Source organism: Natrix helvetica (genome assembly GCF_964273705.1).
Source record: "Natrix helvetica genome assembly, chromosome: 5".
Classification (NCBI taxonomy): Eukaryota; Metazoa; Chordata; class Lepidosauria; order Squamata; family Natricidae; genus Natrix; species Natrix helvetica.
The window spans coordinates 90,521,777-90,643,672 of NC_138551.1; the positions used below are offsets into that span (position 1 = coordinate 90,521,777).

Sequence of the window (121,896 nt, forward strand, 5' to 3'; positions counted from 1 at the left end):
TCTACCTGGAAGCAAGGTGTGAGCTGTGGGGAAGTATTTGTAGTAATATGCATGTATAACTTGGAGTGAAAACAAAGGCATTGGCACAGGGCCATGATCAAAAGATGCAACCAGGAGCAGAAGACGCTGCTGCTGTTGTGGACTGGAGACCATAGAATTAAAGATGCCACAGTTGAGTTTCCTTTATGCACACTGGCTTCAGCCCCTTGGGGTGTGGACTCGCCCCTATACCTAACACCCCTAATATTTATGAGCTGTCATTCTCCAACCAGCTGCCCACCAAACTGAGGAATTCCAACTCTTATTACCCACACCGGCAAAGGGCTGCTAGATGGGAGGAGATGAAAGGTGCAGTTCCTCACCCATCTGGGTTAGAAAAGGCTGGGTGAGATGTCCTAACACTTATTTGGAGAAGCCCCCCCCATACAAAGAATCCAGCGTTTCATTTCAGTAATGGCCAAGGTGGAGAAACTGTCCTGCCCCCCCCCCAAGACCTCTGCGTTCCAGTTGTTTTGTAAACTAAAGGGCTGAAGGACGTCGCCACGACTCCTTCTCCCTTATCTCTGCGATCGTTGCCAAAAGGGGTTGCCAAAAAAGTCCAGGAAAGTGGCCCATAGCAGGGGATGCTGATACTAGGGAAGTCTAAGGTCTAACAAGTCTTTTTCTTTGAAGAGAAGGCCCCAAACGAAAGAAAAGGAGGAAACACTTCCGTGCGCAAAAATGACTTCCGAATTGTGCGCAATTGCACTTCCGAATCTGAGAAATCGGCCGAGCCTTTGGCCAGTTTTCCCAGCGGAGGTAATGCATGATCCCCTGGAAGACCCTTCCGAGGTTCGGAGGGATGCCTCCAGCTGGGATTGGGATGAGGCCAAAGGCGGGTTACCGGCGGCTCTGCCAGGTCACCTGCACTTCCTTCGCCAAAGCCATTCCCGAGGGCGTTGGCGTGAGCTGCGGTGATCCCTGCTGGAATTGGTGGCAGATCCCTATGGGGGAAGTGGTGGTGCTGAAACAGTTCCTTCCCTTTTGTCAGCTGGGGGGTTGCTCAGCCCGTCCTCAGCTCCCTTGAAGCGCTGGGCAACCTGGTGGGTGGGAGGGGAGCGGATGTCCTTTTACGCACGGCTATCTCCACAGGCGCAGGGAAAGAGGCGCCGAGAGACAGGAGCCTGGTGCATCTGGCGACAGCCGTTCGGTTCTCTGCTCCTGCTCTTGTTTTCTCCTTCAAAAGGGAGATATGAAAGAGTCACCGTCTTTTTTGTGTGCTTTCCCAAGGGAAATGGGAAGCGGGCCTTTTCCTCCCTCTCGGATTTTTCTCTGCCCCTTTAGATCCGCAGCCAGGAGAGCGGCGGAGGGACTGAATAGCTCGGGCAGATTTTTCTACTATAGCACGCAAATGGATGACAAAAAAATCTGGCGAGCGAGTCACCAACCCCTTAGACTGCCCACTTCAAACGTCCTCCAGACAAAGGCTAACGAGGGAGAAGAAAGCCCCACCTGGCCGTACTGTTTGCTAAAATAATAATAAATAGATTTCGTTTAATAAATAATGGCAGGAGTTTGCCAAGTGGAGCGCCTTGGGGAAACATTAATCATGGGGCTGGGGGCAGCCATCACCTGCTCAGAAAAAAGAATCGCAACTTTATTGTTCAATCACCTTCTCTCCCGCCTCCACACTCCTCCCTTTGTGCCATTTTCTGATAACTTCCCTCCAATTGCCACAACTGGCTGGTCGCTTCTGTTTACTCACAGTTAGCATAACAAGAGCAATATGACCACAAACGTGATAAAAAAATTGACCGAGGTAAGGTGGGGGCCGCCTTGGTTTCTTCCTCACACCTGTCCGGGCAGCTTGCAGGCCTGCCTGCCTTGAAATGGCCCTTCCAGTTGGGGACCCTTCTGGCGTTTACATTGGCCTCCCTTCTGCTACTTTACAACAGGGTTTACGGCAACCCTAATCGCTCCGTCCTATTTGTCTTCTTTTATTGAAAGCATATGGTAACTAGAGGAGCGGAGCATCCTACTCTTCGCCTGCCAGGCGTCGGGGAAGGGTTGGGGCAATCTGGACTCTGATTTGCAGGCTGCTGCGACCAACTGGTCCTGTGTAGTTTGTCAATCACAGACCGGCGGGTACACACGGGCACACACACGCCCCACAACCCAAGAAAACTAAAAACCCGACCTCTGGATGGTCAAAGGACCTCCAAATTTTTCTGACTTCACATTTATTGTTAGAAGAATCATATGTTTTGGAGAGGGAAAAGGCCCGCCATACGTCACTTGTTGGGCAAAACCAAGGCGCACGCCGCTTCCTTGGGAAAGGAAAGAGATTCCCGGTAGAACAGGCACTAGGCGATGGGACAAGGGATAGGGAGTCGAACCGGGTGGGCTTTGTATTTGCAGGGACCCCCCCCCCTTCCCGTTTGGCCTCTGCGCGCGCGCGCCCAGACCCTCCTCCTTCTCCTCTCCCTTATTCAGGCGCTTGACAAACGGGCCTTTGAGAGGACGCAGCATCGGAAAGGTGCGGAGGACGGGCCGGGACACCTGTTGCGCTCGGAGAACTTCTCAGCGCTTCGCTTCCCCCGGCGTCTCCCCCCCCCCTCCACACACACACACACCGCCGCCCTTCTCAAGCCAGAAACTCTAGGGCGAGGCGAGGGGCCATTAGCCAGGGAACGTGATTTGTGGGACCATATGTCGAGCGCCTACATCTGTCCGCTTTTCAGAAGCTGCCCAGGGGAACAGCTGCTGCTCCTCCTGCCATACCTACCCAGCGCTGCGAAGCCACCTCTTGGCACCTTTCTCTCCCACGCGCGCACGCACCTACAGGCGCTCTGTTTACACACCAAGCTTGAAGAAAACAAGGACTTGAGGTGGGGAGGGGACGGCGGGCAATGGGGGGGGGACAGTTGCCGTCAAGTTGGATAGATGGGCTTAGATTTCCCACTCCACCCAAATGCACGCACGCACAGACACCTGCTGCTTCTCCACCTTCTCCACTTTCTCTCGGGTTCCCAATTTAACTTTCCAATGCAAAGTCCAGGCGCAAAAAGGTGGCCAGCTGGCTCTTGTTAATTCTTTTTTTTTCTTTTGAAAAGTTTTATTTTTATTTTTCCATCACCATTCTTACATCGTTAATCTTACAGTGTGTCATCTGGTTACAGTCTTTGTGTCATCCCATTTAACAGTTACATCATTTTAATTCTATTTTTATCTTGCCTTGACATTTACGTTTCAATTGCCTTTTAATTCAATTCCTCCTCTATAATTCTACCTTCTTCTCCAAATTATTCGATTTTCTGTTTCTTTTTGTCTATATTCGTTTTCTATCCAGAGATAAAAACATCCCCAGATCTTATAATTCTTCCTTCTCTTCAATTGCCAATGTTAATATGTTCATTTCTGCACAGTCTAATACAGGGGTGTCCAAACTTGGGAACTTTAAGACTTGTGGACTTCAACACCCAGAATTCCCCAGCCAGCTTAAAGTCTTAAAGTTCCCAAGTTTGGACTGGGGAATTCTGGGAGTTGAAGTCCACAAGTCTTAAAGTTCCCAAGTTTGGACACCCCTGGTCTAATATTTTTTTTACTACCTCTCCCTCTGACGGAATTTTTCCCATTTTCCAATTTTGTGCAAATACAATTCTAGCTGCAGTTATTACATGATAAGCAACCAGGCACAAAAAAAGGTGGCCAGTTCGCTCTTGTTGATTCTGAGAGGACATTCAAAGTTGCTTTTATAATAAGAGACGGGTTTCTACCTGCAGATCATCCATCCCCAAAGAGAGAAACTCAGAGATAACGCATCAGACCAGTGTTTCCCAACCTTGGCAGCTTGAAGGCGAATGGATTTCAATTCCCAAAATTCCCCAGCCAGCCATGCTGACTTGGGAAAACTGGGGATTGAAGTCCATCTATCTTCAAGTTGCCAAAACTAGCTGTGTTCCACCCCTTCACTATTTGGAATTAGGAAAGGTTAGAAAAGGTGCTTAAGAGTTTGGGGAAAGGGGTTGCAGAGCCCCACTTTTCCAATGTACTTTCTGAAACAAGAATATCAAGCTGACGGAGAATTCTGGGAGTTGTGCTCTCAGTGTAACTGAAAGACATCCCACTGGATGAAAACGAAAAAGGAGTTTGGTCCACTGCTTCTGATATTAAAAGAAGTGTGTCTAGTCAAGGCTAAGGTTTTGCCAGTTGCAATATGTGGCCGTGAAAGTTGCATCATAAGGAAGGCTGAGCACGAAACAATGGAGGCCTTTGAACTATGGTGCTGGAGAAGACTCCTGCAAGTCCCTTGGACTGCAAGGCGATCAAATCGGTCAGTCCTAGAGGAGATCAACCCTGACTGCTCTTTAGAAGGCCAGATCCTGAAGATCCTCAAATACTTTGGCCACCTAATGAGAAGGAAGGACTCACTGGAGAAGAGCCTCATGCTGGGAAAGATTGAGGGCAAAAGAAGAAGGGGACAACAGAGAATGAGGTGGCTGGATGTGAGCTTAAATGGACTCCAGAGGATGGTAGAGGACAGGAAGGCCTGGAGGAACGTTGTCCATGGGATTGCGATGGGTCAGACATAACTTCGCAATAACAACAACAAAGATTTTGCGAATTGCATTACGTAATACGTTAAAATCTCTTTCATGAAAACTAGTCTAAGCTCTGTCCAACTTCTGCATCGTTGCAAAAACCAAAGCAGAGCAAACAAATGGAAAAGTCTTCCTGATCATTTCCCATAGTTGAATATTACAGTATTTTGTTGTCCCCCTGTCGTCGTCCCCCCCCCCCACTGAATGTGGATAAGCCAGTAAATTCACATTAACACGTTTGGGGACTTTCCAAGATTTCTGAACTTCTGTTCTGAAGCCACTACTTAAATCAAGTGATAATTAACAGCAGCAACATCAGAAAAGATGTTAAACAGCATATTGGGGAAAATAATTGAGCAATGTTTTGCTTTTAGCCTCGGAAAGAGAAGACTGTGTTACTAGAAACTGTACCTCAAAAAGGAACCAATTATCCAAATGCCCAAGAAATATCTTGCTTTTATTTTGGGAGGTAAAAGGATAAAAGGGAGATTTGCTAAGAAATTAGAGAATACATCATATACTCTTTCTTTTGGTTTTCACCAATACCTTTAGTTCTTTATTCAAACATGAGCTAGTTTAATCTGTACCTGCTACCCTTAAGGCAAAGGATATTTGTACTTTAGTATTTCATCTGCTATTTAGTTCATCTGCTAATTTAATGTAGAGTAGCCTAAATATTATCTGACTATATGGATAATATATTGGACTGCAAGGCGATCCAACCGGTCAGTCCTAGAGGAGATCAATCCTGACTCTTTTTTAGAAGGCCAGATCCTGAAAATGAGACTCAAATACTTTGGCTACCTAATGAGAAGGAAGGGCTCACTGGAGAAGAGCCTAATGCTGGGAACGATTGAGGGCAAAAGAAGAAGGGGACGGTAGAGAATGAGGTGGCTGGATGGAGTCATTGAAGCAGTAGGCGTGAGCTTAAATGGACGTCAGAGGATAGTAGAGGACAGGAAGGCCTGGAGGAACATTGTCCATGGGGTCGCAATGGGTCAGACACAATTGCACAACTAACAACAATATATGGATAATCTCCACAGCAGAAGATTGAGCTAGAATGAATTGACACTCACTAGATAGACATTCTAGATGTGAGAATTCATAATTCTAGTCTTCCTTAATGCTGTGTTCAACAGACAAGCGGGATGCCAGCTCCCATCATCCATGTTGGCTAACATTGGTCTGGAAATTGTATTCCAAAACATCCAATTAGACTTCAACTTGGACTAGGTACCATAAGTGAAAAAGTGGAAACCATGGCTGATGAGCCATTCCTAACTATGAATTCAGGAACCATACAGTTGTCAAATACCATGCCATATATAGCAATAGCAATCAGCTTTTTAGACCCCAAGGCCATATTTAGGAGCTTGTTTGCAGCAGAAGCTCACAGACAAAAAAATAGCTAATAAGTTTCTTTATGGCAGAGAAATAGGGACGCGTTGGCTCAGTGGCTAAGACGCTGGGCTTGTCGATCAGAAAAGTCAGCAGTTTGGTGGTTCGAATCCCTAATGCCGCGTAACGGGGTGAGTTCCTGTTACTTGTTCCAGCTTCTGCCAACCTAGCAGTTCGAAAGCATATAAAAAATGCAAATAGAAAAATAAGGACACCTTTGGTGGGAAGGTAACAGCGTTCTGTGTGCCTTTGGTGTTTAGTCATGCCGGCCACATGACCACAGAGACATCTTCGGACAGCGCTGGCTCTTCGGCTTTGAAACAGAGATGAGCACCGCCCCCTAGAGCTGGGAATGACTAGCACATATGTGCCAGGGGAACCTTTACCTTTACCTATGGCAGAGAACTTGGAAGTCATATACAAACAAGAGGATAAGCCTGTTGCAGAACCCAGAAATCAAGTTCTCTGATTGGTTGATGTTTCATTTGCAGGGTTTAACTTCTAGGACTTTTCCTTCTGCTTTTTAGACTCGCTGGAAATTTGGCCATTTCTCCCCAGTCTTGAGATTGAAAGACATCAGTTCAATATTGACATAAAGATTCAGTCTAGCTTGACAACTTCTTTCCCTGCTTCAGCCCTTACAAGACTGTTTGTGGGCCTGTGACTTTCTATTTCTTCAGTTGTGTCCTAAGTCCTAGTTCCAAACTGTGTGTAAGGGGTGCTAACCATTATATGTGCAAAAACGAGAACCTTTAGGGACGTACATCCCTGCTTTTGCAGATGAATCCAATCACGACTTCATAATCATATTGGCAATAGGACATTTTTCAAGTATGGGAAGGAAGTCCATGTTCTTGCCATGTCATTGGTTGATTGTATTGACACGATGAATGATAGATCATTTTAGATCAGGGGTCTCCAATCTGGACGACTTTAAGCCTGGCAGACTTCAGCTCCCAGAATTCCCCAGCCGGCTGGGGAATTCTGAGAGTTGAAGTCTACCAGGTTTAAAGTCACCCAGGTTGGAGACCCCTGATTTAGACCAGCCATTAAAACATACTCTGCTTTTTGGAACCACAAAAGCTAGTTATCTGCTAATCTACTGGGTTGAAAAGTAACGGAGGCATAATAAGTCACTTCCTGTTATGGAGAGACTTAATCTAGATGTTCTCGAGATAACTTTTGTCCTCCCAGTATTCCAATTTTTTCAGGGATTTTATTAAACAGTCCTCAGTCATATAACTGACATGGTTTCTATTTATTGTAAGAGGAGAGGCCAGTGAATATCTGAAATTGTACAATACAAGTGTCAATCCAGTGATGAAAAATAGGGCTGTTCAAATTTGCAAGGCAAATGAGAGGATTTGTCTCTGGGGCAAAAGGCTTAAACGGGAATTCTTGTGTTGTTTTTACTACACAGATTTTGCTACTTAGAAGAATTTTAATATTATGCCTTTCACTGGAACCAAGTATTAAAACTGAAATTTGACTCAAGGCCAACCCCCCTCCCATTTTTTCAGAGATCTGTATAATCACATCTGCCATCTCTTTAAAAAAAAATAACTGTTTGGGAGAAAGGATTTAGCTCATGTCTCCAGCACAAGGGCAATTTAATCCCCCTCCCCCCTACCATTCATTCAAACCTCCAAAGGTGCTCATTTTTAAAAGAAAGTGTTGAAAGAAATGTCCTTCTGGGTTCGGCTCCAAGTGGGGAAAAAGACACTGGAGATATGGACGCTGCTTGGAAAGATGGTTTAATGGTGGACAGGACCAAATGGCTTGAGTCCTGAACAGAAAAGGTGATCACATGCTTCAATGTTGGGGAGAAGAAGAGAAGGAAGGACTGAGATGCTGAGTCCCTGGTTTTATGCCCTCTCTGGCCTTTGATCTTGATCTTGTATTCTGATTGGTTGTCAGACTCCCATGGAGCCATGCAGGGGCAACTCTCTAGGTTGCTTTTTGAATCCAGGTTTGGTTGAGTTCTCAGATGCCATGTGGGGAGTTGGGTAAAGGGCCAATATTATCATGCCTTAATCCCATCCCCCTGGAGCTGAAGGGGAGAACGCTTTATTATGTAAAGGGACTCGCTTGGCCTTCTTAATGGCCCATTGACAAAGTGGGTGGGAGCAGGAAGCTGCAGGGAGCTACTCTCAATTTAAAACATGATTCTTCCTTTTCACATCCAGGGAAATGTAATATTTTGCCATTTCAATATTTCCTAGGCTATTTCATTTTTCTGGGAGAAGGCTGGGTGATAACTTCCTACAGAAGAAAATAGAAAGCTTTTAAAAATATTTTTGTTTCTTTTATTTAAACAAATTCATAGATGATAAAAAAATAAATAAAACTTTCCAAAATAGGAAGAATTCACAAAAGGTGCATGAGGCAACATTACAAAGCCAATAACTGAGCAATCATGAATTCCATGAAATCTATACGTTACTAAAATTCTCATCATGACCTTTTATGTGGTTAAAACATTGCATCCTAGGGTAGTGATGGAGAACCTTTTCGGCACCGAGTGCCCAGATGGAGTGCCAGTACCTGAAGACCAGGTGCCTTGGTCTTTGGGTTTCCGCTGCAAACATGCATGCCAGCTAGTTGGTCTTTGCACATGCCGGAATGGCAGAAACCCAAAGACCAGTTGTCCATGCCGTGGGCATGCACACCATCTGTGGACATGCATGCCATCGTCATGTTGGAAGAAATGTCCTTCTGGGTTCAGCTCCAAGTGGGGAAAAAGACACTGGAGACATGGAGGCTGCTTGGAAAGATGGTTTTAATGGTGGACAGGACTACATGGCCTGAGTCCTGAACGGAAAAGGTGATCACATGCTTCAATGTTGGTGGAGAAGAATAGAAGGGAAGGGAAGAGAAGAGTGAAGAAGGGCTTGCAGGGCTTTTTATAATCTGTTCTGCCCCACCTATCTGTTTCCTGTTCCTGTGTAAGAAATGTATTCTGATTGGTTGCCAGACTCCCATGGGCCCGTGCAAGGGCAACCCTCTAGGCTGAGTTTTGAATCCAGGTTTGGTTGAGTTCTCAGATGCCATGTGGTCAGTTGAGTAAAAGGCAATATTATCCTGCCTTAATCCCATCACTCTGGAGTTGAAGAGGAGAACTCTTTATTATGTAAAGTGGACTAGCTTGGCCTTCTTAATGGCCCATTGACAAAGTGGGGATGGGCAGGAAGCTGCAGGAATTTACTTTGTGTTTAAAATGTGTTTCTCCCTTTTTCACATCCAGGAAAATATAATATTCTGCCTTTTCAATATTTCCTAGGATATTTCATTTTTCTGGGAGAGGGCTGGGTGATAACTTCCTACAGTCAGCTGCTCTTCGGGTTTCCAGCACACGCATGAAGACCAGCTGGCCAGCGTGCATGCGTGTGCCGGAAACCGGAAGAACAGCTGGTGACGGTGCGTGTGCCCACAGAGAGGGCTCTATGTGCCACCTCTGGCATGCATGCCATATGTTTGCCGTACAGTCCTAGGGCAACAATTTTTTGAAGCAAGGTTCCTCAAATGGTCTATCGTACAGAATGCATCTAAAACCTGGGATACATGATAATGAGGGACTTATTATCATACATGGTGGATATACAAGAGGGTGAAAAAATAGTGGACTAAAATTAAAAAATGGCTCGAAGAAATAAGAGATATAGATTGGAAACAGGAATTATTTTTATCGGTATAACCACAAAAAAATATAGTAGAGAAATACAATACTTAATTCTGCATATAATAACTGCGGCCAGAATAACGTTTGTCCAAAATTGAAAAAACACCATCTAGTACCAAAGGAAAATGAGGTGATAAGAAAAAATTTAGAATGTCCGGAGATGGACAAATGATGAAAGAAATACAAGGAAAGGAGGAATCAGAATATTATCTAACTTGGAACAAATGGTACAAATGGTTAGAGGACAGGAACAAGAATTAAGGAAACCTTAAACAGTGATGTAATAGAGGTATTAGGAAGGAGGGATAAGGTAAGATTTACCATATTTTTGGAGTATAAGACGCACCTTTTCACCCCCTAAAAGAGTGTAGAAATGTTGTTACATCTTATACACCGAATACAGCCATTTTGGCCTTCCAAAGTCCCGCCCCTACATCCCATTTTTTTGGAAAATGGTCAAAAAAAACCTGGGGCGTTTTTGCCTTTCCCCATCCCCCAGGAGCACTCTGCAGGCTTCAGCCGGGCTGGGGGGAAGGGGAAAATACCCCCATTTTGGTGAAAAACTGGGGTGTTTTTGCCTTCCCCCAGCCCTGCTGAAGCCTACAGAGTGCTCCTGGGGGCCGGGGAGGACAAAAACTTGTTTTTTCTTACTTACCTCTTCAAAATCTTGGTGCATCTTATACACCGGTGCATCTTATAGTCCGAAAAATATGGTACTTAAGATTAATTAGGACATGGTAGTTAAAAGATAGTTAGAACACAAAGAACAATATAGGTAATATGATATTCTGATATAAACAGTTAAGTACGAATATATATGGAATAGTATATATAAATAAGTAAAGAATAAGGGGACCATGAATGTAAGAAAGGAATGTATAGGAGGCGAATGATCAATTGTATATACATACCGATATGGAACTGCTGTATGATGGAATGCATGGTTCCTTTGTTGTTTTAATCTACGTTCTTGTTTTGTTTATGTGTATATGTGTTTAAAATAAAATGTATTTTAAAAAATTAAAATCATAAAAATAAAACCTGGGATCCACGACTCCTGGGGGAATGAAAGGTGTGGCTGCTTCAGTGTTACTGGCTACTCCTAAGCTGCTACCATGGTGCTCGCTGTCATATATTGATGCAGAGGGATAGCATCAGGATCATGTGAAGTGCTAGTACTTTATACTGCTTTGGTAAGACCACACTTGGAATACTGCATCCAGTTTTGGTCACCATGATACAAAAATGTTGAGACTCTAGAAAGAGTGCCGAGAAGAGAAGTCAAGATGATTAGGGGACTGGAGGCTAAAATGTATGATGAATGGTTGCAGGAAATGGGTATGTCTAGACCAGTGACGGCAAACCTTCTTCTTATGGTGTGCCAAAATTGTGTGCACGTGTGCTATTGCGCCTGTGCACATGCCCACACCAATTTAATTCTCCTACCCACCTGCGCATGCGCGTGCAACCCCTCCCCCCGTGCATGCACGCATGACCCCTCCCCAGGCTTCGGAGACTTTCCTGAAGTCTCGGGAGGGTGAAAACAGCCTCCCCCGCCCTCCAAGGCCCTCTGGAAGCCAGAAACAGATCATTTCCAAACTTCCGGTTGGCTCGTTGGGGCCATTTTGCGCCCTACCCAGCCTCCAGAGGCTTTCCTGAAGCCTGAGGAGGGCAAAAAACAGGCCCAATAAGCCAACCGGAAGTTTGATCCTGGATTTCTGAAGCCTGGAGAGGCCATTTTTCACCCTCTGGAGGCTTTCCTGAAGCTGGGGAGGGCAAAAAAACAGCCCCAGTGAGCCAACTGGAGATTCGGCCTGTTTTATTGTCCCTCCCTAGGCTTCAGGAAAGCCTCCAGAGGGTGAAAAATAGAGGGCGAAAAATTAGGGGATTGGAGACTAAAACATATGAAGAACGGTTGCAGGAAATGGTCATGGCTAGTCTAGTGAGGAGAAGGACCAGGGGAGACATGATAGCAGTGTTCCAATATTTGAGGGGCTGCCACAGAGAGGAGGAAGGAGTCAAGCTATTCTCCAAAGGACCTGAAGGCCAGACAAGGAATAATGGGTGGAAACTGATCAAGGAGAAATTCAACCTGGAAATAAGGAGGAATTTTCTGACAGTGAGAACAATCAACCAATGGAACAAAAGTTGCCTTCAGACATTGTGGGAGCTTCATCACTGGAGGCTTTCAAGAAGAGACTGGACTGCCATCTGCCAGAAATGGTGTAGGGCAGTGATGGCTAACCTTTTTCTAAAGGTGTGCCAAAATTGTGTGCCCACCCACCTGCACAAGCACGCACGACCCTTATTCCTCACATGCATGCACACAACTGCCCCGCGCATGCTTACACGATTCCCTGCACTAGGGGGGGGAAGAGTTTTTGCCCTCCCCAGGCTCTGGAGGCTTTCCTGGAGCCTGGGGAGGGAGAAAAATGGCCCAACGCTCCAACTGGAAGTTCAGGGACGAACTTCCGTTTGACTCGTTGGGCCTGTTTTTCACCCTCCCCAGGCTCCCAAGGCTTTCCTGAAGCCAGGGGAGGGTGAAAACGGCCTCCCTCGGCCATCCGGAAGGCAGAATATCAGATAGCTAGCACACACATGCATGCCAGAACTCAGGGCTGCCGTACCAGCAAATATGGCTTCCCATGCCACCTGTGGCATGCATGCCATAGGTTCGCCATTATAAGTGTAGCGTTTCCTGCTTGGGCAGGGGGTTGGACTAGATGACCTACAAGGTCCCTTCCAACTCTGTTAATCTGTCATCTGTAAATACAAAAAGGTTTTAACTCTTTTATGTTTATGACATGGCTTAAATCTTTTAACCCTTTTAATGTTACGGAAGATCATATACTATATTTTTCGGAGTATAAGACGCACCTTTTCTCCTGAAAAAAGAGGCTGAAAATCTGGGTGCGTCTTATACACTGAATACAACATTTTTTGCCTCCCAAAGCCCCACCCCCTTCACCAAAAAGGCCGTGCAAAGCCTTATGGAGGCTTTCAGAGATCTCCTGGGGGCTGGGGAGAGCAGAAATGAGCAAAAAACGGCCTGTTCCCCCCCCCCCCCCCCAGCCTCTAGCAGCACTCCATAAGGCTATGCATGCAATTTGTTTGACGAAAAACGGGCCCGTTTTCGGGAAAATGGAGCATTTTTTGCTCATTCCCCCACCCCCCACTCCTCCCAGGAACACTCTGCAAGCCCCACCAAGGCTATTCATGCCTTTGAAAAAAATGGGCCCGTTTTTGCGAAAAACGGGCCGTTTTGGGGAGGTTTGCAGAGTACAAAAACTTTTTTTTTCCTTTTGGAAAGCCCTTTAATTGATTGATGAGAATTACATTGATCAAGTGCTGTGCCAGCAGAAACACCTACCTATCTACTGTAATTCTCTCTATCTCTATTTCTCTCTCTATCCCTCTCCCTACCTAACTACACACTCTCTCCCTACCTACTGTATCTCTCTCTCTATTTCTCTCTCTCTCTATCCCTTTATCTACCTACCTACCTACCCCCCACTCTCTCTCTCTACCTACCTACTGTATTTCTCTATATATATATTTCTCTCTCTCTCTATCCCTCTCTCTCTCTACCTACCTACCCCTCTCTCTCTCCCCCTACCTACCTATTGTATTTCTCTCTATATATATTTCTCTCTCTATCCCTTTATCTACCTACCTACCTACTCTCTCTCTCCCTACCTATCTACTGTATTTCTTTCTCTCTCTCTATTTCTCTTTCTCTATCCCTCTACTTACCAACCTACCTACTCTCTCTCCCTCCCTCCCTACTTATCAACTGTATTTCTCTCTCTCTCTATTTCTTTCTCTCTCTATCCCTTTATCTACCTACCTACCTAACTACTCTCTCTCTCTCCCTACCTATCTACTGTGTTTCTCTCTCTTTCTCTCCCTCTCTATCCCTCTATCTACCTACCTACTTTTTTAAAAAATTTGCTTCTTCAAAACCTTGGTGTGTCTTATACTCCGATGCATCTTAATACTCCGAAAAATATGGTAGTCTGAGTTTGGTTAAAAAAGGAATCACCACATTTAGGTACACCTTGACTTGCAAACATAACTGAACCCAAAATTTCCATTGCTAAGCCAGGCAGTTGTTAAGTAAATTTTGCTGCAATTTTACAACCTTTCTTGCCAAAGTTGTTAAGTGAATCACTGCAGTTGTTAAGTTAGCAACACGGTTGTGAAGTGGATCTGGCTTCTCCATTGAGTTTGCTTATCAGAAGGTCACATAAGGTGAACACATGACCCCAGGACACTGCAACTGTCATAAATACATGCCAGTTTCCAAGTATCCAAATTTTGATCATGTCACCATGGGGAGGCTGCAATGGAATAAGCCAGTGATGCTTAACCTTTTTCTACAGGTGTGTCAAAGCTTTGCATGCGTGCGCTATTGCGCATGCATGCATGCCAACCCACTTGCATATGCATGTGGAACCCACACACACACCTGTGCATGCACATGTAATTCTTTCCCCCACACATGCACATGCCTCCCCCCCCCCCAGGCTCCAGAGGCTTTCCTGAAGCCTGGGGAGGGCAAAAATGGCCACTTCTGGCCCTCCGGGAGGCCAAAAATCAGCTGGCTGACGCACATGCTGGAGCGGAGGGCTGCCATTCCGGCAAATATGCCATGGGCATAAGCCTTGAAAACTGGTCAGGTCACTTTTTTCAATGCTGTTGTGACTTTGGATGGCCACTAAATGAATGGGTGATACATTGAGGATTATTCATAATTGAAAGAATATTCTCTTAAGTCATTATAGTATTCCACAGAATTCTAAAGGAAAAACAACATCCAGTCATAGAAAATTTCACAAATAATATCAAAACTTATTAGAAAAATGGCTTTTATAGTAGGATAACATAATCTAACGTAAACTAACAAGAGTAAGATCAGTTTCTAGGAGTTGTGCCAAAAATATTAGTCAGACAGCAAATAAATTTAATAAATAAAACAAATAAATTAATAAATAAAATATTAGATGAGTTCAAAATCTGAGTTGTCAGTGAGACAATTATCTTATTCTACAAAGAATACAGAATTCAAAGATGCCACCAAATTGTAAATTTTATTGAGAAAAAAAGATGGTAGTAATTATATCAAAGCTATATAATTTATTTGTTTAATTATTTAAATTAAATTAATTTAAATTAATTTTTTGTCATAGCTCAAACCATTTCTTTAACTTGGTCCCACCAATTTGAAGACATGATCCTTTGCCTGCCACTCAAAGACCATGTTTGTAGAAAGGCTGCTCATGTCTAATGAAGATTGATAAAAACTATAAATATGAATATCATAGATCATAACATATTAAAAACAATAATTTAACATCACTATAGTTTCTTTAGACACCAAAGCATTTGATAAACTAAAGTGGTAATTTTTATCGCATTATTTTTAAAAGGGTATTTTGAGATACAGATAGTCCTTGACCTACAACTATTCCTTTAGTGACTGTTCAAAGTTATAACAGCACTGAAAAAGCTGAGTTATGACCATTTTTCACACTTACGACTGTTGCAGCATGCTTTTGATCACATGATGAAAATTCAGGCACTTGGCAACTGATTCATACTTATGATGGTTGCGGTGTTCTGAGGTCATGTGATCAGCTTTTGCAACCTTCTGACAAGCAAAGTCAATGAGGAAACCAGATTCATTTAACAATCTATTACTAATTTACAAATTACTAATTTAACATCTGCAGTGATTCACTTAACAATTGTGGTAAGAGACTTCCAGTTCCGGCTGCGGATCGCAACGGTCATGCTTTGCTCGCCCCGTGCGCTCTTGGTGGACTCCCCCCTGACCGGGAGGGCACAGGGAGCCTCGTAGGGGCCCCTGCCGAGGGGGTGGCTAGCGGGGGGTCCCCTGTGTCGGCGGTGGCCGTGGGGGGGGGCTCCCTGCATTGCCCTAGGCACCAGGAGGCAAAAGGGGAGGCGCTTTCCTGCGCTTTCGCGTCGAGGCAGCTGGGCGAGATTGACGATTTGAAGGCTGCAGCTGCAATGCGGTGAGGTGGAAATTCCCCCTGTTCCCTTTCTTGACTGAAGGGGGGAAAAAAGACTGTCAGCTTTAAAAAAAAACACATTCAATCCGTTCCTGGGAAGTGTGATTGGAGGGAGGGGGATCTTTTCCCCCCTTGGATAAGCGGCTCTAAACTGCTCTCTGCCCCCAGAGAAGGAGGGGGGGTGAGCTCTGGAATGAAGTCACACTCATAGCAAGTAGCAGATTTATTTTACTGCAATTGTGAAAATGAGGTGATGATCTGACTTTTTGAAAACTTTGAAAACTTTTGGTTTGTTGCCTTCTGATCCCGGTGCTGGCAAGGCAAGATGGCACACTTCCGCTGTCTTCATGTTCTTTGAAATTTGACTCCACCCACAGAAATTGCTGGCATTTTGTCTTTGTCTCCGTGACACTCAGAGATATCTCTTGATACATTTTATCCTGGACTTGGAACAATGGATTTTATTGCTTGGATTTAGACTTTAGAAAAGGCCTTTATTTGTCTGGACTGCCTGCCTCGTGACCTCTCTCAGCTATCCACTTTTACAATCGCTTTTTCCCTGTATTGACACAGACATTTCTGAGCTTTTCTTACCACAATGGCACCAAAAAAACCACCACCGGGGAAACCAGGCTTTGCTGGTTCTGCCCCAACATCCTCAGCGTCCAGCCCCAGTGGACAACAGACACTAACATCTTTGCTCCAGCCTAAGCCCCTTGAGGTGGACCTAACCCAACAGATGTTTCAAACGATCTTAAAGGGGCAGGAGGAACTGAAGAATCAACTAAAAGAAATGAATGAACAGCTCAGAGAAAACCAGAACCGAACGGCCCAAAATACACAAAGATTGGAACTTTTGGAGGAGGGGACGGCTGAGATGAGGAGGGAGGTGGGGGGGGGGGGCATCCAGAAAGGAAACCAAGAACTTGAGAACCATCAGATAAAAATGGAGTTTGAAAGGGTGTCTTTTTTCCTTAGATTTCAAAATGTAATTGAGGCTGATGATGAAGACTTGAGGGACATTATGACAAAATTATTGGCTGAATATATCAAAAAAGACAGACAACAGTTGGGGTGGGATATTGATCTGGTCTATAGAGTAAACTCAGCATACGCCAGAACACATAATGTTCCAAGGGAGGTCCACATTAAATTTCTCAGAAAGACTACAAGCGATGAGATTCTGAGTGCACAAAGGGGGCAAGTATTAAAATACAAGGATAGAGAAATAGCCATCCTGAAACAAATCCCAAAGAAAGTTAGAGATAAAAGAAAAAAATACTCGCTTCTAGTGAAGAAATTATACCAGAAAGGGGTGTGGTTCAGATGGCTCATGCCAGAAGGTATGCTGATATTCTGGGAGGACACTAGAGTTAGAATTAACACAACTATGGAAGCTGAGGCCTTCATGGAAAAAAACAAAGTCCTCCTGGATAAATCTGATGACACTACACGGGATATACAGGACACGGGAGGTGCTGGAGCCTTGCTGGTGGGGGGAGAAGAGGCAACATCGAGAAAACTTAGATCACAAAAATGAACTAGAAAATCTGTTTGATATAAAATGATTGAAATTATTTGAAGATAAAAGGCTAAAATATGCTGACAAAATATTACTAAGTAGTAACAACTTAATGTATTAATAAATGAAAGTTATGAGAATGGGGGGGGGGCATTTCCTGCATAATGTAGCTGTCAAAATTTGTAACCTTATCCACCATCCCTTTTCCTGATTATTTTTTGCAAAACCAATAAAAAATTTGTTTGAAAAAAAACCCAATTGTGGTAAGAAAGGTTATAAAACGGGACAAAACTCACTTAACAACTGTCTTGCTTAGTGGCATAAATTTTAGGCTCAATTGTGGTCATAAGTTGAGGACTACTTTTACGTTTCTAGGAATTATTTATCAATATACTCAGAAAAATAAAATAGTGTCCAGAATAAATTAATTAATATATAATTATTATACATTATACAAAAAGGGATGTGGTGACTCAGTAGCTAAGATGCTAAGCTTGTCGATCAGAAGGTTGGCAGTTCAGCAGTTCAAATCTCTAGCACCGCAGAATGGAGTGAGCTCCCATTTCTTGTCCCAGCTTCTGCTCTTTTACATGAAAGCATGCAAAAATGCAAATAGAAAAAAAGGAACCACTTTGGTGGGAAAATAACAGTGTTCCTTGCACTTTCGGCATTCAGTCATGCTGGCTACATGACCACGGAGACGTCTGCGGACAGCGCTGGCCCTTCGGTTTAGAAACGGAAATGAGCACTCACCCCCTAGAGTTTGGAACAACTAGCACACATGTGCGGGGGAACCTTTACTTAATTATTATACAATCTAGCACTAAATAACAATAACTTCCGGTGGCACCATAGGCGTTGAAAGACGTTTCTCTGGGAACGCCAGCCTCGAGATCGCGTTTAAGCTGCTAGAACAGTGTAAACCAGCTGTCAAGCAGTTTGAAAAATCTCCCCTCGGGAAAAGAGGGGGAGGAGAGCAGCCGGGCATTAAGGGCAGAACCCCCCATAAACCCGCAAGAGTAATTCTGTGGTGAGAAGGGTAGCTCCCCAGCAGCCCGACAAAGCTCTGCATCTCGGGATGCTTCTGCTGCAGCAGAAACAAAATGTCGCGACCACCCCCTGCAATCAATGCTTATCTACCTTTGAATAAAAGCAGGCAAAGCAAGTACGGGAGTTTTTATAATTGCGAGCACAAACCTTAACTCCGATGCAGTTTTACTTCCTTCTGTGAAAATTGAAAAGAACAATTGATGAGGGCTCTGCATTGGAGGCAGAGATGGGGCCAGGGCAGTCTGACAGTTATCAGTTGCCTTCGGAGTCCGACAGCAGTGGAACAGAAGAACAGCCTGTTCCTAGTGTACACATGTGTAGAGCTGCCAGGAGAAGGGAACAACGGTTGACTCAGGAGTAAAGCCACAGATGGTTGGTGAATGGCCCCTCCGATAGGGAATAAATAGGAGCGAAAGGGGAGGGGAGTTTGCAGGAGACAATTAGTTCAATTCATTAGAGTGAAGATCTGTTCCTGACTTCTTGCCAAGTATTGTCTGCTACAGCCTGGCATTTGGAAGATATCAGCCTGGCAGCTCTCCAAGCCTGATAATGTAATTGTGAAATCTTTTGAAAGACTTTTGGCTGGGACTTTGCTGGAGAGGAATTCCCTTTACACTAAATAAATCAGGATGAGGAGTCAGCTTCGTGCTTTTGGGAAGCCTAGGTCAGAACAAAATCATCCAAGCTTACCTGGGGGCTGGTACCTTGTGAGGTCTTCAGGAAAAGAGGAATATGAACGATAAAAACAATTTGTTGAAGAGTTGCAATGAAGCACAAACCAATTTCTATACATCGTAGAAGCCACACTGCATTTTGCAAGTGTAGTTAATTCTCAACAGGTTACAGATAAGACTGCAAAGCAAAATGATCGTCATTGGTGTAGAGCAGTGTTTCTCAAACTCAGCAAGTTTAAGATGTGTCAATTTCATCTCCTAGGACTTCCCAACCAGCCAGTTGGGGAATCCTGAAGACCACATATTTTAAATTTGCTGAGGTATCAAGATTTGTGGAAAAGTATAATAAGCTTATATTTATTACAAAACCATGTGTCAGGTTCCAAGAAATGCATCCATCACAAATTGAACTCTGACGCATCCCTTTGCTCAAAGTACAAATGTATTTAGATGCATCATATTGGCACTAACTAGTGAAAAGCCAGTACTAAAGTTCCCAGGCTTTTCCCCCCAATATAGATTTAGGATTCTCAAGTTTCCAAAACAAAGTGTCATATTGTCCAAACAAGATGGGAGCTGGTTGCTTGGTGACTTCTCTCCTTCTCCTCCGGTCACCCAGCTGTTGCAATGTGCTTGACTCATTGGCAAGCTATGATGTTATTGTTAAGTCCTTGAGGCTATGACGCCATTGACTATCATTGCTGGCCCCTGATTGGCTGAGACGCGAGCAGCCAGCTGGCAGGAGAATGCAGCCATTCTATTGGTTCAGTGTCTGACAGCTCTAGTATAAAAGGGCTGTCAGCTGTCAAATGTTGCTGTTTGCCGGTTCGAGGTTTGCCTTACATTTTGCCATGTTAAATTGTTAATAAAGGTTGTGTTACCTTCAACCTGCCTTGCTTCAGTTCCTGCCTGCTTCGTTCTCCCTACAGAACACTGGCAATGAGGGTGGGATTAGGACTGAGGTAAAGGAAAAGAGAAGTCACTAATAAGAGCTGCCTCAAGTCACAGGCGACGAGATGTCACTCCAAGGCTAATTCTTATGTTCTGTCCTTCTAAGGATGGCTAATCTACCGGCATTCACGGCATTCAGCCCAGCCACTGAAACATTGGACGCCTACGGCATATGAAATGTCGGACAAATCCACCACAGAAATTCAGAGATTTCTGTCACTGGCCACCCATGCCAGCAGGGGCCATGCTGTCCATCATGAAGAAGACAACGAAGAAAACTTCTCTGATGAGGAAGAAGAGATTAGCCGCCTCAAACTGGCCACCAGGAAAAAACGGACTCAGGCTGATTTTTTATCTCAGGCGGGTTGCCTGAGTTGTGGCAGGAACCATGCAAGGTCAGTCTGCAGGTTCAAAGCCGCAATATGCCGTTGGTGTGACAGGAAAGGACATTTAGCCAAGGTCTGCAGAGCGCCATGCCAATCGCTGACCCACCTCCGGAGTGCACTTTGTCTACTCAATTCGCAAAAAGACTTCCCAAACACCGTGAAGACTGCTTTGCCATTACAGGTGACCAGCAGCACCCTGATTGAGCTATCAGCCATGCATCCCTGACCAAGCCTACCCATAAGATATACCTGACTGTGCGCATAGAGGGAGAGCACTGCAAGATGGAAGTGGAATCTGGCTCTTCCAAATCTCTTGGGCTACTATCAAACAGATAGTGCCCAGCCTGACCAAAGCTCAACTCAGACAGTGCCCATTTCACCTCAGAGACTAACAAGGGCAGCCAATACCCATTGTGGGTTGTGGCACATTCACCATACCCAGCAATAACTTCCTGGGGCCTCTTCCCCTCATCATTGTAGATAGCCATCTGCCCAGCCTTCTGGGGCTTGACTGGTTCTCCGAATTGGGGCTCAACATCTCCGGCATCCACTCCATTGTTCCAGATTCCTTCGCTGCGCTGACCAGTGAGTTCGTGGACGTATTTGACAACAAGCTTGGTAAATATAATGGGACCCCCATTTCCTTTAACTTGGACCCCCAGGGTGGCGCCAATATGTCTAAAACCCAGGAGAGTGCCTTTTGCTCTTCGACCCAAAGTAGATGTAGAGCTAGATAAATTAATAGCACACGGAGTGCTCGAAGCAGTAGACCACTCTCCCTGGGAGACCCCCATAGTAATACCTATTAAGCAGGATGGTAGTATTAGAAGTTGCGGGGATTTTAAATGCACCATTAATAAAGGGTTGCAAGCCAACCTTTATCCAGTGCCAGTGGTTCAACATCTGCTCCATTCCTTGGCCCAGGGAAACATTTTTGCCAAATTAGACTTAACTTGGTAGATGAAGTCACTGCCATGGCTCAAACCATCGGTAGAACTTCTGGTAGATGAAGCCACTGCCATGACTCAAACCATCGTAATGCACCGGGGACCTTTCAAATGTAAATGTTTGCAATTTGGGGTTAGTGTAGCCCCGGGTATTTTCCAGAGCCTAATGGAGCAGATGCTTTAGGAGCTGCCAGGGGTGGTACCCTATTTCTATGACATGCTTATATCCGCTTTGGATCAAGCTGAGCTTGTCGATAAATTAAGAGCAGTCCTGACCTCTTTCTGCCAAGCGGGGCTGAAATTCAAACAAGAAAAGTGTAGGATAGGGGTTCCCAGTGTAGAATTTTGGGGGTATCTAGTTGATTCCAAAGGCATCCACCCTACTCTGTCCAAGGTAGAGGCAATTAAGAAAGCACCCACACCCTCCTCTAAGGCTGAACTGCACACCTTTCTGGGGCTGCTTAATTTTTACTCCATTTTTTTACCCCATAAGGCATCTTTGGCAGAGCCTCTTCATAGGCTCCTGGACTCCAAGACGCCCTGTCATTGGGGATCTAAAGAAGCCCAAGCCTTTAGGGCAGTTAAGGATGTCCTTGTCACTGCATTTTTTTTGTTTGCCAGCTGTGCTTAGACTCTAAGACATACAGTAGACTGATCTGACTCTTATCAGCTAAGCTCATTCTTTATAATAAAATGTGTTTCTTAGAATATATCTCGGGTTTATTTTGCTTAATTAAAAAGTATACTTCAAGGAAAGGCCACGGTTCATCCCTCATTAAATACAGGGCTGAATTTACACCCTGACAAGTGGTAGCAGAGGATGGTTTGGATTTATGGCTATTTTGGATTGATTTATGGTTTTTCCTTGCTTGTTATTTTGATGATAAGCATCTAGGCTAATTAGGTAGATGGTTAATTTTGCAACTGCGGAACACTGATTTTAATCACTTCTAAAATGCCGAAAAAGAAGAAAAAATTAGAAAAACTTTCTGCAAGAGATATGCATGTCTTTGATCTCTGATGAAGAAGCGAAAAGCATTTTACACAGGTTTTCAACCTTTCAAATGCCATTTGCTTCAGGCTGGATGAAGAATCTGCCGTGGGAGAACAAAAGGAGGAAATGCTCTTACACAGGTCTCAAGAAGAAAAAGACTACAGAAAAGCTGCTTTTGAAGGCGACGTGCTAAGACCGAGGTCAGTGACGCCCCCTTCTAATTATGCATGCTCCCAAACAATTCTTCAAGAACCTGTAGATTTTGAAACGCTCGGTGCAAGGCCAAAGTTTTCACAACCGGAGGTGCATTTTCACTCCCACACAGAGAGAGAAACTTATCATTCTCCTCAAAGCTCTATCAAGCTATAAAAAGCTATCGTGATCAAATAGAAATTTTTGAACGTAAGCTATCCCAGGCAAAAATGGCCTTATCTATGCTTGAGCCAGATAAGAGGGACTTTCAAATTTCTGAAAATGCCATCTTGGCTCCTTCTCCAAAGCCTAAGACACACACCCTGGAGGATATTGTGTCAGGCAATCAGAACAGAGAGCTGTGTACACATCACAATTGCCCCAAGATGTTTTTTCTTCTCAAGTTACACATGCCACGCAGGTAGAAAGATTAACTGACCAGCCTAAAGCTGAAATTGCAGCATCATCTACTGGCAGAAGTAATTTACTAGAGAAAGCCAACATGCATTGTAAATTCCAGGAGCAATTACAAATATTGCAACAGGCTTTATTAAACATGTCCTTAACTCACTCAGATATTCACGCTGCAATGCAACAAGTGTCTCCAAAGGCCCAATCTTTAGCACCCCCTGGTGGTGCTTGTGTCTTCTTAGATGGAGCACAACAATACTTAATGCAGCAAAGACAAATGGCTGCGTCTCCAGCAGGCCATGTTAATATTGCAGCTCAAGCACCGGCCGCAGCTGTAGCACAGCAAACACAGGTGCGACTACAACAACCACAGGTTCAACAACAAGTATATTTACCTGCACAGTCAGCATTTCAAATGCACATTCCTCAACAGGCATTTTCTGTTGCTCCATTGACTGGTGAGTCAAAATTAAAAATGTCAGGACAGAATTATAAGGCCTGGGTCAGTGAGGTTGCACTTTTGCTTCGCAGAGAAGGTACCCATTGTATGGTGTTTAATCCTCCTGTCCAGCCATGGATTCCTGCAATAAGAGACTTAGAGACTAAGGCTTGCACAACATTATTGATGTCCATGGATACTGAATTGCAGGTTACTTTTCCGCCTGATGCAACAGTCCAACAAATTTGGGTTCAATTGGAAAATTGCTACAGGCCCGTTTCAATCGAATCTTCATGTTTGCTCATGTCTGAGTTCCACGGTTCGAGATTGAAACCTGGTGAACAAATTGGAGGACATTTAACCAAACTGAAAGGAGTGAGAAAAGAATTGAGAGAAAGAGGCCATTTCATTGATGATATTCAAATGATCAGCATTATCATTAACTCATTGAATTATGAATGGAAAGATGCCATTGCAAAGATTAACCAAGTGCCTATTGCTCAACGCACAATATTTGCAGGCTTTTAATTGAAGAAGAAGCACATATGTTGGCCACAACACATTTCCCAAGGCTGCCCGCATCAAGAGCTCCAGCTAGGCATCCCTTCCGAGGAAGACCCTACGTTCCAAGGATGCCAATATGCTACATCTGTAACCGTGTGGGACATGCCACCCGGAATTGTCTCCAACGAGTTCCAGCTCCCGTCACAAACCAGCCCAGAGGAACAGATTCCGGAGGCAGAGGCAGAGGCGCAAGACAAGGTTGTCGTGGTCCAAGGCGTGATTCACAAGCTCCACTCGCCACATTGGCCTTAACCAACAATCCACAACCTCATCCAGAGTAAGACAGACGGCTTTTGTGGACTTTGGACAGTGGTGCAGCATTGCATGTTACCTACAGAAAGGAAATTTTCACAGAGATGCACGAGCCTGAACCTGAACTACGTGAACTTTATTCTTTCTCCAATCAACCCTGTAAGGTCATGGGAAAAGGAACTGTTTATGTTGAAGAGCTCGATGCATTCATTCCTGATGTTTATTACATACCTACAGCAACTAGTAATTTGCTTAGTCAGAGTCACTTGTCTAGAGTGTTAAAGTTCCAGGTTCACCACTTCGAAAAAGCAAGTTACATAGTTAAAATGGAGATATTGTTGCTGAAACCATGTTAATTGGTGGTGTTTATTACATAAAACCAAAGCCTAAACCACAAACACAGGCAAGTATACAAACTCCAAAAGAGGAGAGCACAGGTCCAGAGAGAGATGTTCTATTGAGAGATCCTGTAGCTACTCCAAAGGTTCCTAAAGCCAACAAAAAGAAAATAAGGAAACAGGTTGCTCAGAGCAAGCCTGAAGTTCCTCACAAAACTGTTAATGTTGAAAATTCACTAATTGGTAAACCTTTGCATTCCAGGTGTATCCACAAGTGGCATAGAATTTTGGGGCATGCCAGTTTCCGTATTCTCAGGAAAATGCCGGAGTTTGCAAAAGGTTTGGATCTAAAGGGGTGTAAGGTGTTTTTGGATTGTGCTGTCTGCAAGAAGGCCAAATCCAAAGCAGCAGCCATTCCCAAACACGCAACACGCCTGTCAACACGCATTTTTTATTTGGTACACACTGACATAGTGGGTCCTTTTCCGCCAACACTTGGTGGTAAAAAATATTTTCTAACAATTGTTGATAATTACTCTAGATATGGATATGGATATCCTATGGAAGAGAAATCTGAGACCTTTCAGATCTTTAAAGACTTTGCAGCTCTTGTTTCTACCCAACACCAAGTTCGCATCGCCAGAATCCAGAGTGATTGTGATGCCGAATTCATGTCTCAGCGTTTCCAGGACTGGATGCGTAAGAATTGAATTCTTCATCAGACATCAGCTCCATACACACCGGCTCATAACGGAGTCACAGAACGAAGACAAGGAGTCCTACAAACCATGATGCGTTGTCTCCTAGAAGACACCAACCTCAGTAACCATACTGGGGTGAAGCTATCAAATATGCATATTACATTGTCAACCGTACTTGGAGCAGTGTAATAAATCAGGATGCTGATGCTAGTGATGAATGTGAGGACAAGGACGAAGCAGAAGAAGAATGGACTGTTGTTCCGAGACGTTCCAAGAGGGTCACTAAGGGAATCCCTCCACAGCGATATTCGTGGCAACTGACAAAAACACCCTTGCCTTTGATTTGCAATGTTACACTTCCTCCTGATACATTCACACAAATCAAGCATCTTCCTGATTCAGAGCAAGAGAAGTGGTATGAGGCAATGCAGAATGAAATGGACAGTCTAAAGAAACTTAAGGTATTTACACCTGCAAAACCAGCAAACAAAAAAGTCATTGGCACTCGCTGGGTCTACAGAATCAAGAAGAAGCCAAATGGTGAGTCATTGTACAAGGCCAGACTTGTAGCTCAGGGTTTCGTTCAATGTTATCCTGAGGACTACACAAGCACCTACTCACCGACAGTCAGAACTGAGAGTGTAAAAATTGCCTTAACCACTGCAACTATCCTTGGTTTAGAGGTTTTCCAGTTCGATGTTGACTCGGCTTATCTACATGCTGACCTAGATGAAGAGATCTACGTGAGAGGTCCTCCAGGATTCCAACAGCAAGAAGGGGATACCTGGTTTCTAAACAAAAGTCTTTATGGTCTGAAACAGTCTGGTTTAATGTGGTACTTATGTCTTACTGACAAACTAAATTCAATGGGCTTTATTAAGTCTGAAATTGATGAGTGCGTGTTCACAAAAAGATCTAACAATACATATGAGATAGTTCTTGTTTATGTTGATGATATTGTTTAGATTGGTCCAAATAAGAAAATGAGTGAGATTTTTGCTAAAGGTTTACAGAGATACTTCACATTGAAATCTTTAGGTCATATTAGCACTTACTTAGGTGTTCAGGTTGACAAAACACAGAAGGGGTTTAGTCTTTCACAAGAGGATAAAATTGAACACATTTTGCATCATTGCAATATGAAGGATGCTAACACAACAAAGACACCCATGCAAACAGATTTTCACAACTTGACATATGAATCAAGTCCTGAGTTCGAGGATCAAACACTTTATCATTCAGTCATTGGGTCACTGTTGTACATTAGTAGTTGGACCAGACCCGACATTGCACTTAGTGTTACTCTCTTGTCTCGACACATAGGTAAGGCAAAACAGTTTCATTGGACATGCGTTAAGAACTCCCAGAGCAGTATCCTACCTCCGTGCTTTGGAAGCCGCAACGGAGGATGGATGCCACTCTGGGAGTATGCTGTATGGTTGTACGATCTTCAGCCCACAACTATAGAGCATACTTCCAGAGCGGCATCCGTCCTCCGTGCTTTGAAAAAACAAACAAAGCGGTGGGCGGCACCAGCAGCGGAAATGCCCTTTGTGCGAGCGGAGAGTGGAAAAGCCGCTGCGCAAGCCCCCTCTCCAGCCATGCAGAGCCCCATTCACTCACCTAGGGGCATTCTGAAGGCACCGAGCCGCAGGAGGCGGAGGGTGGTGAACAGGCGCTCGTGCTGCTTGGTGCCTTCCGGGTATTGCTAGGTCAGTCATCAGTGCTGTGCCCGGCTGGAAAGGGGGATTGCCGGGCGGCTGCTCGCAAGCTTGGTTACTTCATGGCTGCTGTGTTACTGCTGTGACAGCACAACATAGCCATTCGACCCTGAGGCTGTGCCCGGCTCTTCGGGAACCCAGTCACAAGGGAGCAGCCGCCCGGCAACCCAAAAATAATAAGCCCTCCCCTTTAATAAGCCCAAGGCCATATTTCATGGGTAAAAAAATATATATAAGACCCTGTCGTATTTTCAGGGAAATAGGGTAGACCAGCTCCCCCTTCTGCCCATCAGGGAATGGGACATTCCCTGGGCTCCATAGGCACGAGTCCATTTGGACTTCGCCGGCCCGTTCTTAGGGCAGAACTTCTTGGTCGTCGTAGATGCCTACTTGAAGTGGGTGGAGCTGGCACTCATGCCCTCCACCACTTCAGAAGCCATAATTATGGTGCTGGGGAGGCTATTCGTGACCCATGAGTTGCCTGACATGGTGGTGACTGACAATGGGCCCCAGTTCACATCGGCACCCTTCGAGATGTTTTTAGACCAGCATGGCATACAGAACGACACGACAGCCCCATTCCACCCGGCCGGAAATGGCCTGGCAGAACGAACCGTCCGGTCGGCTAAGGAGTTATTGGGCTGCCTGGGGCCAGGGAATTGGCACAACAAACTGTGCAAGGGGAACCTTTACCTACTCGACCAAACAGGTCTGAACCGGTAGGAACCCACCTCTGATTTGGGGTAGTGCCACTCCATCAAAGATGGTTCAGGAAAGGGCGTAACTGGCGCACAACCCACAGTTGCACAAAGGCCCTCCTGGTCACGACTGCCATCTGCTCTTTGAGTCCAGGAGAACCCTTAGATTACACACAGGGTCTGTTTGGGGCAAGGATGGGTTCTGGCTGCTGCTACTGCTGGTTTGCTCAGGGACACGCTGCGCGCGCTTGATGCACACTATGCGTGCATGAGCAGTACTAAAAAAATGTTTCTGCGCATGCACAGAAGCAAAACACACGCCACCGCCGCCACAAGAACCAGTTTGGGGGCGTGGCAGGCCGAGTTGCTACCTACTCACCTGAACTGGCCTGAACCAGTAGGGACCCACCTCTAGTTTGGGGTAGTGCCACTCCACCAAAGATGGCAATTCTCCCTGAGCCAACGAACCCCAAACCCAGATTCACTCGGTCTTGCCAGGGTTTAGTTTCAACCTGTTGCTCCCCATCCAACCCCTAACAGCCTCCAGGCACTGTGAGAGGGGGGGGGCATGGCATCACTTAACTCACCATGGGCTGATGATGTATTTGACCCCATCCTTGGCCTGGCCTGATCATCTCTTACAATTGCAATGGCATTAGTTAGGCCCATCGGCGTAATGTATTCAGGGATTTAAGAGATGCAAAGGCCCCGTTTTTGCCTTGATTGCCTCAAGGTGAAACAATAAGGTTTGACTTCGAAAGGACAAGTTTAAAATATGTCCTTTCCTTCTTACTTGGGTCCTCTTTTTTTTTAATCGGTAGTTGGAATGCGCTCACACAACCCACCCGCGGCATTGGAAAGATCGATGGTGTTTTAAACAGGGAAATAATTAATTACCCAACCAACTTGAAAATGCTTTGGAATAATCAGTCATTAATTCAGTGAATAGGAAAAAAGCAGGCCAGGATGGTTATAAAAACCCTGCCAGTTGTATTCTGGCACAGTAAATCTTCTGCCCTTTTTCACAGTGTTCTTTGTGCATACAGTCCATAGAAAGTGCAAGAGAAAAAAAGTTCTGTCTACACAGAGAAAGGTCCCTGGGGGTCTTCCAGGGCAACACAGACACGGCCTGGGGATTAGTTAGCAACAGACAATCCACTACCACACAAGTGAAGTTTTCTCATTGTCTTCTGGGACTGACTAAGCCTTCCTTCCACCAACCTTAAGACAAGGCCCAAGACTTTGGGTCGGTTCCTACTGCATCACAGGAGATAAAGGAGGGAAGATTGGAAGTCTGGGACAATGTAGTCTTACAGATTAAATAGCATGTGTATCAGAGGTGGTATTCAGCAGGTTCTGACCGGTTCTGGAGAACCGATAGTGGAAATTTTGAGTAGTTTGGAGAACCAGTAAATACCATCTCTGACTGGCCCCACCCCCATCTATTCTCCACCTCTTGAGTCCTAGCTGATCGGGAGGGAATGGGGATTTTGCAGTAACCTTCCCCTGCCTCGTCCACCAAGCCATGCCATGCCCACCAAGCCACACCCACAGAACCGGTAGTAAAAAAAAAATTGAATCCCACTACTGATCCAGTTCCTACAACCATTCGCCATATGTTTTAGCTTCCAGTTCTCTAAATTATTTTTGTTGCTCTTCTCTGCACTCTTTCCACAATCCCAACATCTTTTTCCTATCGTGGTGACCAAAACAGGACGCAGGATTCCAGGTGTGGTTTTAGCAAAGCATTGTAACTGTGGCCTAACTTAAGCAGTGGGTCAATCAGAGCCTTCTCCAAAGCCCACCCTACCACAAACATGCCCCTTTGAGTATTTTCCTACTTCTAGCCCTTCTATAGTCTGGGGTTGATTCAACTCAAAATTCAAGGTCTTCCACGGAGACTATCTATCCACTGCTGTGCTGAGCTCTTTCTGGTTTTTTGACCAAGACAAAGTTGCCCCAAATAATGTTCTCAAGAGTTGGAGACACAACGGCAATAACACCAACACCAAGAAAAATGAAGAAACTTTCATTGACAGATCTCTATTTTCCAAGAATTCTCCAAATAAAAGATACTCAGAACATAGAACATGTAGTAAGGGCTAAAATTTCCAACACATCTTAGTTGGTCTGGCCCTTTTATCAAGACTCTCCCCCCCCCCCAGTCTAATCTAGGGGGAAAACAAGGGAAGGTGTTTTATATCTTCCTGTCCACTCTGAACCTTTCCTATATTTCCATTAACCTCAAATATATATTTTTATTTAGATAACGATGAAAGCTCTAAATAAAAAAAAAAACAGAGTTGGGGGAGGGGAATTTTTTTACTAGTGTTGTAAGGAATTCAGATTTAAAGGGGAAAATCCTTTCAGTGTCCACCTTGTGCCCATCACCTGCTCCTTAAAGCCGCCTACATTTTTTCCCTGGGTTTGCTCAGGGAAGCATTTCATTTAAGAAGATGCTAGCAAATATAACTTGTTCTCTAAATCGCTTTTTTCCCCCCCATTGAATCGGGATAGCTTGCAAGACCCAATTATTAATGGCTACTTGGCTGATATCTTAGGGTTTTTTTTTTTAAAAAAAACAAATGTTCAAAGTATAGCAGGATGGATGGTTGGAGAGAGATTGAACAAAAATCCATTTTATTACTGTGTTCTGATCTAGGCTTCACAAAAGCATGAAGCCGACTCCTCATCCCGATAAAACCCCTTTTATTTAGTTTAAAGGGAATTCCTCTCCAGCAAAGTCCCGGCCAATATTCTTTCAAGAGATTTCACAACTGAAATCAGACCTTTATCAGGCTTGGAGAGCTGCCAGGCTGATATCTTCCAAACGCCGCTCTGTAGGAGACAATACTTGGCAAAAAGTCAGGAACAGATCTTCACCCTAATGAACGAAGTGTCTCCTGCAAACTCCACTCCCCTTTTGCTCCTCTTTATCCCTATGGGAGGGGCCATTCACTGTCCACATGTGGCCTTTCTCCCGAGTCGACCCTTGTTCCTTAGCTGTTCCCTTCTCCCGGCAGCTCTGCACATGCGCACACTGGGAACAGGCTCCAGCTGTTCTTCTGTCCCACTGATGTCTGACTCCGAAGGCAGCTGATAACTGTCAGAAGGCCCTGGCCCCATCTCTGCCTCCAATGCAGAGCCCTCGTCAGAGCCTTCCCCAGACTCCAGGACTGGCCCATGTTCCTCCCCAACCTCCTCACTCTCCAAATCTGCTGCAAGATGCGCTAGCTGCTGGCAGGCCACAACATAATCTCATAGACCAGAATTACGTAGAATTGCTGGCCAAAAGACAAGCACCTAGTATAATCACTATGTCTTGTAGTAGTGACCTTATAATGAAACAAAATTTGGAAGATGAGCAGGTTATTTTGGGATCTCCATCACTATAACTTCATAAAATTGCCCTGATTCAAAGATTTAAAAAACAGCAAAAGTACTCTTGGTCTCAGTTCAGTCTGTAATACCTATGAGACATGTCCCGTTGATATAGTTTTGCCTGATGTATATAGGAATAGCTTTTTTCAGTATAGGTCCGTGATGGCGAACCTATGGCACGCGTGCCACAGGTGGCACGCAATGTCCTCTCTGTGGGCATGCGAGCCATCACCCCACTTCAGCTCTACCCTGCCTGAGCGTGTGCCTCCCACCGGCCAGATTTTCTGGTCTCTGCCATGCATGCACAAGGGTGAGGTGCATGCAGGAGAGGCGTGCATGCGTGGGGGTTCATATGCACATGCACTGGGGCAGGGGAGCCTCTCCCACCCCCCATACACACAGCCTGTTTTGGGTCCCAGGAAGCTTCAGGGAGGCCTGCTAGACCCAAAACGGGATGTGGGGGGTGTTGTACACGCATGCATGGGGGGGGCGGGTACACAGTGCCACACGTCCTTGCGCAGGGGGGTGGGAAGTTGTTGCATTAATGGTGTGGGCACGCGCATGGGCACACTTTTGGCATGCAACAACAAAAAGGTTAACCATATAGGTGGTCCTCAACTTATAACCATGGTTGGGACCAGAATTTCCACTGGTTAAGCGAGATGGTTGTTAAGTGAGCCATACCCAATTTTACAACCTTTACTTTTTGCCTTGATTGTTAAGCAAAAAAACCTGCAGTTGTCGCACGGATGACATGGGGATTGAGCAAATCTGGATTCTCCCATTGACTTTGCTTCTGGTGAGTCTCTGGGAAGGTCTCAAGTAGAGATCACAGGACCCTACTGGATAACTAGTGGACAACCATTTAAATATGAGCCTTCCATTGCAGCAGCTGCCAAAAAAGCCAACACAGTTCTAGGCTACATAAACAGAGGGATAGAATCAAGATCATGTGAAGTGTTAATGCCACTTTATAATGTGTTGGTAAGGCCACGCTTGGAATACTGCATTCAGTTCTGGTCGCCACGATGTAAAAAAGATGTGGAGACTCTAGTGCAGAGAAGAGCAACAAAGATGATTAGGGGACTGGAGGCTAAAACATAGGAAGAACGGTTGCAGGAACTGGGTATGTCTAGCTTAAGAGAAAGAAGGACTAGGGAAGACATGATAGCATTGTTCCAATATCTCAGGGGTTGCCTCAAGGAAGAGGGAGTCAAACTATTCTCCAAGGCACCTGAGGGCAGAACAAGAAGCAATGGGTGGAAACCAATCAAGGAGAGAAGCAACTTAGAACTGAGGAGAAATTTCCTGACAGTTAGAACAATTAATCAGTGGAACAGCTTGCCTCCAGAAGTTGTGAATGCTCCAACACTGGAAGTCTTTAAGAAGATGCTGGATAGCCATCTGTCTGAAACAGTATAGGGTTTCCTGCCTAGGCAGGGGGTTGGACTAGAAGACCTCCAAGGTCCCTTTCCAATTCTACTATTGTATTATTGTATTACCCTGGGACACTGCAACCCTCGTAAATCCATCCCATCTTCTAGGGATGGAAAGAGGGGGGAAGTAGCCAAGATGATGTCCATGATCACTTGATCAAAGCCCCACAGATCTGTGATGCCCCCTCCCCAAAGCGGCATGCAATGAATCGCTGTCTTCAAAATGCTTCAGAAACAACTGATGCAGGGGAGGGCTGTTTGGGAGAACCGGTAACATTACGGCTGGTTTGGAGAACCTCCAAATCCCACCTCTGGCTGGCCACCCCTCCCCTGCCTCTCCCACCCTGCCCATCCCCTCCCAGGAGTCTCCACGCGGGCCATTTTGGATCTGAGGTAAATGCAGGGCCTGCGCAGAGAGTCTGGGAGGAGGAAAATGGGCCTACTGGAAGTTCCAGAAGACCAGAAATGGCCCCGTTTCTGGTCTCCAGAGGGCCTCCATAGCCGGGGTGAGGCAGTTTTTGCCCTCCCAGAGATGTGAGGAAAGCCTCCGGAGCCTGAGAAAGTGAAAACGCCTCACCCCGCCATGGTGCAGGAGGCCAAGTAGGCCGAGAATCCATTGCTGAAATTTTTGAAGTCCTCCCCTGAACTGATGCTGATTGCAGTTCTTCCTTCCCTTAATCCACTTGGCTGATCTTCCACCATATGTTCTTGTTTCATCCCAAACTTCCAACATAAATGTCTTAGGTAAAAGTGGCTGTCCAGAAGGCTTGTGGTCTGTGGTTGCCAGCTCGTTCCATTTTTTGAAGATGGGGATGAATCCTGCAACTTATTAAATGGCGGTGGTGAGGCCCTTACTCAAGAGGCCTTCCCTGGACCCGACGGAGCTAGCTAATTATCGTCCTGTCTCCAACCTTCCCTTCTTAGCGAAGGTTGTAGAGAATGTGGTGGCACAGCAGTTTCCGCGACACTTGGAAGAAACCGATTATCTAGACCCGCTCCAGTCCGGTTTCCGACCCGGTCACAGCACGGAGACGGCCTTGGTCGCGTTGGTCGATGATCTCTGGAGGGCCAGGGATAGGGGTTGTTCCTCTATCCTGGTCCTATTAGATCTGTCAGCGGCTTTTGATACCATCGACCATGGTATCCTATTGCGCCGGCTGGAGGGGATGGGAGTTGGGGGCACCGTTTTGCGGTGGTTCGGCTCCTACCTCTCCGACCGGACGCAATGTGTGTTGGCAGGGGGGCAGAGGTCGACCCTGAGGTCACTCACTTGTGGGGTGCCGCAGGGGTCGGTCCTGTCGCCCCTTCTGTTCAACACATATGTGAAGCCGCTGGGTGAGATCATCCATGGTTTTGGGGTTGGATACCATCTGTACGCTGATGACACTCAGCTGTACATTTCCACCCCAAACCACCCCAACGAGGCTGTCGAAATGATGTTCCGGTGTTTGGAAGCCGTCCGGGTCTGGATGGGGGACAACAGACTCAAGCTTAACCCCTCCAAGACTGAGTGGCTGTGGCTACCGGCGCCTCGGTTCAACCAGTTGATTCCATCACTGGCCATAGGGGGCGAACAACTGCCCCCTGTGGAACGGGCGCGCAATTTGGGCGTCCTCCTAGATGCCCGGCTGTCGATGGATGACCATGTGGCAGCCGTGGCAAGGGGGGCGTTCCACCAGGTTCGCCTGGTGCGCCAATTGCGCCCCCTATTGGACCGGGATGCCTTACGCACAGTCACTCATGCGCTGGTGACGTCTCGTCTGGAGTACTGCAACGCTCTCTACATGGGGCTCCCCTTGAGTTGTACCCGAAGACTACAGCTAGTTCAGAATGCGGCCGCGCGGGCCATCATGGGGTGTACTAGTTACTCCCACATAACACCTTTCCTGCGCGAGCTGCACTGGCTGCCTGTGGTTTTTCGGGTGCGTTTCAAGGTGTTGATTACCATCTTCAAAGTGCTCCATGGCACAGGGCCTAGTTACCTGCGGGATCGCATTCTACCACATACATCCCTGCGACCAATTCGCTCACACAGGGAGGGACTCCTCCGGGTGCCGTCCACCAAGCAATGCCAACGGGCGGCGCCTAGGAGTAGAGCCTTCTCTGTGATGGGCCCAACCCTCTGGAATGACCTCCCCCCCGATATTAGAACTACTACCGACTTCTGCTCCTTCCGACAAAAACTTAAGACTCACCTGTTCCGGCTAGCCGGCCTGGCCCACTTATAGTTCTACTCTTATCTCCTGGCGGATATTTTATTTGGGATAGCTTTTAAGGTTAATGTTTCTAACTTTTTAAATTTAAAAAAAAAATTATTCTAACTTAACTAAATTGTACAGGGAACTTCTACTACCTCCTCCAGTCCTATGTTTAATCTATTTATTTTATACTTATAACATGTATATTTATTGTTTAACTATTTTAATATGACTGTACACCGCCCTGAGTCTCTTTTGAGAGAGAGGCGGTCTAGAAATCCAATAAAGTTAAGTTAAGTAAATGTATTTATTTATTTATTTATTTTAATTATATAGCTGTCCAACTCTCTCCTCGATGATTCTGGAGATTTCATCTTTATGTTGCAATCACCAACTGTTTGAACATCCCTAGGAAGTCACAAGTGTGAAGGAACAACTGCCCTTGTTTACTTCTAGGGTTACCTTGTGGAGAAATACCTTGTGTGACCCGCCTCCAAAGGCAGTGGACTTTTGATTCCACCTTTTGACCTCTGTTTTGTTTTGACACTGGCTGACCAACCATACTCAATATGTAGTCCTTAATGGAGCTGCATCTACGTGGAGCAAAGTCAGCAGTGAGAGACCTCAAGGCTCAATCTTAGGCCCAGTACTCTTCAACATCTTCATCAGTGACTTAGACAAGATAGAAGGAAAACTCATCAAATTTGCAGGCATAACCAACCTGGAGGGGAATAGCCAATACTCCACAAGATAGACTCAAAATACAGAAGGTTTTTGACAGATTTGAACACTGGATCCTACCTAACAAAATGAAATTCAATGTAGAAAAAGGCAAGGTTTTACATTTAGGCAAGAAAAACCAAATGCATGAAGGCAAATCTGTGGCACGTGTGCCTGAGGTGGCACACAGTGCCCTCTCTGTGGGCATGCAATCCGTAGCCCCAATTCAGCTCTGCTGTGCTTTCGCTCATGCCTCCCACTGGCCAGCTGGCCTTCGGGTCTCTGCCACACATGCGGGGGGGTGCATGCAGGGGGTGCATGCACGGACGGGGTGGGGCATGTGGAGGGGCACGTGGAGGGGCACGTGGGGGGCACATATACGCACTAGGCACTTGCAGGGGGCTGCATGCTCATACACGGAGGGAGCATGTGGGGGGTGCATTGAATTTGGGGGGTTTGAGTGCATACACACATATTTGCGCACGCTTTGGGCACTCGGTCCGGAAAAGGTTAGCCATCAATGGTGGTACCTGGCTCAACAGAAGTAACAGTGAGAAGGATCTTGGAGCGCTAGTGGATGAACATGTAAATATCAGCCACCCGTGTCCTGCACCTGCCAAAATATCAAATGCAGGCTTAGATTGCATTAATAGAGGGACAGAATCAAGACCACATGAAATGTTAATACCACTTTATAATGCCTTGGTAAGACCACACTTGAAATACTGCAATCAATTTTGGTCGCCACGATGTAAAAAGGATGTGGAGACTCTAGAAAGAGTTCAGAGAAGAGCAACAAAGATGATTAGAGGACCGGAGCTAAAACATATAAAGACCGAAACTTGGTATGTCTAGTTTAATGAAAAGAAGGACTAGGGGAGACATGATTGTACGCCGCCCCGAGTCCCTTTTGTGGAGAGGGAGCGGCCTATAAATTGAATAAATAATAAATAAATAAATAAATAAATAAATAAATAAATAAATAAATAAATAAATAAATAAATAAATAAATAAATAATAAATAAATAAATAAATAAATAAATAAATAAATAAATAAATAAATAAATAAATAAATAAATAAATAAATAATAAATAAATAAATAAATAAATAAATGATAGCAGTGTTCCAATATCTCAGGGGCTTCCACAAAGAAGAGGGAGTCAAGCTATTCTCTAAAGCACCTGAAGGCAGGTCAAGAAGCAATGGATAATGAGAAATTTCCTGACAATTAGAACAATTAATCAGTGGAACAACTTTCCTCCAGAGATTGTGTATGCTCCAACACTGGATGTTTTCAAGAAGAGATTGGACAACCATTTGTCAGAAATGATAGAGGGCCTCCTAATTGAGCAGGGGGATGGACTAGAAGACCTTCAAGGTACTTTCCAAGTCTCTTATACAGTACTATTATTATTATCTTATACAGTACTAGTATTATTATGACAGAACAATCTAACATTCAACATGTAGAAGCTGTTGGAGCAAGACCAACATCTCAAAGAAATACGACAATGGGAATCCAGACATAATTATGTCTGATGCATAATGGGGGGCTAAACTTTGTAAAAATTTCATACAGGTAGTCCTCCACTGACAGCCACAATGAATTATTGTAAGACGAAGACGACTACCTGTATTACAATCAATAGCAGCAAAAGCCTGGCAAAATTACTTAAAAATGATTCATAAACAACGTTATATATGCAAGTAATTAAAGTTGGGTGTGTGGCAGAGCAAAATGTATATGATGGTCCTATGAAGTTGTAGAAAGATTTTGGCCATAAATGAGAGAGAGTAATAGCATGGATATAAAAACAATTAATTGGTATCAGGATATGTTTACTGTTTACTAAAAATCAGACAACTGTTCAATTCATAATGGTTCGGGCCAGAGGTGGGTTGCTGCCAGCATTACTGCTAGTTTGGTGTGGAAATCCGTGCATGTGTGCATTTGCACCTTAAAAGGTCTGCGCATGCGCACAATGTTAGAAAAGGGGGGGGAATTATATTTTTGCAATGAAGAAAATCAAGATGGCGCCACTATCAATAGAACCGGTTTGGGGGCATGGCAGGCCGAGTTCCTACCAAACCGGGCCAAATCGGTAGGAACCCACCTCTGGTTCAGGCAAGACTGGACGCGTCTATGACAATTCGCAATACCCAACTCAAAGCGGCAGGATAGGAGTTACATTAATATGAAAGAAATAGTGGAATACCGTAGAATATTGAAGAAAGGATGCAAAACAAGGGACAGAACGAAATGTAAATGGCAAAAATTAAAACAATCGATTTATTTCGAATAATTAAATAGAATTATTACATTGTCAGTGAGTTGTCCCACAGCGAGTTTGGCCATGGCAAATTAGCCGTGGCATGTTGGCCATGGTGAGTTGGCACAGCAAGTTGGCTGTGGCATGTTGTCCCATTCCAAAAGTGGACATAGCAACTATTGGAAAAATCGAGAGGCTCCATCTTTAGATCTCCAGTATGAAAAACTATGGAAATTTGTTTTAGTGGGAAACTGGCATACAAAAGTTGGATTCAGAAAATTAAGAAAGATCTGGAAAATTGGAGGAAACTACAAATATCATTATGGGACGAATTGCCATCGTTAAAATGAAAGAACTACCCAAAATTTTATTTTTATTTCAAGTAGTACCGATTAGCCTAGGGAAAAACTTTTTCATAGATTTAAACAAATCCATTGCACATTTTAACTGGTCAGGGAAAAAACCACGAATTAAATTAAAATTGTTACAGGACAGTAGAGAAAGAGGAGGATTTGGACTTCCCGATTGGGAGCTTTATTATCAAGCAGCGGTTCTCACCTGGATAAGGAACTGGATCAATCTAAAGAACAGAAGATTACTAACAATAGAAGGTTATAATTTGGAACTGGGTTGGCACGCCTTTATCTGGGATGGGAAAGACAAATTTCATAGCTATTTCCAAAAACATTTAATTAGAAAAGCTCTACTACAAATATGGTTAAAAATCAAAACAACAAAATCCCAATCTGGCTATCCACCATGGATGCTCTGACGTATCCAAACGTATTGGGCATAAACAAGATAATAAGATATAAAGATATATTAGACAACCAAGAAAAACTAAAAACAAAGCAAGAATTGAAAGATGAGGGAATAGATATTTACAAATACAGGCAAGGTATAAAAAAGACAGGGGAAGGGATGGATTTTATAGGGAGCCGCAAGAGCTGGATAAAATTCTTGACTTGAGCCAGTGCTATCCAAATACGTCTCCGTGGTCATGTGGCCGGCACAACTAAATGCCAAAGGCGCACGGAATGCTGTTACCTTCCCACCAAAGGTGGTTCCTATTTTTCTACTTGCATTTTTACGTGCTTTCGAACTGCTAGGTTGGAAGAAGCTGGGACAAGTAACTGAGCTGGTTGATCAGAAAGGTCGGCAGTTTAGCTGTTCGAATCCCTAGTGCCACGTAACAAAGTGAGCTGCCATTATTTGTCCCAGCTTCTGTCAACCTAGCAGTTCGAAAGCACGTAAAAAATGCAAGTAGAAAAATAGGAACCACCTTTGGTGGGAAGGTAACAGCGTTCTGTGTGCCTTTGGCATTTAATCATGCCGGCCACATGACCATGGAGATGTCTTCGGACAGCGCTGGCTCTTCGGCTTTGAAACGGAGATGACCACCGCCCCCTAGAGTCTGGAACGACTAGCACGTATGTGCGAGGAGAACCTTTACCTTTTACCTTTATCAGTTTAACAACTGTGGTGATTCACTTAATAACTGTGTCAAGAAAGATTGTATAATGGGCCAAAACTCAGCTAACAATTGTCTTGCTCAACAACAGAACGCATTGGCTCAACTGTGTCCACAGGTCAAGGAATACCTAGAGTTTTTGAAGTTAAAAAAAACAGTGATTCTCCCTGATCAAAACCCTGAGATCTGGGTCACAGGTCCTGCTGGCAACTGCTTCCTTGGGAGACTCTTCCCTTATCATTTCTCAATCAGTTTCAAGCATTTTCCTCAAAAATAGCCTTGGAAAGAGAAAGAAAGAACATATTTCTCTCTCTCTCTCTCTCTCTCTCTCTCTCTCTCTCTCTCTCTCTCTCTCTCTCTCTCTCTCTCTCTCTCTCTCTCTCTCTCTCTCTCTCTCTCTCTCTCTCTCTCTCTCCCCCTCCCTCCCTCCCTCCCTCTCTCTCTCTCTCTCTCTCTCTCTCTCTCTCTCTCTCTCTCTCTCTCTCTCTCTCTCTGCTGGGAGCAAAACTGTTAAAGAAAACCCCAAAATCCAGCTGACTCTTTTCGGAAACATAACCTAAAGCATAGCATCTCCTTCTCTGCCACCCCCTCCTCCCCCGCCAACTATCAAGTCCTTTAAAACAATGTCTACTATTTTTCCAACATCATTTAAGTTTCTAAAGTATTTTTGTTTTCTTTCTTAAGCAAACCATCTACCATATGTTCCACCCTGAAAGGAGCAATTGTTGACTGATAATTAAGACACTGAGGTTCACGCTCGGGATCCCTGTGCATTATCTCTTCCTGCCCCTCTTTTCAATGCTGCTTTGCAACTCTGCTTTTCTAACTTCCTTCTCTGGGAAGAAATGAAAGAGCACTAAAATGACCTCTTCACAACTCTCCTGCACATTCTTTTCACTGATTTCTCGTCAACACCCGATAGTAATTGTGGCTTGATGCTGCGACGCTCTCCTCATCTGTTGCTTGGGATAGGGTGGGGGGCTCCAGCAACTTGAATAGCAAAAACCGGTTTAGATGTTTCATATTGGTGGACTTAAGTTCTTTCTCCCCAACAACCCACCAAGGTAAAAATTATGTTTGCAAACGTCTGCATTTGTCTGCTGCCAATTATCATAATGATTTTGATCAGCCCCAAAGCCTGACAAAATGTTGGCTTGTCCTTCAGTAATATGCTAAATTGGTTTAGGGAGATGTGGAAATTAGCTAGCTGAAGTATAAGCCATGGAAATGGTCTCTCAGGGAAAAAGCAGAATTTCATAGACTGGGTAAAAGGTAAAGGTTCCCCTCGCACATATGTGCTAGTTGTTCCCGACTCTAAGGGGCGGTGCTCATCTCCGTTTCAAAGCCGAAGAGCCAGCGTTGTCCGAAGATGTCTCCGTGGTCACAGAACGCTGTTACCTTCCCACCAAAGGTGGTTCCTATTTTTCTACTTGCATTTTTATATGCTTTTGAACTGCTAGGTTGGCAGAAACTGGGACAAGTAACGGGAGCTCACTCAGTTACACAGCGCTAGGGATTCGAACCGCAGACCTTTCTGATCGACAAGCTTAGCATCTTAGCCACTGAGCCACCGCATCCCTTTTTTCATAGGCTAGAGCTTCCATTAAATATTTAGAAGGTACTGGAGCATGTCAGTATAGACTTGAGATCTCCGTGACATCTAAATTGTGGGTTGTTTATGCACCCTTGTTCCTCAACTCTTTGGGTATATCTAAATTTTGCTGAGCTGCTCCTATGGCCATCATGCATTATATTTGATCAGTACTGCAGAAGCAATGCAATTTGACTGAAGGAAGGACTACGGGAGGCATGATAGCAGTGTTCCAGTATTTGAGGGGCTACCACAAAGAAGAGGGGAGTCAACCTATCTTCCAAAGCACTATGAGGCAAGTCAAGAAGCAATGGATGGAAACTAATCAAGAAGAGAAGCGTATCTGGAATTAAGGAGAAATTTCCTAACAGTGAGAACAATAAACCAGTTGCTGGACTTACATGAAGAGAAAATACAATACAATACAATAGTAGAGTTGGAAGGGACCTTGGAGGTCTTCTAGTCCAACCCCCTGCCTAGGCAGGAAACCCTATACCATTCCAGACAAATGGCTATCCAACATCTTCTTAAAGACTTCCAGTGTTGGGGCATTCACAACTTCTGGAGGCAAGCTGTTCCCCTGATTAATTGTTCTAACTGTCAGGAAGTTTCTCCTCAGTTCTAAGTTGCTTCTCTCCTTGATTAGTTTCCACCCATTGCTTCTTGTTCTGTCCTCAGGTGCCTTGGAGAATAGCTTGACTCCCTCTTCTTTGTGGCAACCCCTGAGATATTGGAACACTGCTATCATGTCTCCCCTAGTCCTTCTTTCTCTTAAGCTAAACATACCCAGTTCCTGCAATCGTTCCTCATATGTTTTAGTCTCCAGTCCCCTAATCATCTTTGTTGCTCTTCTCTGCACTCTTTCTAGAGTCTCATCACATGAATGCCTATGGAGATTCTCAGCCATGCAAGTCATGGTTGTCTCAAAGGTGCTTTTTTTCAAGAGGCAACTGGACTTTCTGATTTTTCTTTGAAGATGTTTCATTCTCATCCAAGAAGGTAATTCAGCTTCAATCAAGAGCTGAAGAAGCTTCTTGGTGGGAAAAGCCCACCCCTGGATCATGTCAGGAACTTACAGAAATATCCTAAATCCAATTTAAAATGGGGTCAAGACCAGCCTTACCAGGTCTTAAGGAGGACAGTTGCATCATCTCCCCAACAGACAGATCCCTAATAAAATTGGGGAGGGGGTTTACAACAGGGACACGTATGAACTTTTCTCCTCAGTTATCAGCACCCTGTTGCTCTGGTGCAGGGGTGTCAAACTCAAGACCCAGAGGCTAGATCCAGCCCACGGGGTACTTAGATCTGGCCCACGAAGCAGCCCTGGAAACAGTGAAAGACTGGCCCATGGTGCCTCTGCCAGCAAAAACAGGCTCCCGAGCTCCGTTTTCAGCTGGGACAACCTCCTGCAACCCTCTGCCAGAAAAAAACGGAGGCTGTCCCAGCGGAAAATGGAGCTCGGGAGCCCATTTTCACTGGCAGAGCACTCGGGCAGCGCCAGGCACTATGATGACACGAGTGACGAGCTGGCCACGCTCAGCCTGGCCACGGCCACTGTGGCCCCCCGAGGTCAAACACACCCCTGGTGTGGCCCTCAATGAAATTGAGTTTGACACCCCTGCTCTAGTGGCTGATGATCTTACTGTTAAGTGAATTACATGAGTCCCCTCCCCGTGTGAAAGTGTGGAGGGTCTAAATACATGCGACATACTTTCCCCAGGCCAGGTTGCTCAATTTCGTTCCTATTAAAGAGGAGAAGCAGCCAAGAGATTCAGAAAGGGCAGCAGTAGAGTCTTGGGAAAGAAGCTGATGGAATGGATGCCCTGAAGTTGGTTAACTGTGAGCAAGCAGCGCCCTCTGCTGACCAGATTTGGATAAACTTCTGCCTTCCCCGGCTAACGAACGCTTTAATGTGATTAATCCAGAAAAGTGGGAAGTCCCCTCCGCCAGTTTCTCTCATAGAACCCTAAGGCTAGAAGGGACCTCAGAGGTCTTCTAGTCCAACCACCTGCTTAAGGTAGGAGACTCATTGTCAGGGTACTAAATAGCATCCAAAATTAAATCAGAATCCCAGGCAAAGCATTCCTCAAAGTTCCAATTTATTAAGAGAGCCATGTTGGCACATCTGAGAAAACCCAAATCTGAAAGCTTCCCGGTTTTCCCCACCCAGTTGAAAGTTCATGATCTTGCTCCCACACCCACAAGTCCATCACATGGCCCAATCTTCCACTGCCATGCTGGCAGTTCCATCCATCCAGTTCCGGTCAGGTGCAAAGGTGCAAAGACAAAGGATGACCTTGGCTTTCTAGAAAGAATTTTGTTATGGCTACATTGCCTCTCACGCTGTACAATTCCCCCCTCCCATTTTCCCATAATAGATAGGGGCAGCTAATGGTTTTTATTCTCTGCTTGCTGAGCCCTTGAAGGAGATGAAGGGAAGCAGAAATATTTCAGGGTGATCGAAAATGTCAAGGTGGCAACCAACACTCTTATGACCAAAGTCCTGCCTCTTTTAAGATATGCCACACACACACCTGTTCCTCAACTGAACAGTTGTGGCAGCCATCTTTTAACTCTTTTAATACAGACACCCACAGAGGATTCTCCTGAATGCAAGAAAGAAGATTCCTTCTTTCAGGAATTTAAATTGTGGGGCCAAACACAAAATATGCCTCTCCCTCCCACGCAGATGATATGTTTTGGTGTATGTGCTGTTGGAAGACATGTCCATCTGCTTCAGTTCCAAGTGGGAAGAAAAACATTGGAAAGATGGTTTATTGATGGACAGGACCACATGGGTTTGAGGTCCTGGGCAGCTGACCACATGGAGTGGAGATTGAGTGTTAATTATACCCTCTCTTGGGCTTTGAACTTGAGCTTCCTATTCCTGTGCAAGAATATGTATTCTATTGGTTGCTATAGTCAGACTCCCATGGGTTATGTGCGGTTAGTTTGTCTGAATCAAGTCTGAAACCTGCTGGGTGATGTAATGAGGAAGCTTGTGTCCTGAAAGGATGCTGGGCCATTCCCATTGTGTCTTCATGGCTTAACTGGTTTGGATCTTGAGTGAAGGCTGATCCTACCATTCTTTTACTTTACTTTATTTAGAATTTATAGACCGCCCCCTCTCCCCAAGGAGACTCAGGGCGGTGTACAGACAAAAGCTAAAAACCGTAATACAATAACAATATTAAATACCCCTTTTTTAAAACAAATTAAATATAGAGTCTGTACAATGATAATAAAATTAAAACAGATTAAAAGGACAACCCCTTAAAATTTAAAATGCCGGCCAGGGGGATTGGAAATTAAACTACGATTGGGCCAGGCCAGCTGATTGGAACAGGTGGGTCTTGAGTTTCTTGCGGAAGGAGAGGAGATCGGTAGTTGTTCTGATGTCGGGGGGGAGGTCATTCTACCTAATACTGCCTTTGTTCAAAATATCCTGTCTTGTATGGATTACCAAATCTGCATTTTTAAAAACTGACCCAGTGGTGGGTTGCTCCTGGTTCGGCCCGGTTCGGCCAAACCAATAGTAGCGGCAGCAGGAGCGCGCCCGAACCGGTAGTAAAAATATTTGCAACCCACCACTGAGCTGGCCTCAGGATTAGTATTTGCTTGGGGCCAGAGAACTGTGGCTCTGAGTTTCTGTCTTTAGAAACATGTTTCTCCATTTCTCATCCAGAGAAATATAATGTTCTACCTTTAATTCTGCAGAGGGAAGGTCCAGTGTCACTATGCGTGTTGCAAGATCATTGTGCAAATTATGTAAATTACATACTTTATGTAATAATGCCACAGTGCAAAAATGTCATCATGGCTTTACCAGAAAGTTGGTTAATTGGATACAAAGTTAGATCCATGGATATGGTGACCTTTCTTTAAAAACAACAACAACATAATAATACAGCAGTATATCAAATCTAAGGTATTAAACAACTATCAACATTGTATGGGAAAGTCTGAAATAATTATTAAATTAAAGGGAACACCGGGTGACTTTTGCAAGCAATGGCAACTTTTTGGCCATAAAAATTTGACAGCCCTTTTGGAAATGGCTTTGATCTCAAAGTGATGACTTCTTGTTCAGAAGAACAATTAAGATTTCTAAGAATGGGTGTTATGTGCCCCCAGGGTGCTGAGATCTGGCCCATGGGGCCACTCTGGAAGTAGCGAAGGACCAGCCTGCAGTGCCTGTGCCAGTGAAAATGGAGCTTGGGAGGGCCGTGAGACAGTCTCCTGCATGCCCTCTGCAAGAGTTCCATTTTGGCTGGCAGAGGGCTGCAGGAGGATCCCCCCCCCAGCCCCACCTGGGCCACCATAGGTGCTCCCAGCATGAGTGACATCAAGCTGGCCACGCCCATCCTGTCCTCGCCTGCCCACCCCCTGCCAAGGTCAAACACAACCCTGATGCAGCCTTCAATGAAATCCAATTTGACACCCCTGGTATATCAGATATTCCAGCAGTACATGAGGAAGTGATGCATCCATGATATCAGAGCAAGTACAGCAAGGGTGTGTGGCTGCGCGCGCAAAACAGAAAATCAAGATGGCAGCGCCATATGAGAACTGGTTTGGGGGGGCGTGGCAGGTCTGGGGCGCTGCCAGTTCCAGCTCCCCAGGCCGCCAAACCACTACAGGTTCGGTCGAACCAGTCTGAGCCGGTAGGAACCCACCACTGAAGTACAGGTACAGTTTTCATAGTGGTGGATCTGCCACTTGTTTCCCTGACTGTCCAATTCAGACCAAAGTGAAAAGTCTTCTACATGAAATGTTTAAATATTTTAGAAGTTTCTAGGAATGGAACAATTCTTGAGCTAAATGCAATTTCCCCTTCTATATGGTAATTTTCACTTTAAGATAATGCCTCATTATTATGCTGTGGTCTACTCTGTCATGAGTAGCTCTACTGCCACCTGGTGGCATATCAACTTGTAAATGCAAACATGATTTTTGCAAGACCTTAGAAAAAAACAACGGCAGTGAATTATGATCCTTTCTGCACAGCAGGAGGGCCCAACCTTGGGAACTTGTGGATTTCAACTCCCAGATTTCCCCAGACAGCATGTGGTGGGAAACTCTGGGAGCTGAAGTCCACAATTCTTAAAAGTTCCCAAGGTTCCCAAGACCCCTGCTCTACAGCATCCAAATAAACAAGGCCTGAGAATACAACCACAACTCAGAGCTGAAATTTTTAGAATCAGGATAATACCTGCTTGTTTATTAAATAAGATTGATAAATAGATCAATAGAGTACTAATGTTGTTCGCGGTTACAACAGTAAAAACTGTTGTTCTGGAGTGCACCTGAACCGGTAGTAAAAAAAATTGGCAACCCACCACGGGTCTTACTAAGTCTTTATAGAGTGGTCTTAGTACCACACTTGATCTTGATTGTATCTCTCGGTTAATATTATATGTTTCCCTGCTATTTGCAAATCTACAAATCATATCTTACGTGCCTGCTGCTCTTGGCTTCCTCTTTCAGGATGGGTGGATAAAGTCTGGAATTATACAATACAATACAATACAATACAATACAATACAATACAATACAATACAATACAATACAATACAATACAATACAATACAATACAATAGTAGAGTTGGAAGGGACCTTGGAGGTCTTCTAGTCCAACCCCCTGCCTAGGCAGGAAACCCTATACCGTTTAGACAGATGACTATCCAACATCTTCTTAAAGACTTCCAGTGTTGGGGCATTCACAACTTCTGGAGGCAAGCTGTTCCACTGATTAATTGTTCTAACTGTCAGGAAATTTCTCCTCAGTTCTAAGTTGCTTCTCTCCTTGATTAGTTTCCACCCATTGCTTCTTGTTCTACCCTCAGGTGCCTTGGAGAATAGTTTGACTCCCTCTTCTTTGTGGCAACTTATAAACTTGTAGAGATAATATGGGGGGAAATGGAAAACCATTTTCAGACACCAAAGATTTGCCACACAAACTCAAGAATTTAAGTCCAAAATGCCAAAGTTGTAAATGAACATCTAGGATGGTGGTGGTGAAGCTATGACACGCACGACACAGGTGGCACGCAGAGCCCATTCTGTAGGCACGCCAGCCGTCACGCCTGCCTAGATCCACCGCACCTCCCGCCGGCCAGAGTGCATGGGTGGGGTGCTCACATTGTATTTTGGGGGTTCACATGTGCTGTTCCCCCCCACATGCCCCATTTTGGGCCTGGAAGGCTTCCTGCACCAACCTGGAAGCCCGAAGGGGGAGTAAGGGGAGAATGTGTGCATCCCCCTGTGCCCCATTTTGGGCCTGGAAGGCCTCCTGCACCAACCTGGAAGCCAAAAATGGGTGAGGGGAGGCGGGACGCATGTGCGGGTATGTGTGCTCGCACTGAATTTTGGGGTTGCGTGCACAAGCACGCTGTGGGCACTTGGCACCAAAAGGCTTAGCCATCACTGATCTAGGATAACATGGATAGATTGAAAAAAACCTTCCTGTTTCCCATCTAGTTTTGGATAATTAATGGCACCGCTGCAAAGCTTTTATCCATCCAGCAAAACATTTTCAACATTAAGCTAGTTTGCATGATCACCCAGGATCAGATTTTGATTCTAAAGAAGCTGCTCCAGCTGAACCTGTGGGATGTGAGCTCAGGTGACATCAAGCCAGGAACCTCATGAAGCTGTGTAGGAAGTTAGCACCCACCTCTCTCCTAGAAAAATGAAATATCCTGGGAAATATTGAAAAGGCAGAATATTGTATTTCCCTGGATCAGAAATGGAGAAACATGTTTTAAGGCAGGAAACGGACTCATTCTTAATAGCCCCCACCTTTGTCAATGGGCCATTAAAAGGCCTGAGCCGGTCTATTCTACATAACAAAGATCCCCCCCAATTCAGCTCCAGGGTGTTGATATTAAGGCATGATATTATTAGGCCTTTACCTATCTCACCACAGGGCACCTGGGAAGAAACAATGCTCAACCAAACTTGGACTCAAAGCACAGCCTAGAGTTGCCAACCAATCAGAATACAAGATCAAGATCAAAGGCCAGAGAGGGCATAAAACCAGGGACTTTCAGCATCTCTGCCCTTTTTTTTCTTCACCCAACATCTGGAAGCATGTGATCCCCCTTTTCTGTTCAGGAGCTCAAGGCATGTGATTCTGTCCACCATTAAAACATCTTTCCAAGCAGCCTCCATGTTTCCGGTGTCTTTACCCCCACTTGGAACTTAACCCAGAAGGACATTTCTTCCAACAGCTGCTCACACACAACACCCTCACAACCACTGAAGAGTCGCACGATGAGACCACCTCCAAGCCCTCCGACTCTGCTAGTAGAGGGGAGAGCAGAATAAAGACGCTGAATGAGGCTCCTTCCCAGGCAAGGGAGAAACTAACTTAATTAAAGTTAGCTGATTGCAATCTGATTTAAGAGGTAGCCCTGAGCCCTGTTCCTCTGTTGAAAATAAGCCTCTCTTCACCTGTTCTGAGTTGTTCCTCTAAATTGGCTAACCTGATTCGGTGCTCCAAATCTCAAACTGAATTTTGGTTTCTCATCTGAAACGACCCAGGCAAGCTTTTATTCCAGAGACTGTTTTGATTTTGATGTATGTTCCTTTCCTCGTTATCTGCTTGGCCTTGAGTAAATTGCTGCTCTGATCTGGCAACTGTGTGTGAGTTGAAACCGGAAAACAGGACTGCTTGTTTCATAGGCAGACTTTTCCTGCCTGAGAAGAGAGTGAAACTACAATGGAGCAACTTCCAGATGAATATACTCAGCCAAGCCAGCAAATGGCTCCATCTGCTACTCGGAAGCAGGAGCTATTAAACCAGCCAAATACTGAAGATCATATTCCTCCTCCTCCTCCTCCTCCTCCTCCTCCTTGCAGGAGAAGCTCAGTGGTCAACGCAGACAAATCTGATAAATTGCTGGACCATTTTCCAACGTACCTGATGGGGTCCAAATTCCAGCTGAGCGTATGGCCTAAAAACCTCCCAAATGAATTTTAATCAACTTATTGATTGAGCCAAGGTGACACAGTGGTTAGAGTGCAATACTGCAGGCTACGTCAGCTGACTACTAGCTGCAATTTGGCAGTTCAAATCTCACCAGGCTCAAGGTCCACTCAGCCTTCCATCTCTCTGAGGTGGATAAAATGAGGACCCAGATTGTTGGGGGCAATAGGCTGACTCTGTAAACTGCTTAGAGAGGGCTGTAAAAGCACTGGGAAGCAGTATATAAGTCTAAGTGCTATAGTGCTATTCTCTAGAGCAGTGGTTACCAACTTGAGGCGCATGTCCCACAGGGGCCAAAAAAAGGTTGGGAACCACTGGTCTAGCGCTAGAGCTGCTAAATGGGCTATTCCTTTTTACCTTCCGTCTGGTAGGTAACTTTGATGATTTTAGCCAGCAATTGTAGGTGATGTACACGGATCCCGTAAAAGCTCTTGAGTACCAACAAGCACATTCACGAATTTAAGCAAGGGGGTGGCCCATCTGCACCGTCAAATTATTGGCCCAAGACTTGGACTGAAATGTTGCAGCTTTGATGGACCCATTTCAGAAGAATCTGTCCAAAAAAATGTCTTGTAATTTAGCTCTAAATGTCTAGGAACCCTTCAAGAATTAATGCAACTCTGCCTATAAAATGGACATCTACGGCAAGAAAGGGTCTGGATTCAAGCTTCTAAAAGATCTTTCTGGCCATTCCTGCATCTGAAGAACCCATGCAAGTAGGCAAGACTCAACCCAATTCATTCAGAAGATTTAGACCCTGGGAGGAAGAGGTTATATTGTGGGGACCAGTGTCATGTGGCTTCCACATGTCCCGTAAGGCACCATCAGCAAATTAGATGGTTGTGAAATGCGAATCTGAGATACAATATTTGTTTAGATTGCAAACCAGGATTATATCAAATTAGTTGTTTCCACTGAGTGAATATCTTTGTTCTTTTCTTGATGAAAATATTGAACAGGAAAGCAAGACAGGAAAAATCTAGACTATTCTTTTCCTGCGTTTATTCAAGTTATGCCAAATATCATTGCATGCTGTCCTATACATTGTTTCTGTTTTTGTCAGTCCTGAGATATCTTAAGTCCTCCATAGTTAGCCATAAGGAGATATAATCTATGTCAATCAGCTGGTATAATATTTCAAGTTTGGAGCTACTAAACCACTTCAATTTTTGAATGCTGTAAAATCTTGAATTTAATATTTGGTCTTTTTTTGAACCATATGTAGTTCCTCTCCTGTTTATGCCAAACGTGCTGTAACTTGTTTTCAATATGTATTGGGATCATTTGGAAAAGAAAGTTAAGTCTTGGTAAATTATTCATATTGATAGTTATAGTGCTTCCTAACCAAGATAAGTTTCATTTGTTTCCACCTGTGAACATATATATGCTATACCCAATTTATTTTTAAGAAATCATTTTTGTTCAATAAGTACTTAGTATTTCATCTGTTTTGCAATGATGTTAAACCACTATCGGATGCAGAATTTTGTTCCTTTGTTAAATTCCATGTCATATTTTTAGTTTTATCTTCATTGATTTAATAACCTGATACAAATCCATATTTATGTATACCAATAACAATAGTCAGTCCTCCAGTTCATTGGAACTGGAGAGAACTGGCTGATATTACCTCTGGTTTCCATGTATGTTCTTAGATTGTTAGTTTAATTCCTGGTGTTCTATTTTCTTAATGTAGTTTTGAGGCCAGCAAGTTCTAAATTATTAATATCTACTAAAACTATGAGGAAAAAATGACCACCTTCTCTGTTCAATATGACTCATGGTTTGTCAATTGCTGATAAATACATTTGCATGTTATTTGATTTGACTCAAGATCTGCAGTGTCTGTTCCATGCTTGCTTTTGGCTTGATTGGAAGACATTTCTGTTCTTGTAAAGTATTATGAATGTTAATAAAACAACTGCCATGACCAAAAGCATCTTTGCTTTTATTTTTAGAACATTTTCTGCTCTGAATTTTAGAACTGGGATCATTTCCCCCCAATTATGATCAATACCATGCCTGATTTATCATGAGCCCAGTTGGATTTTAATCCTTGGTGTAGAGTTTAGTCCTCTTCATTGTTGCTTGGTTTGATAATGCCAATTCCATGTTGGAGAGGCTAACTTGAATTAAATTATCTTACAGAATACATCATTAAAAGGATCCAGAATTTGCTAGGGATTGGGAAGGGGAAAAGATTTGCTGAGCTGAAAATATTTTTTTATTTCCATTTGCATCACTACTTTTAGTGTTTGCCTCAACTTCCCTCTTTTCTAAATTGCAGTACCTTCAATTTAATTATAAACTACATAGTTCACTCTTTACTCTGGTGGTGAAATATTCTAGGAGCTATACTTAATGTATGCTTCTCTGTCTTAACTAAGATGTGTTCAAAAACACATCTGACAGGCTTCTTGAGACCAAAGCAAAATGACAACAGGCTGTTTGAAGAGCTTTGACTTTTTAGGAATTAGATACTTGTTTCTAAACGTTTCTGGGTCTTGGTAGCCACCACCCAATTTACCTGAAATTCTCTGGAACAGTGACAATTTGAAGTTGCGTGAACTTCAATTCCTAAAATTCCCTAGCTAGCATGCTGGCTTCAGAATTTTGGGAGTTAACCTCCATAGATCATAAAGTGGACAAGGTTTGACATCCTGCACAGTGAGTAAGGAAAGGATGAAGTACTTGCAGTATGAAATATGGAATGCCTGCATTTCCTGGTTTTTGGGGTTATTGTTGTGTTTTCAGACTAATACACTTGGTTACAGCTAGGGACCAAAGGAGGAACCTGAGAAACTTACAGAAGAGAAAAAGATTGAACATACAGATGCTGAGGAGGTGGGCAGAAATTCTGAGAGTTGAGAAACACTACTCTGGTAGATCAGGAGTTTAAAAAAACCCTACTTGTTCTTTTAACTCCTTCAATTACAGCCTATTCTGCTTTGCATGAAGGCGGATTATGGAGAGTAGGATGGGAGAATTTTCTCTGACTCTTGGAAGCCTTAATGTACTAAAAAAAACAACTATCTCTTAACAAAGGAAAACAAGGAAACTTGTTTGTACTTGAGTCCTGGTTCATGCCCAGGTGTTTTTTTTTAAAAAAAAAATGGGGAAAATCTCCAAAAATTTGAGGACTCTTGGGGGGGGGGGAAGGAGAGGGTAGTTATCCCCTAAAGCAGGTAACAGGCACCTTAGTTCTGGGACATGAAGGAAATCCTGCACAAATGTGACCTAAAATGTGCCGTACCAATGCAAACTCTATCATAAGATGGAGAGCAGAAAAAAGCACCAAATGTTTACTTTTCTCGTCACCAACATTTTGAATAAAAATATGTATACTTGGGACAGATGATTAGCTTATGTTTTAAAAGGTTTTATTGTGGGCAATTGCATAAAAACCTGTCAGAGGAAATTGATTAAAAATGCTTGTGGGAAAACTGCATATACTACATTGGAGAAATCTGTATGGTAGAATTTGTTTTTGTCTTGCTTACCCAGGGATAGTTCACTGTTAACACTAGTTCTTTTGAAATGTCTTTGAATAGAAGTAGCTTGGGTTGGTAGTTACATTGTTGGTTTGAGCTCTGAGCTTGGCGATTTGGTTGCAAATTAGTTCTCTTATTCCATCTTCAATGTCTACATGCAAAATCCATGCTGAGAGTATCTTTTTTCATGTTTTAGTCAATAGCGATAGCACTTTGACTTATATACCACTTCACAGTGCTTTACAGCCCTCTCTAAGCGGTTTACAGAATCAGCCTCTTGCCCCCAACAATCTGGGTCCTCATTTTACCTATCTCGGAAAGATGGAAGGGTGAGTCAACCTTGAGCCTGGTGAGATTTGAACCGCCAAATTGCAGGCAGCCGGCAGGCAGCAGAAATAGCCTGCAGTACTGCTCTCTAACCACTGTGCCACCATGACTCAAACTCTCAGAGGAGGGGAGCAAAGATTACACTTGAAATTTAGCCTCTTGGGTTTTGCTCACTTCCAACTCTGCAGAATAAAGCAATTGAAAAGGGTATTCTTTGAATGAGCTGGTCACAAAGATCAGTATGAACAAAATCTGTTCTCTCCAACAGTTTATGACTTAGAATATAAATATTAGAATATAAATATTATATTTAACAGTTGATTTGCCAATTATTAATCATCTAATCAAGTTACCTTTTTGGTTTTATGGCTTGAGGAACACAGGGTTAGCAATACTTGTGTCAAAACTAAGAAAAATGTATTTACTCATTAACTAACTAACTATTGATTAGGGAACGCTGTTGCAATAATATATGTCTTATTGATATTAGTCAACTATATGCAACATTTCTAGGCTAACATTTTGTAGGAGAATTATCACAACTTTTCAAAAGAACAGAAACATTTTATGCCAGGAAGCCCACTCAAAAATTATTTTTTTATTTTACAAAACCATAATTTTTATTTTTCATGTAAACAATATAATTTTCAGTGGCACATCTGTACACCCCTGAATTCTGTTTAGAAACAGAAGACAAAAACATTAATTAGGGATATCAAATATATGAAACTCCATACAGTTAAAAACAATTTTAAAAATTGGCATCAAAATAAGCAGCTTTTAGTTAACTGATCACACAGTGGATTAGATCAGGAACGTACAAAAGGCACAGCAAAGACCCCTAAAATTCCCAGTTATCTGCTAGAAGCAGCATGAAAAGTTGATTGCACAAGAATGAAAATCAAGTTCCTTAAAATACTTCATTGGCCAGGAATCAACACAGAAACAATTGGAAAGTTAAATGTGTTTACCTAGACTCCCACACAAGACTTCACATTAGATTATTCCCAGAAAATTACAGTATTATGATTTGCAGTGGTGATTATGTAATCTGCACGAGCTTGAAAATTACGTTCATTTTAAAAACAACACTGCAGCAAGCCCAAGTTTTTAGAAAAGCAGGAATTCACCCAATTAATACTACATAGAAACCAGATACTGTGTTTCCCCAAAAATAAGACGGGGTCATATTTCTTTTGACACACACACACACACACGAAATAAGTGCTTGGCCTTATTTTTGGGGAGGTCTTTATTATTTTTGAGATGCAGGAGGCAGAGAGCGTGGTCGCCTCATGACTGCTGTTTTGTTGCGCTGCTCATCAGCTGGACGCTTTTCAATGAAAGCACAGGTGTAAACGGTGGTAGTTAAGGAATGGGGCGTGTGGCGCGTCGCTGGGCCTGCCACTCTTTATGCGGTGGCCATTAGCATGACAGAAGGGGCGGGATGGGTAGGGTTGTGGGAGGGGCCATTAGATAAGGGTGTGTGGGGTGCATGGGGTATGTTCCCCCTCCTTTCCCCCCCCTCACCACCTCACCTCGTGTTGTTTGCGTGGCAAGCAATCAGAGGAAATGGTGAGGAGCTGCACGTATGCGTTTAAATATTTTTGGGAAGGGCTTATTTTATCGCATGTAGCGCATGTGCTCAGAAGCTCAATTGGGCTTATTATCCGGGGAGGTCTTATTTTCAGGGAAACAGGGTATATTATCCTTCCATAAAAACAGAAGTGTGTGTTGCTTCTGGCACAGAATCATTTTATGGTGGGTAATCAATACATCTAGATTTGTGAAACATTTCCTGCACTAGTTGACTAGCTGTATTCTAGCAGTTATGAGGAGAAAAAAGTATAATTTCATCTTGCTATGTACACTGTTAGGTAGATCAATTAAGTATAAAGTCAGGTTCTATATAATAATTACCTTAGAATAAATTATTATTTCTCTCCTGGATTATCATACAGCAGGAAACTGGCTAGGGTTTTTTGGGATGTCACAAAAGAAGAGAGATTCCAACATAGGAACAAATCCCACTGTAATAAGGAGCACTTAGAGATATTTTCTGTTAATGATGTCTGGAAAGTATCAGGACATTTGTCATCTATTACTTACAAATCACAGTACATTCAAGTTTACATTCAAGGCACAGTGCAAGAGGACATTAACTGTTAGTCTTGGTCGAAGGGCAATCTGATGTTACTCAGGAAAACACATACAGCATCCAGCTCCAGCTGGCTCATCATCATCCCTCTGCCTTCTTCTTGCTTGAAGCAGTGCCCCATTCATCTTGTGTTCAGTAATTATGTCTTCTACTCGGGTGATGTACAGCAGAGTGATCATCACTCCAAAAAACTGTCAAGCAAACAAACAAACAAAATTGTTCCCAGACTATTTGTTTTCTCCTCTTGTCCTCCACTGTCATCCAATAGCCTTTCGGAGGACAGCAAGCGGCCATGATTTTTGCCCAACTTTGATACTGCATCATGAAGATTACGCAAAGCCCAAAGTAGTAATGATGCTGAGTAAGAGTTGTTGAGTTCTACCTGTTTCTCCTACGATCAGGAGAGATTCCTGAGCAGGCAGGAGTAACCTGGGCAAAAGGAGGTGGTGGAATCTAGACCAGGGGTGAAATGCTACCAGTTCGGACCGGTTTGCCCAAACCGGTAGTAAAAAAATCTACTGGTTTGGGCAAACTGGTATTTCCGACGATCAGCTGCGACGCACGATTTATATTAGCTAGAAAGCAGGATTTCCTGCCTTCATGTCCGTTTTTGATGCTCCGTGCATGGGCGGAAGGTGCATGGAGGATGAGCGTGTGGTCACATTTGCGAACTGGTAGTGAAGGTAAGTAGATTTCACCCCTGATCTAGACTCAAACGCAGAGGAGGGAGGGAGGGCAATGCTCCGTTTACGTTATGAAAAGAGTTACCTGTGGAAGTAATATACCCAGCAAAATTCCAGCCATGATGGCATAGTTGTCCATAAACCAAATGATTACAGCATTTGTACATCCTCTGATATAAATGATGTGTTGAACACTCAGGCGCTGTAAAGTAATGAATTGCAACTTTGTTAATGCAGGGAGAGAAAATGGCTTTCCCCTCCCCCCGCTTTCTTAACTGGAAAGCCTACAGCTCTCTCTTGCACATTTCATGCAGACAACCCACTATTGGAGTGAACTGGCAAGAATAGCTTCCTACCAAGCAGACTTCCCAGAGAAGGCTTGGCATGGCTGAGATATCGGAGAGCCCATGACCAAAGTCTGTTTGACCATTTAGATCAGGAGTGTCAAACTCGATTTCATTGAGGGCTGCATCAGAGTTGTGTTTGACCTCAGGGGGTCAGAGTGGGTGTGGCCAGGGTGGGTGTGGCCAGCTCAACGTCACTCATGTTGGTGCCTGGGGTGACACAAGTGCCCTGCCAGCGAAAACGGGTTCCCGAGCTACATTTTTGGCTGCGACGACCTCCTGCAACCCTCTGCCAGTGAAAACAGAGCTCGGGAGCACCCTCCCTGTGGGTGTGTTTGCCAAAGCAAAAGAAAGAACACAAGACAAAAGAAAGTAGTGGATGGCAACGATCCCCTTTAAAAATGCATAAAGTTAGCCCTCCTTAAAACAACAAATTGATAAGTGCTAAATTTTGTTCTTCATTCACTAACTCCTGTCTGATTTCTCGCAAACCTATCAACTATGACCAGCCGCACTGCTCTCCACTTTCTCCTTGAGTTTGCCCAAACCCATGTTCTCTGCATCAATGGCACCATCTAACCATCTCATCCTCTGCCATCCCCTTTTGTCTTCTATGTTTTGCAATGAGTTCTCTCTTTTAATGTCAGGGTTCCAAGTAACACCCCTAATGAAAGAAGACTCTGAGGCTTGAAGTTCCTCAAAGTTCCATTTTATTGGAGATGTCATATTGGCACATCTGGGAAAAACCGAAGCTGAAAGCTTCCAGGTTTTCCCCACCCAAGTGAAAGTCCAAGTCCCTGCCATCACATCGTCAATCAAGCACAGTCTCACCTGGAGATGCCTCCCAGTCACACCCCTCCAGGTGCCGGGGAAAATGTCCTTGACTCTCTGAGAAAGGAATATTATTATGACTATATCTCTCCCATACTCCATATAACCCTCCTCTCATTTTCCCACAGCATTAAATGTGGCAGGCCTGAAGGCCCAATGTAAAATATGGCTTCCAGGCCTGACAGGCTGCCCCCCTCCCCATGAGAAGCTCGTGTCCTGTAATGAGGTGAACAGAGGGGGTTAACATTAAAACCCTAACCACCTCTCCTCCCCCACCTGGGGGACCCTTTGGCTTATCAGGGTATTTATCATGAAATTGTTTTATCGGTCTATCTGCCGTCACATCCCATGGACCGTAGGACCAGAGTATCTGAGCTTCAGCTTCAGTATCTGTCTTTCCAAAGGACTTTTAGGGTTGATTTCCTTTGGGATTGATTTGATCTCCTTGCAGTCCATGGGACTCTCAAAGAATCTTCTCCAACACCGCAATTCAAAAGCATTAATTCTTTAGCACTCAGCCTTCCTTATGGTCCAACTCTCACGTGTTACTTCTGGGAAAGTTTTGACTATAAAATGCTAAATTTAACATATATATAAAATATTTCACTTCCCTACCTCTTCATTAATCATTTTATATCCACACATGGTATTAATGACCGTTGTCTGTGGGAAAAAAAACACATATAAACATGTTTACTTATAATGTAACATGAAGAGATTCACATAGCTTGTTTTAGAATTTGATATAAAAATTGTAACATAATCATATATTTTTTTACTTTTTCTAAAGTAAAAAATTAAAACCCAGTATGTATATTATTATAGTTTGAGTAAAAAATATTCTTGTATGAAGAATGAAAAACATTTTTGTTCATTTCAAATAGCAAACAAAAACACTAAAAATTGAAAAATCACTATCTAGTTCTGCCAAGTTTTTAAATATCTTTTTAAATAATTGTATTAGCTTTCTTAATATTATTATTAGGTTTATAGGTTTATCTCAAGAGGAAGTATTTGGGAGCACAAATGAACCTCCGTGCATCCAAATTATTAGAATTCATTATAAATGGAATAAAATTTATTACTATCTAAATGCTCAAGCTTCTATACATGACTTTGACATCTATAATATTTGTTTAAATATAGATTTCAGTTTGTTGATTTACTGAATATTTTTGGTCATTCAACCATTTTCCTCCACAAACTTGGTTTCATTAGACCACTATTTCTCTTGAAAACAGCTTATGAAAGATTTAAGCCATGAATCTTTCCCCAAATACCTCTGAAAATTCAAGATTTGTTATCTCATATATATATATATATATGTCTTGAACAAGAGCATTCAATAACACGAGTTGAACAAAGAAAGTTACAAATTCACTGGGATCATACTCTGAATACTAACCCCTCCGAAATAAGGGAATCAATTAAAAAACACAATTTCCACCCATTTCAATTGCTTCGTACCCGAATAATCCTTTTTTCCAAGTAATCATACTTGTACCAAAAAAGATGCTTGTCCAATTTATTTATATATAGTCATTATAAATTTATAAATTTAAATTATAATGAATATATATAAATTTAAATATTTTTTCCTAGACCATATTACTTTGTTATGAATGAGACAAAAATCTTTTGGTTTACAAGCTTAAATGTGATTTTATAGTTTCTACTACAGTACCAGGGGTGGGTTCCTGCCGGTTCTAACCGGTTCGGTAGAAGAGGTTCCACAAATCTACCGTACCGGTTAGAACCTGGTCCTCACAGAGCGCCTGCCCCGCCCCTCGCTCACTTCCCCCGCCCCTTGCTCGCTTCCCCCGCCCATTCTGTTACTGCTCGTGGGCGGTAGCTTGCGCAGCTGGCCTCCTAGGGCCTCCACTAACTTGTTTAGAAGGCGTGGCCACCAGCAAAGCACGGGGACATTCCAGGGCATCCCCCCCCCACTGGTTCCCCGCCTCTCTTCCCAGCGAAGTTTTCCAGGGTGTGGTTTCAAAAGCAAGCCTCCCATCCCTTGTGCCTGGCTCCCGCTGAGCTCCGGGAAGGAGGAGAAGAGCCTTTGGGGAGTGAAGAGGAGGAGGAGGAGGAGGTGTGCGGCGGGGCCGTGCCAGCTGGGCAACCGGCGCTAAGAAAGCGCCTCACAGCTTTTGAAGGGAGGAGGGGCGAAGGAAAGGGAGAATGCAGAGTCGCCTTGGTATTATCTGATAAAAGTGTATACTTTTTCCTTATTGATAATCGAATCAGAGCATTACAGATAGTTTACCTCCAAAAACTATTAGCTAGAGCTAAATTACTATAAATTTAGCATTACTGAACCTAGATTTACTTCCGTTCATGAACTGTAATAATACATATTCTGGATATGAATTTATTGTTAGAATTGTATGCCCTTTAAAAAGCCATATTTCATAGTGCATTTGTGACTGTCACAAAAAGAGTTACATCATATAATAAGCCTCGATGACATGGTAGAAGGAAAAAAGTTTGACTCTTCACTGGCTTCCAAAATATTTTTAATAAGATACAAAAATTCTTTATCAGTGAAAAAAAAAGCCTAATGCAAATTACTTTGTTTTTAGATTTATCCAATTTATCCAAATTTTCATTAGGAAAAGTATTTTGAGTCTATGCTCTTAATACCCATAAAGCTATTTCCATATAGCCATGAATTATGTTTTATTTCTGTTTATTTTATACCATCTTTATTGTAGTTCTTCAAGTCAATCTAGTTTTCTGGCAACTACATGCAGTTTTCTTGGCAACATTTGTGGAACCAGTCTGCCAGTATCATCTTCTCTGGCCTAAGAAAGCGTGAGCAGCCCAAAGTCACCCATTATAACTTCCGTTTTCCTAGCCTTTTAAATACTACCCTATATCAAACTGATTCTCAATATACAATCTTGGCATGTACAAATCACATCAAACAAACTGATGGATAGAACATAGAATATGGAACAACAAAGTTGGGAAGGACCTTGAAGGTGTTTTGGTCCAACTTCTTCCTCAAGCAGGAGATCCTACCCCCATGATGGCAAACCTATGGCACACAGAGCCCTCTCTGCAGGCATGCCGGACATTGCCCCAGCCCAGCTCCACCATGCATGCGTGAGCTCCTCCCGCCGGCCAGCTGGTCTTCGGGTCTCTGCCATGCATGCGTAGAACACATGCAGGGGCGCTCGCATGGATGTGGGGGGCACTTGCATTGCATTTTGGTGGTGTGCACGCCCCCCCACACCCCATTTTTGGCCTGGAAGGCTTCCTGCACCAACCTGGAAGCCAAAATGGGGTGTGGAGCACCATACGAGCCCCCCCCCGTCCCGTTTTGGGCCTGGAAAGCTTCCTGCACCAAGCTTCCTGCACCAAAATGGGCGAGGGGGTGGGGGTGCATGCATGGGATCAGAGCGCATGCGTAGGGGCACTCGCGTTGCATTTTGGGGTTTCGTGTGCATGTTTTGGGCACTTGGCACCAAAAAAGTTAGCCATCACTGCTCTATACCGTTCCAGAGAGATGGCTGTCCAATCTCTTCTTGAAAACTTCCAGTAATGGAGAACCCACAATTTCCAGAGGTAAACCATTCCACTGATTAATTGTTGTTACTGTCAGGAGATTTCTCCTTAGTTCTAGGTTGGGTCTCTCTTTAATGATCTTGTACCTGTTACTTCTTGTCCTGCCCACGGGTCCTGCCTTACATGGAGAATAAGCCAACCCGCTCATATCTGTGACAGCCCCTCAAGTACTTGAAGACTGCTATCATATCTCTCTTAGTCCTCCTTATTACCTAGTTCCTGCAATCGTTCATCATATCATTTAGCCTCCAGACCCTTTATATTTTTGTTGCTCTTCTCTGCATCTTCATTATGAATGTTTCCACAGACAGATTATTGTTTTTGTTGACAAGCTTATCTTTTAGAGAAAAACTATTGGTTTAACACAATGTGACAAGCATTTAAAAAGCTGCCCAATTCATTGAGAATAATGCATTGTTTTTACCTTATTTGAGACACAACAAGAGTATGGGACTCCGCAGGCTGACGGTCCTGGAGCAGAACAATCATGATACTGATTTTTTGACCAGTCATTATAATCTTGTCCACCACAACACTTAAACTTTAAGAGAAAAGGATATTATAAAGTAGCATACTTAGCATCATTGCAGAATATAAATATTCCTCATTTAAAAATCATGATCCAGTCAAGAAAAAAAAAATATTAACAAGGGTTATACAGTATGTGATATATGCAATAATCCACAGTTTGGGAAAAGATTCTATAAGGAAATAAGGTCTTAAGATTTTATCTGAGTAGATTTAATTCAAATTCCAATCTATTGTATACTTCGAAAGTTGGTGATTAAGGAGTATAGTGTGTGCGTGCGTGCGTGCGTGCGTGTGTGAGTGTTGCCTATATCTGTGTACACATGTTGACTGGTATGCAAGAACAACATTTGTTTAATCATAAAGAAAAGGATGTGCACTAGTTTGAATTTTAAAAATAACAGCGAGTTCAAATATAAAGAAATGTAGAAAAATGAAATCTTTGAAAATCCCAATGCATATTTGAATCCTAGCATAAACACGGGGGCCAGACAGAAGTGGGGATTTGGGGGTTCTCCAAATTGCACATAATCTTAACTAGAGGTCCTCCTGAATCCCTGTGAGCCCCCAGCAGCCCACCCCTAATGTGTCACTTTTACAGACTTATTAATATCTAATATATTATTGCTACAGTATTGTGTTGAAACAGAGAATGGAAATTCCCAGTTAGCTCTTTTCTTACCCTATCTGAGAAAGGACTCCGCAGACCATCCACTATTTCTAGAACAGTGGCACTAGAAAGGCTAATTTTCTCTATTTAGCTAGAGACTAGAGTTATCAAAAAGTAGGAAAGCTATATATAGTTAAACATAAAGTATATATTGCAATGAAGAAAGCCACACAAGCATCCAAGTTTTATAACTGATGTTATACATCAGAGATGAAATATGATACTGTATATATGTGAGTTAAATCTAACATAAACTAATAGAGATTATCATGATGGAAGGAACGAACTGGAGAAAGTAATTTTTCTTTCTCTTTCTGCTGATAGATGGCTTTTGTTTGTAATCAACTTGATGTCACCCATCAATTTTATTATGTTCAATGGAAGTTGCTCATGGAAGCAGCAGAAATGCACTGCAGTTCTGGCAGATTTCCACAAAAGCTTTTAAATATTTGACTATCAAATAAATTTTATTTTTCTGAATGTACGCCAAAATACAATTTATTTTTAATCTGAAATCATTTTTGAGACTTCGTGCGAAATCACCAACGTCTCACAAGCTCTCCTAAAGAAACACAAAAATCTAGCATGTCTCTCCTGAAGTTCTGGCAATTTTTAAGGCGCTGCAGGGGAAGAAAATAATGTGAACTGCTAGAATATTAATGAATCTACAGCAGTTTGGGCACGATTGAGTCAATACTGAAAAACAAACCTCCTTTTGAACAAAATCCATAATGTTCTTGAAGTCCAAGTCATCGTAGTAATTCTGAATTCCTCTCCTGATATTTTCATTTAAAAACTCAATTGTCTTTGAAGGGGAAAAGACGTGAAAGAAAAATGAGAGTCCACATACATTCATATAAAGCTGAGCACAATAGTTGACAAAAAGCTTCTTGGAGACATCTATAAAATCGTACTTTTTCATCAAAATAACACAAGCTCCATCCTTTTCCTATGTGTGATATAACAATGCAGGTACAAAAGGGGTGGAGCTTACAGTGCAACAGCACAACCTTGTTTTCATCATTTGCCCTCCCCAAACACCAGTTTTCGTGTCTCTCCCGAGACATCCTTTTTATGTCTGTCTGTATGCATGTATGTAAAAAGTTTTTTATTGAACACAAATTAAAACACTGGACACAGTGTAAACGTCCTGGCAAAGTCTTTGCTATACATACTAAGATATATACATTATAACTCCCATGCTTATTTACAATTGGTCTATTCAGTGTTTACAAATCTAAAAATATCGTATTTCCAACCATGTTGCTTTGTTTTTATCTTATACATTTTCACTATTATAGTTTCATGCATAATTCTAATCTCCACTCTATAAATCTTAATCATTGCTTATTTGAGGTATTTCCTTTTTTGTTTGAACCATCGATAAAATTTATCCCAGATCTTATAATATTCTGATTCGGCTTTATTCTTCAATTCCCAAAGTGTCAGGTTAGGTGGGAGGGTGTTATCCTGCTTCCAGTCCCTTTTTGCCGCTTTAAAGGTCCACCGGGAGTAGCATTTAAGTGTCCCGCACAGCAAATTGCCTGGGGACAAATGTCCCTCAGCGAATCATCCAGGAGAAGGAGGCGGGACAGGAGCATTGGTTGGCTATTGCCAGGGGAGGAGTGCAGGTGGAGGGCCCACCAAGCATAAACGCTCTTGGTGAATTAGCTGCTGTGGGAGTGGGGGGCCTGCAGAGAAGGGGGCATGGTGATATGACAATATGTCCTTGACCCCTATTGTTTCTATATTATTGCAACACATATTACATCAGAAAAGCCCCTGAAGTATAATGAAATACCATGGGCAACATACAGACCTTTACCTGCCTAAATCTTTTAAAGCAATGTAAATCTTTAGAGGCTTCCTAGTGGCACATATAAAACTGATTTCAGTTTTGGGCTCATTATCAGAGGTTTCAGTTGTTAATTTTAAGTTTGAAAGCTGCCAGCCTTTTAAAAACTATATTAGGGAAAAGACACATTTATGATGCCCAATCATCAATATTTCACTGATGCAACAGATCCATCACTATTTTAATACATGAAAATACGATCAATTATATAAGAATAATTTTCAAAGCTCAAAGTTTCCAGAGTGAGAATATTCTAAGGAGTTAAAGATTATGCAAGAGAAAAAGCCAATTCTATAATGCCAAATGAGTTTAAACAGATGCTTGCATTCTGTTATGGCAGGAAGGCACACAGGATACAGTATTTGATGCTGGCTCCAACTTCCAAAGAAATTAATTTTTTTAGACTTCATGGTTATCAAGGAAGTTAAAAATATCTTCTGAAAGCCAGAAAAATTAATGAAAACTAGTCCAGCTGGGATAAAGTCAAATGAAAAGTAATAAACACTGCAGAATAAATTGTACAAAATTGGGGGGGGGGGATTAATTGCTTGATTTGCAGAATAAAAGTTGTCAAAATGCAGTTTATGAGTTGCTTCCTCAGAGCTAAGTATAATTGACACTACATATCATATTACTTCAGCCACTTAGTTTTTAAATTAAGTACATTTTAATTACAATTTAAATTTAATTTAAACTAAATTGGTCTTCACTGCAGACATTTCTCACAATATTTTTGTTAATAATATACACACATGCAATTTAATTAATATTGTTAATATATAAGTCATGCAGAATCCAGATTCTTTTTTAACCTAACTTTAAAGTGGTTAATTTGGCAAACCATTTTCTTACCTTATTTCGGAAAATTAAGGCTGTAACTCCACCAATTAGTTCAATGAGCAAACAACAGCCCAAAATGTACATGAACTGCAAAAGAAAGATTTTTTTTAAAAAAATGTTATATAAAACTTGTACAACCAAAAAGCCTTCGTTTTGAAATGATGAATGTTTACTTTTACAATATTTAATTAGAATAACTTTCAGAACAATTGGAGATGGGTTTAGTGTATTTGAGTTCTCACCAAGAATATCTGCAGGGTATGGTCAAAAAAGATAGGCTGATGGCTGCAATGTATGGTTGAAGCTCTACATCAGGAGCGTCAAGGCCTGCAGGCCACATCCGGTCCATGGGGTGCTTGGATCTTGCCCACAGGGCCACCCTGCAAACACTGAAGGACCAGCCCGTGGTGCCTCTGCTAGTGAAAACTGAGGTTGGGAGGGCCATTTTTTCTGCTGGCCGTCGCAGCCAAAAATGGAGCTTGGGAGCCTGCTTTCACTGACAGAGCGCTCGGGACATCAGAGACACTCCCGACATGAGTGTTGCTGAGCTGGCCATGTCCACCCCGTCCCCCCAAGGTCAAACACAACTATGATGCTGCCCTCAATGAAATCAAGTTTGATACCACTGCTCTACATGGTTTCTATGTTCATCATATGTGTTTGTGTGAGTCAGGTACAGCTTTGATTGCACCATTGCAGCCACCATTTTGACTTTTTTGACCAAACCTTGGCAACAGCCCTAGTCCTTAGCCATGCTTTACGGAAGATTTTTAATCTAATTTATTCAGTTGAGAAGGCATCGGGAGAAAAGTTACCTTTTCCTCACTCTCCCTAATCCCATAGAGAGACACGCTGCTCCAGGCAAAGTGAGATAACGTGCCGCAGGACAATTCAACAAATACAAGGGTTAAATTAAACTGCAACTGGCAATGCTGCAATGGTACATGTATGACTCACTGAATGACCATAGCAATTAGTGACAGATGTTCTGGCCCCAACTGTGGTCATAAGTCAAAGACTACCTTCATTTCTTGCTTGCAAGGAAATGTCACTGCTGTTCCTCTTATTTGTGTGCAATTCTCAACAGCTTCTTCGAAGGACCGTCCTCTTATTTATAAAAAGTTTTTGCTAGTCCTGACAGTTTTCCTGTCTAGCACAGCAGCTCTGAATATATACACAAAGTGTACAAACTATATTTATTAAGCCGAAACCCTTTGTCCTCCTTATCTCAATTTGCCAACAATAGTCCTCTCAAAACCAGACTGGATGAATATTTTTTTTAAAAAAAGCAACCACCACAGGACATTCTGTTCTTGCATTTCCTGAAAAGATGGGTTTTCCTTGGGGTTTTTTTTTTAATGACCTAGCAATGAAACGATTGTACTTTGAAGGATTCTAAAGAAAACAGCCATGTCCTGTCAGTCACTCAAGGTAAAATATATTTGGAAACAAACAGCAAAACAACAAAGATTGGGAAAAGCCCTTGATCAAGAAATAAACTACAGGAAGTGGCATTATGTTGGAAACATAGAGGAGCGGAATATTTGATTATTTTTTTTAATAAGGATGATTTGTACCGTAATTCCTTTACAGAGTTTTTATTACTCTTATGTGGTAAAACACTAAGGCTGATGAAAAGCAGGGGATGAGTAATAACATCAGTTTCCTTCAACTTTTCCATCAAATTCTCTGCTCAATTGTTTTTTTTCAGATTCTAAACTCTAATGCCTCAAAAAAAAATAGGTATGTTTGACAATAATTGCATATTCTCAAAACTATGACAAATTTAATTTTTAGACTAATTAAAATCTAATTATGTACAACAGACTTTCACAGGTTTGTACTACTTGTTTACAAACGTGCCTGATTACAATATGTATAAGATTGCAAATGTCACCATAAATTTGTCTCCACAGGTCAAAGGTTTCAGGGTACTAATCAAGTTTTTCCTTATGCCTTGAAACAACAAATTTTCATCCTATAATTTCCATTTCAAACTATCTTTATTGAAAGAAATTTCTGAACTTTAAAAATCATCATCATGCAATTTAGATAATAAGGTTACTATTACACTTGTTCAATTCCAACTCTGATCTCAGCCACTAGGCTAACAAAATGTTAATAATAGTTCTAGTCAAAAGGGTTAATTGGCACTATAACATAATTAAATTCAAATATATTTCATTTAAATTTAAATTATCAATATGAAAACAAATAATTTACATCAAAATAATTAGTCTTGTTAAGGAAGTGAACAACATTCTAGCATGAAAGAATAAAAGACTTGCTCAGATTTGCTTAATTTCTAAGAAAGATGTTTATCTAGAGTCTAGATGTGTAGTGTTTTGAAATGATCTTAACTTTGTTTTTTTTTATATATTACATTATGCAAGCATATTTATCTATTTATTAAATTTATTTGCCACGCATCTCGCTGTGGGGCTAATCTGAGTGGCTTACAACAGCAAAAACATAACATTATAAAAATGTACACATAACAATAGTAAAACAATGACACAATAAAATAAACAATGAAAATACAGCAATATGAATTAAAAGACAGGCGGAAAAGGAGCAGGACGCACAGGAGGGAAGCTGATTAAATGTGGGTTAAATATTAATTAAGAATAAAGGCCTTTAAAGGCCTGATATTTCTTAAATGAATCTTACTTTTGTACTTCCGTTTAACTCTTTTAAAAGCATTTTTCCCAGATCCCTATCATAAAGCAATAAACTGCTTTATTGACAGTTAATTTTCTATTTTCTTCCTTCTATTTTCTGAAGGAAGTTATTAGACAAGTTTTCTTAAAACTGTTTACAGACAGGAAAATGAAAGAGTTTTGCAAGGGTCAAGGAAAATAGACTTCTACTTAAATAAAAGTACTTACAGCTTGAAGAAGGCATAAATTGTCCCTCAGAGAAGCCAATACTCCAAGGAAGGACACAAGGAACATTACGATGCCCAAGAGAATCAGGATGATTGCTGGAGCTAAGAAGGCACTTTCAAGGGTTTTATATTTCTGTCTTTCCACTTCTGCATAAATGCCTACAGCTAAGACAAACACCCCTAGCAACTGCAACAGAAAAAAAAAAGGGGGGGGGAATGCCATATGCTTACAAATTACAAATTCTGTGCATTTCATTGATAACTAAGTACAGGACATTTGATAAGCATCACTAATCCAAAGAATGCAATTGGAATAGGTTAATTTACTTTTACTTTTTGCAAGCCTGCAACGCTCAAAAGCAGGGGTCCTCAAACTCTTTAAACAGGGGGCCGATTCATGGTCCCTCATTGTTGGGGGGCCGGACTGGCTGTGTGAGTGTGGCTAGGTGGTCATGTGACTGAGTCAGCATGGCTAGGTGGTCATGTGATTGGGTAGGTGTGACTAGGTGGTCATGTGACTGAGTGGGAATGGCCAATTTAGCAGTCCATTAAACAATACACACAAATTAAACTTTGTTATGCTCCTGGGGGCGGAAAGCAGGTTAGTGAAGGCATGCGGCTGCCTTGGCGGGGGGAGGGGTACGTCTGTCTGTCTCTCTCTCTCTCTCTCTCCCTCCCTCCCTCCCTCCCTCCGGGATGGAGAGGCCAAAAACGGTCCCATGTTTGTCCTCCTCGGCCTCCAGAAGGTGGGTGGAGGTCAGTGGGTAGGGCAGCCTTGTGGCCCCCTCGCGGGCTGGATTAATGGCTTTGTCGGGCCGTATCTGGGCCCCCAGGCTGTAGTTTGAGGACCCCTGCTCAAAAGGAACTAACTGCCAGTCAGAACTCACCATTCCTGGCCAGCTGGGAATAAGGAGCACTCATCAATTTCCCTCAGATTTCTGCCAAAAAAACCAAATCACCCCACCCTCAACTTTGAAAAACAAATTATAGAAGAGGCAGAACCTGAGGGGGGAGTCAAGAGAGGAATCAGTCTGGAGTCTTTGCGTCGTCACAAGTGATCCAAGTCCAGTTCCCCCTTGAATTCCACTGACTGTTATCTAGTGTCAATTTAGTGCTGGCTGTTAGTTGACTAGATTCGTGCATATAAGCATGAGCAGTAAATCTTCTTAACTAGAACTTAACATGTGGTCTTGATTCTTTGTGCATGACGCAAACTTCAAGCAAGCATTTTGGAGATTGTTTAAGATGACAAGTATCCCCTACTCTCTCCATTGTGGCCTTTTTTACCCAGTCCTGATTTCGTGTTTCCAGGCTTGGATATTGGGATCCAGAATGTGGTGATACAGGCAGTCCTCAACTTACCACCATTGGTTTAGTGACCATTCGAAGTTACCGTGGCACTGAAAAAGTGACATGACCATTTTTCACACTTATGGCCATTGTAGCATCCCCATGGTCACATGATTAACATTAAGATACTTGGCAACTGGCATGTATTTATGACCATTGCTGTGTCCTGGGTTCATGTGATCATCATTACAACCTTCTGACAAGCGAAGAGTAGTCAGATTTACTTAATACCCTGTTGTGGCCCAGCAAGAGCCATTGGAGCTGCAACCAGACTCCAACAATGAGGGGCCTTCTGAGTCGGCTCTGGAAGATGTGGAGGACCCTGGACAGGGTTCCGACTCTGAGCAGGGCTCAGAGAGGCTGGTTGGCCACCAGGAGGCGCCTGAGGCATGGAGCAGCGGTGAAAGCCAAAATGAGTGTGCTCCTGACGTCATGCCTTGGAACAGTAGGGAGGAGACAAGGGAGTTGGTCTTGGATGCTCGGCAACGAAGGGCTGATAGACGTAGAAAACAACTACACAGATACAGAAGATAATTGGATCCAGGTGGTTGTAATTAGGCTCCTCTCAAGATAGTATTTAAGGAGGGACTTTCCTGGAGGGTGGTTGCAGAGTTCAACTTATCTACCAATGCTGGACAAGCATTCTCATGCCTGTGTCTTATCTTGGAAGTCTGGATTGCTGCCTAGGTCTAGTCAGTGTGTTAATTTACTGTGAATAAATCGTCGAGCAGTATTCTTGTCTTGGAGTGCTTTGGTGTACGAAGAGGGAGGGTCAGAACAATACCCGTTACTCACTTAAAAACTGCAGTGATTCATTTAACAACTCTGGCAAGAAAGATAATAAAATGGGGCAAAATTCACTTAACAATAGCCTTGCATAGTAAGATAAATTTTCGACTCAGTTGTGGTTGTAAGTCAAGGATTACCTGTAGTCTGGCATCCACTCTAATGACTACCTGGACTACACAGTGGCAACACAACTTTTGCATGGACACTTACTACTTATAGAATAGAATAACAGAGTTGGAAGGGACCTTGGAGGTCTTCTAGTCCAACCCCCTGCTTAGGCAGAAAACCTACACCACTTCAGACAATGGATGTCCAACATCTTCTTAAAAACTTCCAGTGTTGGAGCATTCACAACTTCTGGAGGCAAGTTGTTCCACTGATTAATTGTTCTAACTATCAGGAAATTTCTCCTTAGTTCTAAGTTGCTCTCTCCTTGATTAGTTTCTACCCATTATGTCTTGTTCTGCCCTCAGGCGCTTTGGAGAATAGCTTGATTTCCTCTTCGTGGCAGCCCCAGAGATATTGGAACACTGCTATGATGTATCCCCTAGTCCTTCCTTTCATTAAACTAGACATATCCAGTTCCTGCAGCCGTTCTTCACGTTTTAGCATTCAGTTCCCTCATCATCTTGGTTGCTCCTCTCTGCACTCTTTCTAGAAATGGTTTTACTTATTTTCAACACACCTTGTTAATTAAGCAAGACGGAGCTGGGACGAAGTGTGACACCCATGCCAAGTGAGTCAGCTGATCAGTAAGGGGCATTACAGTTGCACCTCAGCTGAGAGAGATCTGACTCATGTTATGACCTCATGCTCCCTAGTATATACTTATGCAAACAGGTATCAGTCTAGCTTAGTTTCTATCTAGAGGAATCATGCTATGCTAGGAAGACTCCATGTTTCTACAAATTTTGATTTATGTAAAGAGGAGAAAAGCTTAGCAGACTTACCCAACTGAAAATAAGAGGGAATAGATCCAAAGAAAGGAAATATGTTGGCAAGGAATATTTCTTGAAAGAGCATAAAGCAACTCTTCCACCTATGTTTAAGTAATTGTTATTTGATATCCTACTGTAGAGTAATTTCTATTGTTAAGAGATTACCAGGAATGAAATGTATTCTATAGTAAATACGCATTTTTATATATTGTGTACTTTATAGTTTTCACAAAACCCTCATTTTCTTTCCATTTATTTCTGATCAAAAACACTTAGATTTCATCTGATCTATACTATATCTCAGGGGTGTCCAAACTTGGGAACTTTAAGACTTGTGGACTTCAACTCCCAGAATTCCCCAGCCTTGGCTGGCTGGGGAATTCTGGGAGTTGAAGTCCACAAGTCTTAAAGTTCCCAAGTTTGGACACCCCTGCTATATCTCATGATTTAAAAATTAGATCCACTCTGCACTACCTTATTAACTATGATTCCTAATTTAATTTGCAAACACAGATCCTCTAATAGTGAATGATAAAGGATCAGAGGAAAGTTTGAATTGTGAGGAATGTGACTAGATCACAAAGCAATTACTGGCAGCTGGCTCACAGAACTATTGACCAGACTGGTTTTTTCAAAGTAGAGCTCATCTCATTCCCAAACTCAAATTCAACAATGAATTCAGCAATTGAACAGAATTCAAGAGGAATGTGGAAATCCAAAGAGGAAATTCCATGTTATTGCTATTGACTCTGATGGGAACAGAGGTTGCATTTGCTGCATTCTGTATCAAAAGAAACATGAGATCATTGAAAAGACACATGCAAGTGTGCAAGAGAAAAGAAAAATTTAGGCTTTTCAAATAATTTAGCCTAATACTGGAAATATATACTCTGACACAATCCTAGACAGAAGGATACCACCTGGGTCTGTAAAATCTGGAAATGTCACTGGAAGGGTGAACCAGTTTAACCAGTAACGTTTATTTCGTTAATAAACTGCGAAATCAATGGAGGGCTCTTAAACAAACAAAAATGCAATAATTACTTATTCTTCCTTTTACAAACACTACACAGGTAATTTAACATGTTGTTAAGTAGTTTAAAATCAAGAAGCACTCATCCAACTACTCTTCAGCCAGTTAGATAATATAGTAAGGAACAAAGTAAATCAATACATGTTTACCCAAGAAAAAAAAATGAAATATGAGATTCAAGAAAGCATGTAGACTTTTTACAAGTGCCTTAAGCATGTAAATTGGGAGCAAACCCCAATCCTTACTAGCACTGAGACTACCTAGAATTTATTTCAACCGAGCAACAAATATTCTCCTTTTTTGGAACTGAGAATCATAGAATAATGAAAAAAACAGGTTTCTATAAATGCTCAATGAACAAGAAGACAGCACAGAACGGAAAGCATAACATGTTTACAATATATGTTTAAGGAGTGGTTCATTTTGAGAAACAATGTATACTACAGTTGGTTTTTATCATTTTCATTTATTGTATTGCTGCATTTATCATTTTAACTTGCTGTATCCCTAGCGCCGTGTAACAGAATGAGCTCCCGTTACTTGTCCCAGCTTCTGCCAACCTAGCAATTCAAAAGCATGTAAAAATGCAAGTAGAAAAATAGGAACCACCTTTGGTGGGAAGGTAACAGCGTTCCATGCGCCTTCAGCATCTAGTCATGCTGGCCATATGACCACAGAGATGCCTTTGGACAGCGGTGGCTCTTCGGCTTTGAAACGGAAGGGAGCACCGCTCCCTAGAGGCGGGAATGACTAGCACGTATGTGTGAGGGGAACCTTCACCTTTATATAGATTCTTATAAGCTGGGTGGGTTTAACATTTTTTGAAGTTAGATAAATAAATAACCTGTGCAGAACAAAGAAATTTCCTTTAATAGCACAGAAAACAAAACTTAAAGGAAAATATTTCAAGAAAAGATATATGGAAGAATTTATGTCCATGTCTCACTTTCAAAGAGATTAAAGACTCCAGAACAATTCAAGATATCAAGAAATAATGCCAGGGTGTTATCAATCATGTTTCCACATTAATGCAGAGTTAGTTACATATGCTGCTTTCAAGACTTGCTACAATCTTTTTTTGTTTTCAATAATGAAAGGGTTCTAATTCAAACTGGTATTCCAATGGGAAGAGATGAAAGGCTTTTAACTTCTTTATTCGGAGAGGAAAGCAAATTTCAATTAATTTTTCATGCTGCTCATACAGTTCTACATTGAATTCAGAACAGTGGGTGTATTTTCATTAGGAAAAGCATGAATTACAATTCCCAATGGTATTGAAATGTTGTTTTCTAATTAATTTATTGTAGAATTCCAGAATTTCCATTACCAACACACCATTTTAAAACTACTTCAGCTATTCTATTTATTTATTTTTTTGAAGAACAAAAGTAATGTATTTCTTCTTGTTTTCTACCCGGTTGTCATTAAGAATTGGCAGCCTACAAGCTTAATAAACTACTATGGTTGCTTTAGCAGGGTGAAATTCAGCAGGTTCTGACAGGTTCTGGAGAACCCGTAGCAGAAATTTTGAGTAGTTCAGAGAACCGGCAAATACCATCTCTGGCTGGCCCCAGAATGGGGTGGGAATGGAGATTTTGCAGTATCCTTCCCTTGCCACGCCCACCAAGCTACACCCACAGAACCGGTAGTAAAAAAAATTGACTTTCACCACTGTTGTTCAGGTATAAAAATATGTAATCTCTCTGCAAATGAACATTCTTAATTATTTTTTAAAAGTTTGTAAGTACCTATTATGATTTTGTGAAGGGGCATAAAGCAACTAAACGTTTTTTGAATATAATATCCTATTTATAAACCTTCAAGGCACTTCTTTTGCCAATTAGTATACTTTTGCTAGTATCAAGAATAGTGGTTGAAAAGTGTATTTCTTAAAAATACATTTAAAACATGTTCTGTTTCATATGGTCAGGAGTTTTTCTTTCAATTAAAGTGCCTTTTAAAATTCTATATTGATGTAAATATGGAATGAGTTCATGTACAATAGTCCCAACTTTATAATTCTGATATTTAGATCTTGAAATGAGGGTTATATTCATAAACATAATTTTTCCCCACCATAAACTTGATTGACTACAGAAATAACACTTCCCTGATTCATCTGAAAATGTAGTTTAACAACTTTACTACACAGGAGATTGACACATCAGACCTGGCTTTGAAAAAATTAGCAGGTTTACTTTTTACAAACAAGCTTTAAGATCTTACTCTGAAGGAGTAAGTTTCTTAAAGAGTTGTTAGAGGAGACCTGGGAATCTTCCAAGACCCTCTGAGAGGTCCATGAAATCGAAATTATTTGCCAGATATTGAAGATATTGGCAAAAATGTATAACAATGTAACTTCACATTATGTTTTTATTTATTAAAAATAATTTGTTCATGAAAAGTATTGCAATTGTTCATGAGTCAGTAAACTTACATGAAAGCACCACTTCTAATTTTAATACAATAAATATCAGTAAACATAATTTATACAAATAAAAGCTCTTTGGAGTCCTCCAAAAATTTTAAAAACAGGAGGGATCTGAGAGCAAAGCATTTAAGAAAAAAATTATCTAAAAAGAAAAGGGGTGTTACATTGCAATTTACAAGCTGGAAAAACTGTGCATTCTAATCCTTCATCTAGGTCAGCTACACCCTTAGCCCTAAGAAGAACATGCTAGTATTGCTCCTGAAAATGTCAATAAAATAAAATAAATGCATGGACTAATCTCTGTAATCCTCAGGAGTCAGTGTTGACTGATCAACATAAGAAGCAGACATAGTTTAGTTTCATTAACTACTCCACAAATCACGATTTATCTAGCCAAAAACACTCAATCCACTGTCAGCTATGTTTTAATAATATCTACACAGGGACTCGGTGGCTCAGTGGCTAAGATGCTGAGCTTGTGAATCAGAAAGGTCGGCATTTCAGCGATTTGAATCCCTTGTGCCCCATAACAGAGTGAGTTCCCACTACTTGTCCCAGCTTCTGCCAACCTAGCAGTTCGAAAGCATGTATAAATGCAAGTAGAAAAATAGAGACCATCTTTGGTGGGAAGTGTTCCGTGCGCCTTTGGTGTTTAGTCATGCCGGCCACATGACCACGAAGACGTCTTCAGACAGTGCTGGCTCTTCAGCTTTGAAACGGAGATGAGCATTGCCCCCTAGAGTCGGGAACAAATAGCACATACACTATATTGCCAAAAGTATTTGCTCACAACTGATTCTGATTATGTGGATGGGTGAGCGAATACTTTTGGCAATATAGTGTATATGCGAGGGAAACCTTTACCTTTACACAGTTATTATATGCACAGTTAATATTATCTGTATTAGATGGTTAATTAATAAAAAATGCACAATAATTTCATTACAATTGTGCAAAATGCATTTAAACAGCTATAAATTGTAACTATATTGGGAAGTATGGCATTACACAGAGGAAAAAGAATGTGGAAGTAATGACACTTGAACTGTATTTCTCATCACCCAAGAGCTTAGGAGTTTACAATCACAATAAGAACTCTTTATCAACAATAGATTTTATACATAAGTATTTGTTTACTTGTTTATTTCAATGACATCAGTAATGTGCAAAGTGGACTAGCCCACGAATTGTTCCCCCCAAAATGTATCTACATTCAGCTCAAGGAAAATAAAATAGGAGAGGGGAAAAAAGAGTATTAAACCCAAACGAAGTAATAATATATTTTATGATGTAGTGTAAACATCAAAGGATCTACATGACTAATTGTTCCACATTTTACATTTGTCTCTCCGTTTATATATCTCTGAAATTTATATGGCTGTCCAACTCGAAAGATTGTGACTCTGGGCAAGAAAACAAAAGAAATCACAAAATAATAAAAATAAATATTAATAAACAACCATATATCACATTTCGGTTACATCCTCTAGGTGGGAACTCCAATGAACCTGCCCCAATGCCTGTGAGACAACCATAATTTTGCCCCTTTCTAAAGGCAAACCATGGATCAGGGAAGTGGGGGGAGATAATTTCAGAGGGATAAAGGAAAAGGCAGACCTCCTGGGTCCTGCCAGATGACCTTGCTCCAGGGAAGTGACCCCCAACCTTGCCCATCCATGTGGGACAGGCAGATGCCACCGAAGAGAGGTGGTCCCACAAATGACCTAGTCTTATTCCATGTATAGACTTTCATAGATGACAATCAGCACTCTGAATTGTACCTGGAAGCTTACTAAGATCACTAAGCACTGGTCCTACAAAGGTGGACAAAGGTGCATCCACCTGCTGCATTCTGTACCAACTGAAGCATCCAAATGCTTTCCAAAGGCAGCTTCATGTAGAAGACAATGTGGTTCTCCAAATGATGGATTACTAATGAGTGACAGCAAATAGAAACTCCCCATCCAGGAATGGGAGCAGCTGGCATTGAGCAAAGACCCTTGTTGCCCACTGCTGCGACCTGCTACTCAAGGTACATTCGCCAAAAGATATATTTTCCATTTCAGAGCCAAAGAGCCAGCGGTGTCCGAAGAGATCTGCGTGGTCATGTGGACGGCATGACTAAAGACCGAAGGTGCATGGAACACTGTTACCTTCCCACCAGAGGTTCCTATTTTTCTACTTGCATTTTTACGTGCTTTCAAACTGCTAGGTTAGCAGAAGCTGGGACAAGTAACAGGAGCTCACTTCATTTACGCAGTATTAGGGATTCGAATATATATACATACATACATATATATATACATATATATATATATATATATATATATATATATATATATATAATGTATTTATGTATTTATGTATGTATGTATTATGTGTGTTTGTGTATACATACACACACATACATACATAAATGCACATACATACACATACTATATTTTTATTATTTATCATAACATAAATTACAAATTAACAATCTATTCTTTTATTTTAACATTATTTTAAAAGTATGCCTAATTTGATTTACTTAATTTTTTAAAACAATGACCCCTCTTTTCAAATTAGCCATCTGAAAGACACACCACCTTAGATTGTACAAAACATAAAGGCTGTAGTTCTTTTTAAATAAACACATTTTTTTAAAAAAATGAGTAGCTCCAAGCAGGACATTGATGCTCCTCATTTCTCCCTGAGAGTAAAATCTGATTGATAACTTGTCTGGAGCACCTGTTCCTGTATTTGACCATAAAGAAAAATAACTACAGTGTTCATGCTAATGTTTATACTTATACCTGTTATCTTTTACCTGTTTGACAAACTAAGCAAGCAACTAACTAACTAACTAACTAACTACTAAATAAACAAACAAACAAACAAATAAATGTTTAAGTCAATTAAATGACAGTGCACCAGCATTTCAATTCAGAACCCCTCTTCATTAACCAACACAAAGCAAATATAACCGGGGTGTGTGTCTGAAACTAAAAGATGAAACTAAAAGTGCTTAAAACACACGACGGACAATAAATAAAAAAATCAAAAACAAAGCAGTGGAAGAAACCCAAAGAATTCCCTTTGGGGAAAAGAACGGGGGCTCCTGACAAGGGCCGCCCCCGTCCCGAGAAAGCCTCCCCGCGAAGTGCCCCACAGGAGCCGAACTGCACCCTTGCTTCAGCCTCCCAGTTTGAACGGCCGTCTCTCCTCTAATGGCAGTGACGTGGTGGCGCTTTCCAACCCCCGACCGGGCGTCTCCGACCGGGATCTCCAGCGGAGACCGAGCCGTGCCCGGCCTCCCCTTCCGCACTGCGCGGAAACTCGCCTTCGCCGCCGGCGAACTCCCCAAGCCTTTCCAGCCCCTCTTCCACCCGGACAAGCCGCGGGAAAGCCTCCGCCTCACCGAAAAGAGCCACCTCTCTGTGTGTGGCCCTCGGCCTTTCCCCAAAGCATCCCTCGCTCACTTCGGGGGCCGGCGGGCGAGGCGAGCGCAGCGGCCGGAGACTCCCCGCGAGACCCTTTCCGGCTCCGTCCGCTTCCCAGCCGGTCCCGGCTCTCCCGACTCCCGGGCCGCCGCTTCTCCGCACTCACCCAAAAGACGGTAGAGTAAGTGACGAGCGTGAACTTGAGGCAGAGGTAGGGGAAGTGCGCGCAGTAGCGAACCTGCTCCGAGTCCCCCTGCGCCGCCATCGCCTCCGCCCTCCCGCCACCTGCGGCTCTCCGTGCCAGCCAGCCCAAAGGCGGCGACGCTGGCGGGAGGCTCCTGGAAGAGGCTCCCCTGCGCCAGCCCGGCCTGTGTGGCCGAGCGCGGCAGAGCAGCTGCCGGGGAGGAGGTGGTGGTGGTGGGCGCGCCCTGCTTGGGCTGGAAAGCTGGGCTGGTGTCTTGCGGCGCCTGGAAACGAGGCCCTGAGCGCAGTAGTGTAATTGACCATTTAAGCAGACTAAGCAGGTCCTTAGGGCACCACCAGGCCCAAAGGGAGTGCAAAGTTGAGAAATAAAATTTAAAAAAAAACAATGAAGATTTGTACAGTATGTACTGTGGGAAGTGAAAATCCACCCCTCTCCTGCAAATAAGCGCACCAGGCGTACCTGTCCTACTGTCCCCACTTACTCATACCCATTTCATTCATACTCATGTTTATCCTTATACCTGTTATCTTGTAAGTGATTGACAAATGAAATTAATTAATTAATTAAAATAAATACATTAAAATGAAATTTCGTTGCCTACAGCTCTCAAAAGGTCACCACCTCCAATATACACTACATTCCACCACCATCTGCAAAGAGATCTCATCTTCATTTCAACCCAACCAAGACAAAACAGAAATGGCAGGGATCTAATTCTGCACAAGTGGTGGGAATCGGCCTCCCAAGGATCCTGTTCACTTCCTCAGGATGAAGCAGAGGTGACAACTGGCCACGAGTGATGCCATGGCAGAGGCGGGAGAAATCAGCCCAGGAGAGAAGGGAGCGGGAGGACCCGGAGTCAACCTCCATTTGGCAGGATGACCCCTCGAGCAAAAGGGAGACTTTGATCTTCTTTGCTCCAGTGGAAGCGTGGCTGACTGACACTGCAGGGGTGGCAGGGAGGTCCGGCTCAACAGCAAACAGTCTTCTCGTCGGTGTTGTTGGCAGCAAGGCTGCTGGAGGGGAGGCTGCGCTGGCTGGCTTAACCAATCAGGCATGACTTGGCTGTTGCTAGCTGTCAGGCAAGGCTGACAGGTCGTAGGTTGAGGATAGAACACTGATCATCTTGAGAAGACCAGCACAACTGAAGTCCCATCTCCAAGCAAATCTCAACAACTTTATCTATCAGTGTGTCTAGCATAAGCCTCATAACAATCTTGCAAGGGATTCCCTGACCCCTCCTTTCCCAGAAGAGATCAAGATATTCCAAACAACTGCCAGACAACTATTTGCAGATGCAGTAATGTGGACAAAGGTACACATGCATTCATTCATTCATTAAGGTAATCCTTAATACACGCTCCTCCCTCCACTTACCTGTAAATGTGTTTTAAGATCTGAATGTTGCTATGGAGGTCATTTTATTACCGTATGTTTGGCAGTGATATGGAGCTCTTAGCATGGGCCTGTTTATTTTAAGAATTATGGCAAGGAACTTTTTAAGAGCAGATAAGATGAAAAACATTTTCACAACACTAAGGATTTATTGCATTAATTTGTAACATTATATACATCAGCCCTGTGGAATATATTGTCAGTGCCTAAGCAACCTGCAGTTAGAATCTTTTTCTCATAATAAAATTTTCTATACGGCAAAATCATTATTATTATTATTATTATTATTATTATTATTATTATTATTATTATTATTATTATTATTATTATTATTAATCTCATTATTTCCCCACGCTGAATTCAAGGGGGAAAGTGAAATGCTGTGATGTCATTTAGCTAGCATGATTGATATTAACCTAGCTAAAAGAGAGAAATGTATCACTTCAGGCCTTACACAAAAAAGCTATTTTCTTGAGGAAGAATAGCTCATTGATGTGGGCAACAACTGCAGAATTTGTTCTTGCCCCCTTGCCAACAAGAAAGCTAATGAATGAAGGGATTGAGAATAAATAAGTAGCATTACAGGACCTGTGAAATGTGTCAGTGTCTAATATTAACATATTTGAGAAGCTTTCAGGTTTTATACATGGCCCATCACATTGAATCTTATACTTAGCTTTTAACAAACCCCTGTGTTTACTAACACACTTCTTTTAATTTTATTCACAGGTCATCTCTGTATCTTAAAACTTTCGTGTTACTTGATAAATTGTGCTAAAGATTTTTAAATAATTCCATTGTGCAAAAATACAAAAACCTGCTTGAAATTCTTCTTGACTTCCTACATGTGACCTTTAAATGTATTTTCTTTCTTTAGTAGCAGAACAGAATTTTTCTGCTAAACCCAAGGAAGACCTCCTCTTTGTGTTTAAGCCTAGCAATAAAACCTAACAGCTGAGTTTTGAAATTTTCCATCAAAGTATGTAATTACCATTGGAAATACTATACAGCTGTTTAAAATAATCATTAAGAATCCATTAAATCCAGGAAGTTATATATATGTATAGTATGTATGTATGTATGTATGTATGTATGTATGTATGTATGTATATATAGGAGTCTACGAAATACCATGCAAAATCTGCCCAGCAATATACATAGGACAAACAAACAGGAGAATAAATGCACGCATCACAGAACACAAAAATGCAGTAAGAAAAAAAGAAAAAACTTCTTCCCTTTTCCAGCACCTTAAAGCTACAGGACACGAAATCAACTTTGAAGGAGCCAGGTTAATCTCCAAAACAGAACACCTCCACAAGAGAATAATCATGGAAGCCATCGAAATAGAGAAACACCCCCACAGCATGAACAAACGTGATGATACCTCCCGCCTACCAAACATCTGGAAACCAGCCCTAGCCAACAAACGAACACCACCCACCACCCAAGCCGTTAAAATACAAAACAACAATGCACACACAACCTGCACCAATCAGCACCTATCTACCAATCATGATACAACCACACAACCAATCATTCCACTTACTGAAACAAAGCCAGCACCCCATCCCCTCCCACCAAGACTTACAGAAAGACGGCAGCTCCGATCACATTTTAAGCCCACAGCTTGAAGATGGCAGGTGTGATCCTGCCGAAACGTTGCAAAGACAATCTCAACCTTACACGGGAAAAGACCCGAATACAACAAAACCAGCATATATATATATATATACATACACACACACACACACACATATATATATATATATACTCACTTTTGTTGGAATTTAACAAAATACTTTCCCAGGTCAAGTATATCCAAGTATATCGGTCTTTCGCATTCTTCATGAAGTTGTGCAAGATTTGAATCTCTGAGAAAAACTTCAAAAGTTGCTAAAATATTTTCATCAGAAATTTTAAAGATTAAAATTTAACCATGGGCATTCTCCAATTTGTTTATGATTTACATTAATTGATGCTAAAATCACAGTTCTTTAAAATCTTGTTCAAATGAGTTTGAAAACTGGCCACGGTTTCAAGGAAATTGAAGTTGAGAAACCTTGGGATATATAAGGTGTGGTTTTAGCTTGTTTCCTCAGACAGTAATTTGCATGACAAAAGGTTATATCATTTTTACAATATATACAAGACTTTTATTCTTTGTAAGTAATCAGAGTTATGCCCCTCACTCAAGGGAGGGCTTCAAAAATTTCAGCAACGGGTTCTCTGCTTGGTTGCTGGGTGGGCGTGGCCTAGTCGGCCTCCTGCATCACGACGGGGAGTGGAGGTTGTCTCCTTCCCCAGGCTCCGGGCCCACTTCCAGCATTCCGGAACTTCCAGGAGGCCCGTTTGTTCCCCCTTTCCGGGCCTCCACGTGGGTCCTACACTTACCCCGCATCCAAAATGGGCCGCGTGGAGACTCCTGGGAGGGGTGGGTGGGCAGGGCGGGGTCAGCCAGGGGTGGGATTTGGAGGTTTTCCGAACCGGCCATAACGTTAGCTATGGGTTCTCCCAAGCCCTGGTGAACCTGTAGCATCCTACCCCTGTCCTCACTGGACTGAACTCAGACCTTGTCAAATTTATTCCCAGTGAAATTGATGGAACAATTCCATTCATTCATATGAATCAAACCCAGCCTGTAACACTGAACATTTGGGATAATAGCAGCATAAAGGGAAAACTTAAATGCAGCATGATAGGTAACATGCTATATCCTAAGCCAGTGATGGCGAACCTATGGCACGCGTGCCACAAGTGGCACGCAGAGCCATTTGTCAGGGCACGCGAGGCGCTGCCCTGTCAGCTGACCAGCGCGCATGTGTGCGCTGGCCAGCTGAGTTCACCTTTTTAAAAGCTATTTTTCGCCTTCCCCAGGCTCCAGAGGCTTTATAGGAGCCTGGGGAGGGCGAAAAGAGCCTCCCCCGCCCCCCCGGAGGCTTCAGGGACCGTCCGGGTTGCTCGGAGGGTCGTTTTAAGCGTTCCGAAGGCTTCAGGGACCGTCCGGAGGCTTCCCTGACGCCTTCGGAGTGCTTAAAACCACCCTCCGAGCAACTTCCGGTTTGCTCGGAGGGTGGTTTTAAGCGCTCCGAAGGCTTCAGGGACCGTCTGAGGCTTCCCTGATGCCTTCGGAGCGCTTAAAACCACCCTCCGAGCACCCCAGAGTCACTTCCGGTTTGCTCGGAGGGTAGTTTTAAGCGCTCCGAAGGCTTCAGGGACGGTCCCTGAAGCCTCCGGGAGGTCGGGGGAGGCTCTTTTTGCCCTCCCCAGGCTCCTATAAAGCCCCTGGAGCCTGGGGAGGGCGAAAAAAGCATGTAAAAATGGTGGGGTCGCGCGTTGTGCGCGCATGCACACTGGGGGGGGTCGCGCGTTGCATTATGGGTGTGGCACGCCTGCACTCAACCCCCCTGCGCTCCCCCCACTTGTGGCACGCGAGCCAAAAAAGGTTCGCCATCACTGTCCTAAGCTAAGGCAACTTCCTCCTTTAATCATGGTAGAAGTTCATTAGTTTGTTTTTGTTTGTTTTAGTTGTATTAATCTGCTAGTATAATGGGAGTGGTGTTTCTATTGAGAGCTTTCTTTGCAATCACTATGCAATGGTTAGGCTTACAGAACATGGATATTGAATTAACCAGTTTTTCTGGATGTGCACAGTACATTGGACCATAAAAAAACTTGATAATCTTATAGAATGCTAAACCATAAACAGCTAACCAAGTTTTAAACCAACCACACTTGATGTGTGAATGTAATTATTAACTGACCTGATTGAACTTTAATGCAATATATGAGATTATTTGACAGAAGCATATTGTCACAAATTCCCACACAAGGGGTTGATATTATCCATACATATGTGGAGAGAGCCTACATGTTTTTCCTTAGCTTATTCTATGTTTTGGAATAACACTCTGAAGAGTCCTTTGAGTTTGGGAGTACAGAGGTGGCAGAAAATATATTCTATGAATCTACAGTAGGACAACATATCCTGGCTACAATACACATTTTCTGGGATTGCCTAGAACTGTTTTGAGAGGTCCACTGAGCAGTCAGTAGGCAGATTTCTTGAAATAAGGGTTTTCCTCTGACTTCTGAATCATTTTCCTGTCTTCTGTATCTTGGCTTTGGGCTGTTCACAAGCTCTTCTGGCAAAATTTATGGTGCTCTACAGGCCAGGTTCTGCTTATTGAAACTCCCACGGAAGTCAAAAAGTCAACCCAAGGAATAAAAGTCTTGATCCTTATAGGGTAACATCTGTGAGACTTCTCACTTTAAGAGAGGGGGTAGAGTCAACAGAGATTAATGCAACACCTTTGCAGAGCAACCAGGAACCAGTTTTCTGAAATCTGATTTGATGCATAATTTTGTATTCTCTTGTTTCTCCACCTCCTTTTGAAATGCCAGTGTAGATTTTCCACCCCTATTTGGCTGCTTCCGTAATGGTCTGAATTGCAAAGGAAGAGCAAACTAAAGTCTTATCCCCTCCATGCTGCATTATCAGTATCTTCTTTAATTTTTCTTCCTCTATATCTATCTCTCCTCTCGCTTTATCTTTCACATACATGCACGTACACAAACATTTTTAAGAAAATTCCTTTCGCCACCTATTGTGGGGATATGAATGAAAAAGATCAGCACATGAACGTTAAAGAGCAGCCATCTCATCTCACTTATTTGCATCAACTGAAAACGAGCATGCAATGAATCAAATGCTTCTAAATTCAATCTACGAAATTATGATGAACTCATTATTCTGTTGATAAAGGCTGAAATCCTCAAATCGAGTCAATTGCAGCCAATTTCTTGGTTTTGGTTTGGTTTTGGGGGTTTTTTTGAGCAAAAGAAAGAACTGACAATGATTTCCTTCTCCAGCATAAAGAATGCTTCCATGGATCGGATTTTTTAAAGTGAGGTTAATTTGACTGAGATGACTACGTTTGACCAGCCTGGATGGCAAATTGCACTTTGGGCCATTGTCTACTTATTGATAATCACAGCATCAATTGTTGGCAATGCCATCGTCGTTTGGATTATCCTGTCCCATCGACGAATGAGAACAGTCACCAACTATTTTATTGTGAATTTGGCTCTTTCCAATCTGCTTATGAGTGCCCTAAACACAGTTTTTAATTTTATTTATGCCTGTCATAATGTCTGGTATTTTGACGAGGGATTCTGCCGTTTTCATAATTTTGTTCCTGTTACTGCAATGTTTGTCAGCATTTATACCATGACCGCTGTCTCTGCAGAGAGGTGAGAAAAGTGATGGTGAAAGGTTTACCATTGGAGTTAAAAACAACAACTATAAATCTACTAGTGGGTGTTCAGTTGTAATAACTATCGATATATAATTGCAGGAAATAGTTGCTGTTAGAATATGAATAACTACATGAACATGGAAGAATACGAAGACTAACCTGAATATGTAAAAGCTTGCATATTTAGAAATTTTGAGTAGCGATTCTGTAGTAAAGAGTTAATTCTAGATTATTGTGCCACATTTACCTGGTCATAAATCTCATGGAACTGAAGAATATTTACTTCTTGTAGACTTGCGTAAAACTAACTTTATCTAATCCTAAATTGTAAGTAGACATTCCTTATCTACCGCTATGTACATTTTGTGCTGTTTTGTTTTATAAGATCCACTTTCTGTGACCGTCTTACAAAAACGTGCTTGCCAGTTTTACATAATTTGTTCAGATTCTGCTGGTTAGGACATCAAGAGAATTATGACCTACCTCACAACTGCTGGTAACAATTCATTCCTTTCTGGTATTCCACTAAACATTACTCAAATGTTGTTTCACATTTCCAAAGGGATCTCTTTATTAGCCTTTTGCAATAGATTTCTTAGTCTTTGTTAGTAATCAACGAACTTTAAATACTTTGTTTGTACTTTAAGACCATATAAGACTCTTGACGTTTCTCCAGCTCTGTCCTTGGCTAGAATCTTGCTTTTATAAAGAGAGAGTGTGTACTAACATTTCCCAAGTATCAATATTCTGACCAAAACAAGCTACTGTATTTTTCAGAGTATAAAACACTCCGAAGTATAAGACGCACCTAGCTTTTGGGGAGGAAAATAAAGGGTAACAAACAGCAAACAGTACACACAATATAAACTGTTTGTAGTGTAACATTTCAGACTCTACTTGTACAGATCCTGTTAAAATTGATGTGCTTTCTGGAAGTATTCTCTGTTATTTAAAAGAAGATACAATAGCATTGGGTCTCTTCAGATCAAGCATTTATTTTAAAAAACTTCTTCATCTTGTTAAGCTGTCTAGAACAATAATAAAGCAGTCTTTAAAAAATAAGTCTAATAATTTGAACATTATATAGGTATTTATAGTTATTGACTTACTTCCTAGCAGCAAGCAGCCTGATTAGCACAAGAAAAAAAATCTGCCTCTGCCTCCCAGGAATTTGTCTAGTGGAGCAAACAGCAAGTTTCACTTTCAATTTCACCTTGGGCCTCCCGATCATCAGCTGTTTCAGGCTGCAGGGATTGCTATAGCCTATTGCAGCCTCCGCAAGCCAAATTTTCCCCATTTTCTGTCAGGAGGTAAATTGCTGGGAGGCAGAGGCCAAAGGGTGGGGGCCGGTGGGTGGGTGGGGCTACATTCAGTGTATAAGATGCACCCAAACTTTCACCCTCTTTTAGGGAGGAAAAGGTGTGTCTTATACTCCGAAAAATACAATATATGCTTATGTACGGGGTGTCCACAGTGAATGGGAAAGTCAAGAAATCAAAATGGCAGCCAAGACTGTAACATCAAAGTCCTCCTCCTTTTTGGCATGCCACCATCCTGACTTTTTTTTATCCTCCCCCAAAATGCTCTTGCTTGTGTGGAAAACAAAACACACATCAAAACTCTGCCTTAATGGGTCAGCAGAAGGAGACCCAAGTCTTCTAGAGACTTCAGATTTCTAGAAGAAACTGAGATGCCTTCCTTGCAGTTTTTGTTTTATTTATTTATTTATTTTTCAAAATTTATAGACCGCCCCCTCTCCCCGAAGGGACTCAGGGCGGTGTACAGGCATCTCATTAAAAACAGGTACAAAAGATAAATACCCTTAAATATATTCCCTTAAAAGCAAATTAAACCTAAATTCAACTGTACAGAATAATTAAAGTTAAAATCAACTAAAACGCATACCCCTAAAAATTTAACAGTACAGACTTGAGGGACTAAAATTGGTATTAGGCCAGGCCAGCTAAATTGAACAGGTTAATATGTTAATATCCTTAAGCTGACAGAAAATCAAGTAGGCTTAATTTGCATTGCCCCAATGCTTAAATTGTATTCTGCCACAGTAACAATGGGGCTGAATTACCCTTAAGCCACTCCAAGTTTCTTATACAAAAAGATGGGCAGCATATAAATTTGATTAATAAATAAATCATTAACAATTCAATGCTGAACAGAGGTGGTGCCCAGGATCATTGTTCTTTGTGCATGCGCACACACTACTAAACAACATGAACAGCGACCAGGGAACTGGTTTGGGGCGTGGCCAGCCTGCCAGTTCTGTGACCCAGGCCTAAATGCCACTACCAGTTCAGCCGAAGTGGGCCGAACTGGAAGCAACCCACTTCTGCTAAAGTGCTTGCGCACAGTGCTGAAAATGGAGCATTTAGAAGTTTAGCTGATTACCTTCCAAGTCAGCAACGGTAAGTAAAACAGCTGGGGGGAGGGAATCAGTTCTGCTGTGCGATTGAAATGAGCTAGAAAGCAGGAAATAAAGGACAGAATAGGGCGTGGGTGGGTGGACGGGGCCAACGGATCATCGGCACTACGGGTTCACCCGAACCAGTCTGAACCGGCTGAATACTGCCTCTGGTATAATCTCTCTGCTCCATTATTACCACTGTGTCTTGCTTTGTTTGAACCAGTGGGAAAATGAAAACCAACTTAAATTTTGATTGGTTCAAACCCACCAATCAACTTTTTGCCTTTCAGTTATTTTCTTCTACTACTTTGCTGAGCTGCAAATGTGTTCATGCATAGGCAACTTGATATTTGCAAAGAAAGTTCACAAAATATAATTAAATGCTAGTGATTTACAACCCCTGTCTCCAAACAACCCATTCCAATTATTTGTCTGCTATAATGACATTTATAATCAGAGCAAACTAATGGAAGGAGAAAAGTGTGTAAATTTCAGTTAATCTTCAACAAGGAGAGGGAGACAAAAGTAAGTTTATCCTTCTTGATGATGGAGTAATATTTTGTTTCCCAGTTCATTGAATTAACTTTCTAGAGATGCTAAAAGTTACAAAGTTGTGGAAACCTGAGAGCAGTAGTGAAATTCAATTTTTTTTACTACCGGTTCTGTGGGTATGGCTTGGTGGGTGTGGCAGGGGAAGGATACTGCAAAATCCCCATTCCCTCCCCAATCCAGGGGGAAGGATATTACAAAATCTCAGTTCCCACACTACTCTGGGATCAGCCAGAGGTGGTATTTGCTGGTTCTCCGGACTACTCAAAATTTACGCTACCGGTTCTTCTGTTGAATTTCATCCCTGCATGAGAGCCAGGGAAATTGGAAGTGATTGGACTTCTACTTTTTACAAATCTAAAAAAAAGCATGACAGAGAAGATCAGACAAAACTTGGGCATAACCTAACTTGTTTGGCATGGAATCTGAAGTTAACAAAACTCAGTAATCCATTGCCTCAGAAAGTCTTGCTCATCTGTAAATTAAGATAAAGTCTTCTTCAAGTCAAACTCATTTCATTAACAACTCTATAGAGTTTTCCTGGCCAGAGTATAGTAAATTTTCTCCCAAAATGTTTTATCAATGATGATAACTGCCACTTACTGAGATTGTATATCTATACCAAATCAATCATGAAAATGTAATAGCTATAGGAAGTCCCTCTGACTAACTACTGTGTGATTCCTATTATCTTCATCATCTTAAGACATTTCATTCTATTTCCTTATCTGCGTTTATGTCTTGCAAATCAAATATTAGATTTTTTTTTTTGTTATTTTAATTTTGTGTTACATCTATGGTCAAATCCAGCTACTGGTATATTAGATGCATGTCCCTGGAGCAGGGGTGGGTTCCTGCCAGTTCTAACCTCTTCTATAGAAGAGGTTTCACAAATCTACAGTGTTGTTTAGAACCAGTTCCAGCTCCCTCCCCCCGCCCCGTCCGCACATCATCAAGATGAAGAGCGAGAGGAGGAATTCTGGGAGTTGAAGTCCACAAGTCTTAAAGCTGTCAAGTTTGAACACCCCTGGGTTTTTTTTTTCTAAAGAGTTAGGGGTGCAAGGCTCTTGTAACTTAACAGCTTTAAGACTTGCCTGCTTCAAATGCCAGTTTCTGAGCCAATATTTTTGTTGCTAAGCAAGAGCGTTGGTGAGTTTCACCACATTTTACAAGTTGACCACGCCCACCCAGTCACATTACAGCCAAGCCAATTCCCACCCGGTCACATGGCTGGCAAGCCATTCCCACAAAGCAGGCCACACCTACAGAAGAGGTTCTAAAAAATTTTGAAACCCACCACTGCCCTGTAGGAATATAATCATAGTTTCTTTTTCATGATAGGTTTTTTTTAACTTATTAGCTACCCAGAATCCCCGAAGTTGCAAGGCAGCCTTATGCATAAACCTGTATACAGGAGAACTCATTTTAATGGCTGGAGCATCAATTAAGAAAGTCAATCAGAAACTAGGATGTCATTAAATTTTATATTGTTTATGTGAAATGATACAAATTATATCATGTATGTCAGTGTATGCAATTAATGCTATAATGCAAATTATATAAATTGCAAGAGAAATTTGTTCCTCTGCGTGGAAAATCTATTGAATCAGTAAAAGTTTTTATTGTATGGTCTATTCTAAACAGGCAGAAGGTACAAATTAAATTGCTTTTCTCCTTTTTGGAAAAAAATACATCAAAGATGTTTATTCAACTTGTTCAGAAACTTATTTTACTGATGTGGAACTGACAAGACCTGTTCTTCTGAATCAGTTGTAACCTCTGAATAAAAAAAAACCCCAAATGTAACAAAATTAAACCATGAAAAATTGCTCCTGAGTTTCTCAGATGGTAGTATTTTATCATAGTACAATTTGATATCAAAACATACTAGCCTCAAATGCTAAGCAAAGGTGCATACTGTAGACCCTTTCCTATGCATTCATTTAATAAAAAACAATTTTATCCTAGTCTAGCTGATAACCTGACATTGCCCAGGTATTTATTTATAGGGGGAAATTGTCCAGACCAAACGTAATTTCTAATGTTGGATTTTCCCCCTTACCAGAGGAGCCCCCTTGTGGAGTACTGTGAAGCCATTATCATGGCAACTCCACTGCGTTGTACAGTAGAAGCCATTTTACAACAGTAGAGTAGAATCTATTTTGAGGCACAACATGCTGTATCTTAACAGAACACACATACACACCTGAGGGATGTTAGGGGTGTCTTACCCCCACAGTATTTGTTTCCAGAGAGTAAGTCATCTGTGTACCAAGTTTGGTTGAAATTGCTTGACGCATTCCAGAATTATGCTGGAACATACACACACACAGCCATATCATAACTTAAAATATAAATAAAACTGTGTTAATTTTAAAAACCAACAAACATATGAAAAAGATCTGAAAGCAACATTGCAATAGTGCTTGTGCCACAGTACAAAGGCCCAGGGTAGTGGGGGGAGTGTTAGATACTTGCTTTAACTTCAGTGGTGTTGTTACCGTTAAGCCTGTGTGTGCCTATCCATTACCAATCTAATAGGGAGGATGAGCAGAGACACGCAGCTAGTTGTAAATGCAGACAAGTCCGAATTTGAGTTTGAACATGACGTCAGGAGCATGTAAAGGTCCCAAATTTATGGACCAGTCCTACGTCCTTTTTTTCAACACTGTTATAACTTCGAATGGTTGCTAAACGAATGGACCTTAAAAAAGGACTCGCTGTATATCTAGATGTGTCCTCTGCTTTGCCACACTTCTAACTCTTATATTGTATGAGTCACTTTTAAGTAATTTTCACTGGTCTTTGCTGATATTGATCGCTTTACCTTGAAACACACACACACACACACATACTGCTGGTGTGTGTAAAGAGTGCTCTCCTCCCAAGTAGGTCAGAGAGCAATCAGCAGTTAAAGATGCCAAAGTGCCAGTAACTGGGAAGTTACTGGCACTTTTGAAGGCCATAGAAGGCCACCACAGGGGATATTTTGCTTTTCAAACTGCTGTTGCAACCTTTTTCACAAAAAGAGGTGAGCTAAGTTTATCCTCCTTGCATAAGTTTATAAACATGAGTCAGATTTCATTACAATTAAATGTAGCTATTGTCAGGGTCCCAAGCAAGAAAGAAGACTCTGAGACTTGAGTTTTCTCAAAGTTCCTAACAGTTCCATTTTATTGGAGATATCATATTGGCACATCTGGGAAAACCCGAATCTGAAAGCTTCCAGGTTTTCCCCATCCAAATGAAAGCCCAAGTCCCTGCCCAGCACCCACATGTCCATCACATGGTCCAATCAGGCACCATCCCAATTGGAGATGCCTCCCAGTCACACCCCTCCAGGTGCATGTGCTTGACTCTCTGAGAAAGGAATGTTATTTAGACTATATATCTCCCATAGTCCATATAATCCCCCCTCCCAGTAAATTGTGGCAGGCCTGAAGGCCCAAAGCAAAAGATGGCTTCCAGGCCTGACAACCATTTGTTTTCTGCAATGACAGATAATCTTTGGTTTACGAGCCCAATTCAGTCGAAAAAAATTTATTGCTAAGTGAGACATTAGTTAAGTGAATTTTGCCCCATTTTAAAACCTTTCTTGCCACAGTTATCACTGGAATCACTGCAGTGGTTAAGTTAGTAACATGGTTGTTAAGTGAATCTGGCTTCCCCATTGTCTTTGCTTGTCAGAAGGTCGCAAAAGCGGATCACATGACCCCAGGACACTGCAACCGTCACAATTATGAGTTAGTTGCCAAGCATCTGAATTTTGATCATATGACCATAGGGAGGGTCATAAGTGTAAAAAACGGTAATACGTTACTTTTTTCAAATGTTTACTAAATGAACTGTTGTAAGTCGAGGACTACCTGTAGTAAGATCAGGACCAAGTTCATCTATTAAGTTTTTGCTTTTTGTGCATTTGGTGGGAGGGGGGGCTGAAAAACATTGTCAGGAAAAATACTTGTCATCCCTAAACATTTGTTGATGCTCTATTGTATGAAACCTAGAGATCTTTTCACAAAAATAAAATAAAGGGATGGGATGAGATGAGATAGGGAAGGGAAGGAAAGGAGAGGAAAGGAAAGAAGAAAGGAAAGAGGAAAGGAAAGAAGAAAGGAAAGGAGAAAGGAAAATAAAGGAAAGAGGAGAGGAAAGAAAAAGGAAAGGAAAGAAGAAAGGAAAGGTGAAAGAAAGGAAAGGAAAAAGAAAAGGAAAGGAGAAAGGAAAATAAAGGAAATTGGAAAGGAAAGAGGAAAGGAAAGAAGAAAGGAAAGTGAAAGGAAAGAGGAAAGGAAAGGAAAGGAGAAAGAAAAGGAGAAAGGAAAGGAAAGAAAGTGAAAGGAAAGGAGAAAGGAAAGGAAAGGAAAGAAGAAAGAAAAAGGAAAGAGGAAAGGAAAGAAGAAAGGAAAGGAAAAAGGAAAGGAAATGAAAAAGAAAAGAAGAAAAGAAAAAACACTAAGTAGGAGCATATAATTTGCATACTATTTGATTTGGCTAAATGAAAATTTAAAAAGTCTTTAAAATTGATCACAAAGGCAAATCAGTATATTCTTCAGCTATTTTCTATGTGCATGAATTGCCCAGGGCAGAAAAACAGCCTAAGTTTTATTTCTCAAGGGATTCTAGATTAGCTATACAGATGCAGAAAAATGAATTTGGAAGGCCCAGTGTTGCCAAAAATGATACGTTCTCATGGCTGCACTAAAATCATAACATGGATGTACACAGCAGCTCATTGCCCTCCAAGCAAAGTATAAATTAGACGTCTGATATGACAGTTAAAAACAGGTGTGAGATAGAAAGCTTTTCAACATGCAGCATTCAGCTGCAAGGGATAAGATTGGACGGTCCTTAACGGGAAAAAGGAGAGTGACTCATAACATTTCCAGAACTAAATACATAAATCAGAGTCAAATAATGTCATCGTTGCCTATTTCTGTTAGAAAAATGGAAGGAAAAGTGATCCTGTAAAAATTGCCCTTTAATTTTTGTCTTCTATCTCGCAGAAATTAGAGTTTCGGTAAAGTAATGTGTCATTTTAAAGAACAGGATGAGGAAGAATTACAGAGGACCTTGCCTTGGGATTTATATCTGCATAATTCAAGATTGTTGTGTAGAAAGTTAGCATCATCCCTCTCCCAGAAGAACGAAATGTTTTGAGAACTATTAAAAGGACAGAATATTGCATTTCCCTGGATGATAAAAGAAGAAACATGTTTTAAAGATGGAAAGCAGCTCCCTGCCCCCAGCAGATATTGGTGCCCATTAAGAAAGACTGGGCCAGCCTATCTATAAGACAAAAGACCTCCAGCTCCAGGGTGATGGATTGAGACATTATCCTCCAGGTCATAATAGGATTAACCCATCTAGCAGCAGAGCTCACCACATTGCACAACAAGCCCCTTCATTGCATCAGTCCAAACTGCAACCACTCTTAGCTCCGACAAACATGACCCTTGGGAATCTGACAACAGCCAATAGAATACACGTTCTTGCACAGGAACAGGAAGTTCAAGTGCAAAACCCAAGAGAAGGTATAAAAGCCACCCACTCTCAACTCCATGTGGTCAGCTGCCCAGAACCATGTGCTTGGTGGTTCACCATTAAACCATCTTTCCAATCAGCCTCCATGTTTCCAGTGTCTTTCTCCCGGCTGGAACTGAATCAGATGGATATTTCTTCCTACAGTTGGTAGCAATATGCTAGGGAGATGGACAGAAGAGATGGACTGTTCTATATTGTTTTAACAAGGCGAGTTGAGATAATCAAGGAAACATATTGGCACATAGAGCACTAAAGAGAGTATACATTATGGCCCTCGGAACCTGACGTGCAAAATCATGGCTTTGCATCTCGCAATATTTTTATTTCATTTCATTTTTTTGCATTTTACAAATTGCGTATGTTGGGATATATATTTTGAAATAATTGTGGGGCAAAGATCCTTAAATGTTTAATTGCATGCACTAAGGGCCTCTTTCAATTTTTTGGGACCAGAGGAATGGCAATCTGCTTTCTAGCATTTTAAAGATGCTCATGATGAGCAGGGTTGGAGCAGCTGCTGATGGGGCAGATTTCCCTTTCTTTTTCTGTCATCTATATTCTTCCTTTTTTCCCACTTTTGAGATCCCTGTCAATGTTCCAAGTAATACACCCATAGCAAACAGAACTCCGAGGCAGGTAGTTTCCTCAAAGAATAGTTTTAATGGATGTGTCATATTGGCACAGGCTGGTGAAAACCGACTGAATATTCCCATGGTTTTCACCTAATTAAAAGTAAAGGTTTTTTCCTTCCCCAATCAGTCACATGGATCAATCAAGGTACCATCTAGTTGCCTAGTAACTTTACTCCTCCTCTCTCCAGCCACCTGTGGGAATGTCCTTGGTTCCCAGGAGAAAACATTTTGTTTTGGCTACAAAACCCCAGCTATCTCTATTCCCCCCTCCCTATCCCCCAGCTGCAGTGTGGCAACACTGAAGCCTCAAAATGCCCTTGGTCAGATCAGCGTCAGGGTTGACAATCCCTTTGCTAACCTAGGAAAGGTGTTAGGGAAGGCCCATATTGCTCTAGATAAGTTAGAAGGCATTAACTGTATATAACCTGTTAGGTTTACAGGAAGCTAGGTTGACATTTTCTACAAATTGATGTAGAAACAATGACTTTGTCTCAACTATAACCCTCTCAGTATAGTTGTTCAATGGAAAAATCCATTCCTTCTGATTCTTCCCTGTTTCTTTCAGGTACATGGCAATCATTCACCCTTTCAAGCAAAAACTTTCTGCAGCGAACACAAAAGAGATCATAGGAATAATCTGGCTGGTGGCTTGTGCACTAGCTTTTACGCAGTTCTTTTATGCGCAAGTCATCTGTTAGATTGGGTAATGGATAGGCACACACAGGCTTCACGGTAACAACAGCTCTTTATTAAGTACAACAAGTGAGAACAATCCAGCGAAGTTTGAGTCGGACAGCAGCCCTTTTATAGGAAGCTGTCAGACCCCTCAACCAATAGGATTAAATCTCTGTTCCCGCCGGAACAGAGGACCTTGGTGGAAACCACTGTAATTAGAACAAGTATCTAATACCCCTCCCCTCTTGGATGGAACAATCCTACTTGTTACGTAGTCACGCAGGTAGGCGGGCTTTTGGGTAGCTCTGCCTGACCTGCGCAGTTCAGTAGGAGGGGTTTCCTTGGACAGGTCGGATGGACCTGTTTGCTCCGCAGCTCCGCTTGGTGAAAACTCCTGGAACCTTTCACAGGCCGCGGCTGGAACTTCTAGCGCCGGTTCACTCGGAGCTCGCTGCGGGCCTCCAACATAACCAGATAAGTTTCCCAATACCCTCGGGCTTGAGCTGGCCATGGAAGGAGTGAGTGTTTGCTCCGTTTGGGTAGGGCTTTGGCTAACTCATGCAGGAGTTACCTCTGGTTGTCTAAGAGTGGAGTTGGAGAGACGGCCACAGAGTTGGTCAATATGCCTTCTCCAATTCCTACCGTCCTCGAGCTCTAGGAGGTAAGAGCGAGGGCCAGTGATGCCTATCACTGTGGCAGGAATCCACAGAGTTCCCCTGGCGTAGTTGTGGGCGTATACCGAATCCCCTACACTAAATGTCCGAATCTAGCTTTTGGAGTCTGGGGGTTATGAGGCAGAATAATTGGGGTGTAGCCGGTCTAAGTGGGACCTTAGCCGGCGACCCATGAGAAGCTCGGATGGGCTTCTCCCTGTAGTGACACTGGGTGTGATGTGCTGAATTAGCAAATAGTGATCAACCGGTGCTTGCCAATCTCCCGGGCCCATCCTAGAGAGGGCCACTTTTGCAGCTCTCACCATTCTCTCCGCCTGACCATTGGAGGCTGGATGGAATGGCACGACCAGGGCATGCCTGATTCCCTGAGCTGCTAGGAAAGTCTCAAATTGCATGGCCATGAATTGGGGCCCGTTGTCAGAGATCAAGACGTCAGGCAGGCCGTGCATGGAGAAAAGTCTCCGTAGCACCTTGATGACCGCTTCTGCCATAGTGGAGGTCATCAGGACTACCTCTAACCATTTCAAGTATGCGTCCACAATGTCTGGCCATGAACTGGGCCAGCAAAGTCAATGTGCACCCTAGACCATGGTGCTTGAGGTCACTCCCACTCCTTAGCGGGTGCCTCTGGGGGAGTCTGGACTCCTGGCACGGTGTGCAGGTAGCCACCCATTCTTCGATCTCCCTGTCCATGTTAGGCCACCACATGTAACTCCTAGCCAAAGACTTCATCCTGACAATTCCAGGATGCCCTACGTGTAAAGCCTCTAATACTGCAATGCATAGTTTGGGTGGAACAATGACCCAGTCCCCCCATAGTAAACAGCCATTAACAACCGATAACTCATCACGTTTGGCAAAATACATTTTGAAATCAGCCCCAACAGGCCCCTTGGGCCGCCCCCTCCACACCCAGTTCAAAATTTGCTTGATGGTGGAGTCCTTTGCAGAGTGACGGGCAAAGTCACTGGACAAGACAGGGCCAGTCTCAAGGCAGTCAATGAGGAGGACGGCGTCTCGGGGGTAGGGTCAGTGAGAAATTCCGGCAGTGGGCAGCAGCTTAATTCCATCAGTGTGCCCCAAAGGGGAACCTGGTCGGTGGATGAGGCGGTAGGAATAGGCAGCTAAGAAGATGGTCCACCTGGTCATGTGAGGTGATAATGACACTGGAGTAGGTCAGTCCCCAGCCAGTAAGCCCAACAATGGTTTGTGGTCCATAACCAGTTCGAAATTCCAGCCATATAGATACTCATGGAACCTCTTTACTCCAGCCACTGCAGCCAAAGCCTCACAATCCAGCTGGCTGTAGTTCTGCTCTGTGGCGGACAAGGTCCTGGAGTAAAATGCAATAGGGGCTTCGGTTCAATTGGGCATGTGGTGCCTGAGGACGCCACCAACGCCGAATGGGGAAGCGTCACAGGTCAGCATCAACGGCAGGGTCTGGCTGTATTGTACTAGAAAGGAGTTCGCCGACAGGAGTCGTTTTACTCCTGTTGGCAGCCTCGGCTTTGCCCCATGGCCACTTGGCATTCTTAGCCAGGAGACGGTGTAAGGGCTCAGCAACGGTGGCTTTCTGTTTGAGAAAGACGCTGTAGAAATTAAGGAGCATGAGGAATGCCTGCAGTTCAGTTTGATTGTGAGGTGTGGGGGCGTCCTGAATATCTTTAATTTTTTGTGTGGTTGGGTGAATCCCGGAACCATCGATTAGGTACCCTAGGAATTCAACCCTTGGCATGTTAATTTGGCATTTCTCTTTTTTGAGAAGGAGGCCTTTGCCTCTAATTCGAGCCAAGACTGTTCGTACATGTTTCAAAAGTTGTGCCTCATTTGCAGCCAATACCAAGATGTTGTCGAAATAGGGGACGACTCCAGAAATTCCCTGCAAAAGCCATTGCATGACGCTTTGGAACAGTCCAGGGGCGATACAAACCCGAATTGCAGGTGGTGACATTTGAATACGCCCCTGTGTGTCACAATGGTTTGGGCCTCCGCTGTAGCGCCATCTACAGGCAATTGTTGGTATGCCTGCACCATGTCCAATTTAGCAAAATATTTTCTGGGGCCTAATGAATGAAGGAGGTGCTGTACAATGGGTACAGGGTAGGTGCTTTGTTGTAGCACTTTCTTTATTGTGCACTTGTAGTCTGCACGGATGCGGACAGATCCATCAGATTTGACAGGTGTCACTATAGGGGTCTCCCAGCGTGCGTGATCGACCAGCTCTAGGATTCCCTGGCCTACGAGCTTGTTAATTTCCCTGTCAATTTTGGGGCAGAGAGCAAAAGATACTCTCCTGAGTTTTAGCTTTATTGGGGCTATGTTGGGGTCCAAACTAAAGGAAATTGGAGTCCCCACATACTTACCCAGACCAGTGCCAAAGACATCCTCGAAGTCCTTAAAAATGGCTTCAGTACTGTTGTCTTTCAAGGTGTTGATACCTGTCACCTCTAGGCCCAGGGCTTGGAACCAATCTAGCCCTAGGATCCTCTGCAGGTTGCCACTGACCATTGTCACTGGGAGTTTCCCGCTGAAGTGCTTGAACTTCACCTGGAAGGTGCCTTGGCCCATGATGGGGACCCGGTTTCCCTGGTAATCGCGTAGGCGGATGTCAGGGGTGTGAAGATGCTGCTTCTTTAGGCTAGGGATAGCCTGCTTTAGGGTAGACCACGGCATGATGGTCATTGATGACCCGGTGTCGGTCTTCATCTCACATGGAGTGACCTTGATGAGGATTGTGACCTTCAGCTTTTTGGGCCACCGGGTGCGGACTTGGCCAATTGACGTGTGGTAGGTGACTCCATTGTCGCCATTTGAGCGCCATGGTGGCTTCTGCCAGGTCCCTTGATTGGGCCTCTGTTGGCAGTTTGGTGTGCTTCTAGGCTGCCAGGCAGTGGCAGGGAATTCGCTCTGGCACACCTTGGTGATGTGCCCCTTTCACTCGCAGCACTGGCAAGTTGTGTCGCGGAAATGGCAAACCAATCTGGCATGGTCTCCTCCAGATCTAGCATAAGGCAGGAGATGGGTTTGAATTTGCACGCCGGCTGGGCGTGGCTACTGCGCGTGTGGCAGCTGTCATCTTCCTCGCCTTCTGAGCTCTCAGGCTCTCCAGCCTTGTGATGTACGCGTGTTCTCTTTTTCGCGTCTTGTTGAACGCTTTGGCGCTGCAGAGTCTCGGTAGATTTGACAGCTGATTCGGATGCCCTGGTCTCGTCCAGTGCGATCTGCAGAGTGAAGTTAGATTTAGCGATTAACCTCCTCTGTAAGGTAATGTCCCGCACACCGCAAATAATGCGGTCCAGAATTAGCTCGTCCAGGTCTCAGAATTCGCAGTACATTGCAGCCTTGCAAAGCACTGCAACATACTCATTAATCGACTCGCCCTGTTTCTGGTTCCTGATGTTAAACTCATGCCGGCGAACGTGCTTGGATGGCTTGGGGGCATAAAGGGTCCTCAGCGTTTTCTGGAGCATGGACCAGACGACTGATTGGAGCGGTGTTGGCTCAGAGAGGTCTTTCGCCATCTCAAACACTTCCCGACCACAGTATCCGAGGAACATGTTCTTCTTGCGGCCTTCAGAAAGGCCCATGAGGTCGTTTGCCTTGAGGAAGCAGTCAAATTGTAGCATGTACAAGTCCCAGTGCTTGGTGACTTGGTCATAAGGAGTCGGTGGGGTGTGCATGGCCATTTTGTGTTCAGAGGGCATTTTGAGTTTGCCACTCAAAAATGGCTACTCAAAACGCCCTGAGCTCCGGGCTGGATGTACTTGCTGGATTGCTACACTCTTTTTGGTTCCCCTAGTTGCCTTCCAATCCCATCCTCATCGCCAGTGTTAGATTGGGTAATGGATAGGCACACACAGGTTTAACGGTAACAATAGCTCTTTATTAAGTACAACAAGTGAGAACAATCCAGCAAAGGTTGAGTTTGACAGCAGCCCTTTTATAGGGAGCTGTCAGACCCTTCAACCAATGGGATTAAACCTCTGTTCCTGCCAGAACAGAGGACCTTGGTGGAAACCACTGTAGTTAGAACAAGTATCTAACATCATCAATGATCACGGACTGGCCAAATGTGCTGTGAGCTGACCACACAGCCAAAGACAGCAGCTTACGTAAGTCTCCCACGTAGACTGAAGTGAGAAATGTGCAGAATTTTGACAAATCTAATGCAAGCAAAGAGGAGGAACACAAATGCCAAATGATTGACAGCTCTGCCTTACATCTGGTTTCAGAATGGTCAGGTAATAAGTCCTTTGCCTTTTTACAGGTCTACTGCAGTGATGACTAACCTTTTTGTCATCACATGCCGAAAGCATGCGCTAACACACACGACAGCGCATGTGAACCCATAGTGCAATGCACACACAACATGCCCTCCCATGCACTGCCCCCTGCACATGCGTGTGCGACTCCCCTGTGCCCCATTTTTGGCCTAGTAGGCCTTCCTGCAGCCTCCTGGGACCAAAAAAGTACTGCAGGGGAGCGTTGCAGCCCCCTGTGCAACTGCCGCCGATTCACATGTGACCCACACACACCCCTGAGCATGCGCACACATCTCCCACATGCGCCCCACCCAGTGGTGGGTTTCAAAAAATTTTAGAACCTCTTCTGTAGATGTGGCCTGCTTTGTGGGAGTGGCTTGCTGGCCATGTGACCGGATGGAAGTGGCTTGGCAGTCATGTGACTGGATGGGCATGGCCAACTTGTAAAATGTGGTGAAACTCACTTAACAACACTCTTGCTTAGCAACCAAAATGTTGGCTCAGAAACTCTGGCATTTGAAGCACGCAAGTCTTAAAGCTGTCAGGTTACAAGACCCTTGTATCCCTAATCCTTTAGAAAAAAACCCCAGGGGTGTTCAAACTTGACAGCTTTAAGACTTGTGGATTCAACTCCCAGAATTCCTCCTCCAGTCATGTTGGCTCAGGAACTCTGGCATTGAAGTGTGCAAGTCTTAAAGCCGTCAAGTTACAAGACCCTTGCACCCCTAACCCTTTAGAAAAAAAAAAACCAGGGGTATTCAAACTTGACAGCTTTAAGACTTTAAGGTTTAGATAGGACTCTTAGAGGCAGGCGAGGCGACTGGTGAGCCAGCCAATCAGTGAGCGGCAGGCGGGGCAAGTGTGGTGCGGACGGGCGGGGGAGGGAGCTGAAACTGGTTCTAAACAGCACAGTAGATTTGTGGAACCTCTTCTATAGAAGAGATTAGAACTGGCAGGAACCCATCCCTGGCCACGCCCTACGCACATGCGCAGAAGTGACCCGAAAATCAGCTGGCTGGTAGGAGGTATGTGCACATGCACAGTGCAGTTGAGCTGAGGTAACGGCTTGCGTGCCTGCAGAGAGGGCTCTGCCTGCCACCTGTGGCACGTGTGCCATAGGTTCGCCATTACTAGTCTACTGTATCATGTTTGCACTTACATAGAAGGATGATAGATCATAGATGGAAAAATACTGCAGATTCTCTTCAACAGACAAAATAATTGTTTTTATCTTCATTAGAATGTGACATTCCAGGATCAGGAATCCTCCCCCCAAAAAAGTGAAGCACTTGGGATTCAGACAAAGCCTCAAATTTTTATCTAACCACACTTTAGAACAGAGGTGCCCAACTTTGTCAACTTTGTGGACATCAGTTCCCTGACTGGGGAATTCTGGGAGTTGAAGTCCACACATCTTAAAGTTGCCAAGGTTGGACACCCCTGCTTTAGAAGTTCTGAATCCCACTTTAAGACAAGGAGGGAAAATACATTTTGTGGAAGAGTATGCCTGATGTTTTTGAAAATTCACCTATATATATATAGCCACCCTCCAAGAAAATAATTATGCTTGGCAACATTGGGGAAAGTGGAAAAGGGAGAAGAAAAATTGATGGACAGCATTAAAAAAATACTGGAATCTCCTTGAAAAAGTGATGAATTATATAAGTCAAGACAAGCATTTGCCCATAGAGATTTTGGAGGGATGGGAATGGGTTTATAAAGCCACCAACTCAAATAATGTGAGTAGGTAGTGCACAGCAAAAACAAAAACTACCCTTCCTCAAACAAGCCATTATTAATCATTTTTTTAAAAACTACCATATATATATGTATGTGTTGTGGCCCAGCCGGTGCCGCTGCCACCAGACTCCGACAGCGAGGTGTCCTCTGAGTCGGCTCAAGAGGAGGTGGGGGACCCTGGACAGGGTTCCGACGCTGAGCAGGGCGCAGAGAGGCTGGTTGGCCACCAGGGGGCGCCTGAGGCATGGAGCAGTGGTGAAAGCCAAAGGAAGGGGGCTCCTGATGTCATGCCTTGGAGCAGTGGAGAGGAGTCACAGGACAGTGAGTCAGACAGCAGTGAGCTATTAGATGCTCGTTACCGACGTGCTACCCGGCGTAAGGAGCAATTGAGCAATTACCGGAGATAATGGCTCTCAGCTGCTGATCATTAGACTCCTCTCCAGACTATAAAGGGACTGCTTGTGGACACACCCTTTGCAGGAATCAACTGATCATTGGAGTTGGAGAAGCTCAGATCTGTGTCCTACTTTGGCAGGCTGGATTGCTGCTAAAGGTTTTACCTGGATTACTGTCAATCTGTTCCCTGGACCTTGGCTGCTAAGGTGATTATCTGGAGCTTGGTAGCTGGATTGCTGCCAAGGGGTGTCGCTGTAGCTGGATTGCTGCCCAGAGTGCTATCTTGACCTTGGCAGGCTGGATTGCTGCCAAGGTGGAACCTGTATGTCAATAAACATCTTTGAAGAGACTTTGTGTCGGAGTGTCTTGGTATACAAGAGGAGGGGGTCAGAACAGATTGATTCCTGCCCCAAACAAAACTCCATTAAGTTGCAATGGAGCAACTACAAGCTGAGATGGCCCAGTTGGCTCAACTGATTGCTTTGCTGGCTGGTCAGGTCTCTCAGCTCCAGGGGCTTGCAAACCCCCTCCAGCCAAGGAGGAAATGTCCAGTGGCTACACCAGACAAGTTTGATGGCAAACAAGCAATGTTTGCAGCGTTCCTGGGCCAATGCCAGCTGTTTATCAGCTTGAGAGCGGAGGACTTTCCCACTGACCGGACGAAGGTGGGATTTATCATCAGCTTGCTCTCAGGCACAGCAGCGAGGTGGGCCACTCCATTGCTCGCCCAACCGAGCCCCCTGCTGGACGATTTTCAGGGTTTTTGTAACCATCTCCGGCTGATGTTTGAAGATCCCATTAAGGGGGAAACAGCCACCAGACTCCTGAAAGTGTTGCACCAGGGGCGTGGTTCTTTGCAGGATTATGTCAGCGAATTCCGGCTGCTTAGTCAGGACTCTGCTTGGAATGAGCCAGCCCTTATGGACACTTTCCAGGACGGCCTATCAGATGGCCTGCAGGACGAGCTTGTGAGGGTGGACAGGCCTCCAACGTTCGACGCGTTGGTTCATTTGTGCCTCCGGATAGACGCCCGGCTGCAGAGGCGGAGGCCTCGCCGCGTGTCCCAGGAGACCAGTAGGGTGCCGGTCCCTCACGAGACTGCAGTTGCACGGGAGGAGCCCATGGAGTTGGGTGCCGCCAAACCCCGCTTGTTGCTCACGGAGATGGACAGACGGCGTGCAGGGGGGTTGTGTTTCTACTGTGGGGATTTTGGACACTTGGCTTTGGTTTGCCCCAAAAAGGGTAGGGGGGCTGTGCGGACTGCGGCCTCCCCTCAGCAACGTGTCGGGAAACGGGCGGGGCCCAATCTGAGGGAGACTTCGGGTCGGGCACAGGCCGGAACAGAGGCGGAGGGGCCTCCACGACATCTGATTCTTGCAGCGCACATTCTCTTGTCAGGTAGTCCGCAGGGAATTCCAGCCCATGCCTTGGTCGATTCCGGGGCTACCACGAATTTTATGGATGCAGCGTTTGTCACGAAATATCACGTCCCTCTGTGCCCGGTAGACCCTCCGATGCGAGTGGAGACCATTGACGGCCGGGTGCTTCTGTCTGGACCCATCAAGAACGCCACGCAGCCTTTGTGCCTGATCCTCGGGGAGCATGAGGAGGCCATTCAATTTTACGTGGCTTCGGGTCTGCATTTCCCTGTGGTGTTGGGCTTGGCTTGGCTGCGGGCGCACGATCCCCAGATCTACTGGTCGCAGAACCGCATTTCGTTCCCGTCCTTGCAATGCGTGGACCATACCCGTCATGTTTGCGCGGCTCAGGTGCCCAGTTCGGCCGAGGTGACAGTGCCGCCGGATTTAGCGGAGTTCGCGGACGTGTTTAGCGAGCAGGAGGCGGATCAACTGCCACCGCACCGGCCTTACGACTGTCCCATTGACCTGGTACCTGATGCGAAACTCCCGACGGGCCGCCTATACTCCATGTCTGAACCGGAGTTGGCCGCATTGCGGGACTTCCTTGACAAGAACCTGGCCCGGGGTTTTATCCGGCCTTCGTCTTCGCCCTTGTCTGCCCCGGTTTTGTTCGTCAAAAAGAAGACCGGGGATCTAAGACTTTGTTGCGATTACCGGCGCTTGAACGCCATCACGATCCGTAATCGCTACCCGTTGCCTCTGATTCCCGAGTTGTTGGAGCGGCTCCGGGAGGCCGTGGTGTTTACAAAACTGGACTTACGTGGAGCTTACAATCTGGTTCGAGTCAGGGCGGGGGACGAATGGAAGACAGCTTTTGGCACCCGATACGGACATTTTGAATATACGGTCATGCCATTCGGGTTGACCAATGCCCCAGCTGTCTTCCAACATTTTATGAACGATATCTTTCGGGACCTTTTGGATCAGTTTGTCGTCATCTACCTGGACGACATCTTGATCTACTCTACGTCTCGGAAGGATCATCAACAGCACTTGCATCAGGTCTTGCAGCGCCTTCGAAAGCATCGCTTGTTTGCCAAGCTGGAGAAGTGTCAGTTCTGGCAGACCACCATCGAGTTCCTGGGGCACCGTATATCCCCTGAAGGAATTGCGATGGAGCCAGGCAAGGTGGAGGCATTACGAAGTTGGCAATCTCCTCGACGGATGAAAGATGTTCAGAGACTCCTCGGGTTTGCCAACTACTACCGGTCCTTCATCCCCGGCTTTGCTTTCTTGACCGCGCCCCTCACTCGGCTCCTGCAAAAGAAAGTGCCGTTTCACTGGGGGTCCACGGAACAACAAGCGTTCGTGGCCTTGAAGCGCGCTTTTACAAAGGAGCCGATCTTGAAACACCCTGATCCCCATCGCCCCTTTGTAGTCGAGGCGGATGCGTCCGACATCGCGGTGGGGGCGGTGTTATTGCAGGCTCACGCCCCTGATGGCACCCTTTTCCCTTGCGCCTATTACTCTCGGAAACTCAATCCTTCCGAGCGCAATTATACCATCTGGGAGAAGGAGTTGCTGGCTATCAAGGCGGCGTTCGAAGCCTGGCGACATCACCTGGAGGGGGCCAGGCATCAGGTCGAAGTCCGGACAGACCATCGGAATCTGGAGTTTTTGACAACAGCCCGGAAGCTCAATCAGCGCCAGATCCGGTGGTCTCTGTTTTTTGCCTGGTTCCACTTCAAGGTCACGTATATCCCCAGTGCCTTGAACCAGAGGGCGGATGCCCTATCTAGAAAGCCGGAGTACTCAGACCCTGCTGACTCACTGCCCCCCCGGACGGTCCTACCCGTCGAGTCCTTCGCTGCAATCCAGGAACCCGTGGATTTACGGTCGTTGATACGGAATGCGCAGCGAAACGACGAGTGGGTAGAACAACGGCGGGCAGAGGTAGGGCCGACATCCCCGTGGACCTTTGACGAGGACCTTTTGAGGTATCGGGATCGGCTCTACGTGCCTGCAGGACCGCTCCGTGGATTGGTTCTCTCCCAATGTCATGACACTCCGGCAGCGGGACACTTTGGCCTGTTCAAAACTTTGCACCTGGTTTCCCGTACGTTTTGGTGGCCTCGCCTGCGACACGACGTGCAGACGTACGTCACGTCATGTGTGCAGTGTCGACAGGCCAAATCAGCGACGGGAGCTCCTCCAGGTTTGCTACAGCCATTGCCGACCCCGGACAGACCCTGGCGAGCCGTGTCCATGGACTTCTTGACGGAACTGCCTCCGTCGTCCGGTTTCACTACGGTCCTAGTGGTGGTGGACATGCTCACCAAGATGGCGCATTTCATCCCCTGCCGGAGATTGCCGACAGCCCGCGCCACCGCCCGCATGTTCCTCCAGCACGTGTTCCGGCTGCACGGCCTACCTGACCGGGTCGTCTCCGATCGTGGTACACAATTCACGGCCCAGTTCTGGAAAGGGCTGATGGCCGCTCTTGACGTTCAAGTTTGTCTGTCCTCGGCGCACCATCCCGAAACCGATGGAGGGACGGAGAAGGTGATTGGGATTCTGGAACAATATCTGCGCTGCTTCGTGAACCAGCAGCAGAACAATTGGGCGGAGTACCTCGCCGTGGCGGAGTTTGCGTTCAACAACTCGCAGCACTCCTCCACACGGATGACGCCTTTCATGGCGAACGTCGGGTACCACCCACGTTTTTTCCCTCTCACCCCCATGGACTCTCCGGTCCCTGCAGCGCAGGATTTCCTCTCTGAGCTTCAGGCGGTTCACCAGATGGTGCGCCGCTACTTGAATCAGGCGAAGGAGGATTACAAGAGGGTGGCGGACAGGTCTCGCCGTGCGGTGCCGGAATTGGCCGTGGGTGATCGCGTGTGGTTGTCCACGCGGCATCTTCCGTCCCACCGGCCTACAAGGAAGTTGGACCACCGGTATCTGGGGCCGTTCCCTGTGGAGGCCGTTATCAATCCGGTGGCCTATCGCCTGACCCTCCCGCGCTCGATGCGAGTACACCCGGTGTTCCATCGCTCGCTCCTGATCCCTGAGCGGTCGGATTGTCCTCTCCGACGTCCCTCTTCGCCCCTGCCGTCGTCGCCTGAGGTGCACGCACGGCCATCGCACAGAGTGATCCGGATCCGTGACTCGAGATGGCTCAAGGGTCGGTTCCAGTATTTGGTCGACTGGGCGGACGAGGACTCGGACGGTGGGACCTGGACCGATGCGATGGCTGTGCATGCTCCAGCTTTGGTGCGGGCCTATCATGGACGTTTTCCCTCCCGACCGCATCCCGAGCGTCAGGCCCGGGGGAAGGGCCCTGCGGTGAGGGATAGTGTTGTGGCCCAGCCGGTGCCGCTGCCATCAGACTCCGACAGCGAGGTGTCCTCTGAGTCGGCTCAAGAGGAGGTGGGGGACCCTGGACAGGGTTCCGACGCTGAGCAGGGCGCAGAGAGGCTGGTTGGCCACCAGGGGGCGCCTGAGGCATGGAGCAGTGGTGAAAGCCAAAGGAAGGGGGCTCCTGATGTCATGCCTTGGAGCAGTGGAGAGGAGTCACAGGACAGTGAGTCAGACAGCAGTGAGCTATTAGATGCTCGTTACCGACGTGCTACCCGGCGTAAGGAGCAATTGAGCAATTACCGGAGATAATGGCTCTCAGCTGCTGATCATTAGACTCCTCTCCAGACTATAAAGGGACTGCTTGTGGACACACCCTTTGCAGGAATCAACTGATCATTGGAGTTGGAGAAGCTCAGATCTGTGTCCTACTTTGGCAGGCTGGATTGCTGCTAAAGGTTTTACCTGGATTACTGTCAATCTGTTCCCTGGACCTTGGCTGCTAAGGTGATTATCTGGAGCTTGGTAGCTGGATTGCTGCCAAGGGGTGTCGCTGTAGCTGGATTGCTGCCCAGAGTGCTATCTTGACCTTGGCAGGCTGGATTGCTGCCAAGGTGGAACCTGTATGTCAATAAACATCTTTGAAGAGACTTTGTGTCGGAGTGTCTTGGTATACAAGAGGAGGGGGTCAGAACATGTATGTATGTATGTATGTATGTATGTATGTATGTATGTATCAGTGGTGGGTTCCTGCTGGATCGCACCGGATCGCGCGCGCTCCCTTTCAGCGCTCCACCTGGCTTGCGCGCTCCCTTTCAGCGCTTCACCTGGCTCTCGCGCTCCCTTCCGGCGCTGAAACCGGAAGTACAGTCTTGCCCCGCCCCTGGCGAAGCAACGACGCCTGCCTGCGCTCCACCAGCTCGGCTGGGAACGGAGATGTTTCCTCAGCGGAGCGGAGCGCCTGAAAAGACTTTTCAGGCGCTCCGCTCCGCTGAGGAAACATCTCCGTTCCCAGCCGAGCTGGTGGAGCGCAGGCAGGCGTCGTTGCTTCGCCAGGGCCGGGCAAAACTGTACTTCCGGTTTCAGCGCCGGAAGGGAGCGCGCAAGCCAGGTGGAGCGCTGAAAGGGAGCGCGCAAGCCAGGTGGAGCGCTGAAAGGGAGCGCGCAAGCCAGGTGGAGTGCTGAAAGGGAGCGCGCGCGATCTGGTGCGATCCGGGAGGAACCCACCACTGGTATGTATGCATGTATGTATGTATGTATGTATGTATTTGTGTTAGTGGCTAAGACTCCTGCCTAAGATATAATACAGCCCAGGTTCAAATCCCAGTAAGGGTATGGCTAGCTGATGAGAGCTAATTAGCTCAAAATAGATCTATACTAGTCTCCCTTTATTTATTTATCAGTACAAATACAACATACACACACACACACACACACACATTATATATATATATATATATATATATATATATATATATATATATATATATATATATATATATATATATATATATATATATATATATATATATATATATATATATATATAATGATGACCAAACACAATAATTATCAAGAGTTGAACCTGTGTGTAGTTAACTATGAAACTCCTATCCAAGTTCTCATCAGATTTAACCAGTTTTAAAGCTCTGAGAAAAGATTTTGTCATTTGCTACTGAGAACCTCTCATATTTGCTGTCTCCAATATTGCTGGTGTCCACAGCAGCTATAAGAAAATCCTCCTTCTGGGCGCACGTGGGATATGTAACACAGGGGTGAAATCCAGTAGGTTCTGACAAGTTTCCGGTAGCGGAAATTTTGAGTAGTTCGGAGAACCGGCATATGCCACCTCTGGCTGGCCCCAGAGTGGGGTGGGAATGGAGATTTTGCAGTATCCTTCCCCTGCCACACCGACCAAGCCACACCACGCCCACCAAGCCACGCCCACAGAACTGATAGTAAAAAAAAATTGAATTTCACCACTGATGTAACATAGTTGGGAGGAAGACTTGTGGCCAGTGTTTGTCCTTTCACCCATGTCATTTCAAGTTATGAGCAGTAAACATTTAGAGTTTTTGCATAAGTCTGCATGGACAGGATAAAAAAAAGGCAACAGCTGTAGCCTGAAGTTTTGTCATTTTTAAAACATATACACACTGTGTACTAATGGAGCCCCAAATAACTCACTAGCGAATAATGGTGGTCTACTGGCTGTAATATTGTAAAGATGGCTGAAACAGGAATGTGAAGTGCATAAGAAAGATTAAGAAAGATACCACCTAGTATTACAGAAGTGAGTTAACTGCTGCATGCAATTCTTGGCATGTGGGTTATGAAATCGAGCTTTGTCTGAATACTTATTTTATCACTTGAAAAATGCAGAAGCATCTAAAGCAGTGGTTCTCAACCTTCCCAATGCCGCGATCCTTTAATACAGTTCCTCGTGTTGTGGTGACCCCCAACCATAAAATTGGTGTCTCGGTTCCTAAGACCATCGAAAATATGTGTTTTCCGATGGTCTTAGGCGACCCCTGTGAAAGGGTCGTTCGACCCCCAAGGGGTCCTGACCCACAGGTTGAGAACCACTGATCTAAAGGCTGGTTGATGCATTACAACGTTCTACCTCTTGGTGATTCTGGAGCAAAGAGAGAAAAACTAAGACAGATACAGGAAGAGATAAGAATGCAAGGGAAAAAAAATAGGAGACTGAAAGTATTTCCCAGTGCTACAAGAAACAAAAGCTCTCTTACTGGGCAGTCTTAAAATACTTTCCATTCCCTCTCCTTTCGGAAGGAAGAAAAACAACAATTACTAACGTATGACCAAGTCTTGTTCACAGGTTCTCACCATTTCCTTTGATTGTTTCCGTATATCCTACATAGTGTCATCATGATTTCAGACAGTTTTTATTGCTATTAATGAGCTATTCCAATTCCCTAAAGAAGAGGTCTCCAACCTTAGCAACTTTAAGCCTGGCGGACTTCAACTCCCAGAATTCCCCAGCCTGGGGAATTCTGGGAGTTGAAGTCCGCCAGGCTTAAAGTTGCTAAGGTAGGAGACCCCTGCCCTGTGGGAAGGTGATCTTTCGCCCTCTGATGTTGTAATCAGAGCATCACTTTCAGTGCAAGATCTTGCTCTGAATTTCTCACACAAGGAAGAATCAAGATGGTGTCCAAAGGCCATTTTCACTTGCTTCCTTTTCTGAAGAGCTCTTTATCAAATGTTGAAAGAAATGTCCTTCTGGGTTCGGCTCCAAGTGGGGAAAAAGACACTGGAGACATGGAGGCTGCTTGGAAAGATGGTTTAATGGTGGACAGGACCACATGGCTTGAGCCCTGAACAGAAAAGGTGATCACATGCTTCAATGTTGGTGGAGAAGAAGAGAAGGGAAGAGAAGGACTGAAGAAGGGCTTGCAGGGATTTTTATAATCTGTTCGGCCCCACCTATCTGTTTCCTGTTCCTGTGTAAGAAATGTATTCTGATTGGCTGTCAGACTCCCATGGGCCCGGGCAAGGGCAACCCTCTAGGCTGTTTTGAATTCAGGTTTGATTGAGTTCAGCTGCCATGTGGTCAGTTGAGTAAAAAGCAATATTATCCTGCCTTCATTGCCATCCCCCCTGGAGCTGAAGGGGAGAACTCTTTATTATGTAAAGTGGACTAGCTTGGCCTTCTTAATGGCCCATTGACAAAGCGGGGAAGCTGCAGGAATTTACTCTGTGTTTAAAATGTGTTTCTCCCTTTTTCACATCCAGGAAAATATAATATTCTGCCTTATCAATATTTCCTAGGATATTTCATTTTTCTGGGAGAGGGCTAGGTGATAACTTCCTACACAAAGATTGCTCCATACATTATTGATAGGAAAGCTACTTTCTGTAGGCATCCACAGATCAAAAAAGGTCACCATGGTAACTCTTATGTTTAATTTAAAGCCCTGCCCCTTTTAAATGTTGATCATTATGCGATGTATGTTAAAAAGGGGGTAGTTCCCCTACTTAATAGACATTTACGAGGAGACACACATAAAAGCCAGACAGAGTTTTTGATTTCGCCATCATAGCTTTCATCATTGTTGTGAATGCCCCAACACTGGAAGTCTTTAAGAGGATGTTGGATAGCCATCTGTCTGAAACGGTATAGGGTTTCCTGCCTAGGCAGGGGGTTGGACTAGAAGACCTCCAAGGTCCCTTCCAACTCTACTATTGTATTGTATTGTATTGTATTGTATTGTATTGTATTGTATTGTATTGTACTGTATTGTATTGTATCATGTAGATCAGTGATGACGAACCTTTTTCGCCTTGGGTGCCAAAAGCACACACACATGCGATATCGGACATGCGTGCATGCCCACCCCCATAATCTAATGCCCCCCACGCTGTACTCTCTGCGCATGCATGTGTAACCCCTCCCCCCACTGCCCTGCGCATGCACACACAGCTTTCTTGGAGCCTGGGGAGGGCAAAAATGGCCTCTCCCCCCTCCCAGAGGCCAGAAATGACCTGGTTTCCGACTTCCTGTGGGCCCAGTAGGTCCGTTTTTCACCCTCCCCAAGCTCCAGAGGCTTTCTATGGGCCTGGGGAGGTTGAAAACGACCTTCCTCATCGTCATCCCCGGGAGAACCTCCGGAGACCAGAAATGGCCCATTTTCCGACTTTTGGGGGACCAGTAGAACCGTTTTTCACCCTCCCTAGGCTTCTAGTCTCTGGAGGGTGCCGTTCCTGAATTTCCAGTTTGCGCGATAGGTGATATTTCGCCCTCTGGAGGCTTCAGGGAAAATGGCCGACAATCAAGGCCAAAAATCAGCTGGCCAGCGAGCTGACAGGGCAATGCCTCATGTGCCCTCAGAAATGGCTCCGCATGCCACCTGTGGCACACGTTCCACAGGTAGATGTAGAGTGCCCTCAGTATCGTAGAGAATTTTCTTATAAAGGAAAGGAAATATTTGTCCCTGATCATTCATCCTCGGCCTTTCTCCTTTTGCTTCTTCTTCCTTTTTCTTGTTTAGCTATCACATAGCTGTCATCCTCCTGGTTTATGTACTGCCTCTCGCTGTGATGTTTGTCACATACAGTGCAATAGGAATAACTCTGTGGCATAATGATGTTCCTGGAGAACATACTAACATGGTGTACTATCAACATAAGATTGTGGCCAAGAAAAAGGTTAGTAATTTGTTCACACATGTTGTCCCCAAAACTGGGCTCCTGTTTGGTGTCGCAGCAGATAAGTCACCAGACACAAGGTGTGATATAGAATTATACTTTTATTTTAATACCAAGATATAAGGACCTCGGTTTAAGAAGCTAACCAAGGGCCAAGATTAGAATCTTACAGCAGTTTTTATAGTCAAGGGATGGTCACATTCAACCTTTTGCCCTTCCCATAATGATGCATGCATAACAGATAATATTGATTGGTTATTTGGATTTCAGCCCCCCTAAACCCTTACTCTTATGGTAAATAGCTAAATGTCACATCACCTGTTTTTCACCCCAGGTCACGGGTATCTTGCAAATGTGCCAGCTGTGTGGGTTTTGGGGGTTTTCTTATAAACAAGCTATTTTTGTTCCTAATATCCTGTCTATAAACAAGCTATTTTTGTTCCTAATATCCTGTCTAGTGGTTTTAAGGTGCTAACTTCTGTCTTGCTGTTAAGGTGCAGTCCACCCCCACCCCCACTTCCTATTGCAGAGCAGAATGAAAGAACAGTTTTATCTGAAGCAACTCCCCCACGACCCCCCTCCTTCTGTAGAAAAAAGTAAAAGCAGTTTAAAACTTTTGTCTGAGGCAGCAACCACTCCACCACTCCCCCCTCCCTCTTCAGTGAGAGAGACAGGAAAGGAGCAAAGCTCTTAATTGTCAAGGAAAAGAAATGAAGACAAGAGAAAAATGTTTTATCAGAATTCATATTCCTCACTCTCATGTCCATTCCATCCACACCTGGGTCCTATCGCCACATATGACCCTTCCTCTGATCCCCAGGGCCACATCCCCAGGGCCACATTCCATCATCTGAGCCTTCACACACACCCAAAAAATACCTTAAAATGGAATTGTAACATAAATCCATTGCAAGTCTCATACCACTGTATAATTGTGCATTTATTCCCACAATAGCACTTAGACTTATATACTGCTTCATAGTGCTTTTACAGCCCTCTCTAAGCGATTTACAGAGTCAGCATATTGCCCTCAACAATCTGGGTCCTCATTTTACCCATCTCGGAAGGATGGAAGGCTGAGCCAACTTGAATGGCTGAACTGCAGCTAGCAGTCAGCTTAAGTAGCCTGCAGTACTGCACTCTAACCACTGTACCACCTCCACGAAGATTATAAATCAATTATGCCTTCAATAAATTGTAAAGCAACTTTGTAAAGTTTGTGCCAAGAATTCGGGGATGTCACTCCTTGACAGCTTGACAATCCCAACCTTGCACTTTGAGTCCTTAAAAAGGAAACAAATGAATTCTGCATAGCTGACATGCCACAGCATGAATTGGGATAATTTTTAATTAGCAATATCTTACAGTGCTAAAGTAAACACAGCTTCAAAGTTTTTTATAAACAGCTTATAGTTGCATTATCAAGTAATATTGATTCTGGTAATTATGGCATCCATTGACAAAATGATTTCATTGTCAGGGTTCCAAATAGCATCCAAAATTAAATCAGAGTCCAAGGCAAAGGATTCCTCAAAGCAGTGGCGTAGCGTGGGTTGTCAGCACCCGGGGCAAGGCAAGTAATTTGCGCCCCCTGCACCCCCCACGCTACGCCACTGCTGGCACCCCCCCCTCCACAGTGGGCGGCGACCCGGTGGCTCGGATCGGATTTGCGCCCCCCCAGATGTTGCGCCCGGTGCGGCCGGCCCCCCCTGCACCCCCCACGCTACGCCACTGCCTCAAAGTTCCAATTTATTAAGAGAGCCATGTTGACACATCTGGGAAAACCTGAATCTGAAAGTTTCCCTGTTTTCCCCACGCAGTTGAAAGTTCAAGATCTTGCCCCCACCCCCACAAATCCATTACATGGTCCAATCTCCCACTGCCATGTTGGCAGTTCCACTCATCCAGTTCTGGTCAGGTGTAGAGGTGCAAAGACAAAGGATGACTTTGGCTTTCTAGAAAGAATTTTGCTATGGCTACATATCATCTAACTCCGTACAATCCCCCCTCCCATTTTCCCACAATAGAAAATGCATAGTAGAATAATAGAAAGTATGGCAGGCCAAAGATCCAAAAGAAAAGATGGCTGCAGGCATGACATTCATATCAAATGTACCGGTTACAATAACTCCAATCAGTTTGGCAGCCTGTAGCAGCTTCATGAACTGCTCCAAGAAATAGGATCTTTGGGAGAAAATTTCTTGTTATTAGGAGGGACCAGCCAGCCAATTAGTGTTGTGCATGTTATCTTGAACTTCAGACAGGAAGAACCAGCTTTGCCTCCGGCTCAATCTGTGGGGAAAGGTTATATCCCCTCTCAGCGGCTTTTGATACCATCGACCATGGTATCCTATTGCGCCGGCTGGAGGGGATGGGAGTCGGGGGCACCGTTTTACGGTGGTTCGGCTCCTACCTCTCCGACCGGTCGCAATGTGTGTTGACAGGGGGGCTGTCCCCACCTCACTTGTGGGGTGCCACAGGGGTCGGTCCTCTCGCCCCTCCTGTTCAACACATATGTGAAGCCGCTGGGGGAGATCATCTGTGGTTTTGGGGTTGAATACCATCTGTACGCTGATGATACTCAGCTGTACGTTTCAACCCCAAATCACCCCAGCGAGGCTGTCGAAGTGATGTCCCGGTGTTTGGAAGCCGTCGGGGTCTGGATGGGGGACAACAGACTCAAACTCAACCCCTCCAAGACTGAGTGGCTGTGGCTACCGGCACCTCGGTTCAGTCAGCTGACTCCAACGCTGGCCATAGGGGACGAACAACTGCCCCCTGTGGAACGGGCACGCAATTTGGGCGTCCTCCTAGATGCCCGGCTGTCAATGGACAACCATGTGGCAGCCGTGGCTAGGGGGGCGTTCCACCAGGTTCGCCTGGTGCGCCAATTGCGCCCCCTTCTGGACCGGGATGCCCTACGCACGGTCACTCATGCACTGGTGACGTCTCGCCTGGACTACTGTAATGCTCTCTACATGGGGCTTCCCTTGGGACGCGCACGAAGACTGCAGCTAGTCCAGAACGCAGCCGCGCGGGCAGTCATGGGGAGTACTAGGTACTCCCACGTAACACCGCTCCTGCGCGAGCTGCACTGGCTACCTGTGGTCTTTCGGGTGCGTTTCAAGGTTTTGACCACCATCTTTAAAGCGCTCCATGGCATAGGGCCTAGTTACCTGCGGGATCGCATCCTCCCACATACATCCCTGCGGCCAATTCGCTCTCACAGGGAGGGGCTTCTCCTGGTGCCGTCCACTAGGCAATGCCAACGGGCGACACCAAGGAGTAGGGCCTTCTCTGTGATGGGCCAACCCTCTGGAATGACCTCCCCCCCGACATTAGAACCACCACTGACTTCCGCTCCTTCCGGCAGAAACTGAAGACACACCTGTTCCGACTGGCTGGCCTGGCATAATTCTTAACGTTTACCTTCTGGCATATATATTTCCTACTGGTTTTTTAGGGGATTTAATTTTATAGGACACGGGTTTTAAATTTTGTATATTTTAAATTATTTATTTAGCAATTACAGTTCTGTCTATTTTATCCTCCTCTTATTTATGTATTTATCCATCTAATAATTCTAATTGTTATTATGTATGATGTTTTTGATATGGACTGTACACCGCCCCGAGTCCCTTTTGGGAGAGGGGGTGGTCTAGAAGTGCTAATTAAATAAATAAATAAATAAATATGGCAAAGCCAGGCACAGTGAGTAAGTTGTCACAAAAGGCTCCCTGCTTTTATGCGCCTACATAAGATTGTTAGCCTGGAACTGAGTTGAGGCCCAGGCTGGGGATCAAGACAGCGTCAGCATGTTTATTTAAAACCAGGGAATTCATTATTTGCTTGGCATCATGTGTTACAATCTTGCTGGTCTGGTAACTCCAAGGCAACAATAATCAGCATGAACTTCAGGAGTTTGGAGGCTCTCAAGCATGGCATTCTGAATGGTCCCCTCTCGCATAATAAAGATGAGACCCCGAAGTAAATTCTTACCTTTACTAAGCACCAGTCTGGTCAAAGCAGCTATAAAATAACACGTTTTCTGCAGGGGTGGCTTCCAGCTGCTGCTACTGTCAGTTCGCTCAGGGGCGTGCTGTGCATGTGCGCACTTTATGCATGCACAGTACTAAAAAAAGTACCAAAAAAACGAGATGGTGCCGCCTAGAGAACTGCTTCGGGGCGTGGCAGGCCAAGCTACTACCTACTCAGCTGAACTGGTCCGAACCGGTAGGAACCCACCTCTGGTTTTCTGGGATGCGCTATGAAAGGAGAAATTGTTCAGCTTTGCTGAGTGACAGCAGTGAAGATCAGCAAAGAACCAGATGGCAGTTACCTTCTCTGACAAGATATCTTTGTCAATTGGTCGCGGTGTGTGTGTTCTGTTAAGAGCCTGTGCCTTAAAATGGCTTCTACTGTATAGCGCCATGGAGTCGCCATGGTATCAGCTTCACAGTACTCCACAAGGGGGCTCTCTCTGGTAAGTGGGGGGGGGGAATCCAACATTAGAAATTGTGGCGACATTTAAGGAAGAAGGGTTGGGATAAATAAATATCCGGGCAGTGCCGGGTTATCAGCTAGTCTTATATACTGTATATACATCTCAGGTCACGCTAGGAGAGCAGAACAGCTGGTCATAGACACTAACATTTGTACATCATCCTAACACCTGTTTCCAGGTGCCTCTTGACTTAAGATTGACCTCATTATGTTTACTCTTGCCATTCTCTGCATCTTCTTCTCTCCTTCCTTTCACCTGGGAAGGAAAAAGTAAAGAAAGAAAAGACAGACCTTGACATTACATGGAGTGTTAAAATCTAGATAACCTTTAGGTGACTGCCAAAAGATACATAAAACTCTTAACTTATTGCTGCATCAATTAGCCTAGAGTTTTGCCAGCCAGATCAGAGGTTTGCCTTGGGGCCCAGAGAGCTTATACCACAGACTAGCAATTTGAGATACGCATAAAAACCTAATTTGCTTAGGTAAATATCAAAAGATGTAGAAGAGCCTACTCAGAAAGTAAAATTGAGTATTGAGGTTAATGTTAACTATTAAGATAAAAAGAACATCGACCTGTTATGTTTGATGAACTCCAAGGTGAAAAAATTAAGATGCTACATACATTTGTTTTCTTGAGAGTCATGACGTGACCACTTGGCCTCTCATGTCTGGACTGCAAACATCTGAAAGTCTGGCATGACTACAAGATCGTGGCAAGAAAGAAAACCAGAACTCTTAGTTCCTCTTTTTCAGCAATACAGTCATGATCTGGATTTTTGTAGCCTAGATTTTAGAATTAATTTTATTTTGCCATTGCAAAAATAAACAATAAACAACCAACCAATTTAAAAAAACAGAAGAAAACAAGAAAAAGAGCAAAACACTCCCGACAACCACAGTATTATATTAGTAAGAGCTTCACATGAAGGTTGCACCAAAGGACAATCACATCCTCATTATAATCTTCTTATCTATAATGTTTGCCTGAAACTCATTCATTCATAAATTGCAAATAACATCAGGTTCAAACCTTTGAGGAATTGAGGCCATAGATTTATCTTTCCAGAGGTGAAGGTCAACTATATTAACCATAGGAACCGTACAGAGAACTCATTTCTATTGACCGGCCATTGGCTTGTAGCAAAGGCATGCCAAGGTCAATAAACAATCATAAAAACCGATCAAAGGCTGACTACTCTATCAAATATGAATAGCTGCTTTGTTCTGAGACAAACCGACTACAGAAACAGCTCCACTTGAAATGTTTTGTTGGAAGGATTTGAGTCTCCAGGGGCATCTGCAGACTGTTTGTTTCTCCATGAGAATGTGAATTGTGTCCTTCCGGGGCAGGTTCCAACTCTTCGGGGTGTGCCTGCGATGTTGTAACACATGTAGAAAAGGGCTGGTGTTTGATCACAACACCATGATAACAATAGCACTTATTGTTTGTTTGCTTGTTTTATTGGATTTATATGCCGCCCTTCTCCCAAAGGACTCAGGGGGGCGTACAACATTAAAAACACACATCCCAAAAGTTAAAAAGAAATTAAATACATATCCAAAAAACAAACCCAATTTATAGGACAATACATTTAAAAAATGAGATAAAATTAACAGGCCAGGCCGGCTTGCTGGAAAAGCCAACGTTTTAGGGCACGTCGGAAGGACCGGAGGTCAGGGATTATGCGAAGCTCCAGGGGCAGCTCATTCCAGAGGGAAAGCGGTCCCACAGAGAAGGCTCTCCCCCTGGGGGTCACCAGCCGACACTGTCTGGCTGACGGCACCCTGAAGAGGCCAACTCTGTGGGATTGTACTGGACGGTGGGAGGCTACTGGTGCAGTACGTGGTCTCGCAAGTACCCTGGGCCTAAGCCATGGAGCGCTTTAAAGGTCATAATTAATACCTTGAATCGCACCCAGAAAACAACCAGCAACCAGTGCAGGCCGCCTAAAAGGGGTGTAACATGGGAGCACCTATGTACCCCCATGATAACCCGCGCAGCCGCATTCTGGACCAGCTGAAGCTCCGGGTGCTCTTCAAGAGCAGCCCCATGTAGAGAGCGTTGCAGTAGTCCAGGCGAGAAAGGACGACGGCATGAGTGACTGTGCACAGAGCATCCCGATCCAGGAAGGGGCGCAACTGACGTACCAGGCGAACCTGGTAAAAGGCCCCCCTGGTCACGGCCGTCAGGTGTTCTTCTAAACTAAGCCGCGTATCCAGGAGGACTCCCAGATTGCGAGCCTTCTCTGAGGGGGCTAAAATTTCACCCCCTATCATCAAAGATGGAACAAGATGCACAAATCGGGATGACGGAAACCACAGCCACTCAGTCTTGGAGGGATTGAGCCTGAGCCTGTTCCTCCCCATCCAGATCCACACAGCCTTAGACTTAGATACAGCTTCACAGTGCTTTACAGCCCTCTCTAAGCAGTTTACAGAGTCACCATATTGCCCCCAACAATCTGGGTTCTCGTTTTACCAACCTTGGAAAGATGGAAGGCTGAATCAACCTTGAGCCGGTGAGATCTGAACTGCTAAACTGCAAGCAGACAGCAGGCAGCAGAAGTAGCCTGAAGTACTGCTACACAACAGCTCTTGCAGTACGGTGAACCTTCTCACTTGTCCATTCCCTGAGAATGCTATCAAGAGTATCCCATGAAAGTTTCAAGAATTCTGCATAGTAAACAGTGGATCTTTTCTTCTCCAAAGCTGATGGAAATCCATGTTAACTGCTACTTGCAACCCAACCTATAAAAATGAGGCAAAGAATGACTTTTTAAAAAAATATTCAAATCCCCAGACAGTGAAAGCAGCAGTGAAACATTTCTCTCTCGCCTGTTCACTTTGTTGTTGTTAGTTGCAAAGTCATGTCCAACCCATTGCAACCACATGGACAATGTTCCTCCAGGCCTTCCTCTCCGTTACCATCCCTCGGAGTCGGAGTCCATTTAAGTTCACAATGACTGCTTCAGTGACTCTGTCCAGCCACCTCATTCTCTGTCGTCCCCTTCTTCTTTTGTCCTCAATCTTTCCCAGCATTAGGCTCTTCTCCAGTGAGTCCTTCCTTCTCATTAGGTGGCCAAAGTATTTGAGTTTCCTCTTCAGGAACTGGCCTTCTAAAGAGCAGTCAGGGTTGATCTCCTCTAGGACTGATTGGTTTGATCGCCTTGCACTCCAAGGGACTCACATGAGTCTTTTCCAGCACCATAGTTCAAAGGCTCAATTCTTTGGCTCTCAGCCTTTCTTATGGTCCAACTTTCATAGCCATACATTGCAACTGGAAATGTAGTGGTAGTGGCCTGTTCACTGCCATGCTCTTAATTTTCCAACTTACACCTCAATGAATATGGCAGGAATGGAATCTTGGTGGGGTTTTTGGCAGATGCATTTTCCAAGTAGCCATGGCTTGGATGAAGGTTTTAAAAACAAGTCAATTGCAGGCTGTCCAAATACTTGAAAAGTTAAGAACAAAACACTCATTTTGGACTTCCGGTTCCGGCTGCGGTACACGACGGGCAAGCTTTGCTCGCCCCGTGCACTCCTGGTGGGCTCCCCTTTGATCGGGGGGGCACAGGACGCCCTGAAGGGGCTCCTGCCGAGGGGGCGGCATAGCGGGGGATCCCCTGTGTCGGCAGTGGCCGGGGGGGCTCCCCGCATCGCCCAAGGCACGGGGAGGCAAGAGGGGAGGCGCCGCGGCGTCTTCGCGTTGAGGCAGCCGGATGAAATTCAAGATTCGAAGGACGCAGTTGCAATGCAGTGAGATGGAGATTCCCCCCGTTCCCTTTGATGAGTGAAGGAAAAAAAAACTGTCAGCCTTTTAGAAAAACTTTCAACTTGTGGCTGGGAAGTGTGATTGGAGGGAGGGGGATTCCCCCCCCCCCCGTTGGACAAGCGGCTTTAAACTGTTTTGCTCCCTGCCCCCAGAGGAGGAGGAGGGGGGAGCCCTGGAATGGAATCACCCTCATAGCAAACAGCAGATCTCCTTTACTGCAATTGTGAAAATGAGGTGATTATCTGTTTTTTTTTTTTGAAAACTTTGAAAACTTTTGCCTTCGGATCCCGGAGCTGGCAGGGCAAGATGGCACACTTCTGTTGTCTTCATGTACTTTGAAATTTGACTGCACCCACAGAAATTGCAGGCATTTTGGCTTTGTCTCCGTGACACTCAGAGAAATCTCGTGTTACACTTTACCCTGGACTTGGAACAAAGGATTTTATTGCTTTATTGCCTAGGTCCCTATCTGCCTGGGCTCCCTGCCTCGCGATCTCTCTCGGCTAACCACCTTCCCAGTTGTTTCTTCTCTGTACTGACATCTTCATCTCTGAGCTTTGATTACCACAATGCCACCTAAAAGACCACCACCGGGGAAGCCGGGATTTGCGGGTTCCGCCCCAACATCTTCAACGTCCAGCCCCAGCGGACAACAGACATTAACTTCTTTGTTCCAGCCTAAGCCTTCTGAGGTGAACTTTCAACAGATGTTTGAACAACTCTTAAAGGGGCAGGAGGACTTAAAAAACCAACTGAAAGAAATGAACGAGCAGCTCAGAGAGAATAAAGATCGTGCGATCCAAAACTCACAGAGACTGGAACTTTTGGAGGAGGGGACGGCTGAGATGAGGAGAGAGGTGAAGGGGGTCCAGAAAGGAAATCAAGAACTTGAGAACCACCAGATAAAAACGGAATTTGAACGGATGTCTTTTTTCCTTAGATTTCAAAATGTAATTGAGGCTGATGATGAAGATTTGAGGGATATTATGACTAATTTATTGGCTGAATATACTAAAAAAGACAGACAACAGATGGGGTGGGACACGGACCTGGTTTATAGAGTAAACTCAGCATATGCTAGAACACACAACGTTCCAAGGGAGGTACACATTAAATTTCTCAGAAAGACCACAAGAGACGAGATTCTGAGTGCACAAAGGGGACAAGCATTAAAATACAAGGATAGAGAAATAGCCATTCTGAAACAGATCCCAAAGAAAGTTAGAGATAAAAGAAAAAACTATTCGCATTTAGCGAAGAAATTATACCAGAAAGGGGTGTGGTTTAAATGGCTTTTTCCAGAAGGTATGCTAATATTCTGGGAGGACACGAGAGTTAGAATTAATACAATACTGAGGCTGAGGCCTTCATGGAAAAAAATAAAGGAGATAAACCTGATGACACTACACCGGACATACAGGACACGGGAGGTGCCGGAGCTCTGCCGGGGGGAGGAGAAGAGGCAACATTGAGAAAACTCAGATCACAAAAATGAACTTGAAAATCTGTTAGATATAAAATGATTGAAATTATTTTAAGATAAAAGTTTATATGCTGACAAAATACTAATAAGTAACAACAATCTAATGTATTAATAAATGAAAGTTATGAGAATGGGGGGGAGGGCCATCTCCTGCATAATGTAACTGTCAAAATTTGTACTTTATCCACTACCCCTTTCCTTGTATATTTTTTTTAAAAACCAATAAAATTTTGTTTTAAAAAAAGAAAAGAACAAAACACTCATTTTGTCTCAACTTCTGGAATGGCATGGCCACTGCCCCAAGCTCAGAAAATTTCTCATGTAGAATATTTTGTACCATTCCTTGTGGTAGTTAGATTATACAGTGGGAAAGAAAGAGTGAAACCGTCATAAAACTCTATGTTGTTGTTTTGTCCTAGTTCATCAGGGCAATGGTTGCAGTTGTGATAACATTTGCCATTTGCTGGTTCCCTTATCATTTCTACTTCATCCTGGGAAGCATCTGGAAGGAAGTCAACAGGCAGAAGTACATCCAGCAAGTTTATCTGGCTGTGTTCTTGCTCGCCATGAGTTCTGCAATGTACAATCCAATTATTTATTGCTGTCTTAATCATAGGTGAGTATTGTGGGCCTACAGATTCAGTGGGTAAAAAGATCTATCACCCAAGGACAGGACAGTATAAAATGACATGCAGATAAATGTTCACTTCAAATTACTGTAATGTAATATGGTGCCATCACTCGCACCAAATAACTTTTTTTCCTTAATATTATTATTTTGAATATAAAAACATCAGCTTTATATTTTAGAACGTGGCAAATGCTCAAGGGTAAGTTGAGATATAGGTCAGCGCACACATACTAAGCCACAGTTCAATAAACAAAAGATGATGAGCTAATTCCTATTATAAAAATTACTCATGAACAGAGGTGGCATTCAGCAGGTTCTGACCAGTTCTGGAGAACCGGTAGTGGAAATTTTGAGTAGTTCGGAGAACCGGTAAATACCCCCTCTGACTGCCACTGCCCCCATCTATTCTCTCTCCTGTCCCAGCTGATCGGGAGGAAATGGGGATTTTGTAGTATCCTTCCCCTGCCACGCCCACCAAGCCACGCCCACCAAGGCATGCCATGCCAACCAAGCCACGCCCACAGTGGCTGGATTCATAGGGTGCGAAATCTGTTGTGTGTGGAGGTTACTGCTTGTCATAGGTGAACCCAAACACCATTGATATATCTAGAGCAGGAGTGTCAAACTCGATTTCATTGAGGGCCGCATCATGGTTGTGTTTGACCTCAGGTGGCCATGGTGGGTATGAATGGGACAGGGTGGGCCTGGCAGAGGGTTGCAGGAGGCCGTCACAGCCATTTTTGCTGGCAGAGGCACAGCGGGTTGATCCTTCGCTGTTTCCAGGGTGGCCCGTGGGTCAGACCTATGCACCCTGCAGGCCGGATACAACCTTGAGTTCGACACTCCTGGTGTAGAATCTCTCACCCACAGAGGAAAGAGTCAAAAAATCAAAATAGTGGTCCAAGCATGCGATCAATGGCCAATCCTACTTTACGAACATAATACAACACCATAACAGATATTAATTGTTCTATTCCCCACAAACTAAGCAGTTAATACATTTTCCCCAATGTGCCTTGATAATCTGTTTTGCTAATTTCTTGCTATAAACCCATTAATAATTCCGCAGATATTATCAGTACCTTTAACAACCAGATTAATCAGCATCCTAAGTTATTTATTGCAGTTATTTATTCC

At 43.9% G+C, this 121,896-nt stretch overlaps 2 protein-coding genes across 2 annotated transcripts; one reads left to right on the forward strand and one right to left on the reverse strand.

The window, feature by feature from the left end:
- Positions 1–53,001: 53,001 nt before the first annotated feature.
- TSPAN15 (tetraspanin 15) lies at positions 53,002–77,105 on the reverse strand. Its single transcript, XM_081956588.1, has 8 exons — positions 76,904–77,105; positions 66,776–66,961; positions 63,900–63,974; positions 61,902–61,997; positions 60,419–60,535; positions 57,043–57,090; positions 55,338–55,454; positions 53,002–54,760 (listed from the first exon to the last, which is right to left on the reverse strand). The coding sequence occupies exons 1-8, from the start codon at positions 77,000–77,002 to the stop codon at positions 54,605–54,607; spliced, it is 894 nt and encodes a 297-aa protein (XP_081812714.1). The 5' UTR covers positions 77,003–77,105; the 3' UTR covers positions 53,002–54,604.
- A 6,159-nt stretch (positions 77,106–83,264) lies between these two features.
- On the forward strand, positions 83,265–120,748 carry TACR2 (tachykinin receptor 2; the record flags this gene model as incomplete). Its single annotated transcript, XM_081954103.1, is given in 5 exon segments — positions 83,265–83,590; positions 93,305–93,431; positions 93,434–93,471; positions 110,211–110,367; positions 120,548–120,748. Coding segments are annotated over 5 exon segments (849 nt in total).
- Positions 120,749–121,896: the final 1,148 nt, after the last annotated feature.

Excerpts from the sequence above, each read along its gene's own strand:
- TSPAN15 (XM_081956588.1), bottom strand. The coding sequence starts at position 77,002 with ATGGCGGCGCAGGGGGACTCGGAGCAGGTTCGCTACTGCGCGCACTTC. Across the intron at positions 61,998-63,899 it reads CCTTAATTTTCCGAAATAAG|ACAATTGAGTTTTTAAATGA; the intron begins GTAAGAAAATGG and ends TCCCCTTCAAAG. Across the intron at positions 60,536-61,901 it reads TGGATTTTGTTCAAAAGGAG|TTTAAGTGTTGTGGTGGACA; the intron begins GTTTGTTTTTCA and ends TTTCTCTTAAAG.